The sequence below is a fragment of the Solenopsis invicta genome, chromosome 12, assembly GCF_016802725.1.
Source record: "Solenopsis invicta isolate M01_SB chromosome 12, UNIL_Sinv_3.0, whole genome shotgun sequence".
Lineage (NCBI taxonomy): Eukaryota > Metazoa > Arthropoda > Insecta > Hymenoptera > Formicidae > Solenopsis > Solenopsis invicta.
In genome coordinates, this window is record NC_052675.1 from 13,680,293 (window position 1) to 13,822,311 (window position 142,019).

Consider the following 142,019-nt stretch of genomic DNA (forward strand, 5'->3'; position numbering starts at 1 on the left):
CTTGCTCTGTCTCTTTATTGTGTGCCTGCAAAAGTTTTTACCTTATACGCAACTGTATGCAATTCATTTGCGAGCTTTTTAATAGCAAAAAGAAGAAGAATATAAAACCATATAAAAAAGTACACTTGTATATGCCGATGAATTTCAAATCCTCGTTTTACGGATTCTTTATTATAATTCATGCATTATACCCTTTCACCAAATGAAAACTTCAACAAGACGACAATAGCAAGTGTTCTTTCTGGTTGTTGCAACATTTATAACCGCGCAAAGTATCATGTTTCAAGAATTTTTTTAGAAATATGAATTCTAGCAACGTTTAAACAGTGGAGATAATATCATTGATGAAACAAGACCAGTAACGGTTTGATCAATGAATAGTTCAAGCGAATATAATGGTGTTTCTTTTCATTATCAATTAATAATTTAAAACAAATTTAATATAATATAATATTTTTTATATGATAATAAAAAATCACTTTTTACTTATTAAATATTTACTTGTAATAAAGGGATACATTGGAAAGCGATATGCAATACGACATTTTGTATTTTGATTCAAAGTTTTGGAAAAATGTTTTTTAATAATCATATTACAGATAATAACATTTTGCATTTTATGTTTAAATTAATTATTAGATCTATAATTCAATAATTAAGATATAAATTATTTTTACATTGTGAAAATTTATTCACATTGTCAAAAGTCCTATTATACCTTACAATCCAATATTTCTTTCTAACATTAATTATTTTTTTACTAAATTCTCGTGTAAATAAATTTCAAAATCTATAGTCATGAGTTCTTACTTAAAATTATATAAATCTATGAATTCTGCTAACTTTTATATGTATACATTTAATACTTTAACTTAAGAAATAAAATTTTTATTTAGAAACTGCACGGTAGAATTGCTAAGTACGTAGAAATTTCCAAAATTGTACTCATCAACATTTTAAACTTTTATTTAATATAAGTAACCTTTAATGACAAAAATATGAAAAAAATATGAAGAAAAAGTAGTGTGGGGTAGAAGATTCTAATAAATTTATTTAACCCAATTTTTTTTCTCACAAATATTTTATATATAATTATATATAAATAATTACATATAATTATTGATAATTATATTAAATCTAATTGTAAATAATTATATTTAAAATATATAAACGTTTTTCCACGATAACTTTTTTTAATTTCTTCAATTGGACACAAAATACTTGTGCTGAATTTAGCTGTACACTCTTTGAAAGCAGCTTCTATGCACGACACTTTTCCAGATAAAGCCCAGACTTTGAAATGGCTACCAGGCTTTCTGAATGCTTTCCGTAGGACTGTTTGCGTATTGCGTTGTTATAGGCAATCCATTTTTAATCACTTGTCACGAATTATTCCAAAAATAAATTACCTTTGTTGCATTTAAGTATCAAATTACAAAATGAAATAAAAACAATTAAACATTTATCAGACAAATCATGTGACATTTAGGCATCAAAACAATTTCAGTTTATGCAAATGCTTGATAAAGATTATATGTGATAAATAGAGTATCTCAAAATGTCCAGGTCATTTTTTGCTGGTTATTCGCAATTAAAGTTTTCAGTTGATCATCATCATCAATCGATCATAGCTTTCCTATGCACAACTTTTTTCATCTTACCCCAACTCGCTGTGATTATTTGTTTATGAAATATAAAATATTGCAACATAAAAATTGAAAAATATGAATATATCATTGTGTACGTTTTTAGCTATACAATATTGTGATTTAAAAAATAAAAATAAAAATATCTATTATAATTATGTTATTCTTTATAAACAAACAACTAAAAAGTTACGGATAGGTGCTTCCAAAACACATTTCTGAATATATTATCTATTCTCATGGACAGATTCAAATCAAACTATCATAGAATATTTGTTACCATTTGAAGTTTCTAATAAATTAAACATCAATTTGTTATTTGTTATTAACTTGAAAGAATTCATAATACGTCATCTTATCCATTTGGTCATCTTACCCCCTTCACTCCTATAGTATATCCCCGCGGATATAACTATGCGCTTTTAGCTTTATTTTTTCTTATACGTTTCTTTGCTTCTTTTATAATTTTATTTTGTACTTTTCTTTCTTTTCCTTTGTCTGTTTCCTCGCTGTTATATCTTCAATAGTCATAAAAAAATCGCAAAAATTATAGTCTATCTCAATAACGCAGCTGTCTACTTCGCTAATTTGTCGGTAACTTTCAATGACCGATCAACCGCATCTGACACACATGCTCCATTGTGATTTCTGCTTCCAAAATGCGCGATACCGAATATACCCTGTCTTACCTCCCTTCACTTTCTTGTCGCCCTTTCCCTATAAAAAATTTTATGTATAGCTATATAATGAATTATATATATTTTTATATTTTTATATAATTTTATATAATTAAATATATTTATATATATTATAAATTTTTTTACTGGGTGATTACGCAGATTTAGAATGGGCGATTGGTCTGCATCGCTGTATGTTGAAAATTATCGGTTTGTGGCCGCAACAAAGCAGAGATCAGTATAAAGAATTTTTTTCGAAGTTTCGAATGCTATTTAATGCTACGGCAATAGTTTTTATATTAACTATACCGGCTTTAGCTCAATTGATTAACGTATGGGGTGATATGATCCAGATAATTGATAATTTACAATTCACCTTAGCCTTTTTAGTAACAATACTTAAAGTCTTCATTATGTGGTACAAGAAAGAAGGTACTTCATTAATCAACAAATTCATTAAACCTTGTAAATTTATCTCTTTTTTATTATTAAACAAAATTCTCTTTTTTTAAAATATAAATTTTTAATTAATATATATATAATTTAATCAAAATCACTTACTAATCGAATTAAAAAAACATCAAGCTGATACAAAAAAATAGTATCTTTATTTATACGTAATTAATTTTATATATATTCAATAACACATTATTTTTTCAGATTTATTATTGTTGACTAACAAAATTATGAAAGATTGGACGCGAGTGAAAATGGATGAAGAGCGAAAGGTCATGCTAAAAAAGGCTAGAATCACCCGCTTAATCTTAAAAGTCGGGGTATTTCTTTCAGTTTTGGCACTGCTCAGCAAACTTAGCTCTGCATTTCTTAAAGAATACATTTGGCGTGTGAACAATTTTACTAATCATGAAAGATCTTTACCGCTTCCTACATACAACTGGTACGATGTAACCAGCAGCCCGAAATACGAACTAACATATCTGGCACAAGCAATTGGATTATTTACAGGCAGTTTTACTTACATCGCGGTCGACAATTTCCTTGGACTACTGATCTTACATGTATGTGGACAGATGGAGAATCTGCATCAGCGATTATTGCATCTGGGGAAAAATCCGGATTTTAAAGCGGTTTTAAAGTACAACGTTAAAGACCACATTAGCTTAATCAGGTGCTCACGAAAGCAACTTTTTTTCATATTTTAGCATTCAATTTTCTGACAAAATAAATCCCAAATGTAGAATTTTTAGAATTTTCTATTATAAGTGTATCTCCTATTTTATATCACATCTAAGTTGCAGATCTGTAGAAATCATCGATGACACATTCAATTTATTGCTGCTTGCCGTGATAGGTTTTTTTTGCATACTCTTCAGTCTTTTTGGATTTCTAGCACTTAGTGTAAGTATGAATAATAATTTTCTTTTTTATATAACTAAATTTATTAAACTAAAAGCTAGCATCTTATTAAGATGTTCGTCTTTTGCTATTATCAATTAGCATACATATCGTGTTTTTTATGTAACTAAAAGATAATAAATTACTATAGTACATTTTAAAACATAATGTATCTAAGTTACGTTTAGTTTAGGCTGTTAATCAAGATACTCAATTATCAATCGCACAAATGTCTTGGTACTTTTTCGCGGGTGGATCACTTTTAATGCACACTTGTCTTTATTGTGCGGTAGGCGAGCATCTCGTGAATCAAGTAAGTATAATTATAGTCTTTGTAATAATATTAACAACACTGCGCGAATTATCTGATTCTATGAAATAATAGAATATATTTATAATTTTGACTGTATATGTTAAAAAATTGTTATTAATAATTGTTGCATAATTTACATATCATTCGAATAGAAAGAAAAACAATTAATAAAATATTTTAAATAAGCGTTTGTTTAATTGCATTAAAAACATGCATTTACAATAATTTAGACATTTATATTTTTAGTCATTTGATTTGTTTTTTTTTAATTCCTGTGTTGAATATTTAATAAATTTTAACATAGATTTTTGGCTGTATTATACTTATATGTGTGCTTGTTTAAAGTAATACAATGTATTATTTATCTTCAACTTGCCCATTTTCTCAAATGTGGTTTAATTCAGAGTTCTTGTAAATTATGTTCAGTTAAAAAAACAGATTATAACAAATATATTATAATTTTATAACACAGTATTGAACTATAATAAATTAATGGTTTTTTCCCTGATATACACTTTTCCTGATTTTGTTGATCTGCAGATTACGCAGCGACATAGTTTTTAATGATGTTAACAGGCATAAGACTGTTGGAACATAACTTAATTGTGCACATGCTAATTGACTGTCCGAAAAGAAAAATTGTTAATTACCACATAGATGCACGATCTTGTTGCACGCTGTTACACTATTTTCTTATTCCCAACTCTTGCCCTTCTCGTGTGATCAAAAAGATTGTCCAAACACTTTTTACAAAAGTATAAAATAACATTTTATCTTGCAGCCTATTAAATGTTGTCTTCGAAGCACATGCATTCACAAAAGAATTACTATAATTTAATACAAATGTTACAAGTGAAAAAGTGAGATAAAGTCATAAAAAAATTGCAAAAAGGTACATAGTCCAGCTTAATATTGCAACTGCCAACATTGTTGGCTCGTGGATAACTGCCAATAACCAAGAAGCTGCAACTAACGCGTATGCTCGATCGTGAAATCGAATCACGCAATACAGGAAACACCCTTCTGTCTTACCTCCCCAACTCTCTCCTGCTCCACCATCCCCTACTTGTTTTTCAACCGATGAATAAGTGATATGTAATATTAAACTATTCACGATTTGCATCAAATTTGCATCAAAAGTTTCTAATGCAATGTCTTCTTCACCCTTTGTGGTTTTTTATTATATAATAATTATTATAGTCTTTACCGCATAATGGAGTTCCAAAATGTGTATGAGTGCTAAACAAGTTTTTGTACTTATGGCTGAATATACATTTTTACATATCAAATTTATACACAGTACGTTTGTATTACTTAAAAATTAGTACGTCATTACTATTCGGATATACTCGCAACTTCTTATTTTTCTTTTTATTTGTGACCTAAAAACGGGATCATATTTAGCATTAAGCCCAATGCACGTTGTCATTCAACCAACAGTTCGCATGGACTAAAAACAATAAAATATTTTTGGAAGGGTTGATTCAAATTTTGAACCACATTGGAGAAAACAAACATTAAAAATCTAAGCTTATATTATAAATTTTTTAAATTGTATTTTTTAGAATTGTGTGCGTATGCGTGCGTGGGTATGTGCATGTGTCAACACACTCAATTCTAAATAAATCAAATGTTCACCTCTTCTGTATAATAAAATAATATAATTTAAATAATTAATCTTAATCCTTTAGTAGACTAAGTTAATCATTTTTCTTCAATTAAGCAACATAAAATGTATTTTTTTAGAGTGAAAAAGTACATAGCGCTACATATGAATGTATATGGTATACTTTAAAGCCAAAAGTAGCAAGAAACTTGGCAGTAATTATGGTCTGTGGAAAGAAACCACTCAATATCACAGCGGGAAAAATGTTCCCAATGACAATGTCTACATTCTGCAGCGTGAGTTTTGTGAAGCATGTAAAATATGACATTATATTGTACCTAAATTGTAACATAAAATTCATTTTTTGAGATTGTACATATTATAGTTCTTAATATATTTTTTCGAAACCGTCAGTATTTTATTGCTAAAACATTAAACATTTCAGTTATTAAAGACGTCGGCAGGTTATCTATCTATGTTACTTGCCATTCGAAATTAATGACAAAAAGTTACAGGATAAATTGGTACGTCCCTTGTATAATATCTGGTATTATAATGTAAAATTAAAAATAAAATGTTAATATAAATACGCTATGCATTAATTTTATAATAAGTTTTTTACTGCAGAATTATCTGTTTGTTTAGTTTACTCACAATCCGTCAGCAAAGTTTACTAACATGTTATATCAATAGATTAGTGGTAAAAATCGAATAAAATTTTCGAGCGCGACCCTCTGACGGCAGACTAGTAATAAAAATTGAACAAAACTAAAAATTTTGCTCGATTACGGCCGGCAGTCTATTATTTTAACATGAACAGGAGGTCAATCATGTAATTTTATGTAAAACTTTTCACGTTTTACTTTTCACTTTTTATTTTTAATTTTTCACTCAAAAACAGTTCACGTGAATCTTTTCACGCACAGCAATTATGTATTAGATTAAATACGAGAAAGTTTAGTTTGGATTTCGATATTCATCTTTTTATTAGTTAAAAAAATAAAATAATAAATATAAAATTATTTTTATATTTCAAGATGTAATTGCTACAAAAGCACATACATTTGACATGGTTCGTACCTTTCTGTGTTCAATTTATTGATTTCTAATCACTTCAGGGGAAACTTTCAAATTTTCTTGTAAGTTAAAAATTTATTTATGTAAATAAAAAATTGTAAAAATAAAAATTCCTAAATGGCTATATTTCTTAGTTATGTTGCACACATTTAATTTACAAATATATTATTACATTTATTTTTGATGATTCATTGTATTAATTATTTTATTAGGTAATAATCTAATATTAAACATTACAATGTAATTTTATATAAACAGAGTTCTTCAAAATTTATCTCTTTTTAGTTTTTTATTTATGTAAATTTTAACATAAATTAATGCAATAAAATACCGAAAAGATTTAACTTCTTCAATACTGCCAAAACTATTACCACACTTTCATTCTAATTCCGAAGTACATTTATTAATTCCTTAAATTTTCGCCTTTCCACCATCAAGGCTAATGGCGTAAAAGTGAAACGTGAGAAAATTCATATTTCTGCTTATGAGTGACTTAAATTATCCTGTGGAATCGTACATTGTTAAAATTACGTGAAACTTTTCTCACGTGTCCGCCAAAAGGGAAATGTTACACAATCAACCACCTACTTGTCCTACTTTATTATTTATATTTTTTATGATTATTTAACGCAGCTTTAGAAATTAAGCATCTTCAAGAAAATGCCTAATATCCGTAACGAACTGCTTTACTACAGCAAAGATGTGAGTACTAAACACCCATAAAATTTTATTAAAATCGGTGACTTGCATCTCGCGGACTCCCATTATTTGTTTAACATTTTATATGCATAATTGTTATTTATTTAATGCATACATTGTTATTTATTTAATAGATTGTCTTATTTAAAAAAATTTTTATTTTTACATATATACAACTTGATAAGTTTATCAAGAGATCGAAACTGAATTAATTAATTCTGTTAAACACTTAAAATATATTAGATTAATTAGACAATTATTAGTATAAATTTTATACATTTATAAAAATTAATTAAACAACTTTACGAATAGGCATACGTTCATGCAATTCAGCGATTAAATTTCGATTCATTGTTACGTATCTTCAATATATATTGAAAAACTAGTACAACGATAAAGACTTTTTATTTTAAAGGCAAATGTAAAAGACAATTATGTTTAACCAGTCTGCCAGAAGTAATGAATACCGATAATTATTTGGTACTCAGTAATTATTTATTAATCGATTAACTACAGTAAGTGCTAAAGTACCTTGTAAGCCTGTCAATCATATATATCTTTTTTTAAACAGGAGTTCACGTTAATATTGAAAATGACAATGGCAGATATGCAATAGTACGCAACGACAATTTTGGCATTAATAACCAGAACACCGTAACACCAATTCCGTAAAACTTACATCCACCAAACTTACATCGTAGTAATGCATTAAATAATCGTATCAAACAGTAGATGTTTATCATAACTTGCGCATCTGTAACAAAATGTTAAAAAACATATTGTTTTATTTGTAACAAGTTATTATCCGTGATAAAAAATGTTTTTACTCTTACTGTATACTTGCTGTATAAATATAAAAAAGATTTGCTATATAGAGAAACCGACATCAATGGCGTCGTATTACAATTCTAATTGACATTTAATTTTAAAATATAAAAATTCATGTGGTTACACTCTAGCTTTTTAAATACCAGCAGCAATACAAACACGTCATCTATCCAGCAGTTTTTCTAATTCTACACGTTTTAATCGCATGCTAATTTCAATGTTTTAAAGCGCATTCCGTTTCACACATCATATGAATGATGCACCATTTAATCTTGTTGTTTGAACGTTAAACAAGAATAAACAATATGATATATGCATGAAATAAAATACGTCCTTAAAATCTTTATATTTAAGTCACGCACATGCACGTATATCTTCAGCACTCATTTGAATACTCATCGACAAATTGTTACTTTAAATTAACGTAAAGAATTCCATCCTTCCCATTCTGTGGTTATGCCTCGACTGACTGATGGAGACAATAGTCCGCAGCTATAGATTCATTAATAATGCACCGCCAAAATGTTCAGCGAAAATGACAACTCTTTCCTCTCCGAGATGAATTTCTTTTAGCAGCACAAAGAATATCTACAAATGTGCACTTTCTATGTGAAATATTCAACGATTTTACTTGCTTTGTCTCTTTATCATATGCTTGCAAAAGTTTTTTCTTATACGCTATTGTAACAATTTATCTGCGAGCTCTTTAATAGCAAAAAGAAGAAGAATATAAAACCATATAAAAAAGTACAGTTGTATATGCCGGTAAATTTCAAATGCTGGTTTTACGGCTTTCTTATTATAATTCATGCATTATACCCTTTCACCAAATGAAAACTTCAACAAGACGACAATGGCAAGTGTTCTTTCTGGTTGTTGCAAAATTTATGACCGCGCAAAATATCATGTTTCAAGAATTTTGTTAGAAATATGGATTGTAGCAACGTTTAAACAGTAGAGATAATATCATTGATGAAACAAGACCAATAACGGTTTGATCAATGAATCGTTTAAGCAAATATAATGGTGTTTCTTTTTTTTATCAATTAATAATTTAAAACAAATAAATTTAATATAAAATAATACTTTTTATATTATAATTAAATATTACTTTTTACTTATTAAATGTTTACTTGTAACAAACGCATACATTGGAAAGCGAGATGCAATAAGATATTTGTATTTTGACTCAAAGTTTCGGAAAAATGTTTTTTAATAATCATATTACAGATAATAACGTTTTTCATTTCATGTTTAAATTAATTATTACATCTATAATTTAATAATTAAGAAATAAATCATTTTTACATTGTCAAAATTTATTCACATTGTCAAAAGTCTTATTAATCTTTGCAACCCAATATTTCTTTCTAACATTAATTATTTTTTTTAATAGATTCTCGAATCAATAAATTTTGCAATATACAATTATGAGTTCTTACATAAAGTGATACAAATCTATGAATTGTGCTAACTTTTATATGTATACATTTAATATTTTAATTTAAAAATTAAAATTTTTAGTTAGAAATTGCTCGAAAAAATTTAAATTAATGTTTTTTTCTAAAGCACTAAAGTTTGATAAAAAAATTATCTTCTTTTCAAACCTATAAAGCCTTGTCTCCGAGATGCACAATCCGAGTCAGAAGATTCTAATAATTAATTAAAGATTCATTCATCTCAGAATTTTGATAAAATTTATAAAAAATCCTGACTACGTGCGGTTTTTTGGATCACTGATTCCAAATCTGATTTCATAATTCAAAATAATGTATTTAGAAAATTTTCTATAATAATCGTATAAATTTTATTAAATTTAGTCAAATTGATCAGGATTAATAGGAAGTTGACATTACAAAGCAATTAGGATGAGTTAAAAATTTTTATATTTTAAGGTCAATTCGTAGACATTCAGATAATATTTCTAAGTTTTTAAATGTTCGACGCTCTATATTATTATCGTTACTGATTCCGTTAACGTCTTTACGTACGTATCTTTAGTAACGAGTAAAAGTAACAAATTGTAAAAGTTTGTTCTCAACAAACGTATTCATAGAAACAAAACAGTACTTAAAAAATATTAATTCCGAAGCTGCACGAGCCGGGACAATAGATTTTTTTTGAATAAATTTTCTATGCTCGTATTGTATACATATTAAATAGATTTAAGGCCAATAAACGAACAATAACGGTTGTCGTATATAAAATATTTATTCCGTTATAAAGTCAATGGGACGTTTCGGACTTACTTGTCCTTCTTCAGCCTAAGTTATTTACATAATTTCAAGTGGAGACAAATTAGATTCCTGTGTATTGAGTATGTCCGGATGTTGCAATCTGTCCGTCATTTTTACCATGTTGACATGATGTAGATGTTCCGTAACGCTAAGCCATTGGTGAGACGACGTTTCATAAATGCGTGTCTCTGTGTGCAAATTTTAGTGTCAACCGGTTCCATGATAATAATTTGGACAGCCTACAATAGTTAAAATAAATAATATAAATAATGATAATTTAGACGCAAAATTGGTTGTAATAAATAACATTGATATAACATTGAACGAAGAGCGGAGAAATGAATAAAATGAATAAAACTCACTCAGCACAATGCGGCCGTTTGAGAATATATAATAATACTATGGCGGAAGTAACGAACACAGAACGGAGCGAGTCCGTTTTGCTCGACTTTAAATCTAAACTGAGTTCAAGGAGACGGTGGATCGAGATCAATACGTTACAATGTGTTCTTAGACTTAGCAAACCAATCTGTTCAGTAATTCAAAATAAGACTCATGTAGAAGCTCAGTGTCTGTTTGCAAGTTGAGATCGTTAATTTGTTGTTTTATGTGTATCATTTCTGAAATAAGTCTTTTGTAGTATCTGAGTTCTATATCTAAGATTGTTGCATTATTCCAATCTATTGAATGACTATGTTGAATGATATGATCTAAAATTACAGAATGCTTCGATGAATCCGATTTTAAGTTATTCATGTGTTCTTTGATTCTCGTGTTTATTTATTTATTTATTTTTTTTTAGTTTTAATCACTTTAAATCAGAAAAATATTCACGTAAATAACTCCGACACATAAACTAGTGGAAATATTAGAAACAAATAAATGTATAACATTATAATTTGTCTACTTTTTGAACCAATACAATTTTTAACACATTTAATTTACAAAGTATATATTAACAGGTTTTATGTCTTTATTTTAAAGATATGTAAGTCTAAAACTATCATCTGTACTTTGATATCAAGCGGCTATTCCACGAAACTTATAACAGAAACCTTATTATTCAGTTTATTTATGTGTCCTTTGAGATATACTTATGAAATTAAAACATTGTTTAAAGTAACTTTTAAATTCAATTTTTGGCCAGTTTTTTAGCTTTGGACCACTGTGCAATGCTAGAAATTGGTTAGAGATCTCGGACAGAAAGTGAATTAATCAATCGCGTTCAAACAATTCAGCTAACTGCTCGACCAATGTGATTGATCAATGTGTGTCCGAGATTTCAAACCGATTTCTAACATCATGAACACAATGCTTTATAGGTCTTATATAATCGTCTGAATGTATACAAATTATTATATATGTACTTATATATAAATATACAGGGGAAAGTAGGGTAAGACAAAGCAGTTTTGAGAATAAAGTTTTGAGAATGAATAAAAGCTAGGTTTCCATAATTAACGAGTCATTCCAATTTTTACAATACTCTTTAGACATTTCAATATATTTATCATTAAAATATAATTTTAAAATATTATAAACTGTATTTAATAAAAACCAAAAAAGGCATTTCTCTATACCTTGGTGACGGCTGGGTTAAAATGTATGTGTAGTGTCTCCCGGCAGGTATAACTATGCGTTTTGGCTTAATTTTTTTTCATATGTTTCTTCGGCTCTTTTATTTTGTACTTTTCTTTTTTCTCCTCTGTCGTTTCCGCGCTATTATATCTTCTTGTAGTCATAAGGAATTTGCAAAAAAAGGTATAAATTATATTCTGTCTCAATAACGCAGCTCTCTACTTCGCTGACTTGTTGGCAACTTTCAATGACCGATTAGCCGCATATAACACACATGCTCGATAGTGATTTCTGCATCCAAAATGCGCGATACAAAAGATACTCCCTTTTATCTACCTACCTTTTCTTATCTTACTTTTCCCTATAAAAAAATTTATGTATTTATTTCGTATAATAAGTAGACATAATATTAAATAAAATTATGTACAGCTATTAATGGATTATATGTACTTGTATACTTTCTTACACAATTTTATATAATTAAATATGTTTATATATATGACAAATTTTTTTACTGGGTGATTACGTAGATTTAGAATGGGCGATCGGTCTGCATCGTTGTATGTTGGAAATTGTCGGTTTGTGGCCGCAACAAAACAAAGATCAGTATAAAGAATTTTTTTCGAAGTTACGAATGCTATTTAATGCTATGATAATAACTTGCATGTTGACTATACCGGCTTTAGCTCAATTGATTAATGTATGGGGTGATATGATCCAGATAATTGATAATTTACAATTAACCATATCTTTTTTAATAACGACACTTAAAATCTTCATTATGTGGTACAAAAAAACAGGTACTTTATTAATTAACAAAAACATTAATTCTTGTAGACTTATCTCTTTTTTATTATGAATCAAAATATTCTTACTTTTTAAAATACTAATTTTTACTTAAAATAAATATGTATATAATTTTATAAAATTTAATTACTAATAGAATTAAAAGAACAAGTTGATATCAAAAAATACTATCTTTTTTTATACATAATTAATTTTATATACATTTAATAACATATTATTTTTTCAGCTTTACTACTGTTGATTAACAAGATTATGAAAGACTGGACGCGAGTGAAAATGGATGAAGAGCGAAATGTCATGCTAAAAAAGGCTAGAATCACCCGCTTAATCTTAAAAGTCGGAGCATTTGTTACAGCTTTGGCACTGCTCAGCAAACTTAGCTCTGTATTTTTTAAAGAATACATTTGGCGTGTGAACAATCTTACTAATCATGAAAGATCTTTATCGGTTCCTACGCACTATTGGTACGATGTAACTAGCAGCCCGAAATACGAACTAACATATCTGGCACAAGCAATTGGGTTATTTGCATGCGGTATCACTTACGTCGGCGTCGATAACTTTTTTGGTTTACTCATCTTACATGTATGTGGTCAGATGGAGAATCTGCATCAGCGATTATTGCATCTGAGAAAAGATCCGGATTTCAAAGCTGTTTTAAAGTACAACGTTAAAGACCACATTCGCTTAATCAGGTTCTCACAAAAGCAACTTTTCTTTCATATTTTAACATTTAACTTTCTTACAAAATAAATTCCAATTGTAGAATTTTTAAAATTTTTTATAATAAGTGTATCTCCTATTTTACATCACATCTAAATTGCAGGTCTGTAGAAATCATTGATGACACATTCAATTTATTGCTGCTTGCCGCAATAGGTTTTTTTGTCATACTATTCAGTCTTTTTGGATTTCTAGCACTTACTGTAAGTATAAATATTAATTTACTTTTTTATATAACTTATTTTATTAAACTAAATGCTAACATGTTATTAAGATGTTTATCTTTTGTTGTCATTAATTAGCATACATATCGTGTTTTTTATGCAATTTAGAAATATTGAAATACTATAGTACATTTTAAGACATAATGTATCTAATTTACATTTAGTTTAGGCTGTTAATCTAGATACTCAATTATCGTTTGCACAAATGTCTTGGTACTTTTTTGCGGGTGGAGCACTTTTAATACACACTTGTCTTTACTGTGCGGTAGGCGAACATCTCGTGACTCAAGTAAGTTAAATAATAGTTTCTGTAATAACAATAATAACGACAAAGCGCAAATTATCTTATTCTACGAAATAATAGGATATCTTTATAATTTTGATTATATATGTTAAAAAATTGTTATTTAAAAATTGTTGCATAAATTTCATATCATTCAAATAGAAAAAAAACAATTAATAAAATATTTTAAATAGGCATTTGTTTAATTGCATTAAATACATACATTTACAATAACTTTGACATTTATATTTTTAGTCATTTAATTTGCTCTTTTTAATTTATATGTTTAATATTTAATAAATTTTAGTACTAATGTTTATACTGTATTATACATATATGTGTGCTTGTTTAAAGTAATATAATGTATTATTTATCTTTAACTTGCTCTTTTTCTCCAATGTGGTTTAATACAGAGTTCTTGTAAATTGTGTTTAGTTAAACATGCAGTTTATAACAAATATATTATAATTTTATAATACGGTGTTAAAATATAATAAATTAATGGTTTTTTTCGTTAATTTAAACTTTACCTGATTTCGTTGATCTGCAGATTACGCAGCGACATAATTTTTAGTGATCTTAACAGGCAGAAGACTCCTGGAATACAACTCAATTGTACACATGCTAATTGACTGTCCAAAGAGAAGAATTGCACTCTGTGTTGATGGTTGGTTGCCACATAGATGCGCGATCTTTCTGCACGCTGTTACACTACTTTCTTCTTCCCCACTCTTGCCCTTTCTCGTGTGATCAAAATGATTTTCCAAACACTGTTTACAAAAGTAAAAAATAACATTTTTATTTTGCAGCCTATTAAATTTTGTCTCAGAAGCACATATATTCACAAGAAAATTATTATAATTTAAAACAAATGTCACGAGCAAAAAAATGAGGTAAAGTCATAAAAACATCACAAAAAAATATATAAAAAATATATATCCAACTTAATAATGCAGCTGCTTATATTGCTGGCTCGTTGGTAACTGTTAATAACCGAGGGGCTGCAACTAACGCGTATGTTCGATCGTGAATTCGAATCACGCGAGGTAGGAAACACCCCTCTGTCTTACCTCCCGAATTCCCACCATCCTCTACTCGTTTTTCAATCTATAAGCAAGGGATATGTAATCTTGAAGTATTTACGATTTGCATCAAACTTACATCAAAAGTTTCTAATGCAATGTCTTCTTTATGTCTTTTACCTTTTTTCATCTTTTATTATATAAAAATTATTATAATCTATACTGAATGGTGGGGTTCCAAAATGTGCAATGTGAGTGCTAAACAAATTTTTGTACTCGTGGCTGAATATACATTTTTACATATCAAATTAACACAGAGTACGTTTGTATTACTTAAAAATAAGTACGTCATTACTATACGGATATACTTGCAAATACTTATTTTTCTGGAAAAATTTTTATTTGTGACCTAAAAACGGGATCATATTTAGCATTAAGCCGAATGCACGTTGTCATTCAACTAACAATTCTCGTGGACTAAAAATGACAAAGTATTTTTGGAAGGGTTGATTTATATTTTGAACCTCGTTGGAGAAAACAAGCATTAAAAATCTCAGCTTATATTATAAATTTTACAGCTTATATTATAAACTGTATTCTTTACAATTGTGTGCATGTGCATGCGTGGATATGTGCACGTGTCAAAATACACAGTTCTAAATAAATTGAATGTTTATCACTTTTGTATAACAAAAAAATATAATTTAAATAATCTTATTCTTCCTTCATTAGACTGATTTAATTATTTTTCAACAATTAATCAATATAAAATAAATTTTTTAGTGTGAAAAAATACATAGCGCTACGTATGAATGTGTATGGTATACTCTAGAGCCAAAAGCAGCAAGAAACTTGACAGTAATTATGGTCTGTGCAAAGAAACGACTCAATATCACAGCGGGAAAAATGTTCCCAATGACAATGTCTACATTCTGCAGCGTGAGTTTTGTGATGCATGTAAAATATGACATTATATTATACCTAAATTATGACATAAAAATTATTTTTTGAAATTGTAGTTATAATTCTTAATATATTTTTTCGAAGCCGTCAGTATTTTATTGCTAAAACATTAAACATTTTAGTTATTAAAGACGTCGGCGGGTTATATATCTATGTTACTTGCAGTTCGAAATTAATGACGAAAAGTTACAGTATAAATTGGTACGTCTCTTGTATAATATATGGTATTATGATGTAAAATTAAAAATAAATTGTTTACATAAATACGCTATGCATTAATATTATAATAAAATTTAGACCGCTAAACCATTTATTCGTTTAGTTTACTCACAATCCGTAAAAAAAGTTTACTAACATGTTATGTCAATAGATTAGTGGTAAAGATCAAATAAAATCTGCGAGCTCAACCATCTGCTCAACCGGCAGACTAATAATAAAAATTAGACAAAATTGAAAATCTTGCTCGATTACGGCCACCAATCTATTATTATAACATGACCAGGAGGTCAATCATATAATTTTACATAAAAATTTTTACGTTTCAATTTTTGCTTTTTATTTTTAATTTATCACTCAAAGAGAATTCACTTAAATTTTTTCACGTACAGCGATTATGTATTAAGTTAAATACGAGAAAGTTTAGTTTGGGTTTCAAAATTCATCTTTTTAGTATTTAAAAAAGTTAAATAGTAAATATCAAATACTTTCCACATTTCAAGATATAATTGTTACTGAGCACATACATTTGGTTTGGTTGAACAGGAGTTCACGTTAATGTTGAAAACGACAATGGCAGATATGTAATAGTACGCAACGAGTTGACGATTTTGGCAGCAATAACCAGAAATAACATTAATTCCATAAACACAAAATCCTAGCTCACGTTCTAGTAATTTATTAAATAATCGTAAAAAACAGTAGACGTTTATCATAACTTGCGCATCTGTAACAAAATGTTAAGAAAAATATAGGGTTTTATTTCAAAAATGTTATTATTTGTGACAAAAATGTTTGTATTTTTATTTTATACTTGCTGTATGAATATAAAAAAGATTTGCTAGAGAAATCGACAGTAATATTGTCGTATTACAATTCACATTTATATTTAAAATATATAAATTTATGTAATTACACTCTAGCTTTTTAATTACCAGCAGCAATACGAACATGTTATCTGTCCAGCAATTTTTCTAATTCTACACGTTTTAAACGCATGCTAATTTGAATGTTTTAAAGCGCATTCCGTTTCACGCATGATACGGATAATGCATCATTTAACGTTGTTGTTTGAACGTTAAACAAGAATAAATATTACGATATGTGTATGAAATAGAATACGTCCTTAAACTCTTTATATTTTAGTCACGCACATGCACGTATATCTTCAGCACTCATTTGGATACTCATCGACAAATTGTTACTTTAAATTAACGTAAAGAATTCCATCCTTCCCGTTCTGTGTTTAAGCCTCGACTGACTGATGGAGACGATAGCCTGCAGCTATAGATTCATTAATAATGCACCGCCAAAATGTTCAGCAAAAATGGCAACACTTTTCTCTCTGCGATAATTTTTTTTAGCAGTGCAAAAAATGTCTACTAATGTGCACTTTCTATGTGAAATATTCAACGATTTCACTTGCTTTTTCTCTTTATTATGTGCTTGAAAAAGTTTTTATCTTATACGCAATTGTAACAATTCATTTGCAAGCTCTTTAATAGCAAAAAAAAAGAAGAATATAAAACCATATAAAAAAATACAGTTGTATATGTCGGTGAACTTCAAAGGCACGTTTCACGAATATCCTATTATAATTCATACATTATACCGTTCCACCCAATAAAAACTTCAACGAAACGACAATAGCAAGTATTCTTCCTAGTTGTTGCAACTTTTATGACAGCGCCAAGTACCGTGTTTCAAGAATTTCGTTAGAAATATGAATTTTAGCAACGTTTAAACAGTGGAGATAATATCATTGATAAAACAAGACCAGTAACGATCAATGAATAGTTCAAGCAAATATAATGGTGTTTTTTTCATAATCAATTAATAATTAAAAACAAATTTAATATAAAATAATATTTTTTTATATGATAATTAAAATCACTTTTTACATATTAAATATTTACTTGTAATAAAGGGATACATTGGAAAGCGAGATGCAATACGACATTTTATATTTTAATTCAAAATTTCGGAAATATGTTTTTTAATAATTATATTACAAATAACAAAATTTTTCATTTTTTGTTTAAGTTAATTATTAGATCTATAATTTAATAAATAAAAAATAAATTATTTTTACATTGTGAAAATTTATTCACATTGTGAAAAGTCCTATTCTATCTTACAATCCAATACTTCTTTCTAACATTAATTACTTTTTAATAGATTTTCGAGTCAATTTGTTTATATATTTGTCATATTTTTTTACTGGGTGGTTACGCAGATTTAGAATGGGCGATCGGTTTGCATCGCTGTATGTTAAAAATTGTCGGTTTGTGGCCGCAACAAAGCAGAGATCAGTATGAAAAATTCTTTTCGAAGTTTCGAATGCTATTTAATGCTACAGCAGTAGTCTTCATATTAATTATACCGGCTTTAGCTCAATTGATTAATGTATGGGGTGATATGATCCAGATTATAGATAATTTACAAATCACCTTGCCATTTTTAGTAACGATACTTAAAGTCTTCATTATGTGGTACAAGAAAAAAGGTACTTTATTAATTAACAAATTTATTAAACTTTGTAAATTTATCTTTTCTTTATTATCAAACAAAATATTCTCCCTTTTTAAAATATAAATTTTTAATTAAAATATATATGTGTATAATTTAATCAAAATCAATTACTAATCAAATTAAAAAAAAACATCAAGCTGATACAAAAAAATACTATTTTTTTTTATACATAATTAATTTTATATATATTTAATAACACACTATTTTTTCAGATTTATTAGTGTTGACTAACAAGATTATGAAAGACTGGACGCGAGTAAAAATGGATGAAGAGCGAAATGTCATGGTAAAAAAGGCTAAGATCACCCGCTTAATCTTAAAAGTCGGGATATTTGTTACAGCTTTGGCACTGCTCAGCAAACTTAGCTCTGAATTTTTTAAAGAATACATTTGGCGTGTGAACAATCTTACTAATTATGAAAGATCCTTACCGCTTCCTACATACTACTGGTACGATGTAACCAGCAGCCCGAAGTACGAACTAACATATTTGGCACAAGCAATTGGGTTATTTACAGGCGGTATCACTTACATCGCGGTCGACAACTTCCTTGGACTATTGATCTTACATGTATGTGGTCAAATGGAGAATCTGCATCTGCGATTATTGCATTTTGGGAAAGATCCGGATTTCAAAGCGGTTTTAAAGTACAACGTTAAAGACCACATACGCTTGATCAGGTTCTCACGAAAGCAACTTTTGTTTCATACTTTAGCATTCAATTTTTTTACAAAATAAATCCCAAATGTAAAATTTTTAGAAATTTTTATAATAAGTGTGCTCCTATTTTATGTCACATCTAAGTTGCAGATCTGTAGAAATCATTGATGACTCATTCAATTTATTGCTGCTTGCCATGATAGGTTTTTTTTGCATACTATTTAGTCTTTTTGGATTTCTAGCACTTACTGTAAGTATGAAAAATAATTTACTTTTTTAAATAACTTATTTTATTAAAATAGAAGCTAATATCTTATTAAGATGTTCAACCTTTGCTATCACAAATTATCATACAAATCGGGTTTTTTATGTAATATAAAAATAATGAAATAATATAATACATTTTAACTTATAATGTATCTAATTTACATTTCATTTAGTCTTTTAATCAAGATACTCAATTATCAATTGCACAAATGTCTTGGTACTTTTTTGCGGGTGGATCACTTTTAATGCACACTTGTCTTTACTGTGCGGTAGGCGAACATCTCGTGAACAAAGTAAGTATAATAATAGTTTTTGTAATGATAATAATAACGACAAAACGCAAATTATCTGATTCTATGAAATAATAAAATATCTTTATAATTTTGACCGTATATACTAAAAAATTATTATTTGCAATTTTTGCACAATTTTTGTAAAATTTAAATAGAAAAATAAAAGCATTTAGTACAATATTTTAAACAAGCGTTTATTTAATTGCATGGAATATATACATTTACAATAATATTAACATTTATATTTTCAAATATTTAATTTGCTCTTTTTAACTTATGTATTTAATATTTAATAAATGTCAGTATTGATGTTTATACTGTATAATACACATATGTGTGCTTGTTTAAAGTAATACAATGTATTATTTATCTTCAACTTGTCCGTTTTTTCCAATGCGGTTTAATTCAGAGTTCTTGTAAACTGTATTCAGTTAAACACGTATATAACTATAAATATATTATAATTTTATAATATAGTATTAAACTATAATAAACCAATAGTTTTTTTCATTTATGTACACTTTACCTAATTTGTTCATCAGATTACGCAGCGACATAGTTTTTAGTGATGTTGACAGGCGTAAGACTCCTGGAATACAACTCATTGTACACATGCTAATTGACTGTCCAAAGAGAAGAATTGCACTCTGTGTTGATGGTTGATTGCTACATAGATGCGCGATCTTTCTGCACGCTGTTACACTACTTTCTTCTTCCCCACTCTTGCCCTTTCTCGTGTGATCAAAATGATTTTCCAAACAGTGTTTACAAAAGTAGAAAATAACATTTTTATTTTGCAGCCTATTAAATTTTGTCTCAGAAGCACATATAATCACAAGAAAATTTTTATAATTTAAAACAAATGTCACAAGCAAAAAAATGAGGTAAAGTCATAAAAACATCGCAAAAAAATATATAAAAAATATATATCCAACTTAATAATGCAGCTGCTTATATTGCTGGCTCGTTGGTAACTGTTAATAACCGAGGGGCTGCCACTAACGCGTATGCTCGATCGTGAATTCAAATCACGCGATGTAGGGAACACCACCCTGTCTTACCTCCTAAATTTTCTCTTGCTCCACCATCCCCTACTCGTTTTTCAATCGATGAAAAAGGAATATGTAATCTTCAAGTATTTACAATTTAAATTAAATTTACATCAAATGTTTCGAATGCAATGTTTTTTTTACATCTTTTACCTTTGGTTTTTATTATATAATAATTATTACAATATTTAAAGAATGATGGAGTTACAAAATGTGCAATGTGAGTGCTAAACGAGTTTTTGTACTCATAACTGAATATACATTTTTACATCTCAAATTTACACACAGTACGTTTATATCACTTAAAGTACGTCATTACTAGCCGGAAATACTCGTATGCAACTACTTATTTTTCTGAAAAGTTTCTATTTGTAACCTTAAAACGGCTTTATATTTAACATTAAGCCAAATGCACGTTGTCATTCAACCAACAGTAATCAGGGACGGAAAACAATAAAATATTTGTGGAATAGTTGATTCAAAATTTTGAACCACGGAGAAAACAAGCATTATAAATCTCAGCTTATATTATAATTTTTAAAAACTATAATATTTTTTACAATTGTGTATGCGTGCGTGGGTATATGTGCCTGTGCCAACACAATCAATTCTAAATAAATCAAGTGTTATTAATTTTATTTTGTCTTCATTAGACTGATTTAATTTCATTAGACTCATTTTACAACAATTAATTAATATGAAATGTATTTTTTTAGTGTGAAGAGATACATAGCGCTACGTATGAATGTGTATGGTATACTCTGGAGCCAAAAACAACAAGAAACTTGGCAGTAATTATGGTCTGTACAAAGAAACCACTCAATATTACAGCGGGAAAAATATTCCCAATGACAATGTCAACATTCTGCAGCGTGAGTTACGTGAAGCATATAAACTATCGCATTATATTTTTTATTTTACTAATTGAATCATGTTAAAAAATGAATTTTTGTGATTATACAAATTTCTTAATATATTTCTTCAAAACCGTCAGTATTTTACCGTTAAAATATTAAACTTTTCAGTTATTAAAAACGTCGGCGGGTTACTTATCTATGTTACTTGCCGTTCGAAATTAATGACGAAAAAAAAACAGGATAAATCGGTACCTTGTATAATGTATGGTATTATGATGTAAATTTAAAAATAAATTGGTTACATAAATATGCTATGCAATAATTTCACATTTTATTTTTCACTTTTCATTTTTCATTTTTCACTCATAGAGAATTCACGTGAATCTTTTCACGCACAGCGATTATGTTTTAGGTTAAATACGAGAAAATTTAGTTAGTGTTTCAAAATTTATCTTTTTATTAGTTAAAAACGTAAAATAATAAACATCAATTATTTTCTACATTTCAAGATGTAATTGTTACTGAAGCACATACATTTGACTTGGTTCGTACCCTTCTGCTTTCATTTTATTGATTTCTAATCTCTTCAACGGCAACTTGTAAACTTTCTTCCAAGTCAAAAATTTATTTATGTAAAAAAAAAATTTGTAAAAACATAAATACCTAAATAAATGGCCCTAGTTTTTAGTTATGTTGTATAAATTTAATTTACAAATATATTCTTACATTTATCTTTAATGATTCATTGTATTAATTATTTTATTAAGTCGTAATCTAATATTAATCATTACATTGTAATTTAATATAAACAAAGCTCTTCAAAATTTATTTTATTCTAGTTTTATATTTATGTAAAGTTTAACTTAAATTAATGCAATACAGTATCAAAAAGGGTTAACTTTTTTAATACTGCCAAAACTACTACCACACTTTTATTATTATTCCGAAGTACATTTATTAATTCCTTAAATTTTCTCCTTTCCACCAATAAAGCTGATGACGTAAAAGTACACGTGAAAAAGTTCATATTTCCGCTCATGAGTGATTTAAATGATCCTATGGAATACCTGTACAATAACTATACAATAACCAGAAGTAACATCAACTCCGTAAACACCAAATCTAGCTTACGTACTAGTAATTCGTTAAATAATCGTAAAAAACATTAGATGTTTATTATAGCTTGCGCATCTGTAACAAAAAGTTAAGAAAAATATTGAGTTTTATTTGTAACGAGTTATTATCTGTGATAAAAATGTACTTTTATTTTGCTATTCTTGCTGTATGAATATAAAAAAGATTTGCTAGATAAACCGACAGCAATGCCGTCGTATTACGATTCTAATTGACATTTAATTTTAAAATATAACAATTTATGTGGTTACATTCTCGCTTTTTAAATACGAGCAGCAATACGAACACGTTATCTATCCAGTAATTTTTTTAATTCTACACATTTTAATTGCGTGCTAATTTTAAAGTTTTAAAGCGGATTCTGTTTCACGCATGACACAGATAATGCATCATTTAACTTTTTGCTCGAACGTTAAACATAAATAAATAATACGTTATGTGCATGAAATAGAATACGTCCTTAAAATCTTTTCATTTAAGTCGCGCACATGTACGTATATTTTCAGCACTCATTTGAATACTCATCGACAAATTGTTACTTTAAGTTAACGCAAAGAACTTCATTCTTCCCGTTCCGTTGCTATGCCCAAACTAACTGATGGAGACGATAGCTGCAGCTATAGGTTCATTAATAATGCACCGCCAAAATGTTTAGCGAAAATGATAACTCTTTCCTGCAATGAATTCTTTTTAGCAGTGCAAAAAATATAAACAAATGTGCATTTTCCATATGAAATATTCAATAATTTCACTTGCTTTTTCTCTTTATTATGTGCCTGAAAAAGTTTTTATCTTATACGCAATTGTAACAATTCATCTGCAAGCTCTTTAATAGTAAAAAAGAGAAGAATATAAAACCATATAAAAAGGTACAGTTGCATATGTCGGTAAACTTTAAATGCACGTTTCACGAATTTCCTATTATAATTCATGCATTATACCCTTTCACCAAATGAAAACTTCGACGAGACAACAAAGGCAAGTGTTTTTTTTTTGGTTGTTGCAACATTTATGATCGCGAAGTATCATGTCTCAAGAATTTCGTTAGAAATATGAATTCTAGCAACCTTTAAACAGTGAGGATAATATCATTGATGAAACTAGACCAGTAACGGTTTGATCAATGAATCGTTCAAGCGAATATATTGGTGTTTCTTTTCATCATCAATTAATAATTTAAAACAAATTTAATATAAAATATTGTCTTTTTATATCATAATTTAAAATCATCTTTTATTTATTAAATATTTACTTGTAATAAAGGAATACATTGGAAAGCGAAATGCAATAAGATTATTTGTATTTTGACTCAAAGTTTCAGAAATATGTTTTTTAATCAGACTACAGATAACAACATTTTTCATTTTACGTTTAAATTAATTATTAGATTTATAGTTCAATAATTAAAAAATAAAATATTTTTACAAAATTTATTCACATTGTCAAAAGTCCTATTATACCTTGCAATTCAATATCTCTTTCTAACATTAAATACTTTTTTAATAGATTCTCAAATCAATGAGTTCTTACTTAAAGTGATAAATCTATAAATTGTGCTAATCTTTATATTTAACTTTCTCGTCTCACCTTCTCTATAAAAAAATTTATGAATAGCTATATAATGGATTACATACATTTATATATTTTTATATAATTTTATATAATTAAATATTTTTATATATATGACAAATTTTTTTACTGGGTGATTACGCAGATTTAGAATGGGCGATTGGTCTGCATCGCTGTATGTTGAAAATTGTCGGTTTGTGGCCGCAACAAAGCAGAGATCAGTATAAAGAATTCTTTTCGAATTTTCGAATGCTATTTAATGCTACAGCAATAGTGTTCATATTAATTATACCGGGTTTAGCTCAATTGATTAATTTATGGGGTGATATAATCCTGATTATAGATAATTTACAATTTACCTTGCCCTTTTTAGTAACGATACTTAAAATCTTCATTATGTGGTACAAGAAAGGAGGTACTTCATTAATTAACAAATTCATTAAATTTTGTAAATTTATCTCTTCTTTATTATTAAACAAAATATTCTCACTTCTTAAAACATAAATTTTTAATTGAATTAAATATATATATATATAACTTAATCAAAATCAATTACTAATCGAATTAAAAGAACATCAAGCTGATACAAAAAAAATAGTGTTTCTTGTACATAATTATTTTTATATTTATTTAATAACACATTATTTTTTCAGATTTATTATTGTTGACTAACAAGATTATGAAAGACTGGACGCGAGTTAAAATGGATAAAGAGCGAAATGTCATGCTAAAAAAGGCTAGAATCACCCGCTTAATTTTAAAAGTCGGAGTATTCATTTCAGTTTTGACACTGCTCAGCATCCTTAGCTCTGCATTTCTTAAAGAATACATTTGGCGTGTGAACAATCTTACTAATCATGAAAAATCTTTACCATTTCCTACATACAACTGGTACGATGTAACTAGCAGCCCAAAATACGAACTAACATTCTTGGCGCAAGCAATTGTGTTATTTACATGTGCTATCACTTACATCGGGGTCGATAACTTTTTTGGACTACTAATCTTACATGTATGTGGTCAAATGGAGAATCTGCATGTGCGATTATTGCATCTGAGAAAAGATCCGGATTTCAAAGCGGTTTTAAAGTACAACGTTAAAGACCACATTCGCTTAATCAGGTTCTCATGAAAGCAACTTTCATATTTTAGCATTCAATTTTTTTACAAAATAAATCCCAAATGCAGACTTTTTAGAATTTTCTATAGTAAGTGGATCTTCTGTTTTATGTCACATCTAAATTGCAGATCTGTAGAAATCATCGATGACACATTCAATTTATTGCTGCTCGCCATAATAGGGTATTTTTGCATACTATTCAGTCTTTTTGGATTTCTAGTACTTACTGTAAGTATAAATAATAATTTATTTTTTGTATAATTTATTTTGTATAATTTAAACTAAAAGCATATATCTTATTAAGATGTTCAACCTTCGCTATCATAAATTATCACACATATCATGTTTTTTATGTAATATAAAAATAATGAAATAATATAATACAACTTAAAACATAATGTATCTAATTTACATTTAATTTAGGCTTTTAATCAAGATACTCAATTATCGATCGCACAAATGTCTTGGTACTTTCTCGGGAGTGTAACACTTTTAATGCACACTTGTCTTTATTGTGCAGTAGGCGAACATCTCGTGAATAAAGTAAGTTTAATAATAGTTTTTGTAATGACAATAATAACGACAAAGCGCGAATTATCTGATTCTATAAAATAATAAAATATCTTTATAATTTCGATCGTATATATTAAAAAATTATTATTTAAAATTGTTGCACAATTTTCATAAAATTCAAATAAGAAAATAAAAGCATTTGATAAAATATTTTAAATAAGCTTTTGTATAATTGCATTGAATACATTTACAATAATATTAACATTTATGTTTTCAAATATTTAATTTGCTCTTTTTAACTTATGTATTTAATATTTAATAAATGTCAGTATTGATGTTTATACTGTATAATACACATATGTGTGATTGTTTAAAGTAATATAATGTATTATTTATCTTTAACTTGCCCGTTTTCTCCAATGCGGTTTAATTCAGTGTTCTTGTAAATTGTGTTCAGTTAAACACCCATATAACTGTAAATATATTATAATTTTATAACACAGTATTAAACTATAATAAATCAATAGTTTTGTTATTGATGTACACTTTACCTGATTTTGTTGTTCAACAGATTACGCAGCGACATAGTTTTTAGTGATGCTAACAGGCGTAAGACTCCTGGAATACAACTCGATTGGACACATGCAAATTGACTGTCCAAAGAAAAGAATTGCGCTCTGCGTTGATGGTTGATTGCCACATAGATGCGCGATCTTTTTGCACACTGTTACACTATTTTCTTCTTCGCCACTCTTGCCCCTTCTTGTGTGATCGAAATGATTTTTCAAACACTGTTTATAAAAGTATAAAATAACAGATTATTTTGCTGTTGATTCAATTTTGTCTGTGAAGCACACGCATTCACAAAGGAATTACTATAACTTAATAGAAATATTACGAGTAAAAAAGTGAGATAAAGTCATAAGGAAATTGCAAAAAAATATATAATCTAACTTAATAACGCAGCTGCCAACATTGCTGGCTTGTGGATATCTGTCAATAACCGAGAGGCTATCATTAACGCATATGCTCGATCGTGAATTCAAATCACGCGATGTAGGGAACACCACCCTGTCTTTCCTCCTGAATTTTCTCTTGCTCCACCATCCCCTACTCGTTTTTCAATCGATGAAAAAGGAATATGTAATTTTCAAGTATTTACAATTTAAATTAAATTTACATCAAATGTTTCTAATGCAATGTTTTTTTTACGTCTTTTACCTTTTGGTCTTTTATTATATAATAATTATTACAATATTTACTGAATGATCGGGTTTCAAAATGTGCAATATGTGTGCTAAACGAGTTTTTGTACTTATAACTCAATATACATTTTTACATTTCAAATTTACACACAGCACGTTTATATCATTTAAAGTAAGTACGTCATTACTAGCCGGATATACTCGTATGCAACTACTTATTTTTCTGAAAAGTTTCTATTTGTGACCTTAAAACGGGATTATATTTAGTATTAAGCCAAATGCACGTTGTCATTCAACCAACAGTAGTCAGGGACGGAAACAATAAAATATTTTTGGAATGGTTGATTCAAAATTTTGAACCAGGTTGGAGAAAACAAGCATTATAAATCTCAGCTTATATTATAATTTTTAAAAGTTTTATTTTTTACAATTGTGTATGCGTGCGTGGCTATATGTGCATGTGTCAATACAATTCTAAATAAATTAAATGTTTATCATTTCTGTATAATAAAATAATATAATTTAAATAATTAATTTCATTTTGTCTTCGTTAGACTGATTTAGTCATTTTTCAACAATTAATTAAAATATAATGTATTTTTTTAGTGTGAAGAGGTACATAGCGCTACGTATGAATGTGTATGGTATACTCTAGAGCCAAAAACAGCAAGAAACTTGGCAATAATTATGGTCTGTGCAAAGAAACCACTCAATATCACAGCGGGGAAAATATTCCCAATGACAATGTTAACATTTTGCAGCGTGAGTTATGTGAAACATATAAACTATCGCATTATATTTCTTATTTTACTAATTGAATCATGTTAAAAAATGTATTTTTTGTGATTATACAAATTTCTTAATATATTTCTTCAAAACCGTCAGTATTTTACCGTTAAAATATTAAACTTTTTAGTTGTTAAAAACGTCGGCGGGTTATTTATCTATGTTACTTGCCGTTCGAAATTAATGACGAAGAAAAACAGGATAAATTGATGCTTTGTATAATGTACGGTATTATAATGTAAAATTAAAAATAAATTGTTTACATAAATAGGCTATGCATTAATTTCACGTTTTATTTCTCACTTTACATTTTTCATTTTTCACTCATAGAGAATTCACGTGAATCTTTTCACGCACAGTGATTAGGTTAAATACGAGAAAGTTTAATTTGGGTTTCAAAATTCATCTTTTTATTAGTTAAAAACGTAAAATAATAAACATCATATATTTTCTACATTTCAAGATGTAATTGTTACTGAAGCACATACATTTGACTTGGTTCGTACATTTCTATTTTTATTTTATTGATTTCTAATCACTTTAGCGGCAACTTTTAAACTTTCTTCCAAGTTAAAAATTTATTTATGTAAAAGAAAAAAATGTAAAAAAATAAATTCTTAAATAAATGGCCATAGTTTTTATTTATGTTGCATAAACTTAATTTACAAATGTATTATTACATTTATTTTTGATGATTCATTGTATTAATTATTTTATTAGGTAGTAATCTAATATTAAACATTACATTGTAATTTAATATAAACAAACCTCTTCAAAATTTATTTTATTCTAGTTTTATATTTATGTAAATTTTAACATAAATTAATGCAATACAGTACCAAAAAAGTTTAACTTTTTTAATACTGCCAAAACTACTACCACACTTTTTAATTCGTTAAATAATCGTAAAAAACATTAATTGTTTATCATAGCTTGCGCATCTGTAACCAAAAGTTAAGAAAAATATTGGGTTTTTTTGTAATGAGTTATTATCTGTGATAAAAATGTTTGTACTTTTATTTTACTATACTTGCTGTATGAATATAAAAAAAAATTGGCTAGATAAACCGACAGCAATGCCGTCGTATTACGATTCTAATTTACATTTATATTTAAAATATAACAATTTATGTAGTTACATTCTAGCTTTTTAAATACGAGCAACAAAACGAACACGTTATCTATCCAGTAATTTTTCTAATTCTACACGTTTTACACGCATGCTAATTTGAATGTTTTAAAGCGCATTCCGTTTCACGGATGATACGGATAATGCATCATTTAACATTGTTGTTTGAACGTTAAACAAGGATAAATAATACGATATGTGCATGAAATAGAATACGTCTTTAAACTCTTTATATTTAAGTCACGCACATGCACGTATATCTTCAGCACTCATTTGAATACTCATCGACAAATTGTTAATTTAAATTAACGTAAAGAATTCCATCCTTCCCGTTCCGTGGCTATGCCCAGACTGACTGATGGAGACGATAGCTGAAGCTATAGGTTCATTAATAATGCACCGCCAAAATGTTCAGCAAAAATGGCAACACTTTTCTCTCTGCGATAAATTTTTTTAGCAGTGCAAAAAATGTCTACAAATGTGCACTTTCTATGTGATATATTCAACGATTTCACTTGCATTGTCTCTTTATCATGTGCTTGAAAATTTTTTATCTTATACGCAATTGTAACAATTCATTTGCAAGCTCTTTAATAGCAAAATGAAGAAGAATATAAAACCATATAAAAAGGTACAGTTGTATATGTCGGTAAACTTCAAATGCTCGTTTCACGAATTCGCTATTATAATTCATGTATTATACCCTTTCACCAAATGAAAACTTCAACGAGACGACAATAGCAAATGTTCTTTCTGGTTGTTGCAACATTTATGACCGCGCGAAGTATCATGTCTCAAGAATTTCGTTAGAAATATGAATTCTAGCAACCTTTAAACAGTGAAGATAATATCATTGATGAAACAAGACCAGTAACGGTTTGATCAATGAATCGTTTAAGCGAATATATTGGTGTTTTTTTTCATCATCAATTAATAATTTAAAACAAATTTAATATAAAATAATATCTTTTTATATCATAATTTAAAATCATCTTTTATTTATTAAATATTAACTTCTATAAAGGAATACATTGGAAAGCGAAATGCAATAAGATTTGTTGTATTTTGACTCAAAGTTTCAGAAATATGTTTTTTAATAATCAGATTACAGATAACAACATTTTTCATTTTATGTTTAAATTAATTATTAGATTTATAATTCAATAATTAAAAAATAAAATATTTTTACAAAATTTATATTCACATTGTTAAAAGTCCTATTATACCTTGCAATTCAATATCTCCTTTTAACATTAAATACTTTTTTAATAGATTCTCAAATCAATGAGTTCTTACTTAAAGTGATATAAATCTATAAATGCTAATCTTTATATTTAACTTTCATGTCTCACCTTCTCTATAAAAAAATTTATGAATAGCTATATAATGGATTATATATATTTATATATTTTTATATAATTTTATATAATTAAATATTTTTATATATATGACAAATTTTTTTACTGGGTGATTATGCAGATTTAGAATGGGCGATTGGTCTGCATCGCTGTATGTTGAAAATTGTCGGTTTGTGGCCGCAACAAAGCAGAGATCAGTATAAAGAATTCTTTTCGAATTTTCGAATGCTATTTAATGCTACAGCAATGGTGTTCATATTAATTATACCGGCTTTAGCTCAATTGATTAATGTATGGGGTGATATGATCCAGATTATAGATAATTTACAAATCACCTTGCCATTTTTAGTAACGGTACTTAAAATCTTCATTATGTGGTTCAAGAAAAGAGGTATTTCATTAATTAACAAATTTATTAAATTTTGTAAATTTATCTCTTCTTTATCATTAAACAAAATATTCTCACTTCTTAAAATATACATTTTTAATTGAATTAAATATGTATATAACTTAATCAAAATCAATTACTAATCGAATTAAAAGAACATCAAGCTGATACAAAAAAAATAGTGTTTTTTTTGTACATAATTAATTTTTTATTTATTTAACACATTATTTTTTCAGATTTATTATTGTTGACTAACAAGATTATGAAAGACTGGACGCGAGTGAAAATGGAGGAAGAGCGAAATGTCATGCTAAAAAAGGCTAAGATCACTCGCTTAATCTTAAAAGTCGGGGTATTTGTTACAGCTTTGGCACTGCTCAGCAAACTTAGCTCTGTATTTTTTAAAGAATACATATGGCATGTGAACAATCTTACTAATCATGAAAGATCTTTACCGTTTCCTACATACAACTGGTACGATGTAGCCAGCAGCCCGAAATACGAACTAACATATCTGGCACAAACAATCGGCGCAACTGCTGTCGCTGTTACATATGTTGCGGTCGACAACTTTCTTGGACTACTGATCTTACATATATGTGGTCAGATGGAGAATCTGAATTTGCGATTACTGCATTTGGGAAAGGATCCGGATTTCAAAGCGGTTTTAAAGTACAACATTAAAGATCACATTCGCTTGATCAGGTTCTCACAAAAACAAATTTTGTTTTATAATTTAACTTTCAATTTTTTTACAAAATAAATCCCAAATGTAGACTTTCTAGACTTTTCTCTCTAATAAGTATATTTCCTATTTTATGTCACATCTAAGTTGCAGATCTGTAGAAATCATCGATGACACATTCAATTTATTGCTGCTTGCCATAATAGGTTATTTTTGCATACTATTCAGTCTTTTTGGATTTCTAATACTTACTGTAAGTATAAATAATAATTTATTTTTTGTATAATTTGTTTTGTATAATTTAAAATAAAAGCATATCTTACTAAAATGTTCAACCTTTGCTATCATAAATTATCACACATCATGTTTTTTATGTAATATAAAAATAATAAAATAATATAATACAATTTAAAACATAATGTATCAAATTTACATTTAATTTAGGCTTTTAATCAAGATACTCAATTATCGATCGCACAAATGTCTTGGTACTTTCTCGGGAGTGTAACACTTTTAATGCACACTTGTCTTTATTGTGCGGTAGGCGAACATCTCGTGAATAAAGTAAGTTTAATAATAGTTTTTGTAATGACAATAATAACGAAAAAGCGCGAATTATCTGATTCTATAAAATAATAAAATACCTTTATAATTTCGATCGTATATATTAAAAAATTATTATTTATAATTGTTGCATGATTTTCATAAAATTCAAATAAGAAAATAAAAGCATTTGATAAAATATTTCAAAAAAGCTTTTGTATAATTGCATTGAATACATACATTTACAACAATATTAACATTTATATTTTCAAATATTTAATTCGCTCTTTTTAACTTATGTATTTAATATTTAATAAATGTCAGTATTGAAGCTTATACTGTATAATACACATATGTGTGATTGTTTAAAGTAATATAATGTATTATTTATCTTTAACTTGCCCGTTTTCTCCTATGCGGTTTAATCCAGAGTTCTTGTAAATTGTGTTCAGTTAAACACCCATATAACTGTAAATATATTATAATTTTATAACACAGTATTAAACTGTAATAAATCAATAGTTTTTGTTATTGATATACACTTTATCTGATTTTGTTGTTCAACAGATTACGCAGCGATATAGTTTTTAGTGATGTTAACAGGCGTAAGACTCCTAGAATACAACTCGATTGTACACATGCAAATTGACTGTCCAAAGAAAAAAATTGCGCTCTGTGTTGATGGTTGATTGCCACATAGATGCGCGATCTTTTTGCACGCTGTTACACTACTTTCTTCTTCGCCACTCTTGCCCGTTCTCGTGTGATCGAAATGATTTTCCACTGTTTACAAAAGTAGAAAATAACAGTTTATATTGCAGCTTATTCAATTTTGTCTGTGAAGCACACGCATTCACAAAAGAATTATTATAATTTAATAAAAATATTACGAGTAAAAAAGTGAGATAAAGTCATAAGAAAATTGCAAAAAAATATATAATCTAACTTAATAATGCAGCTGCCAACATTGCTGGCTTGTGGATCTCTGTCAATAACCGAGAGGCTACCATTAACACATATGCTCGATCGTAAATTCAAATCACGCGATGTAGGGAACACCCCCTTGTCTTACCTCCTGAATTCTTTCTTGCTCCACCATCCCCTATTCGTTTTTCAATCGATGAACAAGGGATATGTTATTTTCAAGTATTCACAATTTCCATTAAATTTACATCAAAAGTTTCCAATACAATGTCTTTTTTACGTCTTTTACTTTTGGTTTTTTATTATATAATAATTATTACAATATTTAAAGAGTGATGGGGTTTCAAAATGTGCAATGTGAGTGCTAAACGAGTTTTTGTACTCATAACTGAATGTACATTTTTACATCTCAAATTTACACACAGTACGTTTATATCACTTAAAGTAAATACGTCATTACTAGCCGGAAATACTCGTATGCAACTACTTATTTTTCTGAAAAGTTTCTATTTGTGACCTTAAAACGGGTTTATATTTAGCATTGAGCCAAATGCACGTTGTCATTTAACCAACAGTAGTCAGGGACGAAAAACAATAAAATATTTTTGGAATGGTTGATTCAAAATTCTGACCGCGTTGGAGAAAACAAGCATTATAAATCTCAGCTTATATTATAATTTTTAAAAACTATATTTTTTACATTTGTGTATGCGTGCTTGGCTATATGTGCATGTGTCAATACAATCAATTCTAAATAAATCAAATGTTTATCATTTCTGTATAATAAAATAATATAATTTAAATAATTAATTTTATTTTGTCTTCATTAGACTGATTTAGTCATTTTTCATCAATTAATTACTATATAATGTATTTTTTTAGTGTGAAGAGGTACATAGCACTACGTATGAATGTGTATGGTATACTCTAGAGCCAAAAGCAGCAAGAAACTTGGTAGTAATTATGGTCTGTGCAAAGAAACCACTCAATATCACAGCGGGGAAAATATTCCCAATGACAATGTCAACATTCTGCAGCGTGAGTTATGTGAAGCATATCGAAAATATCGCATTATATTTCTTATTTTACTAATTGAATCATGTTAAAAAATGTATTTTTTGTGATTATACATATTTCTTAATATATTTCTTTGAAACCGTCAGTACTTTACCGTTAAAAGACTAAACTTTTCAGTTATTAAAATCGTCGGCGGGTTATTTATCTATGTTACTTGCCGTTCAAAATTAATGACGAAAAAAAAAACAGGATAAATTGGTACGTCTCTTGTATAATGTACGGTATTATAATGTAAAATTAAAAATAAATTGTTTACATAAATAGGCTATGCATTAATTTCACGTTTCATTTCTCACTTTTCATTTTTCATTTTTCACTCTTAGAGAATTCACGTGAATCTTTTCACGCACAGCGATTATGTGTTAGGTTAAATACGAGTTTAATTTGGGTTTCAGAATTTATCTTTTTATTAGTTAAAAACGTAAAATAATAAACATCAAACATTTTCTACATTTCAAGATGTAATTGTTACTGAAGCACATACATTTGATTTGGTTTGTACCTTTTTGTTTTTATTTTATTGATTTCTAATCACTTCAGCGGCAACTTTTAAACTTTCTTCCAAATTAAAAATTTATTTATGTAAAAGAAAAAATTGTAAAGAAATAAATTCTTAAATAAATGTCCATAGTTTTTATTTATGTTGCATAAATTTAATTTACAAATGTATTATTACATTTATTTTTGATGATTCATTGTATTAATTATTTTATTAGGTAGTAATCTAATATTAAACATTACATTGTAATTTAATATAAACAAACCTCTTCAAAATTTATTTTATTCTAGTTTTATATTTATGTAAATTTTAACGTAAATTAATGCAATACAGTACCGAAAAGGTTTAACTTTCTTAATACTGCCAAAACGACTACCACACTTTTATTCTTATTCCAAAGTACATTTATTAATTCCCTAAATTTTCGCCTTTTCACTAGCTAATGGCGTAAAAGTACACGTGAAAAAGTTCATATTTCCGCTCATGAGTGACTTAAATAATCCTGTAAAATACCTGTACAATAACTGTACAATAACCAGAAGTAACATCAATTCCGTAAACACCAATCATTTAATCTTGTTGTTTGAACGTTTAACGAGAATAAATAATACGATATGTGCATGAAATAGAATACGCCCTTAAAATCTTTATATTTAAGTCACGCACATGCACGTATATCTTCAGCACTCATTTGAATACTCATCGACAAATTGTTAATTTAAATTAACGTAAAGAATTCCATCCTTCCCGTTCCGTGGCTATGCCCAGACTGACTGATGGAGACGATAGCTGAAGCTATAGATTCATTAATAATGCACCGCCAAAATGTTCAGCGAAAATGGCAACACTTTTCTCTCTGCGATAAATTTTTTTAGCAGTGCAAAAAATGTCTACAAATGTGCATTTTCTATGTGAAATATTCAACAATTTTACTTTCTTTGTCTCTTTATTATGTGCAAAAGTTTTTATCTTATACGCAATTGTAACAATTCATTTGCCAGCTCTTTAATAGCAAAATGAAGAAGAATATAAAACCATATAAAAAAGTACAGTTGTATATGTCGGTAAACTTCAAATGCTCGTTTCACGAATTTGCTATTATAATTCATGCATTATACCCTTTCACCAAATGAAAACTTCAACGAGACGACAATAGCAAATGTTCTTTCTGGTTGTTGCAACATTTATGACCGCGCGAAGTATCATGTCTCAAGAATTTCGTTAGAAATATGAATTCTAGCAACCTTTAAGTGAGGATAATATCATTGATGAAACAAAACCAGTAACGGTTTGATCAATGAATCGTTCAAGCAAATATAATGGTGTTTTTTTATCAATAATTAATAATTTTAAACAGTTTTAATATAAAATAATATCTTTTATATTATAATTTAAAATTATTTTTTACTTATTAAATATTTACTTGTAATAATGGGATACATTCATAAACTAGATGCAATAAGACATTTCTTATTTTAACTCAATGTTTAGGAAATGTTTTTTAATAATCATATTACAAATAACAACATTTTTCATTTAATGTTTAAATTTATTATTAGATCTATAATTTAATAATTAAAAAATCAAATATTTTTATAAAATGTATTAATATTGTCAAAAGTCTTATTATACCTTGCAATCTAATATTTCTTTTTAACTTTAATTACTTTTTTTAATAAATCCTCAAATCAATAAATTTCGCAATCCACACTCATGAGTTTTTCCTTAAAGTGATATAAATTTATAAATTGTGCTAACTTATATATGTATACATTTAATATTTTAATTTAAGGAATAATGTTTTTATTTAAAAATTGCAAGGAAGAATTTAAATTAATGTTTTTTTCTAAAACACTAAAGTTTGATAAAAAATAGGACATTACTGTCTTTTTAAATCTATAAAGCCTTGTTTCCAATGCACAGTGAGTCAGGAGACCCTAATAATTGATTAAAAATCCATTCACCTCAGAATTTTGATAAAATTATGAAAAATTATGACTATATACGGTTTTTTGGATTGTTGATTTCGAACTTGTTGTCAGAATTTCATAATTCAAAATAATGGATCCAAAATAGCAGACGATTTTCTATAATATTTGTCTAATTTTTATTAAATTTAGTCAAATTGATTAGGATTAATAGGAAATTGACATATCAAAGCAATCAGGATGAGTTAAAAATTTTTACATTTTTAGGTCAATTTTTAAACATTTAGATAATATTTCTGGGTTTTTAAATGCTCTACGCTCTGTATTATTATCCTTACTGATTCTGTTGACGTCTACCTCTACTTTATTGGCTTTAAGAAACAATTTATTTCAATTTATTCCAAAAAATTTTCTGCATTTCATGTTTTTGTTTACCAAAGTATTCTTTATGATCAGCACTTCTTATTTGCCACATTTGAAAATGGAGTCTATTCTCTATATGATATATGCAAACAACTGTACTTCAAAAATCTTATCCATGCGTGCAGTGGACTAACTCTGTAGTGCAATAATTTTGGATTTGGAAGATAATTCTGTTTATTTTTGTTTATTAGATTGTTAAATTACTTCGGAGTAGTTCGACAGATCGGAGAGTTTTGCATAGATTTTGTATGTAATATTATATCAAATAGTTCAAATTTTATTGTCTATCAAAGTTAAATATAAGCAAAAATGTATGTGTATTTTTATATTGTTGTTCAAAACAACTTCAAACAACTTTAAATGATATATTTCATTGTCAAAGCATTTCTTTTGCATTTGAATTACGCGTCCTGATATTGCAACCTAATTGGATGACAAAATTGCATTGACTGCAACATCCGATTGCTCCAGAGTAATTTTGTTACTACCAGTTGTCTGTTCTAATGGGATAAGAGAAGTTCGAAAATAGTTCTTTATCGTTATCATTTTTCGATGTGTTTTGGTATCGCAGCTTACAAGATAATTACCGATGCTGTTGTTAAGCCCCCAAGAGCAAATTAACATTGCTTTATTTTCTGTAATTTGATTTTTTTAGATAATAATATAACTGATTTTACTGATTGTAAATCAATGATCCCTTTTACATTATGATTTATAAGCACTTGAGACAAACTTCAGCGTTGTTTTCTGTAATACTTATAAAGTCTTTCGGTGATCGACACAATTTCTTGTAGTTCGGAAACGGTTATATGCCGGAAAAATATCTGCACTTTGTCCCTTAACAAGTGAGCTCATGCTTACATAATTGTTTCTAGATAAATAATAATTTAGTAAATAAGCCAACGCTTTATCTGCTGTAAGCTCCTTTATGCTTACTTTTGATATTTCTAACTGCTTTCTTATTACAGTTGAGTTGTTTTTTTGAATATGTATTATTAACTGCAAACAAATCAGTTTCCCCAGATTGTCGCGCTTCGTGACAACAAGCCATCAGAAGTCTGTTCAGATTATGCTGATGTCGAGCAGAAATTTCTGCTATTATTCGCCGTTGCGATTGATTGGACATTTCATCAAATAGCACACATAGGCGACCTTTTTTGGAAAGTAGTGAACGTGAATGCGCATCATATTACTGTAAGATCAAATCTTGAACACAAATTGATGAGTCTAACCATAATGCATACTGGAATTTAAACTCATGTTTTATCTCTTTAACAGAGTTCCACTTTTTTATACGTCTATTTTCTCGTGTCCTTATTGAAACTTTTATATAATTTATTTATTTAACATCTACATCAGATTCTTACATAATCAATTTCCCTAATATATGTAGGTATAGATGATAGCTTCTTGAATATCATCAGTTTCAGGTGACACACCGCATCTGCTTAGAATATTCAATATTTCGTCATCAGTAAATTATTCAGTTTAACTCATTATAAATTATTTTTTAATTACATTAAATAGAAAAAGGGATGATTTAGTATAAAGTTAGTACGGTATGATCGGATAAACATCGTTGAGCAGTTAAATATCGAAAGAACGTATTTTAGACAAATCGCAGAATAATTTTATCGTCATGAGCACTTTACTTACAATTATAATGCATTTTTTTGCGAGTAAGCACTCAGCCGCGTGACATCAAGCAATGGTATAAAAACTGTATACCGATTCTTTACGTATATTTAATAACAAGTAAAAGTAACAAATTGTAGAAGTTTGTTCATAACAAACATATTCATAGAAACAAAACAGTACTTAAAAAATATTAATTTCAAAATTGCACAGGTATAATGGATTTTTGTTGAGTTTTAAATCAGAAATATTCACGTAAATAACTCTAACATAAAAAATGGTGCAAATATTAAAAGCAAATAAATGTATAATGTTATAATTTGTCTACTATTTAAACCAATACAATTTTTAACACATTTAATTTACAAAATATATATTAACAATTTTCATGTCTTTATTTTAAAGATAGGTATAAAACTATCACCTGTATTTTGTTATTAAGCAGCTATTCCTCGAAACCTAACAGAAACCTTATCATTTATGTGTCCTCTGAGATATACTTATGACATTAAAACATTATTTGAAGTACATTTTAAATTCAACTTTTGGCCAGTTGTTCAGGTTTCGTGGTCTACTGTGCGATGCTAGAAATCTGTTCGAGATCTTGGACAGAAAGTAAATTAATCAATCGCGTTCAAACAATTCAACTAAGTGCTCGGTCAATGTAATTGATCAATTCTCTTTGTGACAGAAATTTCAAACCGATTTCTAACATCATAAACACAAGGCTTTAAAGGTCTTATAATTGTCTGAATGTATATAGATTATTATATATGTATTTATATATAAATATATAGGGGAAGATAGGGTAAAACAGGGTAGTTAAGTTTTGAGAATGAATAAAAGCTAGCTAATATAAGCTTTCATAATTAACAAGTTATCGCTATTTTTATAATATTCTTTGGACTTTTGTCGTTCAATATATTTATCATCAAAATAAAATTTTGAAGTATTATAAACTTTATTTACTAAAAACCAAAAAGAGGCATTTCTTCCCATCTTGCCCGATGGCTGGGGTAAGATAAGATATCCCTGAGGGAAGATTTAGGGGTTTTTAGTTTAATTTTTTTTATACGTTTCTTTAGTTCTTTTATAATTTTATTTCGTACTTTCCTTTCTTCTTCTCTGTCTGTTTCCCCGCTGTTATAATTTTTTGTAATCATAAGGAAATTGCAACAAAGTATAAATTATGTCTATCTTAATAACGAAGTTGTCTAATTTGTTGATTTGTGGGTAACTTTCAATGAGCGACCAGCCGCCTCTAACGCACATACTCAATTGTGATTCCTGCATTTGATATGCGCAATACAAAAGATACCCCGTCCTTACCTCCCTACCCTTACTTGTCACCTAAAAAAAATTATGTAGAGCTATATAATGGATTATATATATATATATATATATGTATATTTTTTTTTATAATTTTATATAATTAAATATACAGGGTGTTCGCAAATTAGGGAACTTACCGTTTTAAGAACATAGAAGCAATGGACAAAAAAGAATTATATCAATTTCGCTATCATTATCGAGTTATAAAATAAAACGTCTGAGGCAATATGCGGTGACACCGCGTCATCGCGCCGTGCCAATTCAGACAACGACGCGTTACCTGTCCCACCGCGCTCCGTTACCTATGAGTTAGGCGCGATGGCGCTTGTTACTCTGCACATTGGCTCAGACGTTTTATTTTATAACTCAATAATTATAGCAAATATCCCAAATTGGTATAAAACTTTTGTCTCTTTTCATTGCCTCTATATTCTCAAAGCGGTAAATTCTTTAGTTCGCAAACACCCTGTATATATGAAAAATTTTTTTACTGGGTGATTATGCAGATTTAGAATGGGCGATCGGTCTGCATCGCTGTATGTTAAAAATTATTGGTTTGTGGCCGCAACAAAGCAAAAATCAGCATAAAGAATTCTTTTCGAAGTTTCGAATGCTATTTAATGCTACGGCAATAGTTTTGATATTAACAATACCGGCTTTAGCTCAACTGATAAAAGTATGGGGTGACATGATCCAGATAATAGATAATTTACAATTCACCTTGCCTATTTTGGTAGCGACACTTAAAGTCTTCATTATGTGGTACAAGAAAAGAGGTATTAATTAATAAACTCTTTAATTTTTGTAGATTTATTTCTTCTTTGTTATCAAACAAAATATTCTCATTTTCTAAAATATAAATTTTTAATTAGAATATATATGTATATAATTTAATTAAAATTAATTTTTATTAGAATTAAAAAAACATCAAGCTGATACAAAAAATAGTATTTTTTTTATATATAATTAATTTTATATATAATTAATAACACCTTACTTTTTCAGCTTTATTACTGTTGACTAATATGATTATAAAAGACTGGTCGCGAGTAAAAATGGATGAAGAGCGAAATGTTATGCTAAAGAATGCCAGGATTACTCGCTTATTCGCCAAAAGCGGAATATTGATTACAGTTCTCGCAGCGCTCAGCAGAATCAGCTCTGTATTTTTTAAACAATACTTTGGTCATGTGAGAAATCTCACTAATCTTGAAAGATCTTTACCGATTCCTGCGTACTACTGGTACGATATATTTAGCAGCCCGAAATACGAGCTAACATATTTCACACAAATTATCGGGATGGCTGGATGCGGTCTCACTTACATCGGGGTCGATAACTTTTTTGGACTACTGATCTTACATGTATGTGGTCAGATGGAAAATCTGCATTTGCGATTATTGCATCTGGGGAAAGATCCGGATTTCAAAGCGGTTTTAAAGTACAACGTTAAAGACCACATTCGCTTGATCAGGTTCTCATGAAAACAAGTTATATTACATTAAATAAATTTAATTTTTTTCTTTAAAGAAATTTATTAAAGAATTTATCAAAGTTGAACTACTAAAAACACACAGTATAATTTTATTTCATATTTTAGTTTTCAATTTTTTTACAAAATAAATTCCAAATGTAGAATTGTTAGAATTTTTTATAATTAGTGTAACTCCTATTTTATATCACATCTAAGTTGCAGATCTGTAGAAATCATTGATGACGCATTCAATTTATTGCTGCTCGGCATGATAGGTTATTTTTGCATATTATTCAGTCTTTTTGGATTTCTAATACTTACTGTAAGTATAAATAATAATTTACTTTTTTGAATAACTTATTTTATTAAACTAAAAGCTGATATTAAGATGTTCATTCTTCGCTATCATAAATTATCACACATATCGTATTTTTTATGTAATTTTGAAATAACGAAGTACTATAATACATTTTAAAACATAATGTATCTAAATTACATTTAGTTTAGACTGTTAATCAAGATACTCAATTGTCGATCGCACAAATGTCTTGGTACTTTTCCGCGGGTGTATCTCTTTTAATGCACACTTGTCTTTATTGTGCGGTAGGCGAACATCTCGTGAATCAAGTAAGTATAATAATAGTTTTTGTAATAACATTAACAACAAAGCGCGAATTATCTGATTCTATGAAATAATAGCAGAATATCTTTATAATTTTGACTGTATATGTTAAAAAATTGTTATTTAAAAATTGTTGCATAATTTTCATAGCATTCAAATAGGAAAAAAATAATTAATAAAATATTTTAAATAAGCGTTTGTTTAATTGCATTAAATACATACATTTACAATAATTTTGACATTTATGTTTTTAGTCATTTAATTTGCTCTTTTTAACTTAAATGTTTAATATTTAATAAATTTTAGTTTAATGTTTATACTGTATTTTACATATATGTGTGCTTGTTTAAAGTAATATAATGTACTATTTATCTTCAACTTGCCCATTTTCTCCAATGTGGTTTAGAGTTCTTGTAAATTGTGTTTAGTTAAACATGCAATTTATAACAAATATATAATTTTATAAAACCGTGTTAAAATATAATAAATTAATGGTTTTTTTTGTTGATGTACACTTTACCTGATTTCTTTGAACTGCAGATTACGCAGCAACATAGTTTTTAGTAATGTTAACAGGCAGAAGACTCCTGGAAGACAACTCGATTGTACACATGCAAATTGACTGTCCAAAGAAAAGAATTGCGCTCTATGTTAATTGTGATCAATTGCCACATAAATGCGCGACCTTGTTGCACGCTGTTACACTACTTTCTTCTTCCCCACTCTTGCCCTTTCTCGAGTGATCGAAATAATTTTCCAAACATTGTTTACAAAATAACATTTTTATTTTGCAGCCTATTAAAGTTTGTCTCAGAAGCACATGCATTTACAAGGAAATTACTATAATTTAAAACAAATATCACGAGCAAAAAATTGAGATAAAATCATAAAGACATCGCAAAAAAATATATGGTCTAACTTAATAATGCAGCTGCCTACATGCTGGCTTGTGGGTAACTGTCAATAACCGAGGGGCTGCAACTAACGCGTATGCTCGATCGTGAATTCGAATCACGCGATGTAGGGAACACCTCCCTGTCTTACGTTCTGAATTCCCTTTTGCTCCACCATCCCCTACTCGTTTTTTAATCGATGAACAAGGAATATGTAATCTTCAAGTATTCACGATTTGCATTAAATTAGCATCAAAAGTTTTTAATGCAATGTTTTCTTTATGTCTTTTATCTTTTTTCGTCTTTTATTATATAATAATTATTATAATCTTTACTGAATGATGGGGTTCCAAAATGTGCAATATGATTGTTAAACGAGTTTTTGTACTCATGGCTGAATATACATTTTTACATATTAAATTTACACACAGTACGTTTGTATCATTTAAAAAGTACGTCATTACTATTAAAATATACTCGCAACTACTTATTTTTCTGGAAAAGTTTTTATTTTTAACCTAAAAATGGGATCATATTTAGCATTAAGACAAATGCAAGTTGTCATTCAACCAACAGTTCTCGTGAACTAAAAATAATAAAATATTTTAGAAGGGTTGATTCATATTTTGAACCACGTTGGAGAAAACAAGCATTAAAAATCTCGGCTTATATTATAAATTTTAAAAACTGCATTGTTTGTAATTGTGAGCGTATGTGTGTGTGGGTATGTGCATGTGTCAACACATTCAATTATAAATAAATTAAATATTTACCTCTTCTGTATAATAAAATGATATAATTTAAATAATTAATTTTATTCCTTCCTTATTAGACTGATTTAATCATTTTCAACAATTAATTAATATAAAATTTATTTTTTTAGTGTGAAAAAATACATAGCGCTACGTATGAATGTATATGGTATACTCTAGAGCCAAAAGCAGCAAGAAACTTGGCAGTAATTATGGTCTGTGCAAAGAAACCACTCAATATCACAGCGGGGAAAATATTCCCAATGACAATGTCTACGTTCTGCAGCGTGAGTTTTGTGAAGCATATAAAATATGGCATTATATTGTACTTAAATCATAACATAAAATGTATTTTTTAAGATTATACATACTATATTATAGTTTCTTAATACATTTCTTTGAATCCGTCAGTACTTTACCATTAAAAGATTAAATATTTCAGTTATTAAAAACGTCGGCGGGTTATTTATCTATGTTACTTGCCGTTCGAAATTAACAACGAAAAAGTATAGGATAAATTGGTACGTCTTTTGTACAATATATGGTATTATAATGTAAAAATAAATTATTTACATAAATACGATGTGCATTAATTTTATAATCAGATTTTGACCGCAAAACCATCTGTTCGTTTAGTTCACTCACAATCTGTCAACAAAGCCTACTAATACATTATGTCAACAGATTAGTTGTAAAAATCGAATAAAATCATTGAGCACGACAATCTGATGATAGACTAGTAGAAAAGAAGAGGGTAATATGGCACCCATTTCTATTTTATTGAGTAATTTTGTTTATAATTAATATTTTCTATTGAAACTTGAACAATTACATTCGTCAGAGTGTTGTTTAACAGATTCTAGACTCAAAGTATTTATTATTTAAGACGTGATTTATAAAAAAATCGAATGCACTGCATAATCGGTGGAGAAAAAAAAGTGGTTGTAATATGATTTTCCAAACTATAATAAAAATAATTTAAAAAAATTAGTTATTTTAAAAAAAACACAGTACTTTGTTTAAAATTATATATTTTTAATTGTCTATTGTTTAAAATTTTTATGATTATAATTTTCTTGCATTCCAAAGCTTTAAAAATACCATTAGAAATTTCATTAAAAATATCATTTTATCTTTGTTTAACGTTAAACAACAAGCATAAAATGATGTTTCTAATGTTTCTAAACGCTGTTCTTTAAAATGACAATCAATTTATCAAAGAAATATTTTGATATAAAAATTTCGCTTAAAATACCATATTAACAAAATTCCATGTTAATGCTTTAACTTTGTATAACTCTAAATGTATACGGCCAAATAAAAAGTTAAATAACAAAAAAAGCACTCGAGTGTATTCATCTTTGTGTGATAATACACTCAGGTATAAGAATAATGAGAAAGTGTATGTAATTAAAGGTTAAAAGTTTATCTTAAAAAAGTACCTTAAAAAAGTTTAGAAGTGCTCAAAGTAAAAATGCCTTATAACAATTGTCAGTCATTATGTATTGGCATATTAGCATGACTAAAAAACGACGGTCTACTAAACGAATAACTTTATAAGCCGCTGTTATAATATGTCATCTAATAAAGGAAATAATAGAGGTAGCCGTGTATTATCGACAGTAGCCATATTACCCTTTTCTCCTCTAATAAAAATCGAACAAAACTAAAAATCTTGCTCGATTACGGCCGCTAGTATATTGTTATAACATAACCAACTTTATTATTTATATTTTTTATAATAATTTAGCGACAACTGCAGATATTGAGCATCTTCAAGAAAGTGCCCAATATCTGCAACAAATTGCTTTACTACAGTAAAGGTGTGAGTGAATACTAACCATAAAATTTTATTAAAATTGGTGACTCGCATGTCCCGGACTTCCCTTGTTAGTTTAACATTCTATATGCATAATTACATTGTAGTTTATCTAATAGATTATCTTATATAAAAAAATTTCTATTTTTATATGTATAACTTGATAAGTTTATCAAAAGATCAAAACTGAATTAATTAATTCTGTTAAGCGCTTAAAATATATTAGATTATTTAGACAATTATTTATGTAATAAATTTTATACATTAATAAAAAATTAATTAATAAACTCTACGAATAGGCTTACGTTCACGTGATTCAACAATATGACTTAATTTATTATTATGTATCTTCAATATCTATTAAAAATTAGTACAACGGTAAAGAGTTGTTATTTTAAAGCCTATTGTAAAAGACAATGACGTTTAACCTGTCTAGGAGAAGTAATAAATACAAAATAATTACACAGGTCACAAAATTGGGGGAGGGTTTTGTGCTTTAAACTTTGAATGACGTTTCTATAGGTTTTTGATGCGTTGAAAACGACTACGTTTTTTTCCATCACCCTCCATTTTTTAAATAATTGCAATAACAGCTTTTTTTGAATTTGATTTCTTTATGAATTTTTTCTGGTTAAAGAAAAAATGATAGCGTAATCAGCTTTACGGCATTTTACGCAGAAATGTTCCCACAAAACAGAAAATATTTTTTCGCATCTTATAAAAATGTTTTGTGCAAACCGTAAACAAAAAACTTTAAAAAAAATTGTGAAAAATCGTAAAAAAATGATAAATTTCAAAATATAAAACCAAATAATTAAAAAACAAAAAACCTTACAAAATATTTAACTTTGTAGGCAAATTAGCTCTACGTTTCTAGTTTAATTCTTTTTTGAAAAATTAATTTTTGACTATTTGTTAAAAAGTTATTGAATTTAAACCATAAATGCATTCCGCAAGCGTTACCTACGGTGCGAGACATCCTCTCACGTCTGACAGACTGCTATCAAATAAAGTTTAAAAAGTTATAAAATTATATGTGATTATGTTGTGTATAGTTTTTTGATCACTGATTTCAAAAATAAATAAATCAAAATGGCGGATTTAATATGGAAGATAAGAATTTAAAAAATACGTATAAATAACATAAACATCGATATCTGATGGTTTTGTAAGTCTCTGGTTACTGCTGTATAATTACAATTGTTTAATTAAAAATAGCGGATCTAATATGGCGACACATAAGTTTCAAAAATTTATCGTAATAATTTAAAATTGTATTATTTGTACTGTATGACAAAACAAAGAAAAATATATTATGCTTTCTTTAATGACTTTAGTGTAGTTTTTTTGCTGTTTCAAAATTTTCACTTACTTATTGTGACAATAGAAAATGTACATACAAAAAGATAATTTTGTGCTACCCATCCTGTACCACGTGGAGGTATTACCTTATTATAGGACATAGCCCTCTACGTCAGGAATATATTTATACTATGTGCAATCCTTTTCTTTCACTATTTACAACATTACTATTTACATTATTATAATATTTACATTATTCTACATAACAATAAATCTTAATAGTAAATTTACATTTAATTGCATACTTAAATGTGGAATATAATTTTCCAATTTAATAAAAGCAAGCTCTTTTATTTTCAAAGTTCCGAGTCATTGATACCTTTTGGACTTTGCTTTCTAGGATTGATCTTTTATTAAATAATAAATGTAAATTTAGCATTAAGATTAATCGTTATGTAGTATAATGTAAATATTATAATAATGTAAATAGTTATGTTGTAAATAGTAAAGGAAAAGGATTGCACATAGTATAAATATGTAAGGGGCCATGTCCTGTAATAAGGTGATACCTCCACGTGGTACAAGATGGGTAACACAAAATTACCTTTTTGTATGTACATTTTCTATTGTCACAATAAGTAAGTGAAGATTTTGAAATTGCAAAAAAAAATTACATTAAAGTCATTACAGGAAGCATAATATACTTTTCTTTGTTTTGTCATACAGTATAAATAATACAATTTTAAATTATTACGATGAATTTTTGAAACTTATGTGTCGCCATATTAGATCCGCTATTTTCAATTGAACAATTGTAATTATACAGCAGTAATCAGAGACTTATAAAACCATCAGATATCGATGTTTATGTTATTTATACGTATTTTTTAAATTCTTGTCTTCCATATTAAATCCGCCATTTTAATTTGTTTATTTTTTAAATCAGTAATCAAAAAACTATACACAACATAATCACATATAATTTTATAACTTTTTAAACTTTATTCGATGGCAGTTCGTCAGACGTGAGAGGATGTCTTGCACCGTAGGTAACGCTCGCGGGATGCATTTATGGTTTAAATTCAATAACTTTTTAACAAATAATTGGAAATTAATTTTTCAAAAAAAGAATTAAACTAGAAATATAAAGCTAATTTGCTTACAAAGTCAAATATTTTGTAAGATTTTTTGTTTTTTAATTATTTGGTTATATTTCGAAATTTATCATTTTTTTACGATTTTTCACAATTTTTTTAAAGTCTTTTGTTTACGGTTTGCACAAAACATTTTTATAAGATGCAAAGAAATATTTTCTGTTTTGTGGGAACATTTCTACGTAAAATGCCGTAAAGCTGACCACGCTATCATTTTTTCTTTAACCAGAAAAAATTCATACAGAAATCAAGTTCAAGAAAAGCTGTTTTTGCGATTATTTACAAAATGGAGGGTGATGGAAAAAAACGTAGTTGTTTTCAGCGCATCAAAATCCTATAGAAACGTCATTCAAAGTTCAAAGCACAAGACCCCCCCTAATTTTATAGACCTGTGTTATCAGATACAAAGTAATTATTTATTAATCAAGCATTAACTACATTAAAATAGTAAGTAGTAAAGTACCTTGTAAGCTTGTTGATCATAAATATCCTTTTTTGAACAGGAGTTCACGTTAATATTGAAACCGACAATTGCAGATATGCAATAGTACGCAACGAATTGACGATTTTTGCATCAATAACCAGAAGTAACACCAATTCCGTAAACACCAAACTCACATTGTAGTAATGCATTAAATAATTGTAAAAAACAGTAAATGTTTATCATATCTCGCATTAAGAAAAATATTGGGTTTTATTTGTAACGAGTTATTATCTGTGATAAAAAATGTTTGTACTTTTATCGTATACTTGCTGTATACAAATATAAAAAAGATTTGCTAGAGAAACCAACAGCAATTTTGTCGAATTCCATTCTCATTTATATTTAAAATATAAAAATTTATGTGGTTACATTCTAGCTTTTTAAATACCAGCAGCAATACAAACACGTTATCTATCCAGCAGTTTTTCTAATTCTACACGTCTTAATCGCATGCTAATTTCAATGTTTTAAAGCGTATTCCATTTCACGCATGATACGTATAATGCATTATTTTACCTTGTTGTTTGAACGTTAAACGAGAATAAATAATACAATATGTGCATAAAATAGAATACGTCCTTAAAATCTTTTTATTTAAATCGCGTACATGCACGTATATCTTCAGCACTCATTTGGATATTCTTCGACAAATTGTTATTTTAAATTAACGTAAAGAATTCCATCTTTCCTGTTCTGTTGCTAAGCCCCTACTGACTGATGGAGACGATAGCCAACAGCTATAGATTCATTAATAATGCATCCTCAAAACGTTCAACAAAAATGGCAACTTTTTCTCACTGCAATGAAATTTTTTAGCAATGCAAAAGGTATCTACAAATGTGCACTTTCTATGTGAAATTTCCAACGGTTTAACGCTTAACTCGTTTCGTCTCCTCATTATATGCTTGAGAAAATTTTTATCTTACACGCATTTGTAACAATTTATCTCCTCGATGACAAAAAGAAAAGGGATATAAAACCATATGAAAAATTACAGTTGAACATGTCGGTGAATTTCAAATGCTCATTTCGCGGATCCCCTGTTATAATTTATACATCACCCTTTCACTGAATGAAAACTTCGACAAAACGATAATAACAAGTGTTCTTTCTGGTTGGTGCAATATTTATGAACGGCACATCGTACCGTGTTTCAAAAGTTTCGTTGGAAATATGCGTCATAGTAACGTTTAAACAGTGGGGATAATATCATTGATGAAACAAGACCAGTAACGAGTTATTAATGAATCGTTCAAACGAATATAACGGTGTTTCTTTTTATCATCAATTAATAATTTAAAACAAATTTAATATAAAACAATACCCTTTTATATCATAATTAAAAATTATTTCTTATTTATTAAATATTTACTTGTAATAAAGTGATATATTGGATCATAGCGCTCCCCATCTTCAAGTATCATATCATCGACACGAAATTCTGCAAACCATCTTCGATTCAGTCACGATATCATGTCCATACACTTTTTCTTTTTTTATTTGTATTGCATTTTTCTCTTTTCGAAAATAAAATAGCATCAAACAAAAAAACAATTTATTTTGCTTTATTTTGCTCTCTTAAATGAATACAAGTACTTCTACATCCATATCCTACACATTAAATGAAACTCATTATCACAAAAGCATACGTTTACGCCATTTGAATTAACGTTTTTTTCTAAAACACCAAAATTTGATAAAAAAATATAACATTACTTCCCTTTCAAACCTATAAAGCCTTGTCTCCAAGATGCACAATGGGCCAAAAGATTCTAATAACTGATTAAAAATCCATTTACCTCAGAATTTTTATAAAATTATGAAAAATTATGCCTATGTACGGTTTTTTGGATCGCTGATTTCGCGTCCGTTTGGATCATGCTGATGTTGATCAGAAATTCTGCTATTATTTGGCGTTGCTCGATTGACTGAATATTTCATCAAATAACAGACATGGACGACCTTTTTTGGAAGGTAGTGTACGTGATTGCGCATCATATTGCTGTAAAGTCAAATTGTTGAATCTAATCATGATGCGTACTTGAATTCAAACTTATATTTTATCCTTTCAACAGAGTTGCACTTTTTTTACGTCTACTTTCTTATGTCCTGCAAATTTTACATAATTTATCCATTTAACATCCACATCAAATTCTTACACAATCAATTTCTCTAATATATGTATAGGTGATAGCTTCCTGAATGTCATCAGTTTCAGGCGACGGACTGCATCTGTTTAGAATATTCAATATTTTGTGATCAGTAAATTTTTCAATTTAAATTATAAACACATTATAAATTACTTTTAAATTGCATTAAACAGAAAAAAGCCAATTTAGAATATATGAGATTGGTATAATATGATTGGATAAGCAAGGTGAAAGGCTCTGTAAGTGCATTCCAATTTGCTCTATCATACACCGTTTAGCAGTTAAAGACCCAAAGGACGTATTTTAGCTAAATTGCAGAGGGATTTTATCGTCATGAGCGCGTTATTTATAATCATAATGCATTTTTTATGTGAGACATCAAGCGATGGTATGCAAACTACTTACCGATTCTTTACGTACGTATCTTTAGTAACGGGTAAAAGTAACAAAACGCAGCAACTTGTTCTCAACATATTTATAGAAATAAATTAGTACTTAAAAAATATTAATTCTGAGTCTACACAGGCCGGGATAATGGATTCTTGTTGAGTTTTAATCACTTTAAATATTTTAAAATATTCACGTAAATAACTCCGACACATAAACAAGTATAAATATTAAAAGAAATGTATAACATTATAATTTGTCTACTTTTTAAACCAATACAATTTTTAACACATTTAATTTACAAAATTTATATTAACAATTTTTATGTTTTTATTTTAAAGATAGGTCTGAAACTATCACCCGTATTTTGTTATTAATCAGCTATTGCTCGAAACCTATAACAGAAACCTTTATTTAGTTTATTTTTGTATCCTCTGAGATATACTTATGACATTAAAACATTATTTGAAGTACATTTTGAACTCGATCTTTAGCCAGTTATTCAGATTTTGTGGCCCATTGTGCGATGGTAGAAATCGGTTTGAGATCTCAAACAGAAAGTAAATTGATCAATCGCATTCAAACAATTCAACTAACTGCTTGGTCAATGTAATTTTGTGTCAGAAATTTCAAACCAATTTCTAACATCATAAACACAAAGCTTTAAAACTCTTATATAATCGTCCATAAATGATTATATATAGATTATATATATATTTATATATATATATATATATATACATATATATATATATATATATATATATATATATATATATATATATATATATAAGGTGAGGTAAGACATGGCAGTTAAAATTTGAGAATAAATAAAAGTTAGTTAATACTAGCTTTCATAATTAACAAGTCTTCTCTATTTTTATAATACTCTTTGGACATTTGTTGTTCAATATATTTATCATCAAAATAAAATTATAAAGTATTATAAACTTTAATTAATAATAACCAAAAAGAGACATTTCTTTCTATCTTGCCCGACGACTGGAGTAAATAGGGTGTATCCGCAGAAATATTTATGCATTTTTAGCATCTTAATTTTTTTTCATACGTATTTTTGATTCTTTTATAATTTTATTTTGTACTTTTCTTTCTTCTCCTTTGTCTGTTTCTCCGCTGTTATAACTTCTTGTAGTCATAAGAAAATCGCAACAAAGTATAAATTATGTCTATCTCAATAATGCAGCTGTTTAATTTGCTGATTCGTGGGTAACTTTTGAACGACCAGCCGCATCTAACGCACATGCTCAATTGTGATTTCTGCATTCGAAATGCGCGATACAGAAGATACCAATCTTACCTCCCTACCTTTACTTGCCCCACCTAGAAAAATTTATGTATTATTATGAATAATAAATTTGTATATGTAAAAATTTATGTATGATGAGTAGACAAAATATTAAATAAAATTATGTATAGCTATATAATGGATAATATATATTTATATATTTTTTTATATAATTTTATATAATTACATGTGTTTATACATGACAAATTTTTTTACTGGCTGATTACGCAGATTTAGAATGGGCGATTGGTCTGCATCGCTGTATGTTGAAAATTGTTGGTTTGTGGCCGCAACAAAGCAAAGATCAGTATAAAAAATTCTTTTCAAAGTTTCGAATGTTATTTAATGCTACAGCAATAGTTTTTATATTAACTATACCGGCTTTAGCTCAACTGATAAAAGTATGGGGTGATATGATCCAGATAATAGATAATTTACAATTTACCTTACCTTTTTTGGTAACGACACTTAAAGTCTTCATTATGTGGTACAAGAAAGGAGGTACTTCATTAATTAATAAATTTTTTACTTTTTGTAGATTTATCTCTTCTTTATTAACAAATAAAATATTCTCACTTTCTAAAATATAAATTTTTTATTGCAATAAATATGTGTATAATTTAATCAAAATCAATTTCTAATAGAATTAAAAGAACATCAGGTTGATACAAAAAAATAGTATCTTTTTTTATACATAATTAATTTGATATATAATTAATAACGTATTACTCTTTCAGCTTTATTACTGTTAACTAACATGATTATGAAAGACTGGACGCGAGTGAAAATGGATGAAGAGCGAAATGTCATGCTAAAAAAAGCTAAGACCACCCGCTTACTCTTAAAAATCGGAGTATTTTTTACAGTTTTGGCAGTGTTCAGCAGACTTGGCTCTGTATTTTTTAAAGAATACATTTGGCGTGTGAACAATCTCACTAATCATGAAAGATCTTTACCAGTTCCTACATACTACTGGTACGATGTAACCAGCAGCCCGAAATATGAACTAACATATCTGGCACAAACAATCGGCGCATTTGCAATCGCTCTTACATATGTTGCGGTCGACAACTTTCTTGGACTACTGATCTTACACGTATGTGGTCAGATGGAGAATCTACATCTTCGATTATTGCATCTGGGGAAGGATCCGGACTTCAGAACGGTTTTAAAGTTCAACGTTAAAGACCATATTCGCCTGATCAGGTTCTCACGAAAGCAAGATATATTCAATGGATGCATTTATTTTTTTTTTCTTAAAGAAATTTATTAAAGGATTTACAAAAGTTTAAACTGCTAAAAGCACGCAGTATAATTTTGTTTCATATTTTAACTTTCAATTTTTTTTTACAAAATAAATTTCAAATATAGAATTTTTAGAATTTTCTATAATTAGTGTATCTTCTATTTCATATCACATCTAAGTTGCAGATCTGTAGAAATCATTGATGACGCCTTCAATTTATTGCTGCTTGGCATGATAGGTTTTTTTAGCATACTATTCAGTCTTTATGGATTTCTAGTACTTACTGTAAGTATAAATAATAATTTACTTTTTTGTATAACTTATTTTATTAAACTAAAAGCTAATATCTTATTAAGATGTTCATTCTTCGGTATCATAAATTATCACACATATCGTATTTTTTATGTTATTTACAAAGAATAAAATAATATAATACATTTTAAAACATAATGTATCTAATTTACATTTAGTTTAGGCTGTTAATCAAAATACTCAATTATCGTTTGCACAAATGTCTTGGTACTTTTCTGCGGGTGTATCTCTTTTAATGCATACTTGTCTTTATTGTGCGGTAGGCGAACATCTCGTTAATCAAGTAAGCATAATAATAGTTTTTTAATGATAATAACAACAAAGCGCTAATTATCTAATTCTATAAATTAATAAAATATCCTTATAATTTTGACTGTATACGTTAAAAAATTGTTATTTAAAAATTGTTACATACTTTTCGTAGAATTCAAACAAGAAGAAAAACATTTAATAAAATATTTTAAATTGACGGTTGTTTAATTGTATTAAAAACATACATTTACAATAACTTTAACATTTATATTTTTAATTATTAAATTTGTTCTTTTTACATGTTTAAGATTTTATAAATTTTAGTATTGATGTTCATATTGTATTATACATATGTGTGCTTGTTTAAAGTAAACTAAAGTAAAAATCTTAGTTTATATTATAAATTTTAAAAGCTGTATTATTGATAACTATGTGCTTATGCGTGCGTGAGTGCATGTATCAATACACTCAGTTCTAAATGAATCAAATGTTTACCACTTCTGTATACTAAAATAATATATTTTAAATAATTAATCTTACTTTTTTATTAGACTGATTTAATTATTATTTAACAATTAATCAACATAAAATGTATTTTTTTAGTGTGAAAAAATACATAGCGCTACGTATGAATGTGTATGGTATACTCTAGAGCCAAAAGCAGCAAGAAACTTGACAGTAATTATGGTCTGTGCAAAGAAACCACTCAATATCACAGCGGGAAAAATGTTCCCAATGACAATGTCTACATTCTGCAGTGTGAGTTATGTAAAGCATATGATAATATGATCATTATCTTTTCTATTTTACTAATTGAATCATGTAAAAAAATATATTTTTTGAGATTATACATATTATAATTTTTTAATAAATTTCTTTGAAACCGTCAGTATTTTACCGTTAAAAGATCAAACATTTCAGTTATTAAAAACGTCGGCGGGTTATTTATCTATGTTACTTGCCGTTCGAAATTAATGACGAAAAATTATAGGATAAATAGGTACGTCCCTTGTATAATATGTGGTATTATGATGTAAAATTAAAAATAAATTGTTTAGATAAATACGCTATGCATTAATTTCATCATCAAATTTTCACCACAGAACCATCTATTCTGTTTGTTTAATTTACTCACAATCTGTCAACAAAGCTTACTAACATGTTATGTCAACAGATTAGTGGTAAAAATCGAACAAAATTTGCGAGCGCGATCATCTGACGGCAGACTGGTAATAAAAATTGAACAAAACTGAAAATCTTGCTTGATTACGACCGCTAGTCTATTGTTATAACATGATTAGCTTTATTATATTTTTTATGACAATTTAGCGACAGCTTCAGATATTAAGCATTCCCAAAAAAATGCCCAATATCCACAACAAACTGTTTTACTATAAAGGTATGAGTGAATACTGCACACCCATAAAAATTTATTAAAATTTATGACTCGTATCTTGCAATCTCCATTTATTCAACATTCTGTATGCATAATTACAATGTTGTTTATCTAATAGATATCTGATTTTAAAAGACTTCTATTTTTAAATGTATAACTAGATAAAACCAACAGATTAAAAATGAATTAGTTAATTTTAATATTATTATTTAATAATTAAAAAATAGATTGATGAAAGTCATTAATTATTTAGTTAATTTTGTTAAACGCTAAAAATATATTATATTAATTAGACAATTATTAATGTAAGTTTTATACAAAAATAAAAAATTAATTAATTAACATCAAGGGGCTTACATTCATGTGATTCAGCAATATGACTCAATTCATCGTTACGTATCTTCAATATTTATTGAGAAATTAATACAACAGTAAAGTATTTTTGTTTTAAAAACTATTCTAAAAAACAATTAAGTTTAAACTGTCTAAAAGGAGTAATAAATACCGATAATTATCAGGTACCCAGTAATTATTTATTAATCGAGAATTAACTACATTAAGTACTAAAGTACCTTGTAAGTCTGTTGATCATAAATATCTTTTCTTGAACAGAAGTTCACGTTAATGTTGAAAACAACAATGGCAGGTATGCAGTACGAGTTGACGATTTTGGGAGCAGTAACCATTGCAGAAGAAGCTTCAATTCCGTACCAAATCCTGACTCGTAGTATTGCATTAAATAATGGTAAAAAAACAATAGTTGCTTATTATAGCTCACGCATCTGTAACAAAAAATTAAGAAAATTGTTGGTTCTTTACTTATAACAACTTATTAATTTTAATAAAAATGTTTGTATTCTTATTGTACCCTTATTTAACACAAACATAAAAAAGATTTGCTAGGGAGATGAACAGCAACATCGTCGTATAACACATTCACATTTACGTTTACAGTATACAAAAATTCATATGGTTACACTCTTTTTGATTGTAAGCAACAATACAGATACGTTTTTAATCTTAAGATATATTCCATTTCATGATACAAATATTGCATCATTTATCCTTGTTGTTCAAATATTAAACAAGAATAATTCATTATGTGTATCATACATGAAATAGGTATGTAAAATGCATTTCTACAGTCTTTTTATTAAAGTCATAAACATGCGCACATATGTCTTTAGCACTCATTTGGATTCTTATTGATAAAGTGTCACTTTAAATCAACGGAAAGTATTCCATTTTTCCCATTCTATGGCTATGCCTCGATTGACCAACGGAGACGATAGTCTGAAGCTATAGATTCATTAATACCATTGCACCATCAAAATGTTTTGCATAAATGGGAACTTTCCTCTCTACGATGAATTTTTTTAGCAAAACAAAAAACTCGACAAATGTGCACTTTCTATGTAAAATTTTCAACGGTTTAACGCTTAACTCGTTTTGTCTTCTCATTATATGCCTGAGAAAATTTTTATCTTACACGCAATTGTAACAATTTATCTCCTCAATAACAAAAAAAGAGATATAAAACCATATGAAAAATTACAGTTGTACATGTCGGTGAATTTTAAATTTAATGCTCATTTTGCGGATTCCTTATAATTTATATCACTCTTCCACTAAATGAAAACTTCAACGAAACAATAATAGCATGTATTTTTTCCAGTTGGTGCAATATTTATGATGATGCATCATACCGTGTTTCAAGAGTTTCGTTGGAAATATGCGTCATAGCAACGTTTAGGAAGTGGGATAACATTGTTGATGAAGCAAGACCAGTAAAGCTTTTACCAATGGATCGTTCAAGCAAATATAATGGTGTTTCTTTTTATTATCAGTTAATAGTTTTAACAAAAATAGATTTAATATAAAATAATACCTTTCTGTATCATATTAATAAATTAATTAATTAAAAAATAATTAATTTTTACAATTAATTTAATTTTTCTATAAGTAAAAGTTTATTCTACACTCAACAGCAAAATTAAAGCATCACCTAATCTGGTTTCCATAAGCGAAATTTAAGAGAGAGTATCTTTGTCAAAAATAATCGTAAAAAAATGTTTAAAAATACTTTTTTGAACATGTTTTTACGATCATTTTTGACAAAATTACACTTTCTTCGGCAATTTCTGGGAGTCAAAATATGTAATGCTTTAATTTTGCTATTGAGTATACATACCTGATAAACTTTTACATAAAAGGTGATTGGTAGAACTCTACAGTTAATAAACATTGATTAGAATTGTGTAACGTTACTATTTACTGAGTTATTGTTAAAAAATGGTGTTTTACAACTCCGTCTTTTTCTCTATATTTTTATAAAATTTTATACGATTAAATATAACTCCGGAAAAAATTTTTATATATAATTATATTTAACTATATATATAAAATTTGACCATATATATTAAAAAATATATAAATATACGTGTATAATTATTCATGATTTTTAAATATAATTATGTATAATTATATATATGATTATATGATCAAATTTTATAGTAAAGTTGGTATTTACGCTGCGCTGGGATTTACACCACAGAAATAAAAAAAAATAGGAGTAAAGATAGCTAACTCTCAACTATTCTGATATGTGCCTTTATGCTATATTAATATTGTGTTATACTTTCAGTCCTTTATTGTTAATATTAACGAAAAAAGATTCATATCATGAAAAAAAGAAAGATTTCATACTTAAAATATTTTTATAGTAATAAATAGTATAAAGTTTTCATTATTATAATTTATTTGCCTTAGATATAGTAAATTAATAGATATAGTAAAATAATATTTGATAAATTAAGTTTTTGATAGGTGCGGCGTATATACCGAATTTACTCTACAGTTTTCTATAGATATGCATAAAAATTTTTTCCCGGAACTTTATATGAAAAATTTTTTAAGGGTGATTATATAGATTTAGAATGGGCGATCTGCACCGCTGTGCATTGAAAATTATTGGTGTATGGCCGCAACAGAATAAAGATCAGCATGATAAATTTTTTTCGGATGCTATTTAATATTACGTTGATAATTTTTGTATTGACTGTACCGACTTTAGCTCAATTAATAAAAACATGGGGTGACATGATCCAGATAATAGATAATTTACAATTTATTATATTTAATTTGATAGCGGCATTTAAAATCTTCATTATGTGGTACAAGAAAGAAGGTATTTTATTTACTAACAAATTTAAGTCATGTTTTGTAGATTTATCTCTTCTTTATTATTTTATCAAACAAAATGTTCTCACCTTCTGAAATGTTAAATAATATAATTGCAATAAATATACAATTGAAATTACTAATATAACTATAAAAAAACACATCAAATTAATACAAAAAATAATGTCTTTTTGCATACATGTATAATTAAGAATATTACTTTTCCAGTTTTATCGCTGTTGATTAACATAATTATAAATGATTGGATGCGAGTGAAAATAAATAAAGAGCGAAATGTCATGTTAAAGAATGCCAGGATTACCCGCTTACTCATCAAAGACAGAATATTCTTTATGCTTTCCGCAACATCTATCAGAATGAGTCCTGCAATCTTTAAACAATACTTTGGACATATGAAAAATCTCACTAATCTTGAAAAATCTTTACCGATTCCTGCACACTACTGGTACGATGTATCCAGCAGCCCGATATATGAGCTAACATATCTGGTACAAACAATCGGCTCATTTGCATGCGCTCTAACTTACAGTGCAATCGACAACTTCCTTGGACTACTGATCTTACATGTATGTGGTCAGATGGAGAGTCTGCATCTGCGATTATTGAATTTGGGGAAGGATCCAGATTTCAGAGCGGTTTTAAAGTACAACATTAAAGACTACTTGATCAGGTTCTCACGAAAATAAGTCATATTCAAGTATAAATTAAACGGATTCAAATCTTTCCTTAAAGAAATTTATTAAAAGACTTATCATTAAAGTTTAAATTGCTAAAATTATACACTATAATTTTCTTTCATATTTTGTCTTCTAAATTTCTTAAAAAATAAATCCCGAATGTAGAATTTTTTAAATTTTCTATAATTTTACGAAAACGTAAACGTTATATTGTATTAATATTATCGCCTATTTTATATCACATCTACATTAGTTACAGATCTATAGAAGCCATTGACGACACTTTCAATTTATTGATGCTCGGTATGATTGGATTCTTTAACATAGTAACTAGTATTCTTGGATTTCTAATAATTAATGTGAGTAAAAGTAATAATTTATTTCTTTGTATAACTTATTTTATTAAACAAAAAACTCATCTTAAAATATGTTTTGCTTTCTTTATCATAAATTATCATAAATATCACATTTATTATGTAATAATTTAGAAATAATATAATGCTATAATACATTTTGAAACATAATGTATCTAATTTACATTTAATTTAGACTATTAATCAAGGTACTCACTTGTCGATCACAACAATTGCTTGGTACTTTTCCGCAATTGTAAATGTTTTACTGCTGTCTGGTTTTTATTGTGCAATAGGCGAACTTCTCGTGATTCAAGTAAGTATAATAGAAATTGCGTTATCTTTTCGATCTTTTGCCTTTTTTTTGTCTTTTAGTGTATAATTGTAATCTTTACTAAATTATGCACTTTTAAAATGTGCAATGTGAGTGCTTTTAAGTACTAAACAATTTTATTTTGTACTCGTATAGCTAAAGATACGTTTTCACATCTCAAATTTACACACAGCACGTGCTTACCACTGAAAAATTCTCATAATTACATTATTACTATTTGGATGCAACCCTCGATCTTTAAGGCTCCTGACTCCTCAGCCGAGAACTCCGCGTTGACGGTAGCGACATTTCGTCGCGGACAAAAGTAGAACAAATACACATGAAACGTGACAGATTGACCATGAAATGTTATCGTGCATGTCATTTTGTTATTATGTGTTTCATTGTAAAAACATGTCTTGTCTCGTATTTACCAAATTCGTAAAAATGGACCGCGAGTAAAGTTTCTTTGAATTTTATACATAAAAGTACATTTTTCACTCCTTTTAATAGCTATCCGTGTGTTTTCCTGTCTGAATAGACGTCACTTTACGTGCTTTTTACGACTATTTACTGACTGCTAGGCGAAAAAAGGATAGTCGTGACCGATATTTAGAAGTGTTTTAAAGCCATCTGATTAGTCTGTTTTATCCAAATTGGCATTATTTAGAAATGGCACGTCGGACAAAATTATATACCCATGTGTTTTCCTGTTTCAATTGCTTCACTTTACATGCTTTTTACAACTATTTACTGATTGTTAGGCGGAAAAAGGATAGTCGTGACCGATATTTAGAAGTGTTTTAAAGTCATCTGCTTAGTTTGTTTTATCCAAATTGGCTTTATTTACAAATGGCATGTCGGACAAAATTACGTGTCATTTCACGCAATTTCTCGCTTCTGACGTCACGACTTCAATATGGCCGTGGCGAGTACTCAGGAGCCTTAACTGCTTATTTTTCCGGAAAAATTAATTCCTCTTTGTGACCTAAAAATGAAATCATACTTAATAAACCAAACATTTTCATTATTTAAATCAAAGAGAAAACTAAGAGCGGTCAAGTCGGCATTTTTTCTATAACACTCAAATTCTTGGCGCACTAACAACTCACATCCATTTTGACCAGAACTAAAATCACATCCATTTGGCGACACTGCCGATAAAAATGGTTCAAGTATGTGCTAAAATTCTGTAGTGGTAGTAGGCCGGTATTCATATTCAATTCTTATATTTAAGACCATCTTAAGTGTCATATACATACACACACACACGCGCGCGCGTGTTTGTGTGTATGTATATGACACTTAAGAATTTGTTTTACTCACCGACACGATGCGTAGCAGCGGAGTTATAACTATGTCGCGGCTACGTTGATTTGCAAAATATAAATATGCGATTCAAATTATAGTGACGTTCGAAATAATTAGTCTTCTAACGGACAGTTTTGTGTATAAGATAATTACAAACTATTCCGAATGTAATAGATGAAATTATAAATAGTAGACAACTCTCCTCTAGGATTGCTCCGCCGACGCCTAATGTCGTCCTGAACTCTTTTTCTCCTCTTCTCTTGTTCCTCCATGACATGACACTCACTCGTGAAAATACCGATTAATTACATATTACGGTAAAGAATAGACGATCACGCGGTACTTTGTACAACACTCCCGACGTTTACGTCATAATCACAAAATACTTTATTATATTACAATGGAAAAATCAAAGCATCATTGTACGCACGCAAATAAACTATGAATGTATTTGACGTTTTGATTCGCAGCCTTTTGTTAATAACTCAAAAACGGAGCCGGCGGGTTTAACCTGAAACCATACAATACGACGTGATTAATAAAGCGGAGTTAATAATTAAAACGCGGTGGACCATTTAAAAATACAAGTACATGATTTAGTTAATATTTCGCGAGATAATACACGAAGAGGCTCGCGATGCTACCTGCTCGCTCAAATCTTGGAATGCGAATGATAGCGCGGTGACCTTGCGTAAACACTTCGCGTTGTAAACAACACACAAGGGCAACAAATTCCAAGGACGTGTGTCAGCTAAATTTCTTAAATGATTTACAGATTGTTTATAAAATTATACGCTGATACAAATGAGTATACGTCAAATCTCAAAATTTTGTATAAACTTTGCAAAGCTCCACGGTGTAAAATAAAAATTGCACGAAAATGTGGTTTACAGCATTCGAAAGCGCGAATCTTTATCTTTAATTTGCGTATTTGTTGAGCGTTGTACGATTTTTTATCACCGAGTTATTCAACACTGAAGCAACAATAGTCTCGCGCGGCGAGAGACTCCGCATTATGTGCGTCGTGTCTTTAAATGCCCCACTCGGGTTGTTGACCGCACACGCTGCGTCACGCCGCGCGCTGTCTAGCCAGCCGCCCCACTCTTCTCGGGCGCAAGGTCATTCGCACTACCCGAGGCGCACGTGGTCAGACGGCGGCGGCGTGACGTAGCGTGCGCGGTCAACAACCCGAGTGGGGCATTTAACAGAGACGGCGCGCCGCGGCGCGGCATGCGGAGTCTCTCTCGCTGCGCGAGACTATTGTTGCTTCAAAGTTGAATAACTCGGTGTTAAAAAAATCGTACAGCGCTCAACAAAAACGCAAATTAAAGATAAAGATTCGTGCTTTTGAATGCTATAAACCACATTTTCGTGCAATTTTTATTTTACCCCGTGGAGCTTTGCAAAGTTTATAGAAAATTTTGTGATTAAGATATATATATATACACACACGCGCGCGCGCGCGCGCGCGTGTGTGTGTGTGTGTGTGTGTGTGTATGTGTGTGTATGATACTTAAGATGGTCTTAAATATAAGAATCGAATATAAATATCGATACCATGACTACATGATTTTAATGCAAACTTAATTGAACTATTTTTATCGGCAGTGTCGCAAAATGGATGTGATTTTAGTTCACATTCCGGCCAAAATAGGAGTTGTTAGTACGACGCAAATTTGAGCGTTATAAGAAAAATGCCGGCATGGCCGTTCTCAAATTCCTCTCTGCTTAAACTAACCGTTCATGTGAAGTAAAAACAATGAAATATTTTTATGATCCATTCAAATTTGGAATCACTTTGGACAAAACAAACATTAATAATCTTAACTTATAGTATAAATTATAAAAATTGTACTTTCTGTAATTGTGTTTGTGTGCATACATAAGTGTATGCATGTAATCGATCTATTCAATTCGCAATAAATCAAATCTTCGCTTGTCTAATAAAATTACATAATTTAAATAATTAATCTTATTTCTTCTCCATTAGACTGATTTAATAATTTTTCAACAATTAATCAATATAAAATGTATTTTTTTAGTGTGAAAAAATATATAACGCTACGTATGAATGTGTATGGTATACACTAAGTCCTAAAACAGCAAAAGACTTGACGTTAATTATGCTCTGTGCAAAGAAACCATTCAATCTCACAGCGGGAAAAATAATCCCAATGACAATGTCTACATTCTATAGTGTAAGTTATGTAAAGCAAAATATGAAATTATTATACATATTATAATTTCTTAATATATTTCTTCAAAGCTTTCAGTATTTTACTGTTAAAAATCAAACATTTCAGTTATTAAAAACGTCGATGGGTTATATATCTATGTTATTTGCTATTCGAAATTAATGATGAAAAGTTACTTGATAAATCGATACGTTGCTAGTTTAACAACATATACATATATGTAAAATAAAAATAAATAGTTTACATAAATATATTATGCATTAATTTTATTGTCAAATTTTGACCACAGATCCATAGCCATCTGTTTAATTAATTTGTTTACAATCTGTCAACAAAGTTTATTAACATATTATGTCAAGAGATTAGTGGTAGAAATCGGAAAGAGTGTGCGCGAGGATAATCTGACGATAGATTAGTAGTAAAAATTGAACCAAAATTACAAATTTTGGTCGATTACGGCCGCCACTCTATTGGTATAATGTGACTAGATTTATTACATTTTTATGACAATTTAGCGATATCTTCAAATATTAGAGATTGTGTGTAAAATTTATTACCTTTCTGCAATCAAAAATTGGTAGCATATGCTTTGCTCAAAATTTGTCTCTGCAAATTTTGCTACTTGGACTACACATTAAGTAGTATATAATTTCTACTAAGCTGCATTAATTCCTCCTTACAAAGTAGTTCGTCATTGTATTTGTATGGTAAACGACAACATGCAGCTTTGGAATGGTATGCAAAGAAGCTGATGATTCTGAAAACAACAATCAGAGACAATATCAATTCTGTGTCTCTGCTAAATTCTGTTTTATATTACAAAAACGCATCAAACAATTGTATGCAAAAGCAGTAGTAGTTGTTTATCATAGCTTGCACAACACAAAATAAAAGAAAAATGCTTCTTTTTGCAAGGCCAAGTTTATTTAATAATTGTAATAAAAAATTAAAGCGCATAGTATAATTTTAATTTAGTAATGTCAACATTATCTTATATGTACATCATAAGAATTTTTCTCTTAATTTGTTCTTTTGTTTACTTTCCTAATATAAAAAAATATAACAGACAACTGGCAGAACGCTTTATTTCTCTTTTTGCGATTTGCTGCACTTTAAAACGCTTAAAGACATATTTGAATTTCACAATTACCTAAAACTCTATTGTGGAATGTTTCCTCCTTAAATAGAAATATGAAAAATAATATTTTTGAATAGAGTACCGTTTGTATGTTGTATGTACAATATACATAATGTATATGCAGATAAAGAAAATAAAAAATAATAGCACACACTAATGATTTGAGAAGCACTCATTTTTATATTTTAATACATTTTATTCGTATAGTTTTTTAAGGCATAAACATTTACAAGTTCACGGTCTTTCAGCATTATTTTGACAAATTAGTATCGTCAAATTATCACCTGTCACTCATTTCTTCACACCGTTCTCGTTATGTGTCTACATCCCAACTGTCTGGTCAAAACAAATCTGCAGCTATACACTCATTAATATGCATCATCAAATTTATAATAATGAAATAATTAATAAAAGTAATTAATCACAATTACAATTGCTTCAATTACACTGTAATTTAAATGTATTATATATTGCAACTCGATAATTGCTGTAATTGTAATTGTTTTAACTGTATAATTTACACTGTTTGTAACATATAACAATCCACATTATGTTTAGCATGTAAATTCATGTGGTTGCATTTTTCTAACTTTTTATATGCTATCAACGACACAGATATGTTGTTATCTGGACAACGGCTTTTCCGTTTTAAGCGTTTTAATCTTAAGGCTCAATCCGTGTGACACAAGATACGTGTCACAAATAATGCATTATTTATCCTTGTTATTTGAATGTTAAACAAGAATAAATAGTGCATTATGCACTCATTTGGATTCTCATTGACAATTTGTCACTTTAAATTAACGGAAAGAATTTGATCCTTTCCATCTTCTGGCTATGCCTCGACTGACTGGTAGAGACAATGGGCTACAGCTATAGATTCATTAATAATGCACCACCAAAATGTCCAGCAAAAATGGAAACTTTTTTCTGTCTGCGATGACACTTTTTAGCAACGCAGAAGGTATCTACAAATGTATACTTTCTGTGTAAAATTTTCAACGGTTTGACTCGTTTTGTCTCTTCATTTTGTGTCTGAGAAAGTTTTTATCTCATAGGCAATTGCAACTATCTACGAGCTCTTCGATAGCAAAAGGAAAAAGTATATAAAAGCATATAAAAAAAGTACAGTTGTACAGGTCGGTAAACTTTAAACGCTCATTTTGCGTTGCCACTATTATAATTTATACATTACATCCTTTCGCCGAATGAAAACTTTGACGAGAGTATAATAGCAAGTGTTCCTTCTAATTGTTACAATATTTACGACGGCGCATCGTGTCATGTTTCAAGAGTTTCATTGGTAGTACGCGTCTTAGCAACGTCTAGGGAATAACATCGTTGATGAAAAAAGACCAGTAACGCTTTCACCAATGGATAGTTCAAACAAATATAATGGTGTACCTTTTCATTATCAGTTAATAATTTTAACAAAAAAAGATTTAATTTAAAACAACACTTTTCTGTATCATAATTAAAAAATAATTAATTTTTACATTTAATTTAGTTTTTTTTATAAAAAAAGTTGTTCTATATATTTAATAAACTTCTATCTAAATAGTGATTGGTAGAACTCTACGGTTAATAAACTAACGTTGATTAGAATTATATCGTATTACTATTTACTGACAAAGGAAACCTTGATCGTAAAATGAGAAATTCAGATTTTAATGAAACTTAGCATAAATGTAGAGAAAATAAATATATAAATTTAGAAATTTTTACTTGTGGCTAAAAAACGGTTTGAAGGGATGAAACCACTCTTTAAAAGTAACAAGACTTGCGCCTTTCTTTAATATATCTCGTAAACTAACAAAATACCAAAAAATTTTATACCAATATTTTACAGTAAAAATGTCTATTTAATTATGCTATTTATTTTCCCAAAAAAATTCTTTCCTAATTTATTTTTTAATTACTTTCTATTTTTTACATTAAAATTCCAATTTTATTACAACTTCATATAAATGTAAAGGGGGTAAATACTCAAATTTAGAAATTTTTATTTGTTGCTAAAAATGATTCAAAGGGGTGAATTAGTTATGAACACATGGATACACGTAAAATAAAACCACCTTAACTTTATTGGTTTGTATTATACTATTATATACAAAACTTTAATCTTTGAAAACAATTTTTTTAGAAAATTAATAGAGTAATTAGAGATATTAGTATTGTGAAACTTTGATGTAAAACATTTTATTTGGTATGTAATATTTTGTTTAGCTTACAAAGTATATTTTAAAAAAGCTAAAATATTTTTATATTTGAGAGGTAATTTCGCCCTTTCAAACCGTTTTTTAGTTGCAACTAAAAATTTTTACATTCATATATTTACTCTTTCTACATTTATGCCAAATTTCATACAAATCTAAATTTTTCACTTCACGAGATTTCTTTCTAAGTTATTATCAAGAACCAAAATGGTATTCCACTATCCCCTCCAAACCTTTATATTTTTATATAATTTTATATAATTAAATATAATTAAATATAATAATAAATAATATATGATCAACTTTTAGATATATAATTATCTATAATTATTTATAAAAATTTATGTATAAAAATTTTTTACGGATGATTACGTAGATTTAGAATGGGCGATTGGTCTACATCGCAGTGTATTGAACATGATTGGCTTGTGGCCGCAACAGAATAAAGATCAGCATGATGAATTTTTTTCAAAGTTTCGGATGCTGTTTAACACTACGTTGATAATATTTGTATTAATTATACCGGCTTTAGCTCAACTAATAAAAATATGGGGTGACATGATCCAAATAATAGATAATTTACAATTTACCTTGCCTTTTTTGTTATCGATACTCAAAATCTTCATTATGTGGTATAAAAAAAAAGGTATTTTATTGATTAACAAATTTAAGACTCATCTTGTAAAATTTATCTTTTCTTTATTACTTTATTAAACAAAATATTTTCACCTTATAAAATATTAAATGTTAGATACAATATGTAAATGTAAAATTTAAATTAATTACTATGACGACTAAAAAAGCACATAAAACTAAGGCAAAAAATAGAGTTTTTTGTGTATATGTATAATTAAGGACACTGAAGTTAAGGACATTATTTTTCTAGTTTTATCGCTGTTGATTAACATAATTATAAAAGACTGGATGCGAGTGAAAATGAATAAAGAGCGAAATGTCATGCTAAGAAATGCCAGAATTACTCGTATACTTATCAAAGGCGGAATATTCGTTGCCATTTTCGCAGCGTTTATTAGAATGAGTCCTACATTTTTTAAACAATACTTCGGGCATGTGAAAAATCTCACTAATCTTGAAAAATCTTTACCGATTCCTACACACTACTGGTACGATATATCCAACAGCCCGATATACGAGCTAACATATCTAGCACAAACAATCAGCGTATTTACATGCGCTCTAACTTACGTTGTAATCGACAACTTCCTTGGACTACTGATCTTACATGTATGTGGTCAAATGGAGAGTCTGCATCTGCGATTATTGAATTTGGGAAAGGATCCGGACTTCAGAGCGGTTTTAAAGTACAACGTTAAAGACCACATCCGCTTAATCAGGTTCTCACAAAAACAAGTCATATTCAAGTATAAATTAAACGGATTTAATTTTTTTTCCTTAAAAAAATTTATTAAAAAATTTATCACCGAGGTTTAAATTCCTAAAAATACACAATATAATTTTGTTTTATAATTTATCTTCCAAATTTCTTAAAAAAAATTTTTGAAAGTAAAATTTTCTATAATTTCAAGGGAACATAAATGATTTATTGCACTAGTGTTATCTTATATTTTATATCACATCTAAGTTGCAGATTTGTAGAAGCCATTGATGACACGTTCAATTTATTGCTGCTTGGCATAATAGGCTTCAGTTGCATACTAATCAGTCTTCTTGGATTTCTAATGGTTAATGTAAGTAAAATTAATAATTTAATTTTTTTTTAACTTATTTTATTATAGTTAAAGCTAATATCTTATTAAGATATTTCTTTTTTGTTATTATAAATTATTATAAATATCAATTTTTTATGTAATAATTTAGAAATAATAAAATACTATACTGTAAAATATATAATACATTTTAAAACATAATGTATCTAATTTACATTTAGTTTAGGCTATTAATCAAGATAGTCACTTGTCGATCCCAAAAATAACTTGGTACTTTTCTGCAATTGCAAGTATGTTATTGCAATCGGGTCTTTATTGTACAGTTGGTGAATTACTTGTAAATCAAGTAAGTTTAATAATAGTTTTTATAAGAGTATTAACATCAAAGTGCAAATTATTCAATCAAATTCCATGACTTGAAATATCTTTATAATTTTTACTTTATATGTTAAAGTTATTTAAAAATCATTATATAATTTTTATAGAATTAATAAAAATAAGAGAAAAACATCTAGATAATATATAAAAAATAGCCGTTTATTTAATGGCATTAAATATGTACAATTTATGATGGTTTGACATTTATTTTTACTTTCTTTCTCTCTCTCTCTCTCTCTCTCTCTCTCTCTCTCTCTTATTATTTTAAATTTTTTAACTTAAAAATTTATTATTTAATAAATTTTAATATTGATGTTTATGCCGTGAACCCGCTATTTAAAGTAACAAGTACTATTAAATTATCTTCAAAAGTTTTCTTTAATGTGATTTAGTACAGTTCTTTTAAATTGTATTTAATTAAGCATACTTTAATCTTGGAACAATTTGTTTTGCTTTTCTTTAACTTTATTTTATTTCCAATTGACTTAACGTATACCTTATGCGTGCTAATTCAAACTATTATTAAGTCATATGATTGAAGAATAGCTAATTTAAAAAAAGCAACTCAATTGTCTAATCTGATTTATGATATTTGTACATAAAAATAATAAGCATATCCACACATTACTAAACGAGTATTTTGTATTAGTAGATAAATATACGTTTTTACATCTCAAATTTATATATAACATGTCCTTACCACTGAAAAATTGTCATAAAAACGTTATTACTACTCAAACATACTCATCTGCAATACGCTTCAACAGTTCATTTTTCTGGAAAAATTTCTATTTGCGACATAAAATTAAATAATACTATTAAACCAAACATTTTTATATTATTCAAACTAACCGTTCACGTGAGGAAAAAAACGGTAAAACATTTTTATAATGATTAGTCCAAGTTTTCTTTTGAAGAAAACAATCATTAATAATCTCAACTTATAGTATAATTTATAAAAATGGTACTTTTTGTAATTGTGTGCGTGCGCGTACGTAGGTGTGTAATCAACCCATTCAATTTGCAATAAATCAAATCTTTATTACTTTTAAAATAAAACAATATAATTTTAATAATTAATGCTATTTCTTCTTTATTAGACTGATTTAATAATTTTTCAGCAATTAATAAATATAAAATGTATTTTCTTTTAGTCTGAAAAAATACATAGAACTACGTATGAATGTATATGGTATACTCTAAACTTGAAAACAGCAAAAGACTTGACATTAATTATGCTGTGTGCAAAGAGACAACTAAATATCACAGCAGGAAAAATATTCCCAATGACAATGACAACATTCTGCAGCGTGAGTTATGTGAAGCATATAAAATATGGGATTAATTTTATTTTTTATTTTTGAATAATGATACATAATGTATCTTTTTTGATTATTATACAAATTATAATTTCTTAATATATTACTTTAAAGCTTTCAGCACTTTACTGTAAAAAATCATACATTTCAGATATTAAAAACATCTATGGGTTATATATCTATGTTACTTGCGGTTCGAAATTAATAACGAAAAATTAGATAAATCGATTCATTATTTATTCAACATATGGTATGATGATGTAAAATTAAAAATAAATTGTTTTTATAAATTTGCTATGCATTAATTTTATTATCAGATTTTAATCGCAGATCCGTAGCCATGAAAAATGACGTTTTTTAATACAGTACCGTTTATGTTATAATATATAATATACATATTTTATATGCAGATAAAAAGCATAAAAAATATAGCACACACTAATGATGTGCAAGTTACACATTTTTCCATTTTAAGCATTTTATTCTTATAATTTTTTAAGGTTTAAACATTCATAAGTTCACAGTCTTTCAGCACTAATTCGAATTAATAACAAAATATTACTCGTCACTTATTTCTTCACATCGTTCTTGTTATGTGTCTACATCCCAACTATGTAGTCAAAACAACTCTGCAGCTATACATTATTAATAATACATCCAAGTATAATAACGTAATGTAATATAATTGATTAATAAAAGTAATTAATCACAATTACAATTGCACCAACACTGCAAATTAAATGTAATTTTAACTCGACAGTTACTGTAATATTGTAATTACTTTAACTGTAATTTAGACTGTCTGCAACATCGTCATATGGTAATCCACATTTATGTTTAGTAAATTCAAAGCTCGATCTCTTTTTTTATAACATATAAGGTAATTTGTTTGTAGTTTTCTCTATTGAGTAGAAAATTTTTATAATACTATTAAAGTTTTAATTATGAACAAATTATTGATTTTAAACCTGCACAATTTTTAGAAGACAAACATGAGTAACGAGGGAGGAGAGTTCACAGCCATCACCGATTTCAAATTTTCGCTATTTTTTGTTTGACGGTTACACTGAAGAGAATCCACATCATAGATCAAAATGTCTGTATGTTACTAGAATTGTATGTTATTATAGAATTTATAATACGATTGTATTGAAAATTTTTGAATTATATATGTTTCAACGGATTACGGAAAGTCTCGTATATGTATCTTGTTGTGTTCGCACTAATAACCAGGACGGCTCATATTAGCAATTTAATTGGATTTGTTTTAATTTCAGAATTGTTAAATTTATATTTGTTTATGTAATAAGCATGTTATTTTTATAGTATTTTTAAGACATAAACATTTGCGCACGTATATCTTTCCGCACAAATTCGTATATATCCTCAAATTGTCACTTGTCACTTATTTCTTTGTATCGTTCTCGTTATGTGACCACATCCCAACTGGCTGATCAAAACAACTCTGCAGCTATACATTCATTAATAATGCATTGTCCAAATGTCCAGCAAACGTTAATTTTTTTCTCTTTTTATGCGAAATTTTCAACAGCTTGACTCATTTCGTCTTTTTATGCGAACATGGAACATTTTTTTCTTCTGCTCGGTTTCAACTCTTCATCTGCAAAGTCTTCGGCAGCATAAGCGAAAAAAAAGTACAAAACGATGTGAAAAAGTACAGTTCTACCAGTCAGTAAACTTCAAATGTCCATCGTACCATTATAATTTATACATCATACCCTTCGTTGAAGGAACATTTTAACAAGACTATAATAACACATGTTCGTTCTGGTTGCTATAATATTTACGACGGTGCAATATACCGCAGAATTTCGTTCGAAGCATGCGTAGTAGTAATGTTCAGAAAATGGGGATGATATCGTTGACAAAGAGAAACCAGTAATCTTTTACCAATGGATCGTTCAAGCGAATATAATGGTGTTCTTTTTATTATCAATATTATAAATCTTAATAAAAAAATAGATTTAATATAAAATAATATCTTTTTGTATCAATTCAGGATTTTATTGCAATAAATATTTACTTTTTAAAGAAGAAAGAAAAGAATTGGAAAGTCAAATGCAATTAATGTTGGGTACAAGTGATTAATAAATGTAATTAATTACAATTACAATTGCATTAATTACAATTACATTGTAATTAAAATTACGCTGTAATTGCCATTCAAATAATTACAATTGTAGTAATTGTTAAATAACAATTACACTTAATGCAGTTACAATTGTATTTATTTTAGTTAAAATTATAATTGCATATAATTATTTTTACAATTACATAAATATATAAAGCAAAATAATAAGTTGAGTGCGAGCTGCTCTATTCTATCCACATTAATCAAAACTGCATAATCAACTACAATTACCAATTATAATAATAAAAACTGTCAGCAATGTTTTTTCGTAATTACTAATTGTAAAATTCAACCAATTACAAATACTTATTAATTATATTTGTAGAAATATAATTAATTGCAATTAATTTTCAATGTAACTGTAATTGTAATTTAGTTACAACAATAATCGTAATTCAGTTCTGCCCAACACTGGAGACAATAAGACATTTGAATTTTGATGTTACAATCAATATACTTTTTTTAAATATTTATATAATAATATTTTACATTTTATCATCAAATTAGTTTGCTGCATTTCTGACACGTTAATTAGATTATAAATACACTCTACTTATACAATAGTTTCAAAATTTACCAAATGTCCTATTGTATAATACTCAGCGTTTCAATATTTTTTTCTCACAAATATTTTCTTAATGTTAATGTAAACATAATACGTTCTTCTATCAATGTTAGTATGTTTATATTAATAAGTTAATATTTTAATTTAAAAAATAAAATTTTAAAATACTTCAAGAAACATATTTTTCATAACTGTGTATATGTATTGTCTTCAATTTTCTAAATTTTTATAATACATAAAGTTATTAAAAAAAGTGTATTATATTGTGTCTTACAATGTAAAGTAATATTTCAAGTGCCCCCTTATAATATTTTAATATGCAAAAATTGTGAAACAGTGTAAAGTGACATTCCAATAAAGGCTTCTTTCTAATCTATATTTGATTAATTAATTACGTAGATTTAGAATGGGCTATCGGTCTGAATCGTCGCATGTTGAAAATTGTCGGTTTGTGGCCGGAAGAAAGTAAAAATCATCGCGAAGAATTATTATCGAAGCTTCGATTTCTAGTAAACGTCATGACTCTGATTTTCATATTGATTATACCGGCTTTAGTATCATTGATAAGAGTATGGGGTGATATGATACTGATGATAGATAATTTACAATTCACCCTGCCACTTTTGATAACGGCACTAAAAGTCTTCATCATGTGGTACAAGAAAGGAGGTATTGTATCATTTAATAATTTATTTGCCTCTGTTTTTTACCTAAAGCACGTTTTACTTAACGCTTGCAATACTCGCGAGCATCATTTTTCCTTGTTTAATATTTGATCAACAACAAAGATGAAATTCCATGAGCATTGCAAACATTAAGTGGAACGCACCCCTAATTTACTAACTTGCTCTTTTTTTTGAAATTACAAATTTTAAAGTCTATTAGACTACTAAAATTAACTACCAATTAAGCTGAAGATACAGTATCATAATAATAATGCAAAAAAATAGTATAATAATTTTATAAGCATCCGACGTAGCTCATCCTGTGCGAGGGCATTCCTTGGACGGGGTGTGTTATATGCAATATATTAAAGACACATTATTTTCCCAGCTTTATCGCCATTGATTAATATGATTGTGAAAGATTGGATGAGAATAAAAATAGAAGAAGAACGAAACATCATGCTAAAACAAGCCAGGATCATCCGCCTGCTTGCTATGTGTGGAGTGCTCATGATAATTTCTACAATACTGATTTCCATCTGCTGTTTTCTTTTCGGATGGACACTTAGACATGTAACGAATCTCACCGATCCAATGGGAAAACCTTTATCAATTCAATCATATTATCTGCACGATGTATCTAGCAGTCCAAACTACGAACTAACGTATGCCATACAAGTAATTGGGCAGTCTGTATCCGGTCTGACTTACACCGCAGTCGATAACTTTCTTGGACTACTGGTTTTACACATATGCGGTCAGATGGAAAATCTGCATCTGCGACTACTCAATCTGGGGAAGGATTCGAAATTCAAAGCAGTTTTAAAGTACAACATCATAGACCATATCCGCTTGATCAGGTTTTAAATCGAAAATATTCACAAATCGTATTCAGACGTGGATCTGCCGAGCACCACACACTTGATCATTCCTTTAAATATTAATTATCTTTTTTCGGAAAAATTATAGAATCTATCATCCAAGTTTGATTTGAGTTTTTTTTAAAACAAATTATAAATGTAGAATTTAGAATTTTTGAATAAACCTTTGATTCTTTGAAATCTATAAAAAGTATGTCGAAAAATGAGCAAAAATAAAACTGCGAATTAATGCTTTTAATCGATTCTTCTCGTCGAAACAATTCTAACGATATGCTGTAATAGAGATCAAATCAGTATAACAGCCAAAAAAGAGACTATAAAGTTGAGTTCTTTAAGGTGGTCCGCAGCGTAGTGGCTGGCAAATATTGCTCAAAATATATTTTTAAAAAATCAAAAAAATAAAATAAGAAATAAAAACAAAAAAATTAAATTGATTATGATCGCGTGGACTGCTGAGCCATATCTGTCAGTCACTGCGCTATCTTAAAGTACTTTATTTCACTGATCATTTTGACTGTTATAACTACCAATTTGACTCCTATTGTAACATATCGTTAAAATTGTCTTGACGAGGAGAATCAAATAAAAATATTAATTCACAGTTCCATTTTTATTTATTTTTTGACATAATCTTTTATATAATTTTAAACAAATTATATAAACAATTTTTATACATTTTTATGCATTTTTATGTTTTAATTTACATTACATCCTAAATTGCAGATCTATAGAAATCATTGATGATACATTTAATTTAATGCTGCTCGGATTATTATTTTTATTTGGGATACTATTTTGTCTTCATGGATTTCTAATAATTAATGTAAGTAAAAATATTTATACAAAATTATTGTGTGCTAATGTTAATATTGCTAATTAATAATACCTGTTAATGAGATACTTAATAAGATTGACATTGCAAGATAAATTTATCAATACTCATCATTAATCTTTAAGCATTTTTCTATTTGTTTCTATCATCATTTTTCGTGCAATAACGTTAAATGATAAAATAATACATTTTTGAATATAACGTACATAATTTACAATAATTCAGGTTGTTAATCGAGGTGGTCACTTGCCAATCGGGCAATTGAGTTTCTATGTCGCTGCGACTCTATGTGTTTTAATGCACATGTGTCTTTATTGTGCAGTTGGAGAATTTCTCGTGACTCAAGTAAGTAAAAAGAGTAATAATTTTTGTAATATATTAAATCTACTAATATGTGAATAATACATTCATGAGAAGAAATTAACTGCGTGCTAATATGAGTTGAAATAGACTTGAAACACGATCATAAAGTGAAACCAGAAATAATATTAAAACTAAATTAATCGTCCATTTTAATAGTGATACCACAAGCATCTAAAAGAACTATAAAAATTATTACAAAAAATATCATTTCAACTAATTATAAGATTTGAATTTAGAAGTGCCTCATTGCATGGTGGGCATCATACCAATTGGAATTTGGAGAGGAGAGAGCGTATATGATGATATTTATTGCAATAACTAGTAATGAAAGAATTTCTTTTTTCAGGCGACATATACAAACAATTTTTTAAATAATAATGATAAATCGCAAATTATCTAATTTTATAACTTAAAATAATTTTATAAGTGGCGTTCCAAAATTCATTGCCAATATTAAAAATTTATAGCATAACATGACGTTAACTATAAATTTTTGTAGAACTGGCAATGTATATCAAAAAGCACAATTTATATACATATTTAGTTACAAATTTATATACATATTTAATTGCAAATAAAAGAGTTGTTTAAAAAGCAACATATAATTTTTGTATATTAATATATAAATTAATATATAAATCATATTACTATATAAATTAAAATAATAATTATACTTGTAGTGTGCTATGTTTATATATTTAATATATTGTATTTATTTATGTTATATGTATATTTGTAAATTATATGTACAGTAAGTGCAAAAATTATTCGCATATCTCTACCGTATAAATACTTGTTACACTCATTGTAAATATTTTAATTTGTACAAGAAATTATAAATATCGTAATTTTTGTAATTATAATTTAATTATATAATTTTTGATAAAGTTAGTTTCATTACAATATAATTTATAGTAGAACATATGTGAATACAATATATATAAGTATACAATATATACGATATAGAAATATAATTTAAATTATTAATGCCATTCTTCTACACACTCAAATGAATTAATTCTTCAAATATCAGTTAGCATATATAAAATATATTTTTACAGTCTGAAAGAATACATTGGGCCACGTATGAGTACATGTGGTACACATTAAATCCAAAGGTAGCAAGAAACTTAATATTAATTATGCTCCGTTCAAAGAAATCACTCAATATAACGGCGGGAAAAATATTTCCGATGACAATGGCTATGTTTTGCAACGTAAGTTATATAAAACATACAAGAGATGTAATAATCTTTTTTTATTTTACTGAAATTGTAAAACAACGGCATTATTTGAAATCATAACGTGTATTTTTATTTCTTAACAATATACTTTCTTCCACGTTTTTAACAATTTATCGTTAAAGATTCAAATGTTTTAGTTACTAAAAACGTCGGCAGGCTATGTATCTGTGTTGCTTGCCCATCGAAATTAAGAATGATAGATCTAGAAGATAAATTAATACGTACTAATACATGCCATTAAAAATAAAATATTTATATAAATATGTTATAGAGAAATGTTATAACAAATATTGAAAACTGTAGCACTGACAATGTAGAATATAAAAAATATATCTTATTTCTTTGATTGTTCTCTAAAAAAATTGCATGGTTATGTTATAAATCAAATATAAATATCTTTATTAATTATCAATTGAATAAAAAAATAATAAAATACACAAAACTAATCAAATAATATTTTATATAAGACATTATTAGACAAGTACATTATTTCCGTTTACAAATTACAAAAACTACTTTTCTGTAATCTATTTTTTTTAGTTAACAGTAAATTTTCTTTAAAAAATGTTAATTTATTATTTAAGAATTATGGTTTTTTTGCGTTTATTTTTACAATTTATATTAATACATTTTTTAAGAGCACAATTTATCTCTTATAATAATTATATTATGTTGACTTAAAAATTGATTAGTCGAAAAAAGATGTATGCTCATTGAATTATTGCATGTCGCGTCATCGCATTGATTGCGATCGACATTACTCCTTAGTTAATATACATATATCGTTTCCAACTTAGTGAAAATTGCTAACAATTTATTTAATAGATTTTATAAGGTAAATATAGTTTATTATTTTCTTTAAATATAGTAAGTAATACTTTATAAATAAAATTTTTGATACACTGAGAAAAAGGTTATTTACTTGACAAAATCTTTCAATGCAATTAAATTTCTTCAGTTCAAGCATTTATGTATTTGACTTAAATATATAAAATATTTAAATTTCAGTTTAAGCATTTAGATATTTAACTTAACTGCATACTTATTTCACTTAAATATCTAAATAATTAACTGTATATAAATTCAATCAAATTGAAAAATTTAATCAAGTTAATAATTTTTTTTTCTCAGTGTAGATATGGCATATATACCAAAGTTAATCATTAATTAAAATATTATTTTTTATACATTAAAAATCATTACATTAATATAATGTATAATGACAGTTATAAGATGGCATGCGAAAAATCATCGACTTCGGGAACATTTAAAAACAATTTTAATATCCGCTTCGCAACACGAGATCTTATTTCATTATCGCAAAAATATGTTAAACAATCGTGTGCAAAAACAGTAACATATCATAACTTGAGCTGTTTTAATAAAAAAAAAGTATCTTTCTCACTCAACAATAATTTATTTTGATTGTAATAAAACATTTTTGTACTTTTTTTTCTCGTTCTGAATGAAAATAATAAAGATCTTGATAGATCAGTAATTATATCGTATTGTAATTTATATTTATGTTTGCACAATAAAAAATTGTATCAATTTCTTTTTATGATGTAAACCCTTCTTACCAATGTACAAATAAAACCTCCTTGAGCGATTATATGCGTTAGCGACTCGATTTTCGTAGAAAAACGTAAAAATAGTTTAGCTATGTGTGATAAATATTGCATAACAAACTCTTACTGGAAATTATTCGCACAACTCACGTACATATTCACGCTTCAACATCTTCACGTGTGATAAATACAAATTTTATGACCGTTTTGTGATGTCACCGCAAAAGCATTCTTTCGTAAATAATGTGATTTATAAAACAAGTTTTCTTTTAAAAGCGCTGTACAGGGTATGTATTTTGTGCACGCTTTTTGTTCTTAACGTTAATATTGTCGGTGGGCAAATATTTTACATGGCAAAAAAGCAACGACATCGACAACTATCGCCGAGAACAAAAAGCGTGTACATACAAAATACATACCCAAAATTTGTAGTTTTAAGTTGAAATTGAAAGATATCGGCGTTGCTTATTCCTAATTCATCACTCTTCTTAATTCATAATTGTTTTCTTGTAGCACGTGACACTCGAAAATCAGACTAATCTGAAATCGTTAAAAATTTTTGAGGTGTATTATTCATAATTTCTCATAAGTAATTCGCAAAACTATTAGCAGATTAGATAATATATAGATAATTGGCAGATTACTACTAATTATATAGAAGAATTGCCAAGTGTATATTGTTTAAGTTATTTTTTTTTATTATATTGTACTTCTCATTTAATATATATACTATATATATATATATATATATATATATATATATATATATATATATATATATATATCAAATCAAAAATTAACGTCAGTCGTACCTAATTCTTCAAAGTGTTAGCACACATAATACAAAGTATATCTTGTTAAATTTTGTCTACATTACTAATTTCTCATTTATAATTTATTTCATATTGTTATCACTAAATCACTTATATTAAGTAAAAATATAAAATATTTATGAAATACAATTTAGGAAACCGATATACAATCAATAACACTCCTATACATATGTACTGATACAAAAAAAAAATAGTACAATAATTCGAAAAATATTAATATAATGATTCAATTCCTAATTTTCTACTTTAAACATTTAATCTTAGAATTATTTTATTTATTGTAATCTCGTGCACATCTCTTTTAGATATAACTCAAACAACCACTGATAAAAATTATCATAATCACTTCTTTTTTCGTATCATTCTCGTTATGTGGCCACTTCTCGACTGTCTGAAAGCCACCTGCAACTACAGATTCATTAATAATGCATCATCCAAGTGTCCAGCAAATGGTAATTCTTTTCTCTTTCAGCAACGGAATTTTTTAGCAACGCAAAAAGTATCTGCAAGCTGTGCGATTTCCACGAGTCTTTTGCAATTTTCAACGATTTGGCTCATTTCGTTTTTTTTTTACGTACATAAGTAAATTTTTTTCTCATACGTGCGATTGCAACCCTTCATTTAAAGTCTTCGTAAAAGAAAAAGAAATATGAAACAACGCAAAAACAGTTTCACCAGTTAACCAACTTCGAATATTCGTTTTTGCATACTCGTCACTATAATTTATGCATTATACCCTTTCAGCGAATGAACACTTTGACGAGATGATAATAGCACGTTCTTTCTTGTTGCTGTAATATTTACGATGGTACACCTACCTTCGCGTATCAAGAATTTCGTCAGAAGCATGCGTGGTAGCAATATTTAGAAAGTGGGGATAGTACTGCTGGCAATGAAAGATCGGATCAGTTATTCTTTGATCAATGGATCGTTCAAGCAAATATCATGGTGTTCTTTTTCATTATCCGTTATATAATAATTTTAAACGTAGATTTAATATAACTTAACGTAGATTTAATATAAAATAATACTTCTCTGTATCGTAATTTAAGATTACTTCAGAAAATGCTTATGTAAGGGAGAAAAAGATTGGAAGAGACATAATAATATGTTTTGCATTTCAATTCTGGAACACAACAATGTACTTTTTTCTTAATAATTGTGTTACAACAAATAATGAATGTTACAAATAAATAATTATGTTAAAGATAAAAGATCTTTGTATTTTATTATTAAATTAATTTGCCGCATCCGTGCGATAATTAGAAAATAAATACATTATTTTTAAAGCAAAATTTATAAAATGTTGCTAATGTCGAATTTATTCGAAATATTTTGTACTATATGATCTAATATTTTTCTCTCGCATGCATTCTTTCAATAGTGATGTAAATATGTACTTTATTAATATTAATAATTTTATTTAAAAACAAAATTTTTTATTAAGAAATCCTATAATTGTATTAGGTAATTCCGATATTTGTGCCGCGCCAAGATTTACGCCACACAAAAAAAATAGAAGAGGTGAGAGTAATATACATGCAACCACTCTGTTATGTGCTTTTATCTTCAATATCTCCCTCATATTAATGATCATTTGAGTGAAAGACTTGTGTGTTTTAATTAAATTTACATTGTGAAAAATTTTTGAAAATGAACGAAGAAAAGTTGTACTTATGATTTATTGTGTTGTACGAGTTTTTGAAGGATGTAACAATTGGAGCTGTCGTAAAAACATTCAAGATGCCTATGGTGCAATTTAAACTGGGAAGAAATAATTTGCGAAATTTAGTCATGATACGTGATTTCCTTCTTGACAACCAGCCATGGTTAATCTTCTGCAATGATATAGATGATGACATAGCGCGCAATTTAGTGCATAATAATTCTCGAATTTCAACAAAAGAAATTGTTGAGAAATTCAACATTGACAAACCAAACGCATTTCGGCATTTTAAAAAGATATTGGATACATTTTAAAGCTCAACATATGTGTGCCACATTTGTTAATTGAAGCAAATAAATTGAATCAAATTTCTGAAATTTTCTTTGCTTGGCCGACTAAACGAAGAAAACGTTTTTGGATCGACTTGTGACTGGCGTTGAAAAATGGATCCTGTACAATATTTAACACAAACACATTTGAAAATTAGCAGATAAACTTGAGGAATCCATGGCAAAAGTCAATTTGGCCTGAGAAAGTGATGCTATTTATTTAGTGAGGTTTAGGAGTAATTTATTTTAAACTGCTCCCCGTTGATCAAATGAATAATTTTGATAAGTACTATCAACAATTAGACAATTTAAAAATAGCAATCAAAGAGAAGCATTTTCTAATTTTGGCTAAAAGAAACGTTTTTCACCATGACACGCAAAACTACAGACTACAAAACAGACTTTGTGCAAACTAAAAATATTGAAATATTATATTGCTGGAATACATCGCCAAAGATGTGCGTTATTTGAAATAAATACATTTAAAATAGAAATACAAAATTAAAAATGGCTATTTTGCATTTTGTACTTCTGTAATAACATTTTTTTAAAATAATAATTTGCAAATCTGTCTTTTTAAAAAGCAAAAATTTTAAATAAATAAGTTAAGTGTAAAAAAAATATATTTTAAATAGAAAATGTATAATAAAAGCCATTTAAATGGCAATGTAATTACAACAAAAGAATAAGTTGTCAAAGACAGTATTTCTGGTTTTCTTTTTGTGAGCTATTATAATTAATCCTTTATACGAGAAAAAACTACTTGGCGCTGAGCTTGGAAGGTACGTATTACATAGTTGCGGAATATTTTTGGGACTTGGATAGAATGTCATCATTAAAAGTGATGTGTCTCTATCTTGTAGATAATAAAGAGCTTCCAAATTTTCTGTTGTCACTCTTGTGGATAATAAATTTAATGAATTAGAATCTTGGAACATTAAATACGATTTGTCTTTTTTTTTATATTTTTATTTTGATCATTCTCATTCTCATTTCAATATTTTCATTTCTATAAGAAGAATAACGCTTTTATGTTTCTCTTTTTTTTTGATTTTCCATTTTATTTTAAAGATAGAATAAGCCACTGATGCCGATATAGTACCATTTGCTGTTGATTCTGAAAGTAAAAATTGCTGAAATCGCAATTTTAGTTTTTTTAATTATTTCAATTAAATATTTGCAATATTTAAGGATTTCCATTTGCAGAGATAAAAGAATTTTAACAATCCATAATTCAAGTAACAGTATTTCATAATATGTATCTTTTTTTCCTTGTAAACTTTCTATAACTTCGGTTTCAAACATTTTATGTATTTGTTTAAAAATTGCAAATCTATTTTTTTAAAAAGCAAAAATTTTGTATTTACATTGCATATCAAATATAATTACATTGCCATTTAAATGGCTTTTATTATACATTTTCTATTTAAAATATATTTTTTTTACACTTAACTTATTTATTTAAAATTTTTGCTTTTTAAAAAAATAGATTTGCAATTTTTAAACAAATACATAAAATGTTTGAAACCGAAGTTATAGAAAGTTTACAAGGAAAAAAAGATACATATTATGAAATACTGTTACTTGAATTATGGATTGTTAAAATTCTTTTATCTCTGCAAATGGAAATCCTTAAATATTGCAAATATTTAATTGAAATAATTAAAAAAACTAAAATTGCGATTTCAGCAATTTTTACTTTCAGAATCAACAGCAAATGGTACTATATCGGCATCAGTGGCTTATTCTATCTTAAAATAAAATGGAAAATCAAAAAAAAAGAGAAACATAAAAGCGTTATTCTTCTAATAGAAATGAAAATATTGAAATGAGAATGAGAATGATCAAAATAAAAATATTAAAAAAAAAAGACAAATTGTATTTAATGTTCCAAGATTCTAATTCATTAAATTTATTATCCACAAGAGTGACAACAGAAAATTTGGAAGCTCTTTATTATCTACAAGATAGAGACACATCACTTTTAATGATGACATTCTATCCAAGTCCCAAAAATATTCCGCAACTATGTAATACGTACCTTCCAAGCTCAGCGCCAAGTAGTTTTTTCTCGTATAAAGGATTAATTATAATAGCTCACAAAAAGAAAACGAGAAATACTGTCTTTGACAACTTATTCTTTTAATGGCATCACGTTTCAAACATTTTTTATAATTCTGACTTTATATTAAATAAAAAATTATAGATGAAAAACAGAGATCGTGAAATACGTGTAGATACGTGGGACATCTTGTATAATTTTTGCGTTGAATTGTAAGACCAACCGTTAAAATTACTGCATTATAGTCTATTTAGATATCGTAAGATAGTTATTGATCATTAGTGTTTACTACGTTTATATAAAAATTGAATTTTAATTTTGCAAATGGCAACAATTTTTACAAATGTATACTCTCCATGTAATTTTTAGAAAAATATATTATATTAATTTTTTAATTTTAGTCTAACTTGAAGGTTTAACTTTTATGTAGCTTTCAAATAATGTAATTGATTATTTTGTGTAATATACATACATATATAAATTCGGCATATAAAGTTATATCATGTAGTAAGAGAGATTGCAAGATAATCGTAAGCCATTTGCATTACGAGCGTAAGACACAGCTTTTGTGATTTTAGCCTCATAGTTAATGTTTACTAGTAGCAAAGAAATTATTTCAAAAAGTTATTTTTATAAGTTAAAGAAATTAATTTTTTAAGTATCAAATACTAGCTACCAGAATGTTAGAAAGAGATCGTAGAAAACAACGACAATTACATCATTAATTAAACTAATTTATGCACGCCAAATTATTGCTTGAGTTTTAAGAATAAATCGGACATGAACTGTTGCCCTCATTCAATATTTACAATACATGATTAAACTACTTACTTATTTTTACTCACTACGTCGACAAATCAATTCAACTTACTATAATTTCACAGTATAATTTAACAGTAAAAAACTGAAATCACAATATAATATTGATATAACATAAAAGCACATAACAGTGTTTGAGTGTAAATTACCCTCCTTTTATTTTTTATTTTTTATTTAATTAGTGTTTACTCGCGATAAATACTCTATAAAATTATGAAAAAGTTAAGTTGCATTGTATAGTGTTTTATAGTGTGATAATTGAATAAAGTACAGTTATAACATTATGTGACATGTTATGAAGTGTGTGACATTTTAAGACAGTGTAAAGTGTTTCAAGTAAAGTATTTTCTAACGTATTTAATTAATTATACATAGATTTAAAATGGGCAATAGGTCTAAACCGCTGCTTGTTGAAAATTGTCGGTTTGTGGCCGGAAGAGATCAAAGATAAACGTGAAGAATTATTGTCAAATCTGGGATTTTTATTCAACGTCATTACATTAATTTTCGTATTAACTATACCGGCTTTAGTGTCACTAATGAGAGTATGGGGTGATATGATACTGATGATAGATAATTTACAATATACTCTGCCTCTTGTAATAACAACACTGAAAGTCTTCATCATGTGGTATAAGAAAGGAGGTATTTTATTGTTTAATAATTTATTCCCTTCAATCTTTTAGGTTTCTTTCTACTGTTTTAATTCTTTCTTGTTCCTTTTATTATTAAACTTATACACTTATACATGTATTCTTTATTTTCCAAAGCTTAATAAATATACTATTAAATATACTATTAAAATAAAATACTGTCAATTATACTGAGAACTTAATGTCATTATAATGTTACAAGAAAATAATTATTTTATTTTCATTATTATTATTAAAAATGCATTACTTTCCCAGCTCTATCGCCGTTAATCAATATGATTGTAAAAGATTGGATGAGAGCAAAAATAAAAGAAGAGAGAAATGTTATGCTAAAACAAGCTAGGATCGTCCGCTTACTCGCCATATGCGGCGGAATTATGATACTTTTTACATTGCTGGTGACTGTTTGCTCTTTCCTTTTCGGCCGTACGCTCAGATACGTAACAAATTTTACCGATCCATTTGGAAAGCCTTTGCCAATACAAACATATTATTTACATGATGTATCTACTAGCCCGAAATATGAAATAACATATCTAATACAAATAATCTCGTTGACGATATCCGGTGTTTCTTACACTGCAGTCGACAATTTTCTTGGACTTCTTATCTTACATGTATGCGGCCAGATGGAAAATTTGCATCTGCGACTACTCAACCTGGGGAAGAATCAAAATTTTCAAGCACTTTTAAAATACAATGTCAATGACCACATCCGCTTGATCAGGTTCTGAATTGAAAACAAATCATATTTAAACAGATCTACTGAATTTAATCTTTTCTTTAAAGAATTTAAATTATTTTTCTTCAAAATAATTCATTGTAATGAATCAATATGTGATTTAATAAAAATAACATTTTTATTTCGTATTACAACTTATATCTCTTAGAAATAAGCTATAATATTTAAAATCTTTATACATATAGAAATTAAAATTCTACACTCTACTCTCTAAATCTGAACCAGTAAAATATCTCACTGATTTGCAGTGCTATACTTATAACTGTGATCATCAGTAATTATTTATTATCTTTCAGTGATTTCACTTAAGAAAGGGGTACTCTCAATAATAATACACTGATCGAGTATATCCACTGCCTTTCAGTGTATTATCATTGAAAGGCAGTACATAATCACTGATATAGTTATAAGTATACCACTAAAATCAGTCAGTTCACTGCCTTTCAGTAAATGTACCGATTCCGATTTAGAGAGTAGTATAATTTTATAGAAATTGTGTAAATGTTTTACATATGTAACATATATTATTATATGCTTTACTATTTATTTTACACTTTATCTTAATTTGCAGATCTATACACGTCATTGATAACACATTCAATTTAATGTTGCTTGGCCTGTTATTCTTCTTTGGGATATTGTTTTGTCTTCATGGATTTCTAATAATTAACGTAAGTATAATAATAGTTATAGTCATTTTACTAAAGTAAATATCACTAATCAAACGAAACAATAAGAGATCAATAGTGTAAAATAAGCTTACGCATCATTGACCTTTAAGTGTTTCACTATTTACATGCGATAACTTTCGAAATAAAACATGTTTATAATTTTTGCTAATTTAGGTTGTCAATCAAGGTGGTCACTTGTCACTTATGCAATTTATTTTATACATCTCTGCGAGTGTAGCTGTTTTAATGCATACGTGTCTTTATTGTGCCGTTGGAGAACTTCTCACGACTCAAGTATAACTTTTTTTTTTAATAATAGCAATGCACCACGAATTCTCTAATTTCCAAACTTGGAATATTTTTATAATTTGAACTGCAAATAAAAATTATTTAAGAATCATAATATAACGATATAAATTTTAATCAATGTCCCAGATAACACAAAATCTCAAATCGGATCATAAAACATCTAAGACATCTTAAAAACATATTTCTAATAGTCTTAAAATAGTCTTAAAAACATCTTATAACGCAATTTTAAACTTTGTGTTTTCTAAGCGATGATAAACGCCATGCGTGATTATTGATATAGAAGCCATATAATAAATTATCGCTAACTTAATAGAGTTTGCGGTATAAATCATAAAAATCTTTCCTGTTAAAAATCTCGCAATTTTTGTAATTATTAATCAATAGATTTAAATCTTAATAAATCTAATCTCTCTACACGAAAATAATATTTTGCAAAGTATCTAAAAATTTAGTTACTTACAGATCTGAAATAATTTCGTTGATTATCAAAATAATTCTGTAGAATGTTCAAACATGATGAGCAATGCTGAATATTTAAAAAAATTTAATATTCTGACAATCAAACTTGAGCAATCCACATAATTATATATTGATCAAACAAAATTATTTTTAGATCTCTATCTAATTTTTAGATACTTAAAAAAAAATCGTTTTTTCTGTGTACATTTATGTGGCATAATTTAAATAATTCCATTTAACCTCCATTTAATTTAATCAATTTGTCTGTGACTAATATAAAACATTTTTGCAGTCTGAAAAAATACATCGCGCCACATACGAGTATGTATGGTATACTTTAAAACCGAAGGCAGCAAAAAACTTGACATTAATTATGCTTCGTGCAAAAAAACCCCTCACTATCACTGCAGGAAAAACATTCCCGATGACAATGTCCACATTTTGCAACGTGAGTTATATAAAACATAAAATATAAAAGAACCTTTTTTTATTTTACTTAAATCATAAAATAATGATATTGTTTGAGATTATTGTACACATTATAATTTCTTAATGATGTACTTTCCAAGTTTAATATTTGATGTTTAAAGGATGAAATGTTTCAGTTGCTGAAAACATCGGCTGGCTATGTATCTGTATTGCTTGCCAATCGAGATTAATGATAACACAATTAGAAGTACGTAAATTAGTAGTCGTTCTTAGTATTATAGTATATTTAGTATTATAATGCCATTATGATATAAACTTAAAAATAATTTCTTTACATAAATATGCTATATACAAACTTTACATCATATATTGAAAATTATAAAATATTAGAAATATATTTTTTTCATATATCTCATGCTTCTCTAACATTCTATTTTGATTGTTTTGATCCAAGTGTATCGAACCTAATACCAGCTATTGTATAAATAAAAGGATAATAATGGAATAAACAAATCATCTGTATATAATATTTAAGCAAGTATATTATTTTCTTATACATACAACTACTGTTTTATCTTATCTGCTTGTTTTTGAAGTAGTAATTCTCCTTTAGGTTTCAATTTATTATCTAGGATTTTTTGCCTCCTTTGTTTTTTCTTTTCTTGCAATTTAGCATGTCTTTCAACAGCATAATCCATCTCTCCTACTAATGTGATAATTCTTGCCTGGAAATTGGTAAAGTAAGGAACATATATATAGTACTTAATTTCATAACAAGTAATGATCTCCATTGATTAACATACCGCGTAATCACGTTGTTTATCTAAGCGTGCTTTCTGTCTTATTCCGAGAGGCGTTACTCTTCCATCTTGAAATGTATAATCTGGCAAATTTGTCAAGGGACCAAAAGTATTTGGATTAGCTGTTAATCCACGTCTAAAAATATATTATACTAATTAGGCTATTATAACTGTAAATTGTGTGTGTGTGTGTGTGTGTGTGTGTGTGTGTGTGTGTGTGTGTGTGTGTGTGTGTATATATATATATATATATATATATATCATTAAACTAACATTACATTAATATGTTGATAAATTTTCTGTATGTAGATTAATTCAAGCAAAATCAATTCTTATAATTTCATGCATTTTACATTAGATGTTTTATATTGAATTATATAGTATATAAATTTAGAAATAATCATTTTGTGTCAGATGTGTCAAAAAAAATATTAGTGTGTGTGTGTGTATGTGTTTGTGTTCTATACTTAAATATAGATTTAAATTTTAAATCATACTTTTGTCTCCATCTCTGATTCAAATATTGTACGCAAGATTGATGAAACCCATTAACCACAATATTGTAATCTGTAATAATGTAAAAAACGTTATACCAATAATATAGAGTCATTAATTACAAACAGTAAACAATTATATAATATAAATCATAAGAGATCTTTATATCAATTTATATATCGCTCATTAGCTATAACAATAAGTTGTCTATAAAAGAATTCTGATATGAGAATTTGATACACTAAATTTTCATTTTTAATGAAGAACTAGTGATATTTGATTTAATTAGTGAACCAAATCAAAATCGCATTTAAAAGTAATATTACAAAATTTTAATGATTCAAAACATTCTAATTGGAGAACTTTGTTTTTGAGTCATGTTGTCATTACAACACATGAGCGATATCATAAATTTAGTAAAGAATAAATATAACATTATAATCATATATAACTTTTTCTTCTTTAATACTAACTTATATGTTGTTCAACACGAAGTATAGCTCTAGCTGTCGATATCATATTGTATATCGATTCAATAAGAATATTTATTCAATTTCTTGTAAAGTCTACATATAGGTTATGTTACGTATAGAAAGTCTTGCCGGCACTGTTTCCGCAGTAATACCAATACAAAACATTTGTTCCTTATAGCTACACTTTTATGTTCATATTTTTCTTTCTACAAGAGAATATACATTCTATATATTTTTCAAATTTAGATAGCGTAATAAGACACATCTACAAAAAATAAAAATGAAAGCTATAAACTATATACTGCATGCAATAAAAAAATTAATAATATTTAAGAAGTTACAATCCTTTATTTCATTTCTATCATATATCAATTATATGCATATTACATAAGATTTATTATGCACATTAATAACTGACAACTATAAACAGATTCAGCTATATACACCTGGAACTCTATATAAAAACTCCCCATCGTCATCGTAATAACAATCGCTGATTCTATATGTCATGCCAGGTTTGTAGAGATGCTTTGCAATTTTTATTGGCTTAGCGTAGTTTAAATCTGTGTCCACTTTCTTATGCCACACTTTGATGCTCGTGTCTAACAAATTGTCGTCTGCTGTAACAATATTGAAATCTTTATCCTGATCCTTAGGGACTATGGTAACATCTTTGTCGAATCTTCGTACTATTTTTGGTAGAGTATCCTTCTCTGCATGAATCACTGCACCATCAGATGCCATAGCAACTTCAGCAGTTTGCATCTCTTGGCTGACATCCATCTGGTTCCTATATACATTTAGTAAAGTGGTACCTTCTTCTGAAGATTCTTTATTTATATCCTCCAGCTTCACCTTTACAAATTCGTCGAATGTAAGTAGTTTTTCTTTCTTCTTACTTGATGATCCATCAAATTTTAAATCTGTACGTGACTGTAATGTAAGAGATTGTGGCTTATCCAAAACGAATTTCTTTGTATTTGTTACAACAACAGATTTATCAGTCGTGGAGCTTGCAGTCAGTAAACTCTGATTTTCAGAATGATCAGATTTATCTACTACTCTGTTTGAATTATCCTCCTGTGACAGTAATTTCGTGTCACTTTGTTTTTCATCGAGATAAGTTTGTATAATGCTTGAAAACAATTGACTTTTTGGTTTTTTGAATTCCAGCTTAGGGACAAACTGTTTCGCTAATGACTCTCTATCTGTCAAGATAATTTTTCTGTCCTTGAATTTTATCAGATGTTCACTAAGTGCAGGATTTAATGGAAGTTTACCCTCATGGAATTTCTTCCAATTTTCAATCGCTACCTTATCGTATTGCATAACTTTCTCAACTGATTTCGGCGACCATTCAGTACGTAAGATTTTCTGTATTGTGTCTGGTAAAGCAGGAAAACTCTCGCTGAGTTTTTCTACTGTCCATTCATCAGGATTGTGTCTGTGTAATTTTTGTATCAATTTCTTTTCCGCGAATGTGAGGAAACGTGGTTCTTTCTCTTTAAAATACTTTTTAACTATTTGTTGTTTAAGACGCTCTTTTTGGATCCGCATCTCCCTGAAAAAAGATTGATGCATTATAATAAAGCCTTATAATTAAATGGATAATTTATGTTAAAAAGATCATTAATAATAAATTAACAAATATTTTATATATAACATCTTTACAATTTTCAACAAACAGAAAATAACATCGAGTCAATACCGAATTAAATGTTATGAAGGTTAGATTAGGTAAAGCAAGATTAAATTGTAAAAATATATATATAATTTTCAGCAATGATAAAATAAATAAAATTTTTATGTAAGAATAGAAGATATAGATGTACCTTTCGTGTATCTTATGGCTCGTACCAATGTTCATAAAGTCCGTTTCGAACTCGCTTATATCTTCGTTATCGAAACTGTCAACAGATTCATCCTGATCCATTAATTGCATTCTTTTACGGACACCGGCGAGTGGAGTATTCCAGTTGGGCGCTCTCCTGCTAAACATTCTGCGTAATATTGTCGTCATCGCTTTGATTTCGCTCATTTTAGAATCCAACGATGTCAAGTGGAGTTCTACGTTCTACGTAGTTTCCTCGTGTACATACATATCTCTCAAAATTGCTCAAAATATAAACAAGCATCTCGATATTCCCGATATCGAGTTATTCGCGATACCTCGATGATTAGTATCCCTAGGGGCACTATCGATAATTCTACATTCGCGACATCTCTCGATTCTTCATCCGAGAGTTGCTGAACTCGGACCGATTTCTAGTGATTTCTAGCATCGTATATACAAGGCTTTACTCCAAGCTGCTCCAAACTTGCTCCGCGTATTGCCGCGTATTGTAGACGGCCCCTTAAATTATTAAATTTTATATTTATATATTTGCACTTGCGGAAGATTGGTGGCAGATTTTGCTCATTACTGGTCACCTCACTCCCGTGCAGTTCTATCAGGGAGTGAGTACCAAAACAAGAAAGAAGAAGAGAAAAATGGCGGATGAAAGTGAGGATCAGTGGTTATATGGGGATTCGACCGACAGCAAGGAATATACACCGACGAATGTTCAATCAGAGCTTCAACAAAATGACTCGACGCTCGTCGAAGCTCAAGAGAACTTGCAAACTCAAGAGGATCAGAAGATGGAAGGTGTTGGTGAAACACCGTCCGAGGTGCGCGACCTAACCTCTCTCGATCGTTTACAATTTAATATATTTCTCACATTTTAACATTATGGAAAAAGATACCTTGCGTTTATTTTAATTTCGAAGATTTAGCATATTAGATATTTTATATCTTGTTCGATCTTTAATTATATACATAATTATATGCACGTTTGTCTTAACAAAGTAACATAACCTATGCATAATTAAGTATTAAATATCACAGGTATAGGTAAAAAAGAAAGATAAACAGGTCCATCATAGATGAACTGTATACAAATATGTATTTTTATCCTTTTTTCTTTTCAATTTTTTTAACTTTTCCATATATCTTAATATTTGCCTTAAAACAGTTTTTTTTTTTTTACAGATGCGAGAAATTGTTGATTCCCTTGGCGGTGGTGACGAAGAATCGTCTTCATTGAATAATGCACAAGAAGAGAATGCAGATGCAAATAAAAATGGAACGAGAGAAGCTTCTAGTCAGGAGGATGGTGAAGCAGCCAGCGAATCTGATTCCGATGACGATGTACATGTTGTTATCGGTGATATCAAATCAACACCGGCATATGGTAGTTTAAACATCAAGAGAGGAGGACTATTAACTAACACATCCGGTGTATCAGACAAGTTGAGCAAACAGCCAGGAAAGTTCAGTATAGATGAATTTGAGACTATTGGTGTCATTAATGGAATACCAGCCCATGAGTTTAATTTAGATCAATTGGAGGATAAACCATGGAGACAGCCTGGCGCGGATATCACGGATTACTTTAATTATGGCTTCAACGAAGATACCTGGAGAGCGTATTGTGAACGTCAGAAGCGGATGCGAAACGAATCTGGAGTAGGATTGATTTTAAATGCGGGTGGCGGTGGTAGCAATCCGAGCAGCATGAGAATGCCACAGGTGGCAATAACCAATGATAACAGCAAATATTCTGGTATTATGGGTCCTAAGAGGGCAGGTCCACCACCTGGAAGAAAGATGGCAGGGACTATAGATGTTATAGGAAGCTCTGGTTTAGCATCCAGAAGAAATTTGGATAAATCCCCACCGAAAGGAAATGTTATACAGGTTATGACTGCTGACAGAAGAGAATATTCTAGAAAACCAGGTTTTCCCGACATGAGTGTACCACCTCCTGGAGCGGGAATGCCGCCACCACCATTCGATATGCCTCCACCAGGATATGCTGGTGAACCGACACCGTTTTACATGCCAGAAACCGATCCGTATTACCAGAGTTACGAACCCACGCAAGATAACCAGTGGGGCAATGACCCGGTAATCATACAGCATTTTGAATTTTTTGAAAGCAGCATTATACAAAGTTCAGCAACAAGTGGAAGAAAATTAAGGAGTAATTCTCTGGACGATAAAAGACAAATATCAAGAATAACAAAATTGTAATTAAGGTTTCATTTTTAATTTATAAATATTTTAATATTTATGTACTTTAAGTACTTTTTACATGAATATATTTAAACATTTATAATTAGAAAACAAATCCTTATTTGAAATTTTCTTATTCTTGATTTTTATCTTATTTTATTATCTAAAACAGGCTTATCCAAAATCCATTTTGCGAGCCAAAGCGCCTCTCCGCCGCCTCGATAGAGTGAGACAGAGTAAAAAAAAGGATAGACACTCAGCTTTGCCTAAATTTGAGCTAATTGAAGCTTTAACATTTATACTTTTTTTTTATTTACTCTGTCTCGCTCAAAGGACGGAGAGATGGAGACGCGAACCAGGTTTTAAACAGGTAAAATCTGGAATTCATTCTTTAAATTTTTTCCCACCTGTTGCCAAACAATATATATTGACATAATTTGAATAAAATTATCTAATTTTATAGCTTCAAAAAAACAATTATATAACATTGTCTAATTCTATGTTAAAAAATCTGAAAGAAAATAAAACAAATTTTTCTTATTTTTATTGAAGACGTGGCAGCCAACAAATCTAGCAATCCCAATGACCGAAGGTGAAGATGACAAAGACATGGGACCCAAGACAATACCTACGATGGTTCCACCGACGTCCATTCCTCCTCTGATGCAATCACGCGATCAGAGGGACGGTAGAGACCGGGAACGAGATAGGGATAGAGATCGGGATCGAGAATTGGATTCTATGAGCAGAGATAGGGACAAGGATAGAGATCGCGATCGTGATAGGGAGAAAGATTCCATGATGAGAGATCGCGATAGAGACAGAGATTCTATGACGCGAGATGAAGATCGAGAGCGTGACAGATCCAGATCTCAATATCGACATAAAGATCGGTAATAATCGTGTTCCTTTTTCTAGAATTCTCTGACTGCGGTCGCTTTAACGCTTTTAGCGCTTTAAGCATCATTTCATCCTTGATGTTTGCCAAATATTAAATAAGGACAAATAATGCTTATAGGTGCTGTGAGCGTCACAGCAAGTGCAGCTCATATGCACGTGATACTACATATATGTATGTAATTTCTAAAATTAATCTATATTTCAATATTTTTTTAGACATCGACATCGATCAAGATCGCGATCTCGTAGACACAAATCGAGATCGCGTAGCCCAAGTCGACGTAAGAAGAAATCCAGACGCTCAGATAGAGAACGTTCCAAGGAAGAAAGCGAATAAATGTGTGTACACGTAAAAATGATACTGTATTAATTTACCGCTCATAGCGGAGTGCATCATAGAATTAAGTGATTATTTTACATAAAATATTCCAAAATACATCCATTGACAAAATTATTCACAAAGTTAATTGTAAGATATACAACCTATATCAATTGTGTCAGATATAAGAAATGAAATGTATGTACAGCGGTGCTTGTGGAAGTTACAAATACCTAATATAATTTTTGACACAAGTAAATTATTAATGCAAACAATAACAGTTGGATTTACAGATCGTTTAAAGATTGTGGATAAAGAGGATTAAAATATTTTACGTGTTTAAGGCTTAATGTTTTATTCTTTTATTGTATTTTTATTAATTTTTGTACGCGAATCGAAGAAAATATAGCTGCGATAAAAAGCCTACATTTTTACAAAATTTATACGTTCTGTCAATGATATAAAAATTATAATCATTAAGAATAAGTTCCATTTTGATTAAAATTAAATTGAAAAATACCCGAATTGATCCAGATGTCAATAAAAAATCTAAATAAATGTCACGCTTAATATGTGACTCATGCCCGTATTAAATTCAAAGAGATTGTAATTAAATTACGCATTGGAAATTAGAATTAAATCAATTAAAAATTGGATTGGTCAAATTCAAATCTTCATTTTGTAATTATCTAATGCAAAATTATCAGATTGGGAGATTTTCCTTCAATTTGGATTTTGTTACTATTATCATGGGAAATTTTTTGGAAAGATAAAAAATTAGAGGAATTTTTAGGAACGAGAGAGAGAGAGAGAAAAATATTAAAATTATAGTTTTTTTTTGGAAATAATTATGAGGTTTGTTCGTGTTATTTGGTACAACATATTCCTATTTCAACGCGTTCCAATATGTAAAAGTAACTAAAACATACAACGCGAACAAACGTGTGTTGATTTACAATACATTAAATTTTTATTATATTTATTTTAAATATTTATAATCTGACAATATATTGCTCTAATGCGTCTGATTTAAAAGCGTCTGTTAACTTTGCGCTACTGCGCATATGCAAGTTGCAGAATTGTCCGTTGGAGCGATCGTTGAAAGTGGTAAACCTTGTTCGTTGAGAACCATTCCGATCTTTTCGCTTGAGAAGTGTTGAGAAGTAAGTATGCTACTTTCTATGATAATTACACTTCATTTTCTAACTGTACAATTTGTTAAGTGCGATAATAAGATACTTGGTCGCGATTCTTATTTACAATTAGTAGATGGCCGCAAAAAATAGATTCATCGAAGTGAAAGTACGATATATCGTAACTAAAAAGTACAGGTTATATTTCTGCGTATGTATATGTAACAACCGTCAAGTTTAGTAATATATTTCAAAATGGTATAAAACATTCTTTCGAATACTATAAAGCATTTTTCACGAAAATGACGAATTTATTTATTTATGCCGAGTATTACGGTATGCGATATATCGCAAATTGAAAATTGCTTTTTTGCATCTTCTCTACATATGATCAAGTCACAACACTTTTCAGTTAATTTTTTTACCTCATTACTTTTATAACAAATTCTTTATATATGTACTTTAATATATCTAGAAAATATTTATCTGATTATTAAAAAAAAATTTTACATTAATGTCCCAACCTCTTGATTTTTTAAAGAAGATATACATAATATAAATCACTCTGTCATGTGTATAGAGGCTTAAGGATCTCTCTGAATAGTAATATTAATTTTTTTTTTTAAGAACGTGAACCGTTACATTATTAAAGCTAAAAATGCCGAAGTCGAAAGAATATGTGTCTGACAGTGATGATAGCAGTGAGGAGGTATTACATATTATTTTCCATATATTTGTATATTAATTTCTATACTTAGATGCTCATATTATTTTCTATGTGTAGGAAGTAAAATCAAGTAAGAAGAAACAAAAGAGAGATAGAGATGAAGATGAAGAGGCACCGAAGAAATCGACAAAGAAACCAAAAACAGAAGATGAAGAAGATCTCTGGGATTTGGGTAACAATCGCCGAGTAAATGTGAGAAATTTCAAAGGGAAATATTATGTTGATATCCGGGAGATGTATTATGACAAGGATGGTGATTTAAAACCTGGCAAAAAGGGTAATGCTATTTTTACAAAGACAAGAAATTTTATAGTTGATAATTTCATAATCAATCAAAAAATTTAAATATAAAGAGATTTATCGATATAATATTTTGATATCTTTATGATTTCTTTGTAGGGATATGCTTAACTATGCAACAATGGCGGAAGTTCATGGATGTTGTGGAAGAGGTGGATAAAGTGGCAAAATCAAAAAGTTAGAATTTAAAGTCTAACAAATTCTCATTTAAAAATATGTTTGACATTCATGATTTTTCCAATGTTAAGATTTAAAATATGTGTATACCATCGTATATATTTTTTTCAAGTACTAAACTAGAAGTGATTTTCTGAATTTAAAGGAAACTAAAAGTTACATAAAAATATATACATTATTTTGGAAAGTGTATCTGTATTCAAGAAAATTACATTTGTCAGCAAATTATAATGGAAAAATAACATAATTTTATTTACTATTTTTTTATCGAAAAAATATTGAAAACTATTATGTTGCATCTTATTTGTGTTTTCAAGTTTTCATAACTTACCGAAATAATATAAATTGTAGTCAAATGTATATTGTATTGATACATATTTTGTTTCACTTGTGCTTTTGTATCATAAAAAGATCACATGCATTGTACCTCATAGAGATATAATGGCTCCTAATATATTTCAGCCGCTTATTCATTCCCAGAAATCATTTCTTTTTAAGTTATTCTTGGAATTATAACAAATAAAATTTAGTTGTCAAAGATATCGTCTATATAAATAATAAATTTTCTTGTGATAATTATCAGTTCTGATATACTTACATATAATAAAAAAAAATTATACATATATGTATATGATCATTTATATTTTTAATCACACATTCACGTAATTTAAAAATAATTAAAAACGTGTTTTTTAAATTAAAACAATACAGCACAAAATAAAGTCAATGTTAAAAAAATAAAGCGATAAAACAAATCAATTCAAAAATTTTAATTATTTGTAATAATTTTCAATTATTTAAATAATATTAAAGGTTCTGTCTACTCGCCGTGGCCATATTAAAATCGTGACGTCATGAGCGAGAAATCACAAATTTTTGACAAGACATTTGTGAACAAAGAAAATTTAGATAAAACAGAATAACGAAATCGCTTTTAAAATACTTGTAAAATGGACCTTGGCTATTCTTTTTCTGGCTAATAGTCAGCAAATGATCGTAAAAAGCACAAAGTGAAGCTATTCAGATAAGAAAACACACAATTAAACTAAAATTTCCGAAGTGGCATTTGTAAATAAAAAAAATTTGGATAAAACAGAACGAGAAACTTTATGGTTTAAAATACTTGTAAAAATGGACCTTGACTATTTCTTTTCCGCTTAACAATCAGTAAATAGTAACAAGCGCTTAAAGTAAAATCTATTCAAACAGGAAAACACGAATAGCTATTGAAAGGAGTGAAAAAATATGTTTTTATGTATAAAATTCAAAGAAACTTTACTTGTGGCCTATTCTAACGAATTTGGTAAATACGAAACAAGTCACATTTTCACAATAAAACACATAATAACGAAATGACATGCACGACAAAATTTCATCGTCAATCTGTCATGTTCCACGCCTATTGGTTCCAATTTTGTCTACGACGGTACGTCACTACTGTCAACACGTGACTCTATCAATGCGGAGTTCTCGGCTTAGACGCCAGGAGTCTTTAAATAATAAATAATTATTAATAACAATCCCTTATCATTGTGAAGAAAAATGGCTTTGAAGTTATAGAGTTATGTAAATGTTAAATAATCAAGAATCGAGATTATCAGTAACAAAATATTCTAATATTTTTAATATTCTAACACTATATATCATATAAAAATAGAAAAGAAGTTTACACTTTTTTTATACATATGTACACCAAAGAGAGCATTTATTCAGGTCCATGAACTGTAGTCAGGAATTTATTTAGGTCTACTTCGTTTAAGGTACTGAGTAACATTTGCGGATCCGTTGCACATTTCTTCTCAACCTTAAGAAAGAAAAGCCATTGTAAAATTGTTAGAGAAAACATAAATATGTGTATAAATTTTATTTGTAAATTTTCTTATGAATTATTTAATTACCTGTTTTGTTTCTTTTGCTTCTGACAATTTTCTCTTTCGGCCTTTGGTAATAACATCTACAATTAAAATATTATTTATTTTATAACTTCTCCAGTAAAAAGCATTTAATTTTATTTTATTAAAGCCCAATTTCTTCACACCTCCCGAGCTATCTTTTAGATAAAGATATCAAATAATTAGAAATTGATTTTCTTCACTGAGACTTCTGGTTATCTATCGAATAGCTATTCTTTATACTATTTTCGATACAAAATGTACTAGAATTTCATTCGAAATTGCCATATTTTCTGAGATATCTGATAAATAAAATTATCTAGAATTGAAGAAATTGGACATAAATCTAATAGAATAATCTTCATAATTTTACCTTTTTCCTGATGCTTATCTAGCTTTTGCTTTTTCTTTGCATCAGATTGCGTATTGTTATTAGTTTTGTTTGTCGCAGCAGTTTTAATAATTTTCTTCGTTTTAGCTCTTGGTGGTTCATCTACAGGAGACGATGTAGCTAGAGGTTTCACGGTATTGTCTTTTAAGTTAAGAGTGTCCTTATTCATTTGAAAGTTGGGTGTTTTGCAAACTTTTTCAATTTTTGTACGCGTTTTTTTACTTCCCTTTTTAGGCAGAAGATTAAATATTTCCTCGAACTCTGTGGCCTTCATTATCTTGAAGCATTCAACGGGGTTCGGATCCGAATAATCGGCATAATTAATTTCGATCTGTAACTCGTGCCCGCTATACCTTCTCCTTCTCTTTCTCATCGGTATACTATCATCATACACGAAGTGATACTCTGCTTTATAGTTATGAACATTGGCTGTCTGATGCGTTTCATTATCACCTTCGTTTTCAGGTTCACTCTGCTCCTTGTGTTGCTGTTCGGTTTGATTTTTACCATTGTCCAAATGCTCCTTTTTGGACGCGGGCACCAACTGCAAACACTGGAGAACGGTTGACAATTCCTGCTTGGAATTTTCGACATTAGCATTCTCCTTTTTGCCCGGAGCTTGATCAGAACTTTGAATTTCAGAATCGATGATTTTCTTAACTTTGTTATCTGTTGCACTTACAGTCGAAGATGTTCTGTAATCATTCTCCTCGTCACTAAATAAGTCGCGTTTTACTTGATCTACCTTATGTCTCAATATTTTGTCAGATTTATCAGCATGATTTGAAAACTGTCTCGGTTTGTTTATTTTATCTTCCGTTTGATCGTGCTTCAACTTATCCGGAGCTAATGTTTCTTGGGAAACAATACATTTTTCTGAATTCGGTTCTTTCATCAAAATCTTACCTTGCGCATTTTCAAGAGTCTTCGTTATTCCTTCTTTGTCGACATTGCTATTAATATTGCAATTTTTCTCCGTAATCTCCTGAGCATCTGATATCTCTTTTACATAATCTTGACTTTCCAATAAGAAATTATGCGATTGCACGGTCTCGCTTTTTTTACAATTTTCAACTGCATTATTTTCCACGTCACAAATGTTATTTTCGCGTAATTGTTCTGTCGTGTGATCTTCGAGCAGTTCGTTATTACCATTATTTTTATAATTCGTTAAGTCAGGATCTGTACTTTTCGATGCGGCAACTCGGTCCGTTATTTCTTCCTTGTTATCGCATTTGTTCGCGAGATCCTGATTTTTTGTTTCACATTTTCTTCGTGTACTTTTTCTTACGGTTTCACGTCTATTATTTTGCGGCTCTATTTTTTTATAAACATCTCTAGAGTATTTTGCCGGTGGCCGTATAATTCGTTTTCCTCTGCCAAATTTCTTCAAAGTGTCGGCAGTTAAAATGCTTTTACGCTTAGTCCCATTATTCAGTTTTGGGTTATCTTTGATCTTAGCCATGATACGTTGTCGTTTTTCCTCCAATAGTTGCTTGTGCATTAACTGGTTATGCACAAACGCGTTTTCTTCGCGCTCGGATTGATTTTCATTCGCATTGACTTTAATTTTTCTCAGAGACTCAATGTATTTTGATGATCCTGGCGGAATATACTGTATATCTATTATCTTTGGCTGTGCTCTCGGTATGTTGGTTTGTATTCTACTGCTACTCTTTGATGGGGGCTTGTTTGATCTTGATAATTTTTCGTCTTCCGTCATAATCGCCGATATCTTTGTAGTTAAGTTAACTGTTTCTACTCCGCATTTTGAGCTGCTAGGCGTTTCCGAAATATCAGCTTCATTTAATAGAGTTTCATCTTTTGCCGGAGTTTCTTTCAACGTATTCTTCAGCTGTTCATCAGTTTTCGCGATTGCGAATACCTTCTTCGGCGACGACTCCGTTTTAATTACATTATCTAATTGTTCACATGCATCATTTGGTATATTTAGTAATACATCGCTCGTATTTTTCGGTGCGTCAATGTTTTTTTCTGCGAAATCACTACTGCTATCTGTGCTCGTTTTACTTGGAGCTTTATCGCACTTTTCGTTCGGCGAACACGTTTTTGTCGAAGTATTCGAACTACTACAAGAAGACGATGACGAAGACGACGATGACGACGACGATGACGATGATGACGTATTGGAGGACGAAGAGCTACTCTCCATAGAGTCATTGTGAGAATCATTGATATCATTGGCATCGATTATTGTTTCCCTATGTTCGCTTTTAAATTCGTTTATCTGTATCAGATCCACGTGATGATCTGTTACAATGGAAGCGTCGAGTTCCGCTGCGCTTCCCGAATCTTTGGAAGTAGACGCAATTTTGAACTCCTTGATAGCCTCTTCTCTCGGTAAATTCTCCTTTATCACTTCAAACTCCGTTATCTCTAGTTTGGAAGAGGTACACATCTGATAACTATTACCCGAAGTGAGACTGTTGTGCGTCGAATGTAATTTTATGTGCGACGAAGATAGAATGGGTGACTCTTGCGTACCGCTGTCTTTAAGCTTAGATACCTTCAGATCGGAATCCTGAGCCTGTTCGGAGGTAGGTTTGTAGTACGGGGAATTGTACTCGCCTCTTTTCATGATATCTCTAGTTGTCTCTTCCTTCGGAGTTAAAGCTACACCCGGAGTTATCGGGAATTCCGGGGTGGCAATAAAACTACGTATTTTCGAGGAATCTTCATTGGTCTTGATGAACGGTGTAACTAAATTGCTACTAGGGCTCAATACTCTTGGCGTCGGTGGTGGACCGGATATGCTATCGCACTTTCTGGGTGTCTCCAAGTTTATCATATCGGGCAGTCGCAAGGCATGTTGCGTATTGTCCACTGATGAAATCCTCGAGATTTCGGACACTTGCGCATTGATTTGCGAGACTTCCATGTTTTTCTCCTTCTCATTATCGGATTTCCGTAAATTAGTCGATATCGTCTTTAGCTGTACGTATTTTTTTACAGGCTTCTCTGTAGTCACTGTCACCGCATCGCCGTTTGTACTATTTATCATTGCCGATGTCTCACAAATATTGATCAAAACTTTGTCAGACTTGCTCGCAACGGAATCCACAGTATTAATAATGGCTTTCGTTATGTTTTCCTTTTCAATATTTTGTGGTTCTATTATTTTTGCGTTATCTTGAGAATCCTCTTCCGGTTCGTTAGTATCTTCCACATTATGCTTCAACTTTTTGTTCACTTTCGATTTACCACAACTCTGTTTCTCGTCGTTGCTTTTTACTGATTGTGAACTGTATTTAGCTTTCTTCACCTCACTCTTATCTTTGATGGAATTTTTTTTTCTCTTTACAGGTTTTTTAATCTCAGGCTCGTCTTTCTTGTACGATTCTATACTCTTGCGTAAGTCAGCGTCCCAACTTCCTGCTAAAGGTTTGGATTTAGCTACGGGTTTGTGTTGAACGATCTTATCCTCGGAAGAGGAACAAGATGCACTGGTACTTCCATGTGGAGATACATCACCTATAATAACACCAACACCATTGTACTTGTCCCAACCACCCATGAGCTTAGGCGCAGGGCTTCTAGTAGCTATCGGAATTCTATAAGATTGATTAACTTTCATCGGAGTCTTCTGCTTCTGAGCGGAGGTACTGGAAAGCGACGGTGATCTAAATAATGAAGTTCTACAAACGGATTTCAAACGTTTCGTCGATGAGACATTGGACGAGAACTGGGCATTCCCATCCCCGCTTGTTTTTATGGTAGAATTTGTTCTTGTAGGAGTGTTAAAGTTAAGCGCTCTTATATGACTGCTTCGTTTGCGAGGCGTAGACAAACTTAATCTATGATTCTTGGATCTACTTTTTAATAGGGATTTCGGTGTACGTTTAGTAATGACATCGACGTTCTTGGATGACTGTTCGTTTCTCGTATTATTTGCAGCATTGTTCCCTACATTTTCCATTACAGATGCTAAATCAATATCTGAAAGATTATGACTTTGATTGGTCTTGCTACAACTGAACTTTAAATATGGAGAAAATCCGCTGTTCGATAGGCTGATATTTTCGTCCAGATTAATCATAGGCAAGTTGGTGCTATCCAATGACGTTTTAGCACTGGTCTCATTGCCGTAAAGCGTTATCGATTCACTCCCAACGATCTTACTAGTTTGCACCGATTCTACCGGATGTAGATTTAATACCTGTTGATCAATACTGATAATGGGTACTGTCGCGTCAGTTTTTTGTATAGTTCGTAAATGTTTGTTCATGTTACCATTTTTCCTTGTCGATTGCAATAATTCCACTTGGTTTGCAGAATTGTTCTGCTCTTCTATCACGGATGGTAGTGTTTTGGATATCGGTTGCGGTACATTTACCGTCCTTAAATATAAAGTTTCCACAGTTTCTTTGATTCTACTTGGATCTTTCGGAGCAATCGGAATAAAACGCGAAGTGGTAGTTGATGTGATGGTAGACGAACGATTTATCAAAAGATTATTCATCTCATCTGGCGAACACACAATCAACGTTGGCATAGTCATGAGTTCGTGTTCGGTTACGGATTGTATTGCATTGGACTGAACAGAACTGGATTGGTTATTACCGATTTGATCGCGTTTAGGTTTCGTAGGTCTTGGTCGCTTTACTGTGGACTTCTTAACTTTAGATTGTACATTATTATTTATAGGTGGCGCAACATTACTAGTTTTCTGTATATCTGTCTCTATTAAGGATTTTATAGTATTGTTCTTATTTATTGTAGGTTCCATCGTTTGTATTTTTTGTCCATTATCGTCATTTACGGTTATTTCTTTTGCATCAAGAGTCTTTTTGTTACCGTCAGATGTACTGTTAATATTATTGACATTTATAATACTCATCACTGCTGCTGCATTTTGATCTTCTAAAGCGCTTTGATCTTTTTCCTGATCTTTCGCTTTGTCAACTTCGTCTTCAACTCTGTTGTATTGTTGTCTCGAAGAACTACGAAGTCTATGTTTCAGAGGTATATCCGCTATACCGTCCTCTACAGATACTTTACTATCTATTATCACTGGCTCTGGTGAGCTAATATTATCCATGCCTGTTTCTATTTGTTTCTTTTGCACTCTAAAAATATTACAATAAAATATTGTATTATATTTAAATTATATTACATTTAAATACATATATAATATTCTATTCATAATAAAATACCCAAAGAACAAAATATATACACACTCATTAACAGATTTTGGGCTTAGCTTTCCTTCATCATCATCTTCAGGACTTGTTTCCGTTTCTTTATACGGTCCAATATACTCATAGACAAACTTTTCAAACACAGGATCGGATTCTGTTGCTTCAACGATTGATTTAAGAACATTATTTAGCTCAGCCACAATCGAAGTGTTCCCTTCACCGTTCATCGATTCGTTCAAGTTCTCGCCCATGGAAAGGTCTGTAGGAATGATTGCTTTATTGATATTCTCTGCAATACATTCTTGTACGTCTGTACGATTCAACATTTCTTTCGTTAATATCTGGAAATGTATGTACAAGTAGATATTTAATGGCAACGCTCCAAGTACATTCATAAACGGTTTAGAGAGTAAATTTTTATAAATCATGATACTTTCTCATATGAATAAATAAACGTATAAACAGCAGAAAATTAATATCATTTAGATGCTTACACTGAGATTTTCAATGGGCTCGTCATTAGATTCGGACTCTGACTCAGGTACCTCATAAGGAACAGTTTGAACTTCTGTACTAGAAAAACTCAATAACTCTTCTGTACTTGTGGCTGCAGTATACTGTTTAGGTATTGTACTAATTGCGCTACTTTCTTCCTTTTTTTTATCATCAATGTCTATTTCACAACTTCGTACGCTTGAAACATCGTCTATATAAAGAGAAAAAAAGCTGTTATTAAATTTATTTATAAATTCATACAGAATGCTTTCCATTTAACAAGAATTATTCTGTTTTTGTTACTCACTTAAAACCGAGAAAAACAAAACATTTGCGTCAACTTGTATCACTAAATGGAAAGTACCAATAATTGGTTTCCCAGATTTACAATTACCTGAACTTATCCGAGTACTTCTATTATGTGCGGTAATATTATTTGTACTATAACTTTTCTCAAAATCACATTGTCTGTGAGATTCTTGCATAATAAAATTGTCATCTCTCTTCTCAACTGTATGAGTAGTGCATTCTGCCTGCTTCAACAAATCAACATTCCCAGGCAAACTCTCTAATGGAGTTGCGTCAACATTATGGTAACTTGCTGCTACATATAATGTAACATTAAAATAAAAATTTTTTCAATAAAAATATCAAAATAAAGATCAAAATCTTGTAATATGTACGACGTTATACCATTACAAATAAGAAATAAACATACGTGGACTCATGATATCAGATTGTTGTACTAAATTAAACTGGGATTTAATATTGCGTCTAATCCGTTCACTGTTACTATGATGCCGTTTACGCATGTTGCTTGCAGCAATAGGTGAACCATTTGATGTTTGTGCGTTACTCTGTAAAAAATGAAAAGCACTATGTTACATAATTTAAGTGTTAATCTATGTTTGCTTATACATATATATAAAATACAAGAATTTCCTCCTATTTTTAGAAAGTTTTTTCTTATCTCAGATTAAATCTCAATTATGCTAACAATAAGTGTGCAAAATTTCTGATATATTTAGAATATAAAAAGTAATTGATCAAGATAATGATAATGATGATATTGATAATGATAAGTTACCTGTGAAGGTACATTTATGTTTACAACAAAACGCTGACCACGTGGTTCTTCTACGAGAAACTTGAGTTGCTCTATTAAATCTCCACAATGTTTCACCTGCTCACAGTCATTGGCTTTGCTTAACCGTTCTTGAACTATATAAAAAATAGTATATATATTTAAATATAAATTCTATATTTATAGAATTTATATGCAGTCTAAATCTAAATTATTATTACTTAAATAAGTTTGAACTAAATGTATATACAATTATTTACTTATAGCACTGATGGATGAAAACTTTTCGACAAGGTCCATCAATGTTACACCATTGACTCTGGTGCTGAATCTTCTCCCACAAGAAAGTACGGTACGGCATTCTTGTAGATGTGGAGATGTCTCTAAAAACAACTTAGCTGCCTCAGTACACTTCTGATCCTCTAGATAACCTAAAAGTATAAAGAACCCTGATTAAAAAGCGCGATAGAAAACGATAGAAAGTGTCAGAAACCTGATTCAAAACAATAGAATTCTATCGTTTTGAATCAGGTTTCTGACATTTTCTATTGTTTTCTTTTGGTTTTTATATCAGGGAATGTAATAGAATAACAACATAAACTAACTGTATAACTTGATTAATGCCATCAAATAGGAGCAATACAAACAAAACAAAAGTATAAAAATATTCCTGAACAGTAGACAACAAAAATCATTCCTTTATTATGCTTTCTATATTTTTTAAATTCTTTATCTCTTCAAAACCCAGACATATCAAAAATGCAGTGAAAGCAAGAGAATCCAAAAAAACATTTGTTAAAGCCTCTCTTTCTTCATTAAAAAAATTTGATCCACACAATTACATAATTTAATATAGCAATGTTAGAAGCTGCCTACAGTACCTCTATATAAAGTAAGCATGAAAAGTGGAGTTAAAACAAGAAATAAAACAAATTTATTCACTGACACTCTTATTACAGCTCCTTACACCAAAAATATATAGCTTTATACCTCTTACTTCTTATATCAAGCTTACTCCGCATATTGTAGATCCTTACTCTCAAATGCAAAAAAATAGAAAATTTACTTGCACATGAGAATCAGGAAGACAATAGACAATGTAATTGTGTGAAAGAATTTGATGACATTTTTTTTATAAGATATGTTCCTAGAGCAAACGTAGCAAACTAATCGTGAGACGTTACAAATAAGAAAGCTACAAAGCTCAGCTGCAAAACCTTTCAAGGGACGGGATATGGCGTTCCCGCGGGAAAGGTTACGCGCGAGCGGTGTCTTGGCCTCAATCCTGATCTTACCGAGCACCAATCGAGCGATCTCAGACGGTAGTAGGGCTTCCATAGTTGCGTCGAATACACTTCGCGATATCCAAGAGATCTCCTCATCGAAGCATCAGCAGCGTCACGATCCAAGACAAACAACGCTGTCAACGCTCCCCTTGGGTGCACTATTGCGTCTCAACCTCAACAATGGCAACAAATGGCAAACATTTGTACTGCACTGCTACCAACGTGCGGCCGCTCGCCCTTTTCAAATTCAGCTTTGGCAAGTTCGAAAACATTCGAGAAACAACGCCTCGCCGTTTCTCTTTCGGAGCAGAACGAGATTGTTTTGCCCGCGATCCCCGCGATGTTATCACATATAATTATCATTCGAACAGACGTATTTCATTGCATGCATAATCGTTAAAATCTCATTAGATTCGTCTTTCTTCGCTCGTCGCACTTGCAAAACCTATTTTGCGTCATTATAAGCGAGACTAAACGGAAATGCAAAGGAAACAACAACATTATAATTCGGAGAAAAATCTCTCCGTTTTTTAAACTTACATTTCGCGGGGCTACATTTAAATCTTCCACCCACGACATCGCCATTTTTACAATTGACACCGATAGGATGCTGTAAAAGAGCGACAGCTGCAGGCCGAAATTGAAGACCGCAAATGGTTGACAATTAGGGCGCGCTCACATAGAATACGGAATGACGGAACTGCGGAACGTTTGTGATTGGTAGCGGCTTCATTCCGTCGATTCTGCCGTTTTCTTTTCCGTTTTCAGCGGAATAACTTTTACGCATGTATTCGTCTTTGACGTGTTGTCACAAAGAAAAACAAAAAACCTAACCTAATTAATTAATAAATAAAAAATTTATTAATTTTACTAATTTATCAAATAATTGTCATTACCATATCGATTTCATGCTATCCCCTGATATTACGATAAAAACCGCAATGTTATGTGTAGTCGAGTTTCAGGCGAAATGGGATCACGAATTACTTGTTCTTTGGTAATAACAGGTCCGACTAATTTTATTAATTCATCAAATAATTGAGGTGGCAAACTAAGATAATCAATATATTTTTCTTCAGCTTTAAAACATTTCCTTCGCAAGATTTGCACTTGCTCCTTGCAATAATTTTCTTTCTGCGTCGGAAACTCGGATTATGAAGCAGCGGAGAAGATGCAAAACACGATTAAACGTGACACAACTTCGCACAATACATCGCATCCGACTGACGATGAATATATTGTCTACCGCTACCAATCACAAACGCCCAACAATTTACTTCACTTCCGATACTCTACGAAACTCTTGAAACACTCGTTCGCGTCAAAAACTCGTACGGGACAACGAGAATGCGAGTTGAAATGCGCCGCGACGCGCCACGACCTTCTGCCGTTCTGCCTAACCAACCGACTGCTACTCCTGCGTAGCGACGGCGGCAGCGGTGCGCAGGCGCGTGGCCGTGACCACGCGGCAGTCACGCCGCTACGCAGTACCAAGGTCCGTGGATTGGCGTTGGAGGGGAAGGAAGGTCGTTGCATAGCCGCCATTTTCGAGACAGCGAGTCAGTGTTAGTGTACGTAGGTACTACAGCTATTAGTTGTGTGAGTGAGCGAGTGTGCAGTAAAAGTATGGCCGCCGCCATTTTTGTTCCACATCGTTGAAGTGGATGCAACGACCTTCCTTCCCCTCCAACGCCAATCCACGGACCTTGCGCAGTACGCAGTAGAGTCCTATATCAGATATCAGAGAGGAACCTGAGAGCGGCCACGGCGGCCTTTTTCCTATAACGCTTCGAAACTCCCGTACACTAGTGACGCACATCTATTCTGGTCAGAATGGGAACTACGTGTCACATCCATTTTGCAATCCGCCGTTAAAAACAGTGTGGATGTTAGCACGGACAACAACCTACATCCATCTCTCGAGAAATGGATGTAGGTTGTTGTCCGTGCTAACATCCATTTTGCTGCAAATAAAATCTGACGCGTATCGCGTATGTTGCATCCAGAACAGGGGTCGAGAATGTGCACAAATGATTAATTACGTCTACTTTCGCGTAATTTTTTATTTATTATAGTCTGAATTATTTACATTAACATTGATATTAATACATATCAATACATTTATGCCCATATTTTGCACAATCATATTTTTACTTAAAAAAGATGTTTAATAGTAACAGAGAATTTGGTTCTTTAATAAAGAAACATTCATTTTACGCAGTACTTAAAAAATAATTGTAATTAACATCGCATCATATGATGAAGAAGAAATAAATGTCTTTCCACGAATAAATATACCATCTTTTTATTTTTACATAATTCTTTATTATTTAAATGTCTTCAAATTATGCTTTTAAAAAAATTAGCTTTTTTAATTTTTTTAAATCTTGACGCAACTCTCTCTTTCTCTCTCTCACTCTTTCTTTCTTTCTCTCTTTCTCTTTTAACGTGATTGTCCTTTAATTGTTTAGGCCTTCAGTTAGAGAGAGAAAGCATCGCGGTGATAGACATGGAGCAAGCGGCGATGTTATCTCTATGGATACCCTCCTCTTTACTCCCCTCTCGATCCCGTCACGTTTTCCGTGCTACGTTTAGGCCGTAAAATTCAGAAAGAGGATTTCGGACGATTTCTGCGCAACAGAGTCCTATATAAAGAGAGAAGCGACATTGATGTCCGAAGCTCTGATTGGTAATCTGATTGATACTTGATTGGCTAAGCGAGCAGCCATATTGTGACCACAGCTGTTTGCAGAATGATACGAATGGTGTTTGATGACCATGGTGGAAGCATGATGTAAGAAGAAAGGTGAAACAAGTAACCAGATGCGCAGTAGACCATACTCTAGACCAATCAGAACTGGGTCCAAATTTTGAGATTCAATATGGCTACGGCTCCGGTACTGGAACGTATTTATACTTGCATTTATATGTGAATCGGAGATAATCGGTGAATCGAAGAAATTCAAAGCTACTTAAAAAAAGAAGAATGTGAAGGTAAGGTTGAGACTTTGTACATTAATAAAAATTGTGATAATTGTTATTTCAAATTTTGTAAACTTGAATTAGAAGAAATTTGGAAAGTTATAAGAATGAGCTTATGTGTATGGCTAAATTGTTGTATTTCATGTTTATAACAACAGTGTTTATTGCAACAGTGATTTTTGTTAAAGATAATAAATTTCAAGTATTTTTACATTTTTATATTTATTTTTTTTAACAGCATCTACATTTTAAGTATGTGTGACTACATATGATTGTTTCGTATTTAAATTGCGCGGATATATTTGGACCCAAATTTCATTGGCTCATCACATCGAGCCACACCTCTTACCGCGCATCGAGCCGCCGACGATGCGCGTTGTTTCACCTTGTTTTTTACATCATGGGTGGAAGTATAACATGATATGCTCAACACAGTATATCCAGTAGCGCAACTCCCTGTCAGCACCTTTGATCTTAGCGTGTACGAAATTGAACTGCACATGCGCGAGCTAAGTAGGTAACCAATCATAGATCTGCTCTTTGGTGCTGCACTAAAATGTTGTATCTCGCTTTCACTAAACTTGAAATGTATATGTATTTCATTTCAAGTACAACGGCTGTTCCCTTGTCATCCTTTTATCATTTCCCTCTCTTTTTCAAACGTATTATTTGCAAGTTGGTTGTTATATTTAAGATATAAATTAAATAAAAACGATATAAATAAGTAGTTAATCACGCAATATACTATTCAAACAATAAAAAATATGTAAATAAAGAAAATATATATAACAAAGGAAAAATATATATACAATTCAACAAATATTGATAAAAAAGAAAGTGTGTGTGTGTGTGTGTGTATATATATATAGTTTCTGTAAAAAAATGTGTAAAATTTAAAAAAAACGTTGAGTGTAAATAAAGAGAAAACACTACCTTTAAAACTCAACTTGTGTAAAAACAAATATTACAAGCACTAGAACAACTTATAATTCTTTATTTTATCATTATAAACTAAGCCTAAATGTTTAATCACCAGGAATATTCATTATAATAAAGATAAAGCAATAACTTATGATTTAAATTCAGTTTTGCGAAAGCGAAATACTTCTAAGACTCAATTTGTGTAATTAAAAATATTACAAATATTAGAACAACTTATATTTATTCATTTTATCATTAAAAACTAGGTCTAAATATTTAATTACTGGAAATATTTATTATAATAAAGATGAAGCAATAACAGTAATGATTTTGATTCAGTTTTATGAAAGCGAAACATCTTGGTGATTCTAAACTTTTAATCTAAATTATAACTGTTTTTGCTTTATCTTTATTTTCATAAATATTTCTGGTGATTAAACATTTAGACTTAGTTTATAATGATAACATAAAGAAATTTAAGTTGTTATATTGCTTGTAATATTTTTAAGTACACAAGTTGAGTCTTAGAGGTAATTCGCTTTCGCAAAACTGAATCTAAATCATAACTGTTATTGCTTTATCTTTATTACAATGAATTTTTCTGATGATTAAACATTTAGATCTAGTTTATAATGATAAAATAAAGAAATTTAAGTTGTTCTAATACTTGTACTATTTTTAATTACATAAGTTGAGTCTTAGAGCTTTAAATCAGAGAGCACATTCTTACAGTGAAAGGTGAAATTTACATGGGACAAATTAGAAAGGTAAAAATAAGTTTGTTTATACACATTTGGCTTAAATAACTTTACTTTGTAATCATATACATAATTTATAGATTTTTAACTGATTATAAAAATTTGATACGAAGTGTATTTAAGAGTGATACGTAAAATCTTTCTATAAATGTTTAGATCATACGGGGAATAATAGAAACAATTAAAATAAGACTAATAATATTTATAAAACAAACATTATATTAAAATTCTTATTAACCTAATATTAACATTATGTAATTATAAATGAATTAACTTCTAATAAAAATTTATATTTTGAAAGTTATACACAATTTCAAACTTTTTATATATAATAGTAGTATTTATACAATTCTTCTTCTTCTTGTAGTTTTCTATTTATTAATTCACACTTCTCACTATCTATTTTTTTTGACACAGCTTTTCACTTCGATTCTATACAGCTGATGTACAGCTAAACGTCTGCTCCCGCCAATTCTAACCAAATTCTACATGGCATTTAAATGTGTGACAGAAAGAGCTATAGAAAAACAGTAAGAGAAAATGCGACAGAAAATCTGTTATGTGATTGGTTACCTACTTAGCTCGCGCATGTGCAGTTCAATTTCGTACACGCTGAAATCGGGAGAGTTGCGCTACTGTATATACTGTGTGCTCAATTTGACTAAACCACGCCCCTTTTCATGGCAAAGTGTCTCTTATTCCTGAAGGCTGCCAACTGTGAAAAAATGAAATATTTAATGTCGGAAAGTTGCTGAACCTAGATGGTCGCATCTTTGTCACACGTACGAGTGCGTGCATTGCGTCTTTTTCTGTCATACCAGCGCCGCCAGTGTCATTGCTCCAATTTCAGCGTCTTTGCTTCATAGCGTCCATAGTAACAACACGTGTTTTGAGGTTATTTTTTAAACTTTGTTGTAAAATAAAGTGAAAATGGTACGTTGTGTAGTGAAATCGTGTAAAAATTGCAATGAAACATGCTTGCCAGCGCAAGTAAACTTTTTCCGATTTCCGGAAAATGCAGTAATACGTGAAGGCTGAATTCAGAGAATCGGAGAGAGTTTTATGCCGAAAAATATTAAGAATGCTAAGTCTTATTAAATATTATTAGCTAATTTTTTGTAATGACATTATTTTCATTGCAATTTGTATTACACACACAGGCACACACACAACATTCCAATACTGTTCCAAAAGAAAATATTGTAAATATTCGTATCTTAATAGAGCAACCTAACCTAACACCAATTACTTGATATATATACTAACCAACAACTTTCTATTTAATTATCTTAACTTTTGCAATAAATTTAAAGAATAGTATATTAAACTGATACAATATCTTTCAAGATAATTAAATGTACGTATCATGTATACATTTATACGTATTGTCGAAATTAAAATAATTTAATAGGAAGTTACATAGCACACATCAAGTGCTTGATGTAAACTAAGACAATTGTTAACTTATTAATTGTTAGTTAACTTAACTATTATTCTGTCATTTGAATTTTCAGCAAATATATGCTTAGCACACTTCACAGAAGATTTGTTTGTGAGAAGTAAAAAGATTCGACCTCCTATGGACATTCGAAGACAGTCGCTTTTGCCGTTCCAACATTATTGTTACCAAAAACGGAAAATAGGTAAACATGAATAAATAATAATTGATGTATTAATTACTGAAAAATACATTCCTTTTTTTGCATAACATTATCAAAGTATCATTTATGTTTTCTATTTTAGTGACAATGAAAGTAATATGGACTTCGAAGTCATAGCCGAAGATTTTTCGCTTCCCGTTATCCACGAAAATGTACATGCAGTCTTCCGAGTTACTCGTCAGCCCTGATGATCCATCGAATATACAGGAATATATGATAGATGTAGAATCACCGAAGGATCGATTTAGAAGGTAAGAACAACATTGAACGATTACTGATGATAGTAATTTGCTATCTTAATGTGCCACGAAATTCTTGGTATATACAATAAACAATGATGTTTTGTTTTATTATTACAGTAATCGAAGGTTGGAGGAAACATATGCAATGTGTTGAACGCCACCAAAAACAAGAAAAAAATGAAAAAATCAAATAGAATTTTTAGCTCTTAGCTTTTTAACTTTGAAATGTATAAAATAATAAATAATTATGTGTATCTAAAAACTGTACAATATAAGAATTGTGTATAATAAATTATTATATTTATCATGAAACCTGCATAAAAAATAATGACTTATTTCTACACATTTTGTCGGTAGAGATTGTCTTAGTCAGTTCATTCGAAAACAGCAACACGTGGCTCAAGCATAAAATCAATGAATATTATTTAATTTAATTTAACTATCTTAACTATTTTTTTCTTTTCATTCTTAATGAAAAAATATCTTCAAATTTTAATAATTTTTTATTTACAAAAAATTGATATTCTGTAATGATTTGTGGACTTAATAATTCTATTTATTTCTTGTTTTGGAAAAAATTCTTGTATATCAATAGTTGTTTTTTAAATTTTTAAGAACTTTATTTTTTATTATTAAAATTACCGTAAAATTTATTACGATATTTATATTTGTAGCGTTATTTCAAATATTATTTTATTATTAAATACTATTAATCTTTATATTTTACACAAACTGTTTAATTTTTATTAATTTTTTACAATGAGCGCAGTTAGTCTTTCGTGTCGTGTTGTATTTAATAACATTTATTTACAGCGGTAACTATCTGCAAGAAAAGAGACAGAGTGAAAATAGAAAACGTCCGACAAAGACAGTTATATCAGGTGTACAGACTTTAGAAAGTGAAATACTCCAACTTTTTACAGTTGGCAGCCCTCTGGAATAAGAGGCAGAAAAACGACGGAGAGCGCAGATTTTAGAGAAAGAAGGCTGCAAATTGAGCACACCATGCTATCCCTTCCACCATGTTGATGACGTTAAGTGGTCCCAAAATGGCGGTGGAGGACTCAATTGGATACTGAAGGTTGTGGTGGGGGTTCGATGTCGCTTCTCTCTTTATATAGGACTCTACTGCGCAGGGACGTAGAGAGACTAGAAAGCGCCCACTCTTTTTTTATTATGTTACAATGGCATATACATGCATACGCATGATTTACAAATGACAATACGCGCGATTAATATGGCATAATAAATAATAATAATAATAATAATAATAATAATAATAATAATAATAATAATGTAATAAAAATCAATGAAATATATGGATACTTGAGTATTATTTTTATTCTCTAACTTACAAAGGTGAAGATTATTGATCTGATTTTAATACAACCTTTCAACAGTTTTTACGAAATATCACGTAAAGATTAATCAAAACTTTACAAAAAAAAATTAATTAAGAATTATATAATAATATACGATATAAGGTATTAAAGTGTTAATCAGTAAAGTAACGGATTTTAATCAAATTCTTCTCGATATATGTATTAATCGATGGCAATTGTGGAAATAATGGAAATGGGATGACAATGGGATAGAAATATTAGAATGAATGCAATGATGTTAATGGAATGGCAATAATGGAAATGATGACAATGACAATATATATAGCCTGACGGCAATGACGGCAATGGTGGAAATGATGGCAATTATGACAATGTTCTCGATGTTAATGATGGCAATGGAATGGCAATATGGAAATAGAATCGCATAATGAAATGAATGAAATGATGGAAATGTTATCAAAAAAATGGCAATGATGGCAATAATAAAAATGGTGGCAATGTCGGCAGTGGCGGCAATGGCGTAATAATAATGGCAATGATGAAAATGGGATGACAATGATGGCAACGATGGCAATAATGACAATGATGGAAAAGATGAAAAATAGGCCATCCCATTGGATGGCATTGATGGAAAGAATGCAATTATGGAAAGAATGCAATGATGGAAATTATATCAATTAGATGGCAATGATAGCAGTGGCGGAAATGGTGGTATTTGCGACAATGACAGTAATGGAATAAATGCAATGATGGTGTAATAATGGTAATGGAATGGCAAAAATGGAAATGATAAAAGTGACAATGACGGCAATTATAACAATTATTGCAATGATGGCATTAATAGTAATGATGGAAATGGTAGCAAAGAAAATGCAATGATGAAAATGATGGCAATGGAATGGTAATATTGAAATGAATGCAATGATGGCAATAATGGGACTGCTGGCAATGATGGGAATTGTGGAAATAATAGATGGCAATGGGATGGATATGTTGTAATGAATGCTATGGTGACAATGACGGCAATGGAAATGGTAATGATGGAAATGATGGCAATAGTGGGAATGATGGCAATAGTGGCATTCGTGATAATGATGGCAATGATGACAATAATGGGATTGCTGTTAATGGTGAGGAGATAGTCCACTAAATTTCGGCAAAACTAAAAAAAACTTGGAAAAAATTCACTTCTGACATAGTTCAATTTTGGTCAATTTTTTGCAAAAAACTTGAACAAAAATGATGAATTTCCGCAAAGTTAACAAAAAAATAGGAATAAAACTGACTTCTGACATCTATATCCCAAGCAGAAAAGTGAGTCATCACTACATCAAAATGATATCAAAATGATCATTAAGTGACTTTTTGATCAATTACGATTTGATGTCACTTTGACTTGTCCACTTTGACTTGTACCATCCCATTGGATGGCAATGAAGGAAAGAATGCAATTATGGAATGCAATTATCGATTCCTGAATGACATGAGCTTGCTGCTGTATTTGGTCTGCAGCCATATAATATTTCCATTTCATCATAGAATAGACAACGTTTAGTTGCAGCCCCACTAACATTATTATCTCTTTAGCATTTAAAGTATGCAAGTTTTAAATTTTTTAATTTTAGCTTTATCTGCTCTGCAGTTTTATTGTAACCTCTTTGTTCCATTTCTGAAACAAGTAGCCGGAAAATTTCAACATGTTTATGTCTTTTTCCATCTATTATTGATAATATTTGTTTTTCCGTGCATAATTCTAAAAAAACACGCGTCTCCTCTTCTTCCCAATTTTGTCTTTTTTTACACATTATATTAATTATCGCAGATTTATTCTCACAAAACGAAGACATTATTAACTATTAACTGAAGAAAACTTGAGAAAACCTAAATCGCCTATTACATAATACGGAAATGTTTACACCGTTACATGTGTGCTGAAAATGCGTACTATTTTGATACGATACGTCTGTTTGATTTGATTCGTACAAGACTATACGTCATCGTTTACACCATCGAATTAAATTAATTTAGTACGTATATTGTACTTAGTACGCATATCAAACAACCGGTGTAAACTAAGCCATTGCCATCAATGCCATCATTGCCACGATTGCCGTCATTATCACAATTGCCATCATTGCTATCATTGTCAAAAACGCCACCATTTCTGCTACTGCTATCATTGCCATCTTTTTGATAACGTTACCAAGCATTTATTCCATAATGTACCATTCCATTTCCATATTGCCATTTCATTGCCATCATTAAAATTATCGAGAACATTGCTCTAAGATTGTCAGGCTATAGGCTGACTAACGGCACTGATGTCAATCATGTGCATTGTTGAAATGTTGAAATGAATGCAATGATGGCAATGGGATGGCAATGTTGAAATGAATGCAATGATGGCAATGGGATGGCGACGATGGCAAAGATGTCAATAATGGCAATAATGGGAATGATGGTAATTGTAGAAATGACGGAAATGGGATGGAAATAATGGAATGAATGTTATGATGGCAATGATGAAAATGATGGCAATAATGGGAATGATGGCAATAGTGGTAATGATGGCAATAATGGGAATGCTGTGAATGAGAGACTATCTCACATATTCCAAGCAGAACAGGGAGTCACCACTACATCAAAATAATATCAAAATGATCATTAAAAGTCACTTTTCGATCAATTAAGATTTGATGTCATTTTCACTTACTGTTCTGCTTGGGTTTAATCTTTAGCGGACAAATGGTGAGAAAATCGACCAGAGACGTTTAGTCGATTTTTTGACAAAAACTTGACGAAAAATGATGAATTTTTTCAAAATTAAAAAAAAACTTGGAAAAAATTAATTTCTGACATTTCGTATACGACAGGCGAAAGGGCTATTAAAACGCAGAATGGTCCATAAAATTTCAGTAACAATTTTGCCGTAATGCTTTGAGCCGCGGACGATAGGACGTGGTATCTCTTCAAAACGAGCTCCCACTACAAAAACTGTACCACGCCGAAGCTGATAATACATAACTTGTTTTTGGTAGGCTTGCTCGAGATTTTTCGATACCCATTCAACGCTCGTAAGTCTTGCATAGGTCGTGACCGATATTTTGCCACTATAATTACATGAATAATCTTTAGCGGAAAAACGGTGAAAGATAGACCAACTTTGGTCAATTTTTTGACAAGAATAGATGTCAGAAGTGAAACCTTTTTCAAGTTCTTTTTAATTTTGCAGAAATTCAGTGGACTATCACTAACGCCACAATTGCCATCATTCCCACTATTGTTATCATTTCTATCATTGCCATTTCTACTGCCGTCGTAATAGTGACAATACGATTGCCCGATCATTATCGCCATCGCCGCCATCATCGCCATCATCGCCAACATCGTCATAATCGCCATACTCATCGCCATCATCGCCAACATCGCCATCATCGCCATCATCGACATCATCGCCATCATCGCCATCATCGCCATCGTCGCCATCATCGCCATCATCGCCATCGTCGCCATCATCGCCATCATCGCCATCATCATCATCATCGCCATCATCGCCATCATCATCGCCATCATAGCTTAAACTCAACAGATTCATTACGATAAAAGTTAGAACTCTTCGGTGGGATATCAGAACAGAGATATTAGAGAAATTCGCAAAAATAGTTTTACTAAAAAATTTCGTACTTTGACTGATATAACTCTTCCGTTTATCACTTTAGCGATTTGATCCATTATGATAAGAGTTAGAACTCTTATGGGGCTATCAGAACTCGAGAAATAATGGCAAAATCCGCAAAAAAATTATACATAAAAATTTCGAATTTTGACAGATATAACTCTTTCGTTTTTGACTTTAGCGATTCGATCCATTATTATAAAAGTTAGAACTCTTCTAGTGGCAATCAGAACACAGAAATATTGGCGAAATACGCAAATACAATTTTTCTAAAAATTTGGAACTTTGACTGATATAACTCTTTCGCTTTTCACTTTAGCGATTCGATCCATTATGATAAACTTAGAACTATTCTGGGGGCTATCAGAACACAGAGATATTGGAAAAAGTCGCAAAAAAAATTTTACTCAAAAATTTCTAACTTTGACTGATATAATCCTTTCGTTTTACACTTTAACGATTTGATCCATTATCATAAAAGTTAGAACTCTTCTGGTGGCTATCAGAACACAGAAATATTGGAGAAAAAGGCAAAAAAAGTTTTACTTAAAAATTTGGAACTTTTACTGATATAACATTTCGTTTTTCACTTTAGCGATTCGATCCATTATGATAAAAGTTAGAACTATTCTGGGGGCTATCAGAACACACAGATAATGGAAAAAGTCGCAAAAAAAATTTTACTCAAAAATTTCGAACTTTGATATAACACTTTCGTTTTTCACTTTAGCGATTCGATCCATTAGCATAAAAGTTAGAATTCTTCTAGTGGTTATCAGAACACAGAAATATTGGAGAAATACGCAAATAAAATTTTACTAAAGATTTGGAACTTTGACTGATATAACTCTTTCGCTTTTCACTTTAGCGATTCGATACATTATGATAAAGATAGAACTATTCTGGGGGCTATCAGAACACAGAAATATTGGAGAAATACGCAAAAAAAATTTTACTCAAAAATTTGGAACTTTAATTGATACAACTCTTTCGTTTTTCACTTTAACGATTCGATCAATTATGATAAAAATTAGAACTATTCTGGGGGGTATCAGAATGCAGATACTGGAGAAAGTCGCAAAAAAAATTTTACTCAAAATTTACGAAATATGACTGATATAACTCTTTCGTCTTTCACTTTAGCGATTCGATCCATTACGATAAAAGTTAAAACTCTTCTCAGAGCTATCAGAACACAGAGATATTGGAGAAATTCGCAAAAAAAATTTTCCTCAAAATTTTCGAACTTTGACTGATATAACTCTTTCGTCTTTCACTTTAGCGATTCGATCCATTATGATAAAAGTTAGAACTCTTCTCGGGGCTATCAGAACACAGAGATATTGGAGAAATTCGAAAAAAAAATTTACTCAAAAATTTCGAAATTTGCCTGATATAAGTCTTTCCTTTTTCAGTTCAGCGATTCGATAGATCATGATAAAAGTTATATCTCTTTTGTGGGCACTCAGAACACAGAGATATTGGAGAAATTCGCAAAAAAACCAATTTTACTAAAAAATTTCGAGCTTTGAGTGATATAAATCTTTCGTCTTTCACTTTAGAGATTCGATCCATTAGGATAAAAGTTAAAACTCTTCTCGAAGCTGTCAGAACACAGAGATATTGGAGAAATTTGCAAAAAAAATTTTCCTCAAAATTTTCGAACTTGACTGATATAACTCTTTCGTCTTTCACTTTAGCGATTCGATCCATTATGATAAAAGTTAGAACTCTTCTCGGGGCTATCAGAACACAGAGATATTGGAGAAATTCGCAAAAAAAAATTTACTCAAAAATTTTGAAATTTGACTGATATAAGTCTTTCCTTTTTCAGTTCAGAAATTCGATACAACATGATAAAAGGTATATATCTTCTGTGGGCTATCAGAACACAGAGATATTGAAGAAATTCGGAAAAAAACCAATTTTACTCAAAAATTTCGAACTTTGACTGATATAACTCTTTCGTCTTTCACTTTAGCGATTCGATCCATTATGATAAAAGTTAGAACTCTTCTCGGGGCTATCAGAACACAGAGATATTGGAGAAATTTGCAAAAAAAATTTTCCTCAAAATTTTCGAAATTTGCCTTACATAAGTCTTTCCTTTTTCAGTTCAGCGATTCGATACATCATGATAAAAGTTGTATCTCTTCTGTGTGCTATCAGAACACAGAGATATTGGGGAAATTCGCCGAAAAACCAATTTTACAAAATAATTTCGTACTTTGACTGATATAACACTTTCGTCTTTCACTTTAGCGATTCGATCCATTACGATAAAAGTTAGAACTCTTCTCGGGGCTTTCAGAACACAGAGATATTGGAGAAATTCGCAAAAAAAATTTTACTCAAAAATTTCGAAATTTGCCTTACATAAGTCTTTCCTTTTTCAGTTCAGCGATTCGAAACATCATGATAAAAGTTGTATCTCTTCTGTGTGCTATCAGAACACAGAGATATTGGGGAAATTCGCAAAAAAACCAATTTTAATAAATAATTTCGAACTTTGACTGATACAACACTTTCGTCTTTCACTTTAGCGATTCGATCCATTACGATAAAAGTTAAAACTCTTCTCGGAGCTATCAGAACACAGAGATATTGGAAAAATTCGGAAAAAAAATTTTCCTCAAAATTTTCGAACTTTGAATGATATAACACTTTCGTCTTTCACTTTAGCGATTCGATCCATTATGATAAAGGTTAGAACTCTTCTCGGGGCTATCAGAACACAGAGATATTGGAGAAATTCGCACAAAAAATTTTCCTCAAAATTTTCGAAATTTGACTGATATAAGTCTTTCCTTTTTCAGTTCAGAAATTCGATACATCATGATAAAAGGTATTTATCTTCTGTGGGCTATCAGAACACAGAGATATTGAAAAAATTCAGAAAAAAACCAATTTTACTCAAAAATTTCGAACTTTGACTGAAATAACATTTTCGTCTTTCACTTTAGCGATTCGATCCATTATGATAAAGGTTAGAACTCTTCTCGAGGTTAACAGAACACAGAAATATTGGAGAAATTCGCACAAAAAATTTTCCTCAAAATTTTCGAACTTTGACTGATATAACTCTTTCGTCTTTCACTTTAGCGATTCGATCCATTATGATAAAAGTTAGAACTCTTCTCGGGGCTATCAGAACACAGAGATATTGGAGAAATTCGCAAAAAAATTTTACTCAAAAATTTCGAAATTTGACTGATATAAGTCTTTCCTTTTTCAGTTCAGAAATTCGATACATCATGATAAAAGGTATATATCTTCTGTGGGCTATCAGAACACAGAGATATTGAAGAAATTCGGAAAAAAACCAATTTTACTCAAAAATTTCGAACTTTGACTGATATAACTCTTTCGTCTTTCACTTTAGCGATTCGATCCATTATGATAAAAGTTAGAACTCTTCTCGGGACTATCAGAACACAGAGATATTGGAGAAATTCGCAAAAAAAATTTTACTCAAAAATTTCGAAATTTGCCTTACATAAGTCTTTCCTTTTTCAGTTCAGCGATTCGAAACATCATGATAAAAGTTGTATCTCTTCTGTGTGCTATCAGAACACAGAGATATTGGGGAAATTCGCAAAAAAACCAATTTTAATAAATAATTTCGAACTTTGACTGATACAACACTTTCGTCTTTCACTTTAGCGATTCGATCCATTACGATAAAAGTTAAAACTCTTCTCGGAGCTATCAGAACACAGAGATATTGGAAAAATTCGGAAAAAAAATTTTCCTCAAAATTTTCGAACTTTGAATGATATAACACTTTCGTCTTTCACTTTAGCGATTCGATCCATTATGATAAAGGTTAGAACTCTTCTCGGGGCTATCAGAACACAGAGATATTGGAGAAATTCGCACAAAAAATTTTCCTCAAAATTTTCGAAATTTGACTGATATAAGTCTTTCCTTTTTCAGTTCAGAAATTCGATACATCATGATAAAAGGTATTTATCTTCTGTGGGCTATCAGAACACAGAGATATTGAAAAAATTCAGAAAAAAACCAATTTTACTCAAAAATTTCGAACTTTGACTGATATAACATTTTCGTCTTTCACTTTAGCGATTCGATCCATTATGATAAAGGTTAGAACTCTTCTCGAGGTTAACAGAACACAGAAATATTGGAGAAATTCGCACAAAAAATTTTCCTCAAAATTTTCGAACTTTGACTGATATAACTCTTTCGTCTTTCACTTTAGCGATTCGATCCATTATGATAAAAGTTAGAACTATTCTCGGGGCTATCAGAACACAGAGATATTGGAGAAAATCGAAAAAAAAATTTTACACAAAAATTTCGAACTTTGACTGATATAACACTTTCGTCTTTCACTTTAGTGATTCGATCCATTATGATAAAAGTTAGAACTCTTGTCGGGGCTATCAGAACACAGAGATATTGGAGAAATTCGCAAAAAAAATTTTACTCAAAAATTTCGAAATTTGACTGATATAAGTCTTTCCTTTTTCACTTCAGAAATTCGATACATCATGATAAAAGGTATATATCTTCTGTGGGCTATCAGAACACAGAGATATTGAAGAAATTCGGAAAAAAACCAATTTTACTCAAAAATTTCGAACTTTGACTGATATAACTCTTTCGTCTTTCACTTTAGCGATTCGATCCATTATGATAAAAGTTAGAACTCTTCTCGGGGCTATCAGAACACAGAGATATTGGAGAAATTTGCAAAAAAAATTTTCCTCAAAATTTTCGAAATTTGCCTTACATAAGTCTTTCCTTTTTCAGTTCAGCGATTCGATACATCATGATAAAAGTTGTATCTCTTCTGTGTGCTATCAGAACACAGAGATATTGGGGAAATTCGCCGAAAAACCAATTTTACAAAATAATTTCGTACTTTGACTGATATAACACTTTCGTCTTTCACTTTAGCGATTCGATCCATTACGATAAAAGTTAGAACTCTTCTCGGGGCTTTCAGAACACAGAGATATTGGAGAAATTCGCAAAAAAAATTTTACTCAAAAATTTCGAAATTTGCCTTACATAAGTCTTTCCTTTTTCAGTTCAGCGATTCGAAACATCATGATAAAAGTTGTATCTCTTCTGTGTGCTATCAGAACACAGAGATATTGGGGAAATTCGCAAAAAAACCAATTTTAATAAATAATTTCGAACTTTGACTGATACAACACTTTCGTCTTTCACTTTAGCGATTCGATCCATTACGATAAAAGTTAAAACTCTTCTCGGAGCTATCAGAACACAGAGATATTGGAAAAATTCGGAAAAAAAATTTTCCTCAAAATTTTCGAACTTTGAATGATATAACACTTTCGTCTTTCACTTTAGCGATTCGATCCATTATGATAAAGGTTAGAACTCTTCTCGGGGCTATCAGAACACAGAGATATTGGAGAAATTCGCACAAAAAATTTTCCTCAAAATTTTCGAAATTTGACTGATATAAGTCTTTCCTTTTTCAGTTCAGAAATTCGATACATCATGATAAAAGGTATTTATCTTCTGTGGGCTATCAGAACACAGAGATATTGAAAAAATTCAGAAAAAAACCAATTTTACTCAAAAATTTCGAACTTTGACTGAAATAACATTTTCGTCTTTCACTTTAGCGATTCGATCCATTATGATAAAGGTTAGAACTCTTCTCGAGGTTAACAGAACACAGAAATATTGGAGAAATTCGCACAAAAAATTTTCCTCAAAATTTTCGAACTTTGACTGATATAACTCTTTCGTCTTTCACTTTAGCGATTCGATCCATTATGATAAAAGTTAGAACTCTTCTCGGGGCTATCAGAACACAGAGATATTGGAGAAATTCGCAAAAAAAATTTTACTCAAAAATTTCGAAATTTGACTGATATAAGACTTTCCTTTTTCAGTTCAGAAATTCGATACATCATGATAAAAGGTATATATCTTCTGTGGGCTATCAGAACACAGAGATATTGAAGAAATTCGGAAAAAACCAATTTTACTCAAAAATTTCGAACTTTGACTGATATAACTCTTTCGTCTTTCACTTTAGCGATTCGATCCATTATGATAAAAGTTAGAACTCTTCTCGGGACTATCAGAACACAGAGATATTGGAGAAATTCGCAAAAAAAATTTTACTCAAAAATTTCGAAATTTGCCTTACATAAGTCTTTCCTTTTTCAGTTCAGCGATTCGAAACATCATGATAAAAGTTGTATCTCTTCTGTGTGCTATCAGAACACAGAGATATTGGGGAAATTCGCAAAAAAACCAATTTTAATAAATAATTTCGAACTTTGACTGATACAACACTTTCGTCTTTCACTTTAGCGATTCGATCCATTACGATAAAAGTTAAAACTCTTCTCGGAGCTATCAGAACACAGAGATATTGGAAAAATTCGGAAAAAAAATTTTCCTCAAAATTTTCGAACTTTGAATGATATAACACTTTCGTCTTTCACTTTAGCGATTCGATCCATTATGATAAAGGTTAGAACTCTTCTCGGGGCTATCAGAACACAGAGATATTGGAGAAATTCGCACAAAAAATTTTCCTCAAAATTTTCGAAATTTGACTGATATAAGTCTTTCCTTTTGCAGTTCAGAAATTCGATACATCATGATAAAAGGTATTTATCTTCTGTGGGCTATCAGAACACAGAGATATTGAAAAAATTCAGAAAAAAACCAATTTTACTCAAAAATTTCGAACTTTGACTGATATAACATTTTCGTCTTTCACTTTAGCGATTCGATCCATTATGATAAAGGTTAGAACTCTTCTCGAGGTTAACAGAACACAGAAATATTGGAGAAATTCGCACAAAAAATTTTCCTCAAAATTTTCGAACTTTGACTGATATAACTCTTTCGTCTTTCACTTTAGCGATTCGATCCATTATGATAAAAGTTAGAACTATTCTCGGGGCTATCAGAACACAGAGATATTGGAGAAAATCGAAAAAAAAATTTTACACAAAAATTTCGAACTTTGACTGATATAACACTTTCGTCTTTCACTTTAGTGATTCGATCCATTATGATAAAAGTTAGAACTCTTGTCGGGGCTATCAGAACACAGAGATATTGGAGAAATTCGCAAAAAAAATTTTACTCAAAAATTTCGAAATTTGACTGATATAAGTCTTTCCTTTTTCACTTCAGAAATTCGATACATCATGATAAAAGGTATATATCTTCTGTGGGCTATCAGAACACAGAGATATTGAAGAAATTCGGAAAAAAACCAATTTTACTCAAAAATTTCGAACTTTGACTGATATAACTCTTTCGTCTTTCACTTTAGCGATTCGATCCATTATGATAAAAGTTAGAACTCTTCTCGGGGCTATCAGAACACAGAGATATTGGAGAAATTCGCAAAAAAAATTTTACTCAAAAATTTCGAAATTTGACTGATATAAGTCTTTCCTTTTTCAGTTCAGAAATTCGATACATCATGATAAAAGGTATTTATCTTCTGTGGGCTATCAGAACACAGAGATATTGAAAAAATTCAGAAAAAAACCAATTTTACTCAAAAATTTCGAACTTTGACTGATATAACATTTTCGTCTTTCACTTTAGCGATTCGATCCATTATGATAAAGGTTAGAACTCTTCTCGAGGTTAACAGAACACAGAAATATTGGAGAAATTCGCACAAAAAATTTTCCTCAAAATTTTCGAACTTTGACTGATATAACTCTTTCGTCTTTCACTTTAGCGATTCGATCCATTATGATAAAAGTTAGAACTATTCTCGGGGCTATCAGAACACAGAGATATTGGAGAAAATCGAAAAAAAAGTTTTACACAAAAATTTCGAACTTTGACTGATATAACACTTTCGTCTTTCACTTTAGTGATTCGATCCATTATGATAAAAGTTAGAACTCTTGTCGGGGCTATCAGAACACAGAGATATTGGAGAAATTCGCAAAAAAACCAATTTTACTAAAGAATTTCGAACTATGACTGAAATAATACTTTCGTCTTTCACTTTAGCGATTCGATCCATTACGATAAAAGTTAAAACTCTTCTCGGAGCTATCAGAACACAGAGATATTGGAAAAATTCGCAAAAAAAATTTTCCTCAAAATTTTCGAACTTTGAATGATATAACACTTTCGTCTTTCACTTTAGCGATTCGATCCATTATGATAAAAGTTAGAACTCTTCTCGGGGCTATCAGCACACGGAGATATTGGAGAAATTCGCACAAAAAATTTTACTCAAAAATTTCGAACTTTGACTGATATAACTCTTTCGTATTTCACTTTAGCGATTCGATCCACTATGATAAAAGTTAGAACTCTTCTCGAGGCTATCAGAACACAGAGATATTGTAGAAATTCGCAAAAAAACCAATTTCACTAAAAAATTTCGAACTTTGACTGATATAACTCTTTCGTCTTTCACTTTAGCGATTCGATCCATTACGATAAAAGTTAAAACTCTTCTCGGGGCTATCAGAACACAGAGATATTGAAGAAATTCGGAAAAAAAACAATTTTACTCAAAAATTTCGAACTATGACTGATATAACTCTTTCGTCTTTCACTTTAGCGATTGGATACACTATGATAAAAGTTAGAACTCTTCTCGGGGATATCAGAACAGAGAGATATTGGAGAAATTCGCAAAAAAAATTTTACTCAAAAATTTCGAAATTTGCCTGATATAAGTCTTTCCTTTTTCAGTTCAGCGATTCGATACATCATGATAAAAGTTATATCTCTTTTGTGGGCACTCAGAACACAGAGATATTGGAGAAATTCGCAAAAAAACCAATTTTACTAAAAAATTTCGAGCTTTGAGTGATATAAATCTTTCGTCTTTCACTTTAGAGATTCGATCCATTAGGATAAAAGTTAAAACTCTTCTCGAAGCTGTCAGAACACAGAGATATTGGAGAAATTTGCAAAAAAAATTTTCCTCAAAATTTTCGAACTTGACTGATATAACTCTTTCGTCTTTCACTTTAGCGATTCGATCCATTATGATAAAAGTTAGAACTCTTCTCGGGGCTATCAGAACACAGAGATATTGGAGAAATTCGCAAAAAAAATTTTACTCAAAAATTTCGAAATTTGACTGATATAAGTCTTTCCTTTTTCAGTTTAGAAATTCGATACATCATGATAAAAGGTATATATATTCTGTGGGCTATCAGAACACAGAGATATTGAAGAAATTCGGAAAAAAACCAATTTTACTCAAAAATTTCGAACTTTGACTGATATAACTCTTTCGTCTTTCACTTTAGCGATTCGATCCATTATGATAAAAGTTAGAACTCTTCTCGGGGCTATCAGAACACAGAGATATTGGAGAAATTTGCAAAAAAAATTTTCCTCAAAATTTTCGAAATTTGCCTTACATAAGTCTTTCCTTTTTCAGTTCAGCGATTCGATACATCATGATAAAAGTTGTATCTCTTCTGTGTGCTATCAGAACACAGAGATATTGGGGAAATTCGCCGAAAAACCAATTTTACAAAATAATTTCGTACTTTGACTGATATAACACTTTCGTCTTTCACTTTAGCGATTCGATCCATTACGATAAAAGTTAGAACTCTTCTCGGGGCTATCAGAACACAGAGATATTGGAGAAATTCGCAAAAAAAATTTTACTCAAAAATTTCGAAATTTGCCTTACATAAGTCTTTCCTTTTTCAGTTCAGCGATTCGAAACATCATGATAAAAGTTGTATCTCTTCTGTGTGCTATCAGAACACAGAGATATTGGGGAAATTCGCAAAAAAACCAATTTTAATAAATAATTTCGAACTTTGACTGATACAACACTTTCGTCTTTCACTTTAGCGATTCGATCCATTACGATAAAAGTTAAAACTCTTCTCGGAGCTATCAGAACACAGAGATATTGGAAAAATTCGGAAAAAAAATTTTCCTCAAAATTTTCGAACTTTGAATGATATAACACTTTCGTCTTTCACTTTAGCGATTCAATCCATTATGATAAAGGTTAGAACTCTTCTCGGGGCTATCAGAACACAGAGATATTGGAGAAATTCGCACAAAAAATTTTCCTCAAAATTTTCGAAATTTGACTGATATAAGTCTTTCCTTTTTCAGTTCAGAAATTCGATACATCATGATAAAAGGTATTTATCTTCTGTGGGCTATCAGAACACAGAGATATTGAAAAAATTCAGAAAAAAACCAATTTTACTCAAAAATTTCGAACTTTGACTGAAATAACATTTTCGTCTTTCACTTTAGCGATTCGATCCATTATGATAAAGGTTAGAACTCTTCTCGAGGTTAACAGAACACAGAAATATTGGAGAAATTCGCACAAAAAATTTTCCTCAAAATTTTCGAACTTTGACTGATATAACTCTTTCGTCTTTCACTTTAGCGATTCGATCCATTATGATAAAAGTTAGAACTCTTCTCGGGGCTATCAGAACACAGAGATATTGGAGAAATTCGCAAAAAAAATTTTACTCAAAAATTTCGAAATTTGACTGATATAAGTCTTTCCTTTTTCAGTTCAGAAATTCGATACATCATGATAAAAGGTATATATCTTCTGTGGGCTATCAGAACACAGAGATATTGAAGAAATTCGGAAAAAAACCAATTTTACTCAAAAATTTCGAACTTTGACTGATATAACTCTTTCGTCTTTCACTTTAGCGATTCGATCCATTATGATAAAAGTTAGAACTCTTCTCGGGACTATCAGAACACAGAGATATTGGAGAAATTCGCAAAAAAAATTTTACTCAAAAATTTCGAAATTTGCCTTACATAAGTCTTTCCTTTTTCAGTTCAGCGATTCGAAACATCATGATAAAAGTTGTATCTCTTCTGTGTGCTATCAGAACACAGAGATATTGGGGAAATTCGCAAAAAAACCAATTTTAATAAATAATTTCGAACTTTGACTGATACAACACTTTCGTCTTTCACTTTAGCGATTCGATCCATTACGATAAAAGTTAAAACTCTTCTCGGAGCTATCAGAACACAGAGATATTGGAAAAATTCGGAAAAAAAATTTTCCTCAAAATTTTCGAACTTTGAATGATATAACACTTTCGTCTTTCACTTTAGCGATTCGATCCATTATGATAAAGGTTAGAACTCTTCTCGGGGCTATCAGAACACAGAGATATTGGAGAAATTCGCACAAAAAATTTTCCTCAAAATTTTCGAAATTTGACTGATATAAGTCTTTCCTTTTTCAGTTCAGAAATTCGATACATCATGATAAAAGGTATTTATCTTCTGTGGGCTATCAGAACACAGAGATATTGAAAAAATTCAGAAAAAAACCAATTTTACTCAAAAATTTCGAACTTTGACTGATATAACATTTTCGTCTTTCACTTTAGCAATTCGATCCATTATGAAAAGGTTAGAACTCTTCTCGAGGTTAACAGAACACAGAAATATTGGAGAAATTCGCACAAAAAATTTTCCTCAAAATTTTCGAACTTTGACTGATATAACTCTTTCGTCTTTCACTTTAGCGATTCGATCCATTATGATAAAAGTTAGAACTATTCTCGGGGCTATCAGAACACAGAGATATTGGAGAAAATCGAAAAAAAAATTTTACACAAAAATTTCGAACTTTGACTGATATAACACTTTCGTCTTTCACTTTAGTGATTCGATCCATTATGATAAAAGTTAGAACTCTTGTCGGGGCTATCAGAACACAGAGATATTGGAGAAATTCGCAAAAAAAATTTTACTCAAAAATTTCGAAATTTGACTGATATAAGTCTTTCCTTTTTCACTTCAGAAATTCGATACATCATGATAAAAGGTATATATCTTCTGTGGGCTATCAGAACACAGAGATATTGAAGAAATTCGGAAAAAAACCAATTTTACTCAAAAATTTCGAACTTTGACTGATATAACTCTTTCGTCTTTCACTTTAGCGATTCGATCCATTGTGATAAAAGTTAGAACTCTTCTCAGGGCTATCAGAACACAGAGATATTGGAGAAATTCGCAAAAAAAATTTTACTCAAAAATTTCGAAATTTGACTGATATAAGTCTTTCCTTTTTCAGTTCAGAAATTCGATACATCATGATAAAAGGTATTTATCTTCTGTGGGCTATCAGAACACAGAGATATTGAAAAAATTCAGAAAAAAACCAATTTTACTCAAAAATTTCGAACTTTGACTGATATAACATTTTCGTCTTTCACTTTAGCGATTCGATCCATTATGATAAAGGTTAGAACTCTTCTCGAGGTTAACAGAACACAGAAATATTGGAGAAATTCGCACAAAAAATTTTCCTCAAAATTTTCGAACTTTGACTGATATAACTCTTTCGTCTTTCACTTTAGCGATTCGATCCATTATGATAAAAGTTAGAACTATTCTCGGGGCAATCAGAACACAGAGATATTGGAGAAAATCGAAAAAAAAGTTTTACACAAAAATTTCGAACTTTGACTGATATAACACTTTCGTCTTTCACTTTAGTGATTCGATCCATTATGATAAAAGTTAGAACTCTTGTCGGGGCTATCAGAACACAGAGATATTGGAGAAATTCGCAAAAAAACCAATTTTACTAAAGAATTTCGAACTATGACTGAAATAATACTTTCGTCTTTCACTTTAGAGATTCGATCCATTACGATAAAAGTTAAAACTCTTCTCGGAGCTATCAGAACACAGAGATATTGGAAAAATTAGCAAAAAAAAATTTCCTCAAAATTTTTGAACTCTGACTGATATAAGTCTTTCGTCTTTCACTTTATCGATTCGATCCATTATGATAAAAGTTAGAACTCTTCTCGGTGCTATCAGAACACAGAGATATTGGGGAAATTCGCAAAAAAACCAATTTTAATAAATAATTTCGAACTTTGACTGATACAACACTTTCGTCTTTCACTTTAGCGATTCGATCCATTACGATAAAAGTTAAAACTCTTCTCGGAGCTATCAGAACACAGAGATATTGGAAAAATTCGCAAAAGAAATTTTCCTCAAAATTTTCGAACTTTGAATGATATAACACTTTCGTCTTTCACTTTAGCGATTCGATCCATTATGATAAAAGTTAGAACTCTTCTCGGGGCTATCAGCACACGGAGATATTGGAGAAATTCGCACAAAAAATTTTACTCAAAAATTTCGAACTTTGACTGATATAACTCTTTCGTATTTCACTTTAGCGATTCGATCCACTATGATAAAAGTTAGAACTCTTCTCGAGGCTATCAGAACACAGAGATATTGTAGAAATTCGCAAAAAAACCAATTTCACTAAAAAATTTCGAACTTTGACTGATATAACTCTTTCGTCTTTCACTTTAGCGATTCGATCCATTACGATAAAAGTTAAAACTCTTCTCGGGGCTATCAGAACACAGAGATATTGAAGAAATTCGGAAAAAAAAAAATTTTACTCAAAAATTTCGAACTATGACTGATATAACTCTTTCGTCTTTCACTTTAGCGATTGGATACACTATGATAAAAGTTAGAACTCTTCTCGGGGATATCAGAACAGAGAGATATTGGAGAAATTCGCAAAAAAAATTTTATTCAAAAATTTCGAAATTTGCCTGATATAAGTCTTTCCTTTTTCAGTTCAGCGATTCGATACATCATGATAAAAGTTATATCTCTTTTGTGGGCACTCAGAACACAGAGATATTGGAGAAATTCGCAAAAAAACCAATTTTACTAAAAAATTTCGAGCTTTGAGTGATATAAATCTTTCGTCTTTCACTTTAGAGATTCGATCCATTAGGATAAAAGTTAAAACTCTTCTCGAAGCTGTCAGAACACAGAGATATTGGAGAAATTTGCAAAAAAAATTTTCCTCAAAATTTTCGAACTTGACTGATATAACTCTTTCGTCTTTCACTTTAGCGATTCGATCCATTATGATAAAAGTTAGAACTCTTCTCGGGGCTATCAGAACACAGAGATATTGGAGAAATTCGCAAAAAAAAATTTACTCAAAAATTTCGAAATTTGACTGATATAAGTCTTTCCTTTTTCAGTTTAGAAATTCGATACATCATGATAAAAGGTATATATATTCTGTGGGCTATCAGAACACAGAGATATTGAAGAAATTCGGAAAAAAACCAATTTTACTCAAAAATTTCGAACTTTGACTGATATAACTCTTTCGTCTTTCACTTTAGCGATTCGATCCATTATGATAAAAGTTAGAACTCTTCTCGAGGTTAACAGAACACAGAAATATTGGAGAAATTCGCACAAAAAATTTTCCTCAAAATTTTCGAACTTTGACTGATATAACTCTTTCGTCTTTCACTTTAGCGATTCGATCCATTATGATAAAAGTTAGAACTCTTCTCGGGGCTATCAGAACACAGAGATATTGGAGAAATTCGCAAAAAAAATTTTACTCAAAAATTTCGAAATTTGACTGATATAAGTCTTTCCTTTTTCAGTTCAGAAATTCGATACATCATGATAAAAGGTATATATCTTCTGTGGGCTATCAGAACACAGAGATATTGAAGAAATTCGGAAAAAAACCAATTTTACTCAAAAATTTCGAACTTTGACTGATATAACTCTTTCGTCTTTCACTTTAGCGATTCGATCCACTATGATAAAAGTTAGAACTCTTCTCGAGGCTATCAGAACACAGAGATATTGTAGAAATTCGCAAAGAAACCAATTTCACTAAAAAATTTCGAACTTTGACTGATATAACTCTTTCGTCTTTCACTTTAGCGATTCGATCCATTACGATAAAAGTTAGAACTATTCTCGGGGCTATCAGAACACAGAGATATTGGAGAAAATCGAAAAAAAAATTTTACACAAAGATTTCGAACTTTGACTGCTATAACACTTTCGTCTTTCACTTTAGTGATTCGATCCATTATGATAAAAGTTAGAACTCTTGTCGGGGCTATCAGAACACAGAGATATTGGAGAAATTCGCAAAAAAAATTTTACTCAAAAATTTCGAAATTTGACTGATATAAGTCTTTCCTTTTTCACTTCAGAAATTCGATACATCATGATAAAAGGTATATATCTTCTGTGGGCTATCAGAACACAGAGATATTGAAGAAATTCGGAAAAAAACCAATTTTACTCAAAAATTTCGAACTTTGACTGATATAACTCTTTCGTCTTTCACTTTAGCGATTCGATCCATTACAATAAAAGTTAAAACTCTTCTCGGAGCTATCAGAACACAGAGATATTGGAAAAATTCGCAAAAAAAATTTTCCTCAAAATTTTCGAACTTTGAATGATATAACACTTTCGTCTTTCACTTTAGCGATTCGATCCATTATGATAAAGGTTAGAACTCTTCTCGAGGCTAACGGAACACAGAAATATTGGAGAAATTCGCACAAAAAATTTTCCTCAAAATTTTCGAACTTTGACTGATATAACTCTTTCGTCTTTCACTTTAGCGATTCGATCCATTATGATAAAAGTTAGAACTCTTCTCGTGACTATCAGAACACAGAGATATTGGAGAAATTCGCAAAAAAAATTTTACTCAAAAATTTCGAAATTTGACTGATATAAGTCTTTCCTTTTTCAGTTTAGAAATTCGATACATCATGATAAAAGGTATATATATTCTGTGGGCTCTCAGAACACAGAGATATTGAAGAAATTCGGAAAAAAACCAATTTTACTCAAAAATTTCGAACTTTGACTGATATAACTCTTTCGTCATTCACTTTAGCGATTCGATCCATTATGATAAAATTAAGAACTCTTCTCGGGGATATCAGAACAGAGAGATATTGGAGAAATTCGCAAAAAAAATTTCACTCAAAAATTTCGAAATTTGACTGATATAAGTCTTTCCTTTTTCAGTTCAGAAATTCGATACGAAATGATAAAAGGTATATATCTTCTGTGGGCTATCAGAACACAGAGATATTGAAGAAATTCTGAAAAAAACCAATTTTACTCAAAAATTTCGAACTTTGACTGATATAACTCTTTCGTCTTTCACTTTAGCGATTCGATCCATTATGATAAAAGTTAGAACTCTTCTCGGGGCTATCAGAACACAGAGATATTGGAGAAATTCGCAAAAAAAATTTTACTCAAAAATTTCGAAATTTGACTGATATAAGTCTTTCCTTTTTCAGTTCAGAAATTCGATACATCATGATAAAAGGTATTTATCTTCTGTGGGTTATCAGAACACAGAGATATTGAAAAAATTCAGAAAAAAACCAATTTTACTCAAAAATTTCGAACTTTGAATGATATAACACTTTCGTCTTTCACTTTAGCGATTCGATCCATTATGATAAAAGTTAGAACTCTTCTCGGGGCTATCAGCACACGGAGATATTGGAGAAATTCGCACAAAAAATTTTACTCAAAAATTTCGTACTTTGACTGATATAACCCTTTCGTATTTCACTTTAGCGATTCGATCCACTATGATAAAAGTTAGAACTCTTCTCGAGGCTATCAGAACACAGAGATATTGTAGAAATTCGCAAAAAAACCAATTTCACTAAAAAATTTCGAACTTTGACTGATATAACTCTTTCGTCTTTCACTTTAGCGATTCGATCCATTACGATAAAAGTTAGAACTATTCTCGGGGCTATCAGAACACAGAGATATTGGAGAAAATCGAAAAAAAAATTTTACACAAAAATTTCGAACTTTGACTGCTATAACACTTTCGTCTTTCACTTTAGTGATTCGATCCATTATGATAAAAGTTAGAACTCTTGTCGGGGCTATCAGAACACAGAGATATTGGAGAAATTCGCAAAAAAAATTTTACTCAAAAATTTCGAAATTTGACTGATATAAGTCTTTCCTTTTTCACTTCAGAAATTCGATACATCATGATAAAAGGTATATATCTTCTGTGGGCTATCAGAACACAGAGATATTGAAGAAATTCGGAAAAAAACCAATTTTACTCAAAAATTTCGAACTTTGACTGATATAACTCTTTCGTCTTTCACTTTAGCGATTCGATCCATTACAATAAAAGTTAAAACTCTTCTCGGAGCTATCAGAACACAGAGATATTGGAAAAATTCGCAAAAAAAATTTTCCTCAAAATTTTCGAACTTTGAATGATATAACACTTTCGTCTTTCACTTTAGCGATTCGATCCATTATGATAAAGGTTAGAACTCTTCTCGAGGCTAACGGAACACAGAAATATTGGAGAAATTCGCACAAAAAATTTTCCTCAAAATTTTCGAACTTTGACTGATATAACTCTTTCGTCTTTCACTTTAGCGATTCGATCCATTATGATAAAAGTTAGAAACTCTTCTCGTGACTATCAGAACACAGAGATATTGGAGAAATTCGCAAAAAAAATTTTACTCAAAAATTTCGAAATTTGACTGATATAAGTCTTTCCTTTTTCAGTTTAGAAATTCGATACATCATGATAAAAGGTATATATATTCTGTGGGCTCTCAGAACACAGAGATATTGAAGAAATTCGGAAAAAAACCAATTTTACTCCAAAATTTCGAACTTTGACTGATATAACTCTTTCGTCATTCACTTTAGCGATTCGATCCATTATGATAAAATTAAGAACTCTTCTCGGGGATATCAGAACAGAGAGATATTGGAGAAATTCGCAAAAAAAATTTCACTCAAAAATTTCGAAATTTGACTGATATAAGTCTTTCCTTTTTCAGTTCAGAAATTCGATACGAAATGATAAAAGGTATATATCTTCTGTGGGCTATCAGAACACAGAGATATTGAAGAAATTCGGAAAAAAACCAATTTTACTCAAAAATTTCGAACTTTGACTGATATAACACTTTCGTCTTTCACTTTAGCGATTCGATCCATTATGATAAAAGTTAGAACTCTTCTCGGGGCTATCAGAACACAGAGATATTGGAGAAATTCGCAAAAAAATTTTACTCAAAAATTTCGAAATTTGACTGATATAAGTCTTTCCTTTTTCAGTTCAGAAATTCGATACATCATGATAAAAGGTATTTATCTTCTGTGGTCTGTCAGAACAAAGAGATATTGAAAAAATTCAGAAAAAAACCAATTTTACTCAAAAATTTCGAACTTTGACTGAAATAACATTTTCGTCTTTCACTTTAGCGATTCGATCCATTATGATAAAGGTTAGAACTCTTCTCGAGGTTAACAGAACACAGAAATATTGGAGAAATTCGCACAAAAAATTTTCCTCAAAATTTTCGAACTTTGACTGATATATCTCTTTCGTCTTTCACTTTAGCGATTCGATCCATTATGATAAAGGTTAGAACTCTTCTCGAGGTTAACAGAACACAGAAATATTGGAGAAATTCGCACAAAAAATTTTCCTCAAAATTTTCGAACTTTGACTGATATATCTCTTTCGTCTTTCACTTTAGCGATTCGATCCATTATGATAAAAGTTAGAACTCTTGTCGGGGCTATCAGAACACAGAGATATTGGAGAAATTCGCAAAAAAAATTTTACTCAAAAATTTCGAAATTTGACTGATATAAGTCTTTCCTTTTTCACTTCAGAAATTCGATACATCATGATAAAAGGTATATATCTTCTGTGGGCTATCAGAACACAGAGATATTGAAGAAATTCGGAAAAAAACCAATTTTACTCAAAAATTTCGAACTTTGACTGATATAACTCTTTCGTCTTTCACTTTAGCGATTCGATCCATTACAATAAAAGTTAAAACTCTTCTCGGAGCTATCAGAACACAGAGATATTGGAAAAATTCGCAAAAAAAATTTTCCTCAAAATTTTCGAACTTTGAATGATATAACACTTTCGTCTTTCACTTTAGCGATTCGATCCATTATGATAAAGGTTAGAACTCTTCTCGAGGCTAACGGAACACAGAAATATTGGAGAAATTCGCACAAAAAATTTTCCTCAAAATTTTCGAACTTTGACTGATATAACTCTTTCGTCTTTCACTTTAGCGATTCGATCCATTATGATAAAAGTTAGAACTCTTCTCGTGACTATCAGAACACAGAGATATTGGAGAAATTCGCAAAAAAAATTTTACTCAAAAATTTCGAAATTTGACTGATATAAGTCTTTCCTTTTTCAGTTTAGAAATTCGATACATCATGATAAAAGGTATATATATTCTGTGGGCTCTCAGAACACAGAGATATTGAAGAAATTCGGAAAAAAACCAATTTTACTCAAAAATTTCGAACTTTGACTGATATAACTCTTTCGTCATTCACTTTAGCGATTCGATCCATTATGATAAAATTAAGAACTCTTCTCGGGGATATCAGAACAGAGAGATATTGGAGAAATTCGCAAAAAAAATTTCACTCAAAAATTTCGAAATTTGACTGATATAAGTCTTTCCTTTTTCAGTTCAGAAATTCGATACGAAATGATAAAAGGTATATATCTTCTGTGGGCTATCAGAACACAGAGATATTGAAGAAATTCGGAAAAAAACCAATTTTACTCAAAAATTTCGAACTTTGACTGATATAACTCTTTCGTCTTTCACTTTAGCGATTCGATCCATTATGATAAAAGTTAGAACTCTTCTCGGGGCTATCAGAACACAGAGATATTGGAGAAATTCGCAAAAAAAATTTCACTCAAAAATTTCGAAATTTGCCTGATATAAGTCTTTCCTTTTTCAGTTCAGCGATTCTATACATCATGATAAAAGTTATATCTCTTTTGTGGGCACTCAGAACACAGAGATATTGGAGAAATTCGCAAAAAAACCAATTTTACTAAAAAATTTCGAACTTTGAGTGTTATAAATCTTTCGTCTTTCACTTTAGAGTTTCGATCCATTACGATAAAGTTAAAACTCTTCTCGAAGCTGTCAGAACACAGAGATATTGGAGAAATTTGCAAAAAAAATTTTCCTCAAAATTTTCGAACTTGACTGATATAACTCTTTCGTCTTTCACTTTAGCGATTCGATACATTATGATAAAAGTTAGAACTATTCTCGGGGCTATCAGAACACAGAGATATTGGAGAAAATCGAAAAAAAAATTTTACACAAAAATTTCGAACTTTGACTGATATAACACTTTCGTCTTTCACTTTAGTGATTCGATCCATTATGATAAAAGTTAGAACTCTTGTCGGGGCTATCAGAACACAGAGATATTGGAGAAATTCGCAAAAAAACCAATTTTACTAAAAAATTTCGAACTATGACTGAAATAACACTTTCGTCTTTCACTTTAGCGATTCGATCCATTACGATAAAAGTTAAAACTCTTCTCGGAGCTATCAGAACACAGAGATATTGGAAAAATTAGCAAAAAAAAATTTCCTCAAAATTTTTGAACTCTGACTGATATAACTCTTTCGTCTTTCACTTTAGCGATTGGATACACTATCATAAAAGTTAGAACTCTTCTCGGGGATATCAGAACAGAGAGATATAGGAGAAATTCGCAAAAAAAATTTAACTCAAAAATTTCGAAATTTGACTGATATAAGTCTTTTCTTTTTCAGTTCAGAAATTCGATACAACATGATAAAAGATATATATCTTCTGTGGGCTATCAGAACACAGAGATATTGAAGAAATTCGGAAAAAAATTCAATTTTACTCAAAAATTTCGAACTTTGACTGATATAACACTTTCGTCTTTCACTTTAGCGATTCGATCCATTATGATACAGGTTAGAACTCTTCTCGAGGTTAACAGAACACAGAAATATTGGAGAAATTCGCACAAAAAATTTTCCTCAAAATTTTCGAACTTTGACTGATATAATTCTTTCGTCTTTCACTTTAGCGATTCGATCCATTATGATAAAAGTTAGAACTCTTCTCGGGGCTATCAGAACACAGAGATATTGGAGAAATTCGCAAAAAAAATTTTACTCAAAAATTTCGAAATTTGACTGATATAAGTCTTTCCTTTTTCAGTTCAGAAATTCGATACATCATGATAAAAGGTATATATCTTCTGTGTGCTATAAGAACACAGAGATATTGAAGAAATTCGGAAAAAAACCAATTTTACTCAAAAATTTCGAACTATGACTGATATAACTCTTTCGTCTTTCACTTTAGCGATTGGATACACTATGATAAAAGTTAGAACTCTTCTCGGGGATATCAGAACAAAGAGATATTGGAGAAATTCGCAAAAAAAATTTTACTCAAAAATTTCGAAATTTGACTGATAAAAGTCTTTCCTTTTTCAGTTCAGAAATTCGATACATCATGATAAAAGGTATATATCTTCTGTGGGCTATCAGAACACAGAGACATTGAAGAAATTCGGAAAAAAACCAATTTTACTCAAAAATTTCGAACTTTGACTGATATAACACTTTCGTCTTTCACTTTAGCGATTCGATCCATTATGATAAAGGTTAGAACTCTTCTCGGGGCTATCAGAACACAGAGATATTGGAGAAATTCGCAAAAAAATTTTACTCAAAAATTTCGAAATTTGACTGATATAAGTCTTTCCTTTTTCAGTTCAGAAATTCGATACATCATGATAAAAGGTATTTATCTTCTGTGGGCTATCAGAACACAGAGATATTGAAAAAATTCAGAAAAAAACCAATTTTGCTCAAAAATTTCGAACTTTGACTGATATAACACTTTCGTCTTTCACTTTAGCGATTCGATCCATTATGATAAAGGTTAGAACTATTCTCGGGGATACCAGAACAGAGAGATATTGGAGAAATTCGCAAAAAAATTTTACTCAAAAATTTCGAAATTTGACTGATATAAGTCTTTCCTTTTTCAGTTCAGAAATTCGATACATCATGATAAAAGGTATATATCTTCTGTGGGCTATCAGAACACAGAGATATTGAAGAAATTCGGAAAAAAACCAATTTTACTCAAAAATTTCGAACTTTGACTGATATAACACTTTCGTCTTTCACTTTAGCGATTCGATCCATTATGATAAAGGTTAGAACTCTTCTCGGGGCTATCAGAACACAGAGATATTGGAGAAATTCGCAAAAAAATTTTACTCAAAAATTTCGAAATTTGACTGATATAAGTCTTTCCTTTTTCAGTTCAGAAATTCGATACATCATGATAAAAGGTATTTATCTTCTGTGGGCTATCAGAACACAGAGTTATTGAAAAAATTCAGAAAAAAACCAATTTTACTCAAAAATTTCGAACTTTGACTGATATAACACTTTCGTCTTTCACTTTAGCGATTCGATCCATTATGATAAAGGTTAGAACTCTTCTCGGGGCTATCAGAACACAGAGATATTGGAGAAATTCGCAAAAAAAATTTTACTCAAAAATTTCGAAATTTGACTGATTTAAGTCTTTCCTTTTTCAGTTCAGAAATTCGATACATCATGATAAAAGGTATATATCTTCTGTGGGCTATCAGAACATAGAGATATTGAAGAAATTCGGAAAAAAACCAATATTACTCAAAAATTTCGAACTATGACTGATATAACTCTTTCGTCTTTCACTTTAGCGATTGGATACACTATGATAAAAGTTAGAACTCTTCTCGGGGATATCAGAACAGAGAGATATTGGAGAAATTCGCAAAAAAAATTTTACTCAAAAATTTCGAAATTTGACTGATATAAGTCTTTCCTTTTTCAGTTCAGAAATTCGATACATCATGATAAAAGGTATTTATCTTCTGTGGGCTATCAGAACATAGAGATATTGAAGAAATTCGGAAAAAAATTCAATTTTACTCAAAAATTTCGAACTTTGACTGATATAACTCTTTCGTCATTCACTTTAGCGATTCGATCCATTATGATAAAAGTTAGAACTCTTCTCGGTGCTATCAGAACAAAGAGATATTGGAGAAATTCGCAAAAAAAATTTTACTCAAAAATTTCGAAATTTGACTGATATAAGTCTTTCCTTTTTCAGTTCAGAAATTCGATACATCATGATAAAAGGTATTTATCTTCTGTGGGTTATCAGAACACAGAGATATTGAAAAAATTCAGAAAAAAACCAATTTTACTCAAAAATTTCGAACTTTGAATGATATAACACTTTCGTCTTTCACTTTAGCGA

General features: G+C 29.7%; 17 protein-coding genes and 4 long non-coding RNA genes across 40 annotated transcripts; 14 read left to right on the forward strand and 7 right to left on the reverse strand.

Annotated features, from left to right (window-relative positions):
- The first annotated feature begins 309 nt into the window (after positions 1-309).
- Positions 310-6,187, forward strand: LOC105198226 (odorant receptor 43a-like). 2 transcript variants are annotated; one of them, XM_039456183.1, is made up of 7 exons: positions 310-398; positions 2,486-2,755; positions 2,984-3,452; positions 3,577-3,682; positions 3,873-3,992; positions 5,739-5,894; positions 6,044-6,187. In XM_039456183.1, the coding sequence occupies exons 1-7, from the start codon at positions 374-376 to the stop codon at positions 6,095-6,097; spliced, it is 1,200 nt and encodes a 399-aa protein (XP_039312117.1). In that variant the 5' UTR covers positions 310-373; the 3' UTR covers positions 6,098-6,187. The 2 variants fall into 2 exon arrangements, with proteins under 2 accessions (XP_039312117.1, XP_039312118.1); XM_039456184.1 differs by having other exon boundaries at positions 312-398; positions 3,583-3,682.
- A 2,631-nt stretch (positions 6,188-8,818) lies between these two features.
- Positions 8,819-16,906, forward strand: LOC105198227 (odorant receptor 43a-like). 2 transcript variants are annotated; one of them, XM_026137363.2, is made up of 7 exons: positions 8,838-9,228; positions 12,548-12,817; positions 13,051-13,519; positions 13,651-13,750; positions 13,941-14,060; positions 15,860-16,015; positions 16,162-16,350. In XM_026137363.2, the coding sequence occupies exons 1-7, from the start codon at positions 9,204-9,206 to the stop codon at positions 16,213-16,215; spliced, it is 1,194 nt and encodes a 397-aa protein (XP_025993148.2). In that variant the 5' UTR covers positions 8,838-9,203; the 3' UTR covers positions 16,216-16,350. The 2 variants fall into 2 exon arrangements, with proteins under 2 accessions (XP_039312105.1, XP_025993148.2); XM_039456171.1 differs by having other exon boundaries at positions 8,819-9,228; positions 15,860-16,906.
- Positions 16,907-17,917: 1,011 nt separating this feature from the next.
- On the forward strand, positions 17,918-22,223 carry LOC105198228 (odorant receptor 43a-like). Of its 2 annotated transcripts, XM_039456173.1 has the most exons (7): positions 17,918-18,069; positions 18,492-18,761; positions 19,000-19,468; positions 19,599-19,698; positions 19,889-20,008; positions 21,774-21,929; positions 22,083-22,223. In XM_039456173.1, exons 1-7 carry the CDS (start codon positions 18,045-18,047, stop codon positions 22,134-22,136), a joined length of 1,194 nt encoding a protein of 397 aa, XP_039312107.1. In that variant the 5' UTR covers positions 17,918-18,044; the 3' UTR covers positions 22,137-22,223. The 2 variants fall into 2 exon arrangements, with proteins under 2 accessions (XP_039312107.1, XP_039312106.1); XM_039456172.1 differs by lacking the exon at positions 22,083-22,223 and having other exon boundaries at positions 21,774-22,066.
- Positions 22,224-23,223: 1,000 nt separating this feature from the next.
- LOC120359271 (odorant receptor 43a-like) lies at positions 23,224-28,512 on the forward strand. Of its 3 annotated transcripts, XM_039456177.1 has the most exons (7): positions 23,224-24,196; positions 24,763-25,032; positions 25,271-25,739; positions 25,866-25,965; positions 26,161-26,280; positions 28,062-28,217; positions 28,372-28,512. In XM_039456177.1, the coding sequence occupies exons 1-7, from the start codon at positions 24,172-24,174 to the stop codon at positions 28,423-28,425; spliced, it is 1,194 nt and encodes a 397-aa protein (XP_039312111.1). In that variant the 5' UTR covers positions 23,224-24,171; the 3' UTR covers positions 28,426-28,512. The 3 variants fall into 3 exon arrangements, with proteins under 3 accessions (XP_039312111.1, XP_039312110.1, XP_039312112.1); XM_039456176.1 differs by having other exon boundaries at positions 28,062-28,509; XM_039456178.1 differs by lacking the exons at positions 28,062-28,217; positions 28,372-28,512 and adding an exon at positions 26,822-26,961.
- On the reverse strand, positions 26,459-60,627 carry LOC120359274. Of its 4 annotated transcripts, none has more exons than XM_039456198.1 (3): positions 60,160-60,627; positions 56,284-56,493; positions 26,459-27,041 (listed from the first exon to the last, which is right to left on the reverse strand). In XM_039456198.1, exons 2-3 carry the CDS (start codon positions 56,395-56,397, stop codon positions 26,823-26,825), a joined length of 333 nt encoding a protein of 110 aa, XP_039312132.1. In that variant the 5' UTR covers positions 56,398-56,493; positions 60,160-60,627; the 3' UTR covers positions 26,459-26,822. The 4 variants fall into 4 exon arrangements, 3 of the variants coding, with proteins under 3 accessions (XP_039312132.1, XP_039312129.1, XP_039312131.1); XM_039456195.1 differs by lacking the exon at positions 60,160-60,627 and adding an exon at positions 59,440-59,574; XR_005576079.1 differs by lacking the exons at positions 56,284-56,493; positions 60,160-60,627 and adding an exon at positions 29,619-29,730.
- On the forward strand, positions 28,990-34,609 carry LOC113004327 (odorant receptor 43a-like). Of its 2 annotated transcripts, none has more exons than XM_026137373.2 (7): positions 28,990-30,280; positions 30,850-31,119; positions 31,353-31,821; positions 31,949-32,054; positions 32,246-32,365; positions 34,151-34,306; positions 34,463-34,609. In XM_026137373.2, exons 1-7 carry the CDS (start codon positions 30,256-30,258, stop codon positions 34,514-34,516), a joined length of 1,200 nt encoding a protein of 399 aa, XP_025993158.2. In that variant the 5' UTR covers positions 28,990-30,255; the 3' UTR covers positions 34,517-34,609. The 2 variants fall into 2 exon arrangements, with proteins under 2 accessions (XP_025993158.2, XP_039312113.1); XM_039456179.1 differs by having other exon boundaries at positions 31,955-32,054.
- On the reverse strand, positions 32,630-34,290 carry LOC120359277. Its single transcript, XR_005576082.1, has 2 exons — positions 32,887-34,290; positions 32,630-32,812 (listed from the first exon to the last, which is right to left on the reverse strand). It is a non-coding gene; the product is annotated as an uncharacterized LOC120359277 (long non-coding RNA).
- On the forward strand, positions 35,049-48,819 carry LOC105198229 (odorant receptor 43a-like). 5 transcript variants are annotated; one of them, XM_039456162.1, is made up of 8 exons: positions 36,088-36,166; positions 40,669-40,938; positions 41,168-41,636; positions 41,853-41,958; positions 42,144-42,263; positions 44,035-44,190; positions 44,346-44,424; positions 48,682-48,819. In XM_039456162.1, the coding sequence occupies exons 1-7, from the start codon at positions 36,142-36,144 to the stop codon at positions 44,397-44,399; spliced, it is 1,200 nt and encodes a 399-aa protein (XP_039312096.1). In that variant the 5' UTR covers positions 36,088-36,141; the 3' UTR covers positions 44,400-44,424; positions 48,682-48,819. The 5 variants fall into 5 exon arrangements, with proteins under 5 accessions (XP_039312095.1, XP_039312097.1, XP_039312093.1 ...); XM_039456161.1 differs by lacking the exon at positions 48,682-48,819 and having other exon boundaries at positions 35,049-36,166; positions 44,346-44,483; XM_039456163.1 differs by lacking the exon at positions 48,682-48,819 and having other exon boundaries at positions 35,049-36,166; positions 41,859-41,958; positions 44,346-44,483.
- On the forward strand, positions 49,830-55,380 carry LOC105201551 (odorant receptor 43a). 2 transcript variants are annotated; one of them, XM_039456187.1, is made up of 7 exons: positions 49,830-49,930; positions 52,737-53,006; positions 53,243-53,711; positions 53,937-54,036; positions 54,227-54,346; positions 54,919-55,074; positions 55,237-55,380. In XM_039456187.1, the coding sequence occupies exons 1-7, from the start codon at positions 49,906-49,908 to the stop codon at positions 55,288-55,290; spliced, it is 1,194 nt and encodes a 397-aa protein (XP_039312121.1). In that variant the 5' UTR covers positions 49,830-49,905; the 3' UTR covers positions 55,291-55,380. The 2 variants fall into 2 exon arrangements, with proteins under 2 accessions (XP_039312121.1, XP_039312122.1); XM_039456188.1 differs by having other exon boundaries at positions 53,243-53,678; positions 53,931-54,036.
- On the reverse strand, positions 50,212-51,012 carry LOC120359276. The gene is made up of 2 exons (XR_005576081.1): positions 50,822-51,012; positions 50,212-50,664 (listed from the first exon to the last, which is right to left on the reverse strand). It is a non-coding gene; the product is annotated as an uncharacterized LOC120359276 (long non-coding RNA).
- On the forward strand, positions 58,117-59,636 carry LOC120359272. Of its 2 annotated transcripts, XM_039456193.1 has the most exons (3): positions 58,117-58,898; positions 59,120-59,357; positions 59,442-59,636. In XM_039456193.1, the coding sequence occupies exons 1-3, from the start codon at positions 58,715-58,717 to the stop codon at positions 59,596-59,598; spliced, it is 579 nt and encodes a 192-aa protein (XP_039312127.1). In that variant the 5' UTR covers positions 58,117-58,714; the 3' UTR covers positions 59,599-59,636. The 2 variants fall into 2 exon arrangements, with proteins under 2 accessions (XP_039312127.1, XP_039312126.1); XM_039456192.1 differs by having other exon boundaries at positions 58,119-58,898; positions 59,120-59,636.
- A 465-nt stretch (positions 60,628-61,092) lies between the features above and the next one.
- Positions 61,093-65,733, reverse strand: LOC120359275. The gene is made up of 3 exons (XR_005576080.1): positions 65,184-65,733; positions 64,319-64,518; positions 61,093-62,077 (listed from the first exon to the last, which is right to left on the reverse strand). It is a non-coding gene; the product is annotated as an uncharacterized LOC120359275 (long non-coding RNA).
- Positions 65,734-66,142: 409 nt separating this feature from the next.
- Positions 66,143-70,790, forward strand: LOC113004328 (odorant receptor 43a-like). Of its 2 annotated transcripts, none has more exons than XM_039456180.1 (7): positions 66,143-66,297; positions 67,492-67,761; positions 68,002-68,470; positions 68,719-68,824; positions 69,030-69,149; positions 70,336-70,491; positions 70,652-70,790. In XM_039456180.1, the coding sequence occupies exons 1-7, from the start codon at positions 66,273-66,275 to the stop codon at positions 70,703-70,705; spliced, it is 1,200 nt and encodes a 399-aa protein (XP_039312114.1). In that variant the 5' UTR covers positions 66,143-66,272; the 3' UTR covers positions 70,706-70,790. The 2 variants fall into 2 exon arrangements, with proteins under 2 accessions (XP_039312114.1, XP_025993159.2); XM_026137374.2 differs by having other exon boundaries at positions 68,725-68,824.
- A 1,006-nt stretch (positions 70,791-71,796) lies between these two features.
- On the forward strand, positions 71,797-77,518 carry LOC105198230 (odorant receptor 43a). Of its 3 annotated transcripts, none has more exons than XM_039456186.1 (7): positions 71,797-72,438; positions 73,617-73,886; positions 74,271-74,742; positions 75,487-75,586; positions 75,821-75,940; positions 77,020-77,175; positions 77,325-77,465. In XM_039456186.1, exons 1-7 carry the CDS (start codon positions 72,414-72,416, stop codon positions 77,337-77,339), a joined length of 1,158 nt encoding a protein of 385 aa, XP_039312120.1. In that variant the 5' UTR covers positions 71,797-72,413; the 3' UTR covers positions 77,340-77,465. The 3 variants fall into 3 exon arrangements, with proteins under 3 accessions (XP_039312120.1, XP_025993147.1, XP_039312119.1); XM_026137362.2 differs by having other exon boundaries at positions 71,798-72,438; positions 77,340-77,518; XM_039456185.1 differs by having other exon boundaries at positions 71,798-72,438; positions 74,271-74,709; positions 77,340-77,518.
- A 7,056-nt stretch (positions 77,519-84,574) lies between these two features.
- On the forward strand, positions 84,575-88,155 carry LOC105198212 (odorant receptor Or2). The gene is made up of 6 exons (XM_011164866.3): positions 84,575-85,124; positions 85,388-85,859; positions 86,446-86,545; positions 86,720-86,839; positions 87,609-87,764; positions 87,922-88,155. The coding sequence occupies exons 1-6, from the start codon at positions 85,019-85,021 to the stop codon at positions 87,973-87,975; spliced, it is 1,008 nt and encodes a 335-aa protein (XP_011163168.3). The 5' UTR covers positions 84,575-85,018; the 3' UTR covers positions 87,976-88,155.
- Positions 88,156-88,265: 110 nt separating this feature from the next.
- On the reverse strand, positions 88,266-89,715 carry LOC105198214 (39S ribosomal protein L52, mitochondrial). Its single transcript, XM_011164867.3, has 4 exons — positions 89,514-89,715; positions 89,043-89,112; positions 88,549-88,681; positions 88,266-88,470 (listed from the first exon to the last, which is right to left on the reverse strand). The coding sequence occupies exons 1-4, from the start codon at positions 89,557-89,559 to the stop codon at positions 88,309-88,311; spliced, it is 411 nt and encodes a 136-aa protein (XP_011163169.1). The 5' UTR covers positions 89,560-89,715; the 3' UTR covers positions 88,266-88,308.
- Positions 89,716-89,838: 123 nt separating this feature from the next.
- On the reverse strand, positions 89,839-91,636 carry LOC105198215. The gene is made up of 2 exons (XM_011164869.3): positions 91,346-91,636; positions 89,839-91,074 (listed from the first exon to the last, which is right to left on the reverse strand). The coding sequence occupies exons 1-2, from the start codon at positions 91,549-91,551 to the stop codon at positions 89,946-89,948; spliced, it is 1,335 nt and encodes a 444-aa protein (XP_011163171.1). The 5' UTR covers positions 91,552-91,636; the 3' UTR covers positions 89,839-89,945.
- A 130-nt stretch (positions 91,637-91,766) lies between these two features.
- Positions 91,767-95,213, forward strand: LOC105198216 (pre-mRNA 3'-end-processing factor FIP1). Its single transcript, XM_011164871.3, has 4 exons — positions 91,767-92,183; positions 92,545-93,462; positions 94,123-94,463; positions 94,687-95,213. Exons 1-4 carry the CDS (start codon positions 92,004-92,006, stop codon positions 94,805-94,807), a joined length of 1,560 nt encoding a protein of 519 aa, XP_011163173.1. The 5' UTR covers positions 91,767-92,003; the 3' UTR covers positions 94,808-95,213.
- A 589-nt stretch (positions 95,214-95,802) lies between these two features.
- Positions 95,803-97,666, forward strand: LOC105198217 (activated RNA polymerase II transcriptional coactivator p15). The gene is made up of 4 exons (XM_011164872.3): positions 95,803-95,952; positions 96,550-96,631; positions 96,707-96,926; positions 97,049-97,666. The coding sequence occupies exons 2-4, from the start codon at positions 96,581-96,583 to the stop codon at positions 97,129-97,131; spliced, it is 354 nt and encodes a 117-aa protein (XP_011163174.1). The 5' UTR covers positions 95,803-95,952; positions 96,550-96,580; the 3' UTR covers positions 97,132-97,666.
- A 1,054-nt stretch (positions 97,667-98,720) lies between these two features.
- Positions 98,721-107,941, reverse strand: LOC105198218 (serine-rich adhesin for platelets). Of its 2 annotated transcripts, none has more exons than XM_011164875.3 (10): positions 107,443-107,941; positions 106,408-106,578; positions 106,151-106,284; positions 105,782-105,920; positions 105,458-105,664; positions 105,063-105,274; positions 104,608-104,909; positions 99,392-104,496; positions 99,025-99,080; positions 98,721-98,930 (listed from the first exon to the last, which is right to left on the reverse strand). In XM_011164875.3, exons 1-10 carry the CDS (start codon positions 107,483-107,485, stop codon positions 98,832-98,834), a joined length of 6,468 nt encoding a protein of 2,155 aa, XP_011163177.1. In that variant the 5' UTR covers positions 107,486-107,941; the 3' UTR covers positions 98,721-98,831. The 2 variants fall into 2 exon arrangements, with proteins under 2 accessions (XP_011163177.1, XP_011163175.1); XM_011164873.3 differs by having other exon boundaries at positions 105,458-105,667; positions 107,443-107,940.
- Positions 107,942-113,641: 5,700 nt separating this feature from the next.
- Positions 113,642-114,167, forward strand: LOC120359200. The gene is made up of 3 exons (XR_005576034.1): positions 113,642-113,737; positions 113,838-114,006; positions 114,115-114,167. It is a non-coding gene; the product is annotated as an uncharacterized LOC120359200 (long non-coding RNA).
- The last annotated feature ends 27,852 nt before the right edge of the window (positions 114,168-142,019 follow it).

What these genes read in the sequence shown, in the direction of transcription:
- LOC120359271 (XM_039456176.1), top strand. Translation starts at nt 24,172, where the DNA reads ATGAATCGTTCAAGCGAATATATTG. An exon ending in GACCACATTCGCTTAATCAG is followed by an intron (nt 25,740 to 25,865) that starts GTTCTCATGAAA and finishes TCTAAATTGCAG; the next exon opens with ATCTGTAGAAATCATCGATG. An exon ending in TTGGATTTCTAGTACTTACT is followed by an intron (nt 25,966 to 26,160) that starts GTAAGTATAAAT and finishes CATTTAATTTAG; the next exon opens with GCTTTTAATCAAGATACTCA.
- LOC113004328 (XM_039456180.1), top strand. Translation starts at nt 66,273, where the DNA reads ATGGATAGTTCAAACAAATATAATG. An exon ending in TTGGATTTCTAATGGTTAAT is followed by an intron (nt 68,825 to 69,029) that starts GTAAGTAAAATT and finishes CATTTAGTTTAG; the next exon opens with GCTATTAATCAAGATAGTCA. An exon ending in GTGAATTACTTGTAAATCAA is followed by an intron (nt 69,150 to 70,335) that starts GTAAGTTTAATA and finishes ATTTTCTTTTAG; the next exon opens with TCTGAAAAAATACATAGAAC.
- LOC105198226 (XM_039456183.1), top strand. Translation starts at nt 374, where the DNA reads ATGAATAGTTCAAGCGAATATAATG. An exon ending in GCGAGCATCTCGTGAATCAA is followed by an intron (nt 3,993 to 5,738) that starts GTAAGTATAATT and finishes GTATTTTTTTAG; the next exon opens with AGTGAAAAAGTACATAGCGC. An exon ending in CAATGTCTACATTCTGCAGC is followed by an intron (nt 5,895 to 6,043) that starts GTGAGTTTTGTG and finishes TAAACATTTCAG; the next exon opens with TTATTAAAGACGTCGGCAGG.
- LOC105198217 (XM_011164872.3), top strand. Translation starts at nt 96,581, where the DNA reads ATGCCGAAGTCGAAAGAATATGTGTCTGACAGTGATGATAGCAGTGAG. An exon ending in GTGATGATAGCAGTGAGGAG is followed by an intron (nt 96,632 to 96,706) that starts GTATTACATATT and finishes TTCTATGTGTAG; the next exon opens with GAAGTAAAATCAAGTAAGAA. An exon ending in TTTAAAACCTGGCAAAAAGG is followed by an intron (nt 96,927 to 97,048) that starts GTAATGCTATTT and finishes ATTTCTTTGTAG; the next exon opens with GGATATGCTTAACTATGCAA.
- LOC120359272 (XM_039456192.1), top strand. Translation starts at nt 58,715, where the DNA reads ATGATAAATTTTTTTCGGATGCTATTTAATATTACGTTGATAATTTTT. An exon ending in TATGTGGTACAAGAAAGAAG is followed by an intron (nt 58,899 to 59,119) that starts GTATTTTATTTA and finishes TTACTTTTCCAG; the next exon opens with TTTTATCGCTGTTGATTAAC.
- LOC105198228 (XM_039456172.1), top strand. Translation starts at nt 18,045, where the DNA reads ATGAATAGTTCAAGCAAATATAATG. An exon ending in TAGTTCAAGCAAATATAATG is followed by an intron (nt 18,070 to 18,491) that starts GTGTTTTTTTCA and finishes GTGGTTACGCAG; the next exon opens with ATTTAGAATGGGCGATCGGT. An exon ending in TATGTGGTACAAGAAAAAAG is followed by an intron (nt 18,762 to 18,999) that starts GTACTTTATTAA and finishes CTATTTTTTCAG; the next exon opens with ATTTATTAGTGTTGACTAAC.
- LOC105198230 (XM_026137362.2), top strand. Translation starts at nt 72,414, where the DNA reads ATGGATCGTTCAAGCGAATATAATG. An exon ending in GACCATATCCGCTTGATCAG is followed by an intron (nt 74,743 to 75,486) that starts GTTTTAAATCGA and finishes CCTAAATTGCAG; the next exon opens with ATCTATAGAAATCATTGATG. An exon ending in GAGAATTTCTCGTGACTCAA is followed by an intron (nt 75,941 to 77,019) that starts GTAAGTAAAAAG and finishes ATATTTTTACAG; the next exon opens with TCTGAAAGAATACATTGGGC.
- LOC105198229 (XM_039456159.1), top strand. Translation starts at nt 36,142, where the DNA reads ATGAATCGTTCAAGCAAATATAATG. An exon ending in TTGGATTTCTAATACTTACT is followed by an intron (nt 41,959 to 42,143) that starts GTAAGTATAAAT and finishes CATTTAGTTTAG; the next exon opens with ACTGTTAATCAAGATACTCA. An exon ending in GCGAACATCTCGTGAATCAA is followed by an intron (nt 42,264 to 44,034) that starts GTAAGTATAATA and finishes TTATTTTTTTAG; the next exon opens with TGTGAAAAAATACATAGCGC.
- LOC105198218 (XM_011164873.3), bottom strand. Translation starts at nt 107,485, where the DNA reads ATGGAAGCCCTACTACCGTCTGAGATCGCTCGATTGGTGCTCG. An exon ending in ATCTGATATCATGAGTCCAC is followed by an intron (nt 105,668 to 105,781) that starts GTATGTTTATTT and finishes CATTATATGTAG; the next exon opens with CAGCAAGTTACCATAATGTT. An exon ending in AAGTACTCGGATAAGTTCAG is followed by an intron (nt 105,275 to 105,457) that starts GTAATTGTAAAT and finishes CTCTTTATATAG; the next exon opens with ACGATGTTTCAAGCGTACGA.
- LOC105201551 (XM_039456187.1), top strand. Translation starts at nt 49,906, where the DNA reads ATGAATCGTTCAAACGAATATAACG. An exon ending in TATGTGGTACAAGAAAGGAG is followed by an intron (nt 53,007 to 53,242) that starts GTACTTCATTAA and finishes TTACTCTTTCAG; the next exon opens with CTTTATTACTGTTAACTAAC. An exon ending in GCGAACATCTCGTTAATCAA is followed by an intron (nt 54,347 to 54,918) that starts GTAAGCATAATA and finishes GTATTTTTTTAG; the next exon opens with TGTGAAAAAATACATAGCGC.
- LOC105198227 (XM_039456171.1), top strand. Translation starts at nt 9,204, where the DNA reads ATGAATCGTTTAAGCAAATATAATG. An exon ending in TATGTGGTACAAAAAAACAG is followed by an intron (nt 12,818 to 13,050) that starts GTACTTTATTAA and finishes TTATTTTTTCAG; the next exon opens with CTTTACTACTGTTGATTAAC. An exon ending in TTGGATTTCTAGCACTTACT is followed by an intron (nt 13,751 to 13,940) that starts GTAAGTATAAAT and finishes CATTTAGTTTAG; the next exon opens with GCTGTTAATCTAGATACTCA.
- LOC105198215 (XM_011164869.3), bottom strand. Translation starts at nt 91,551, where the DNA reads ATGAGCGAAATCAAAGCGATGACGACAATATTACGCAGAATGTTTAGC. An exon ending in AGCCATAAGATACACGAAAG is followed by an intron (nt 91,075 to 91,345) that starts GTACATCTATAT and finishes ATCTTTTTTCAG; the next exon opens with GGAGATGCGGATCCAAAAAG.
- LOC120359274 (XM_039456198.1), bottom strand. Translation starts at nt 56,397, where the DNA reads ATGGTTACTGCTCCCAAAATCGTCAACTCGTACTGCATACCTGCCATT. An exon ending in ATGATCAACAGACTTACAAG is followed by an intron (nt 27,042 to 56,283) that starts GTACTTTAGTAC and finishes TTTTATAAACAG; the next exon opens with TGTTTGAAAAATCATTTCGA.
- LOC113004327 (XM_026137373.2), top strand. Translation starts at nt 30,256, where the DNA reads ATGAATCGTTTAAGCGAATATATTG. An exon ending in TCGTTTAAGCGAATATATTG is followed by an intron (nt 30,281 to 30,849) that starts GTGTTTTTTTTC and finishes GTGATTATGCAG; the next exon opens with ATTTAGAATGGGCGATTGGT. An exon ending in TTGGATTTCTAATACTTACT is followed by an intron (nt 32,055 to 32,245) that starts GTAAGTATAAAT and finishes CATTTAATTTAG; the next exon opens with GCTTTTAATCAAGATACTCA.
- LOC105198214 (XM_011164867.3), bottom strand. Translation starts at nt 89,559, where the DNA reads ATGATATCGACAGCTAGAGCTATACTTCGTGTTGAACAACATATAA. An exon ending in TCGTGTTGAACAACATATAA is followed by an intron (nt 89,113 to 89,513) that starts GTTAGTATTAAA and finishes ACATTATTACAG; the next exon opens with ATTACAATATTGTGGTTAAT. An exon ending in AATCAGAGATGGAGACAAAA is followed by an intron (nt 88,682 to 89,042) that starts GTATGATTTAAA and finishes ATATATTTTTAG; the next exon opens with ACGTGGATTAACAGCTAATC.
- LOC105198212 (XM_011164866.3), top strand. Translation starts at nt 85,019, where the DNA reads ATGAGAGTATGGGGTGATATGATACTGATGATAGATAATTTACAATAT. An exon ending in CATGTGGTATAAGAAAGGAG is followed by an intron (nt 85,125 to 85,387) that starts GTATTTTATTGT and finishes TTACTTTCCCAG; the next exon opens with CTCTATCGCCGTTAATCAAT. An exon ending in CAATGTCCACATTTTGCAAC is followed by an intron (nt 87,765 to 87,921) that starts GTGAGTTATATA and finishes GAAATGTTTCAG; the next exon opens with TTGCTGAAAACATCGGCTGG.
- LOC105198216 (XM_011164871.3), top strand. Translation starts at nt 92,004, where the DNA reads ATGGCGGATGAAAGTGAGGATCAGTGGTTATATGGGGATTCGACCGAC. An exon ending in TTGGTGAAACACCGTCCGAG is followed by an intron (nt 92,184 to 92,544) that starts GTGCGCGACCTA and finishes TTTTTTTTACAG; the next exon opens with ATGCGAGAAATTGTTGATTC. An exon ending in CAATATCGACATAAAGATCG is followed by an intron (nt 94,464 to 94,686) that starts GTAATAATCGTG and finishes ATATTTTTTTAG; the next exon opens with ACATCGACATCGATCAAGAT.